Source organism: Polyodon spathula, chromosome 8, assembly GCF_017654505.1.
Source record: "Polyodon spathula isolate WHYD16114869_AA chromosome 8, ASM1765450v1, whole genome shotgun sequence".
Taxonomy (NCBI): Eukaryota; Metazoa; Chordata; class Actinopteri; order Acipenseriformes; family Polyodontidae; genus Polyodon; species Polyodon spathula.
The window spans coordinates 5,964,565-6,108,743 of record NC_054541.1 but is presented as its reverse complement, the minus strand read 5'-3'; the positions used below and the strand labels follow the sequence as shown (position 1 = coordinate 6,108,743).

The following is a 144,179-nucleotide window of genomic DNA, read 5'->3' as shown; positions in this document are numbered from 1 at the left end:
TATGCCAAGTGTATAGCATCTGCCACCCAGTGCCCTAGACATTGCTTCGATAGGGCCTAACCTCTAGCGCGGGACCCATAGCAGACAAACAGCTGGTTGGACTGTCTCCAGGATGCTGTCCTATATAGGTAACAGCACAGAGCCCAGTCCTCCTCTGACAAATTGCACTGCCAGGAAGTGTGCTCCAGGGGACACAGAGTCAATTCTATCGTGGCACACTGATATTGCTGCCAGGTAGACCTTCAGAGTGGATGCAGATTTTCCCGTATCAAACAGGTGTTGTATGAAGGTTAGGATTGTCTCAATAGGGCAGGTCACAGGATCACAACCCTCAGCAATGCACCAGTCTTGGAAAACTTATCATTTATATGAATACTGGGCTCTAGTGCTAGGCACCCTAGCAGACTGTAGTGTCTCTACCACTGCATCTGGCAAACCTCGTCTGGAAAGACGGCTCTGTTCAACAGCCAGACCCAGAGTTGGAGCTGGGCTGGGTTCGGGTGCCATAATAACCCCTCCGCTTGGCTCAGGATGTCCTTGTGTAGGGGGAGCAGCTACGGTTGGTAGCAGAGGGAATGCATGCAAGAGTCCCTATGGACAGGGGTGACCTATTGTGTCTAATCCCAGGGGTCCCCCGTCTCTCTCCATAGAGAACCATAGGGGGCTATGAGTGGACTTGAATGTGGCAAACAGGTCGATTTGTGCAGTGCAAGCATGCTCACAGAGTTCAGTTTGACCCCATTAACACTGTGGACTGAGACGGTACGAAGCTGCTCTTCTGTTGATGTATGGAGAGCCTTGACTTCGTCACATGATCTATGACCTGTTTGGTGTGTGCCTCAGCACATGCTTTGGAACGCACACAAACTAGCCAATCGTCGAGGTAGTTCAAGATCCGAATACCCCGCAGCCTTAGTGGATCCTGTGCTGCATCCATGCACTTGGAAAATGTGCAGGGCGCCAGAGAGAGGCCAAACGGCTGCATCCAGATTTCATATGTGTTCCCTTGAAAGACGAAGCACAGATATTTTCTGTGCGCGGGATGGATCGGGACATGGAAGTAGGCGTCTTGCAGGTCGATCGATGTGAACCAGTCACCCTGCTGGACGGACTGGAGGATACATTGTGCGGTCAACATGTTGAACTTCCTTTGTTTGAGGAACATGAATAAGTCTGAAACCACTGTGTCCCTTTTGGGCACCAGAAAGTACCTGGAGTAGAAGCCGCTGAGGGCATCACTTGGGTTTACCAAGCATACAGCGTTCTTCTGTTGGACTGGGGATCTCCTGATGAAAGAGAATTGCACATGCTGGTTCGACAGTGGTAAGGAGCACACCCTTGAAGGGTGGCGGGCCTAAGCTGAATTGCAGAGCGTAACCGTGTCTCATTGTCGATAGCACCCAGGAGTCCTGGGTGCAGCCTTGCCATGTGTCATGTCCAGTGGCCAGTCCTGTTGCGAGGGGGGAAGGTGGCAGCCGGAGCCCCTCAGGGGTGGTCTCCCTTGGGCTTGGGAGGGGGCACGTCTTTCTTAGGCCCCAACCTCGGTCTCCAGCGGGAGAACTGTTTACCCCTGGCCGGCGGTGATCCCTTACCACCGGCTCTTCCTCTGCCTGCTTGCTTGGTCTGGGGTGGAGGGTGGTGGCAGGTTGTGAAGGCCACCTAGGGTGCTGGTGGTAGGGAGGAAGGCATGAGAATTTCAAAGCAACCTTCGTGGCCTTGTGGGACCTCTCAAGGCTCACATCAATGGTCTCTCCGAATGTCTGCCCCGGTGTTATAGGGGCATCTAACAGCGCCACTTTCTCGGTCTCCACAACCTTGGCCTCAGTTATCCAGAGGTGTCGGCGAGCACCTACCAGCGCCGCTAAAGACCTGCCTGATGCCTGACCTAACTCTCCCATTAGGTCAGTCATTGCCCGTGTCACCACCTGGAGCTCTCCCGTGTCCACCTCAGTTGCCCGTTCCTGCAGCCTCGCCGCTAGCTGCGGCTGGTAAAGCCCCAGTATGGCCACTGCATTTGCTGCCTGGACTGATTACGCCGCTGACAGATATGCCTTTTTGAGCATGGTGTCAGTAGTCCTGCATGGCTTGGACGAGCAATTGGGGTCTTTGTCCCCTCTGGTGAAGGTGCATCCTTGCACCAGTACCGTGACCGTGTCCCCGATGGTAGGGAACATGCCTAGACCACACGCCTGCGGTGCGTAGCAGGGACTCTGCTGTTCTGGAGCCTGAAGGAGCGGACATGGGGTTGCTCCAACATGAGCAAACCAGCTCCAGGAATTCCTGGCATAAGGGGAAGGCTTGTTGTGGGTGCCTTTTTTGTTTTAAAAAACAGTTCCCCTTCCCCTCCTGTTCTGCCAGCCAGGGAACGTCCGTGGCAGCAGCTGCGCGCTGCATCAAGGTCTGGAACGCATCCCTCTGCAATACATGCGGAAGGGGCGGCATGGAGTTCCCCGCTGTAGCCTGCCCAATTGAAGTTGCAGGGTCAGACACGTCCAACCTCGATGCTGTAAAGGACAGCTCACCTGGGCTAGGGGGTCTAGGTGGGGCTGGGGATGTAGAGCGGGCATGGGAAAGCTGGGGCTGCTCGGTGGTAGGGGGCAGTCTACCCTGAGACTTCAGCAGGATCTCCAGCATGGTCTACTGGACCCTCATAGTCTCTGCGAGCTCTTGGAAACACTGCTCAGCCGATCTTTGGCATCTCTGTGGTGACTCAGATGGAGAGCACCTACGTCAGGATGGACAACAGTACCTCTGCGGTGACCGCCTGCCTCCTGGGGAACGCCCCCTCGAGCGGTGTCGTCTAGGCGGTGACCATCTTGTCTCCACGGAGGGGTGCCTACACCTCTGCACCAGTGGTGGGAAGGTGAGGGTGACCCAGGGGTGTAGGGGAGCTCCCTGTCACAGTGGCGGGCAGGGTTCTAGATAACCTATGGGCCTTGGACCACCGATCTCATTCTCCCCTGCCCCGAGGAGAGAGACTCCGCTGGGGAAAGGGCTGCCCTCCTGTGCTTTGTTCATTTTGAGAACTTTTGGCAGGGAGAGCAGTCCAACTCACCCGCCAGCACCCTAACCTGCTTGGTCTGGCCCTAGGCATCTGGCGCAGGAGGTATGTTCATCCTGCCTGGGGAGCTTTGCTGCACATTGTTCGCACTGGTGTAACCCAGCGGAGGACCCTGTAGAGCACACTGACATGGTACAAGGCATCGGTGCCGAGCTGGTAGTATTGGCAATCAGTGGCAAGTAATCGGTGTAGGTGTCGGCATCATGGGTGCACCGATTAGTGTAGGTGCCGAAAAGAGCACGGACGGAGCCGGGCTGTCAATCAGTGCCGAGGGTATCGGCATCGGCGCCGAAGAAGCGTGGTCAGTGCCGAGCCTATTGGTGCTGAGGTCGGTGCTGAGTCTATCGGTTCTGAGGTCGGTGCTGAGTCTATTGGCGCTGAGGACAGTGACGCAGAGAGCGCGATTGGTGTGGTTCGCTAACTGTGCTGCCAGCTTCTACTGAGGAACACTGAAGCTTTTAACAAATCATATGAGAAAGAGCACAGAGAAGCCCAGTTTATGTGCAGTAACGAATGCCGCCCACTTCTCCTCTTGTGATAGCCCTCAACAAGAAAGTTGTTATGGAAATCCACACCTTCAAAAGCACACAGAATATATGCTGATATTCTGGAAGATGAGACTCCCTTTTCAAAGTGGGTAGAAACAACCAATCAGCAGAGACACTGCTTCACGGCAGCTTTTGTCGAAATTCTCTTTTTATATTTATTTTCTGTGAATATTAGTTTATGGATAATCTTGTTTGCTTTTAAACCAATTAAACTGTTACAAAAAAACGACTCTTCTATAGTCCATTCATTTTAATTCCGCATGGTATTGTTGTACTAGTGCTAAAATATACACTGCCTTTTTTCTTTATATATTTACTCGAAACCTCACTTAATATAATTTTAGGAAATGACACGTCAGCACTGCACTTGCATCCAGAGCAAAACAGTATTCGGTTCAACAGAGACAATCACTTAAAAACAAATAAGCTAAATTTTCTGTGTATATCTGTGTAGTTTGAAATTTGAATGTGCTGCCCTGCTTGCTCTGCAGTGCTCAACCAATAGGTAGGGACATGACTTTGAAAAGAATTGAAAAGTATTCAGCCCTTTAAGTCAGTATGGTAGAAGCAACTTTTGCAGCAATTACTGCTATGAGTCTTTTTGGATAGGTCTCTTCTAGCTTTTCATAGTAGGAAGGTGACATTTTTGCCCATTCTTCACAGGAAAATTGCACCAGTTCTTATAATTTTGTTGGGGATTGTTGACGGACTGCAATCTTCAAGTCTTGCCGTAAGTTTTCGATTGGGGTACATTAACTCCTTACTCATTTGCCTGCTAAAGAACCTCGCAACACAAGTTTTTTAACTTCTCGCTATGATGTAGTTACAATAAAACAGTATTCTGCAGGACAGCTTGGGATAGTTCAGGCTTTTCAACTTGCAACCCAATGCATTCTGGTAAGCGTAGCCCTGCTTCTCTTAAAGGTAAGAATGGTACCTGAGACAAGTAAAACGTAACATAATGCATTAGGTTGCGAGTTGAAAAGCCTGAACTATCCCACTGAACATGGAGCGACAAGGTCACCTTATCTAATTAAAACCGGACTAGAGTCCAGTTCCGTATTTAGCACTTATAAGCTGGTTTAAAGGCAACTAATACGGTTTAAAGGCATAGTGTGGACAGGGCCTAAGCAAAATCACAAAGGCACTGCAGCTTATGACCACTAACTTCGCTGAAGAAATTAGAGGGAGTGGTCATTGATGAATGTTCTAATTAAACACGTGGCAGATCTGTCAAAGATGAATATGTGGACTGCTATTATGTAGGGTTAATGTGAAAAAAGCATATACTGTACAACTGATGTGTTGTGTGCAATCATTATACATTTAATGGGAATTCTTTTGGGAATGGGAATTCACAATAAATTGTTCCTGCTAGTACTTGTTAACTCTTTCAAAACTGTTATTGTAGATACATCTGTGTAATATATGCTTTAATATTAATTTCTTCAAATAGAGGCAGGGCTGCCTGCAGGACGGACATTGATTGATAGTCTTGTAGAAGCTTTTTATACACAGTCTAAGCAAACCTAAATGCATATTCCTTGCTTGTGCATTTTCCTTCTCATCTAGGTAAACCTAAATGTTCTTTTGCTAGCATATAAAACAAGTGGATCTTAAAAGTCATGTTTTCTAGGTGCAATGTTATTTCAATGTTTTAGTTCATTCAATTTTTTTTGTTCATAAAAACATGATGAAGTATACATCAAATCATTGATCTCGAGGAATATTGAAACTAGAAAATGTAATTAATACACAACTTTTAATATTGTAAACATGTACACATTCGTCCATTTTTAAGAGGATTGCACAGACACAGTATACTTGTGGGGAAAAAAAAAAAATGTACAGTCGTCATCCTCAATTGGCTTTGCACTACACAGCAACCATATACAATAGGCTCATTTCAGCTCAAGTGCACCAGTGACGCCTTTGAAAGATGCTTCAGAAAGATTTGTCTAAGTCATTCCTCAGTGAAAAACGGGTCAAAAGGTATTTTCAGGCTCATCCCCATCAGGCACAAAGCTCTTCTTTTGCATGAACTCAACTCCTGGCTGTGCACATTTTGCTCAGTTTCAGAACATCTGTTATGACTAAGAAATGCACCAACAACAATGTACCTGTTTTTAAAATGTTTTTAAAATGACTTTATGTATCTTCAAGAACAAATTGAGGAAACACTTGAATTATGTCCATGTGCGCTTGAATAGCCCAATAAGGTTTTATGATGTTTACATAGTTCAAAGTATGACACCGGTTAAATATAGACCAGACAGAATAGCAATCATTTATGCTCCCTGGCTCAAGTAACACCTGTATGTTGTTGTGAAATATAGTATGAGGCCATAAAATGTTCAAATTGTAGGTTTACAGTAGTCTATAGGCACGTGCAAATTAAGTTTTCTACAGAGACTTTACATGCTTAAGAAATATGTAAGAAGTAAAGGGTTATTGGGATGGTAAACTCATTTTGCTTTCTGTGTGCCAAACACAGATCTCTAGGGATTCAATGTTTTGTTGCAATGGAACACAGAATGGAACAGAATCAGATTCCATTAATAAAGCACTAATGGAACATTAATTTCGTATTTGCCCACCAACTGTAGCCACTGGCTTGCATAGACAACAGCAGTGTACATGTGACTATGTCTTTTAGCGGTAGGCACACAAGATTTCTATTGACCCTGTGATGCTCTGTTAATAACAAATGTGCCTGCAGCTGCTGTCTCGGGGAAGCAAAACAAAAATGCAACCAACTGTAGAAATACAACTATGGATTGATAGGTTTGAGTTCTGTACAGAGCACTGGGGTATAGGGTTGTGAACAGCAGCCACAGTCTTCTTGTTACAGAGTGGACAGACCTTTTGGCTTGTGCCTTCTACAGATCAGTAGATGGAAGAAAAAGACAGTAAATAAAGCATTGGTCCACTTGACTTCCTTATCGTTCTTCCACCTCAGAATTCTGATTGAGTGTTTTGATTTTGTGGATGATGCTTGCAGGTCAGACAGTAAAGAATATTGTTTATTAAATTCAGCACCTGGAGTGCTAGCGTCACGACATTCTATACCTTCTTGAATACTTGGACTCTCAGTCTAGTAGATGTTATCAAATAAGATACACCTCTGATATGTTCCATCATGTTAGTTGGTTTGTCACAGTGCTTATTTATAACCCTACTGAGTTATTTTTAATTTTATTTTTTTTACAGTACTTAGTCTATTTAAGGTATTAAGTGTAGTCGCTGGTCCAAATGCACTTGCAGTTCCACTCTGCAGACTTCTGTATGACATCAGTTGAAGATGGATCCAAAGTGGACCCAAAAAAGGAAGCAGTTTGAAAAGTGGTGTGGAAAATTGAAACCGCTATTGCTGTGTGTTTTTGAAATGCAGATTGTGACTCTTATCTCATTCTCTTTAACAGACAGATGTTTTTTTGTCAACTAGGATCGAATCTTCAATTTAGGGAGAGTACATACCTATAGGTGAGAATGCCGTATTCATTCTCAATCAGAAAAGTATTTAGCATTAAACGCCTGATAAGGACACACAAATAATTTAGCATGTTTATCATAGGAGAATTAATTGTGTTCATTTCTTTTTCCTGTTGGTAGAACTGCACATACATCTCGATGGGGCTGTTAGACCAGAGACCATCATACACTTTGCTAAGTGAGTTCATTCTAATGTGTTGTAGTACTGGGTGAAAGAAAATGGTAAAACGTTCAAATGTCTATTGCTGGAGCTGTACGTTTATTATATATCAGAGGGGGTTCATAATTATGCACCCCACACCAACATACTGTAATAAACTATTTTAAATCTAGTATTTTAGAAAGGTAACTCCACTGTCTCAAATGCAACTTCATTCAGAACTAAAGATCACTCAAGTAGTATAGGAAAGAGAACTCCACTCAACACTACAGATTCTGGAGTAGAAAACGAAAGGTACTTCCACTCAAAACAGTAGACCATGACTATTTAAGTTATAAATTTCAACAAGGTGACTCTGAATCTGGGTTCAGATCGAGAGAAATTGGTGCGGCTTATGTGATGTGTGAGTTGGAAGTGATTTGGTGGCATTTTGTTTGCAGGAAGCAAGAGATGAAGCTCCCAGTGGACACTGTGGAAGATCTGCTGTAGTTAATCGTATGTGAGAAGCCTGCCAGCCTGCCAGTGTTCCTTGGCAAGTTTTCTCACTACATGCCTGTAATCGTGTGCGAGTGTGCGCTTTCCAGCAAAGCAATGCTGTAACCACTGAGCATTACTGCTCTGTTTACGAAGACCCTTGTAATATACCTCAGCACATTTTTTTCATAATGTTAAACATGTTGAAAGGCAATTATGTATAGTTAATTAGTAATGACTCTTTTTACATTTTTATATTGGGAGTAGGGCAAAGTGCAATGTCAGTTTTCTCATTTATCAATATCTCAAAGTGCATATGAAAAAAATAAATCTGCTGCACCAAGGTCCTGTGATTGTTTCAGTTAATCAGAAAAATCTAAAACTTTGGCAATTCAAAATCAACCATAGCATTTATGGCCCAGAGCACTCCTTTACGCGTTCCCGCCTCTGCCATTACTCCCGGCCTTTCTCGAAAAGGTCCGGTCCGAGAAGGCATCAGTTCTCCTTGTGGCCCCCAGGTGGACCAGGAGAATATGGTTCTCAACCCTGTGCCAGCTAATGAACGGCCCGCCCTGGGAGATCCCGCTCCGCCGAGTTCCCATGCCCCCGTTGACTCAGTGTAGGAGGGCCACTCTCCCCAAATGGAGCCTTGAGATTGTACTGGAGGCTCTCATGCAAGCCTCGTTTGAGCCTATATACTCCATCGAGTTGAAGCATCTGTCCATGAAGACAGCCTTCCTCTTGGCTATCACCTCCGCAAAGCGGGTTAGTGAGCTGCAGGCTCTGTCTGTGCATAGCTCCTGCATGCGTATTTGGGATGATGGCAGCAGAGTGTCACTGCATGCAAACCCTGCTTTTCTCCTCAAGGTGGTTACAGCCTTCCACATGAATCAGTCTTTGGAACTGGAATCCTTTCATCCTCCACTGTTTGCTTCAGAGGAGGGTAGGAAGTTGAACCTTTTCTGCCCGGTTCAGGCAGTGAGATGTTATGTGGATAGGACGAGAGCGCTGCATCAGTCTGACCAGCTTTTTGTCTGCCACGGGATACGGACCCTGGAACAGCCCCTTTCAAAGCATTGGATTGTGAACACAGTCTTGGCTGCGTATGATGGTGCTGGCTTACCCCAACTGGGCAGATAGCCGCACATTCCATGAGAGGTGTGGCTATGTCATGGGCCCTCTTCAGAGACGCCTCCATGGCTGAGATCTCTGATGTGGCTAGCTGGGCTACCCTGCATACTTTTTCCAGGTTCTATCGCTTGAATGTGATATATCCCTCATTGCCCTCTATGGCAACTAAGGTCCTTGAGCTTGCACATTCGCACCACTGACTTTGGTCAGTCAGGGCTAAGGCGTCCCTCGTATGCTGCCGTTCTTTTCTCCCTCACGACGGCTCTGGTACTCATTTTCCCATAAAGATGTTTTGGTGGCCATCTTCGAATTGAAAGGTAACGTTAGTTTACCTACCGTAAACCTGGTTCCCTGAAAGAAAAGATGGCCACCAATCACAAGGTCGTGTCGGTCGACATCACGGTTTCATCGCGAAAATAGGGTGAGGCTCCCCTGCGTGACGGTTATGTACCCTCGGTAGGCGGGACTGAGGGGGTCACCGAGGGGAAGGGTGATAGAAAGCTTTGATAGAAAGAGCTCAGTGACACCTACCAATAGGCAGGCGTATATCTCATAACGATGTTTTGGTGGCCATCTTCTCTTTCAGGGAACCAGGTTTACGGTAGGTAAATTGACGTTTTGATAAGCCTACAAGAGAAGAGAGTTTGGTTACATGAAACAAACTCTCAGTGTTGAATATTGTGCTATTGCTTATCTGAACCTGTTTAGTCAGTTAAGAATAGGGATTTGTTTGCAATCCCGACTATTAAAAATGGCTTGCCTTTGTTTTATGTTTCTGATACTTACATATTATCCAAATGTAATAACCCTTTAGGAAAAAAGACAATAATAAATGTTCTGAATGTTGTACAAACTTGTCACAGAGTTAGGATCCTGAGGTTCAGTTTGTATAGCTGGAATCAGCATGCATTTTATTACGTTAGTGTGGTTCTCATTGAAGATATGCCCCATGGCTTAATTTGTACATTTGGTGTCTGAAAAACGGCTCCAACAATCTGGAGAAGAATCTTTTGACTCGTAAATCAATGTTCTGCTACAGTGGTTCCTTAGCATAAATAGCAAGTGTCAGGGTAGATTTGCTTCATCTGGAAGATTGAATTTGTCAGCGTGCTTTGTGTCTGTCCTCAGAGGTGACCTGACACCAGAAGAGGTGGTTAATCACGTTCATCAGGGGTTGCTGGCAGGAGACCAGACGTTCAACATCAAAGCCAGGTCCATTCTGTGCTGCATGCGTCACATCCCAAGTAATGTATTACCCACCTGTGTGTGCTGATCTGCAAATTGTGTGCATGCGTGCGTGCGTGCATGCAAGTTTATTGTTGTAGGTTCCTGTTAATTACAGTATATCGACCTCTGGTCTATATTGCCTGTATTGTGTAATACAAAAACACTGCATTTTTCTTCCAAGAAGTGACACCATGCAGGTTCATATAAAAGCAGTTTGTTGTTTGCAGTATAACTTATGAGGGGTTTGCAGGAGAATATGCAATTGTCTATTATGAAATGAAGTTGAATTAAGATTTACAGTTCATTGGAGGGATTTTTTGGGGGGGGGGGGGATTAGCTAGTGATAATGTCAAGAGACTTGAACCAAAAGTATTTAATCTGATCTTTTTAACAATGTGTTTTTAGAGGGACTTTTTATTTTATTAAGTTTTTTACTTTGCTAACCATAATGTAACCTTAACCTCCACATTTCTTGTGAATGTCTTGCGCAGAGTGATCATTGGAGGTGGTGAGACTGTGTAAAAAGTGAGGGAGTGAAGGCAATTGACCTCGCAGGTGACGAGTCTTTGAACTGTGAAGCCTTCCCAGGGCACAGACAGGCATATGAGTTACAGTATGAGGCTAGTGATTCTAGGTGGGATACTGCTGTCAATATTCCCCACGCGTAGAGAAACTCCTTGGGTAAAATCCAACAGCACCCTTCACTTTAACTTGGGACTTAGACCCAAATGGGTGCTACAGTAAGTGTCTTTTTGGTTTCCTGATGATAGAGACCTAGCTAAAGATAAAGTCATAGCTTAACCACAGTGACTGTTAACTAGATTTTAAATAAATATTGGATACAGAAAGCTTAACGATAGAGTTATGGTAATGTATACATTATCAAAAGTGCTTACCATGGAAAGAGAAAACAATGGAACACATCTTGATTGTTTTAAAGCAATTTGGGTTTTATGCAGTATATTGTTTTTTTCAAATGCAGTTTTTGTATTTGGCTCAGTGCATGTTATTTAATCTAAGTTGACTGGTAAATAGGTTTGACTTGTGCTCTTTGTTTAAGATTACATTTTTCAGTAGCCATTGTTTTTGACGCCTTAGATAAACATTTTCTGTTGCTATATAGACTGAATAAGACCAATTAAAGATTACAGTAGGCTACTGTAAACTCAGTTTGACAGCTGGAGAATGAAAGGCACTGTGGAACACGGGAAGAAAGTGCCATCATATTCTATTTGCTGTATTACAATTGTCAGAGCTAAGATAGAACATTTTAACAGTCTTTGGATCCCTGTTCTTTAAAGTATCGTTATCATTCAATAATCATGTCTAGGCATGAATTGGGATAAAAGTATAGGTTTATTTTTTTCATTTATCCAATCAAGGCAACCTTGTTCTAGGGTTGAGCGCTGTAGATATGCCCCTTATAACTTCTCAGGAAGCAAATGAATACCACGTCTAGAGGGAGTTGCTGACAGATCTTTAGGGATTATAAATCACGCTGAAGTGCTGCTATATCATTTAGTTTAAAGAGAATGTCAAGCCCAATGCATTTATACTTTTCAGGACTCACTTTTTGTGGCTATTGAAAGTGAATCCACCTGTAGACATTCCTGGGTTTATTGATTAGATTTAATGGCAGGAATCATTCAGCATGGGTGTGTTTTTACTGTTACATAATATCACATGTTTTATTGATCAAAAAATTGCGGAGGCAATTACACTACATGGCAGAACAACAACTGATACAGTGAATGTTCCAAAATGTACAGCAATTATTAGGAGCCTAAATAATACCAGTTTAGCAGTACTTGGCTCCTTAACAAATGAACACATTTACTAATCCTGCCGACAAGCTATTATGATAGAATTAAATCAAAGTTCATGGCAGAACCATCATTTTAATTTAATCCAGGACCTTAATAACAGAACAGATTCCTCACATTGTGCTGTTTATATTTTCCATCTTGCTTGGGCTAATCTCTCCCTTAAGGACTAGAATGGCATTGGTGACTTTTTATTGCATGATTTAACAGATTTTTTTGAGGAAATCAGTTCATTTCATCATTCAAATAAAATGTTCCTTATACAGCTGTACTTTGTCTACAGTTTTATGCCCTGTACTTCATGCAAAGCAGACTTGATTGACACTCCAGTTTGTTGACATTCCCATGTGCATTGTTCAAAGTAAGATTAGACTATTGTTTTGCCCACAGACTAAAGATAAACAAAGTTCTTAACATTCAACAATCAGAGTAATGTCTATGAATAAATGACTCACAATCATGTGGCTAGAAGGAAATTAAATTGTGAAAGAGGGGGCATTCACATCCTGATTACATAAGAACATAAGAACATAAGAAAGTTTACAAATGAGAGGAAGCCATTCGGCCCATCTTGCTCGTTTGGTTGTTAGTAGCTTATTGATCCCAGAATCTCATCAAGCAGCTTCTTGAAGGATCCCAGGGTGTCAGCTTCAACAACATTACTGGGGAGTTGATTCCAGACCCTCACAATTCTCTGTGTAAAAAAGTGCCTCCTATTTTCTGTTCTGAATGCCCCTTTGTCTAATCTCCATTTGTGACCCCTGGACCTTGTTTCTTTTTTCAGGTCAAAAAAGTCCCTTGGGTCGACATTGTCAATACCTTTTAGAATTTTGAATGCTTGAATTAGGTCGCCTCGTAGTCTTCTTTGTTCAAGACTGAACAGATTCAGTTCTTTTAGCCTGTCTGCATATGACATGCCTTTTAAGCCTGGAATAATTCTGGTCACTCTTCTTTGCATGCTTTCTAGAGCAGCAATATCTTTTTTATAGCGAGGTGACCAGAACTGAACACAATATTCAAGATGAGGTCTTACTAGTGCATTGTACAGTTTTAACATTACTTCCCTTGATTTAAATTCAACACTTTTCACAATGTATCCGAGCATCTTGTTAGCCTTTTTTATAGCTTCCCCACATTGTCTAGATGAAGACATTTCTGAGTCAACAAAAACTCCTAGGTCTTTTTCATAGATTCCTTCTCCAATTTCAGTATCTCCCATATGACATTTATAATGTACATTTTTATTTCCTGTGTGCAGTACCTTACACTTTTCTCTATTAAATGTAATTTGCCATGTGTCTGCCCAGTTCTGAATCTTGTCTAGATCATTTTGAATGACCTTTGCTGCTGCAACAGTATTTGCCACTCCTCCTATTTTTGTGTCATCTGCAAATTTAACAAATTTGCTTACTATACCAGAATCTAAATCATTAATGTAGATTAGGAATAACAGAGGACCTAATACTGATCCCTGTGGTACACCACTGGTTACCACACTCCATTCTGAGGTTTTTCCTCTAATCAGTACTTTTTGTTTTCTACATGTTAACCACTCCCTAATCTAATTGTGTTTGTGAACAATGTTTCCTTATCATAGCCACAGTCCACAGACAGGGTCAGCATCTGTGCTGATGTGGAATTCTTTATGAAGCTGCCAGATCATTGCGATGATTTTTTAGAAGGAAGAATGTGTGCACACTTCGTACCACACCTTGTTTTACCATCCTTAATGGGAACTGTAGATCTGATGTGCTGAGGAGTTGTAAAATAACTGCTTGTAAACTAAAGTTCTCTGTATAAGGGAAGTGACAGCAGTTGGTTTCATATCTGTTGGATGTACATATGGTACCATGATTCAAAGGTATGACTACAAACAGTTTATATATAATTGAATGGGCTCACTCTACCTTAAAGGGTTATTTCTGTTATGGGCTAGCATAATGCAAATGACTAAAGGAGCAATGGAAACCAATTCAATTATTCAGCTGGAGCTGTGACATTAGAAGCATGATGGGGAAATCAGGACCTACATACATTTGAACCCTGTGCCCTGTTTAAAGTGATATATTGGTGCATCAGCAGTATCCTGCACAGTATGGAACTGCTGGGAAAGCTGTAACTTTAAACGCTTCCTTTGGGGTAATAATATACTAGTATTACTACTAGATTGAGCAGCAGAATAATATTTAAACACAGTAAAAGCTTTGATGCAAAAAGTCAGTTGACACACATGCATGACTGTTAGAAATAACCAAACATGAATGGAAGTACTTAGCTTTCTTTATGAGAAAAATGAAATTTGAGTAAATGGGGGATTTAATTGACACACCAAAGCCGTCATAAGTGTCATTTGTGAATTAACAGTTTTATCAGAAAGGATCCTGGGCTCAAAGTGGCGACCACGGACGCTACAAGCATATCAAAGAGACTTGTCTACAGGCGTCCTTGCGGAACTTTCAATTTCTCACTGCAGAGGGGGTCACAATCCGTAACAGCAGTGCATCGCACAACACTGCCCGTTACACAATGCAGGCTGCTCAAACAGAAGGCTGGCTGTGTTGGGCTTGTATATATTATGCTATATCACTCGTGATTTTAGATAACTGCAAACTGTATCAACTAAAAGAGAAGGAACTACATCATAAACACTGTACTCACTCGCCCCATGTGGCGGTTCTAATGTAGACACAAGAACCATGTAGCAGCAAGCACTAAGGTGGCACCCCATTGATCTAATGGATGCTTTCACCTCATCTCTACTGGAAGCTGTCGAGAGTGGAATCCATAGGAATGTCCATGCCGGAGAGGTTGAACCACCATCTGTTGTTCGAGAGGTAAGCCCCTGGCCTAGTTACATAGTATAACCAAATCACCTGACTCACCTAAACTAGGATCAAGAATGAGTTTTCAATATTGGAATACGATTCAGTAAAAAAAAACTGTTTGTTACTGGCATTATACAGTGCCTAGAAAAAGTTTGTGAACCCCAATTATAATTATGGAAATTCTATAGTTTTACCATGATAGCCTTCTTGATTCAAAACCAGTCTTTTCATAAATATCCAATAGGATTTACATTAACCAATTCCATGTTTTTTGAAACAAAATGATGTATGAATTAGACAAACAATGAGTTATTAAGATTCAGGGTATGTGAAAAAGTAAGTGAACCCGTTTTTTTCAGCTCAATTAAGGGGATAATTAGAATCAGGTGTTTAAATAATTAGGTAGATCTTCTGGGGTGAGTTTAGGAGGCCCCACCCCATATAAAGATCAGAAACTTTGAGAGTTTGGTCTTCACCTTACAGGTGTGTGGAAACACGTCATGCCACGATCAAAAGAAATCTCTGAGGGCCCCAGAAAGACAGTTATTGATGCTCATCAGTCTAGAAAGGGTTACAAAACCATTTCTAAGGATTTGGGGCTCCACCAATCCACTGACAGAAAAATAGCCTACAAATGGAGAAACTTCAAGACCACATTCACCCAGGAGCGGTCGTCCTACCAAAATCTCTCCAATAACAAACCGGAAAATCATCAAGGAAGTCACAAATAACCAAAGAGTATTCATGACTCAGTTGTCAGAAAAAGACTGAACAAGAATGGTGTTCATGGAAGGATAGCCAGGAGGAAACCACTGCTCTCTAAAAAGAACATTTCTGCCCATTTGAAGTTCACCAAAGAGCACACAGATGATCCACAAGACTTCTGGAACAATGTTCGCTGGACAGATGAGTCAAAGGTAGAACTTTTTGGCCTCAATGAGAAACTTTATTTTTTAAACACTGCGTTCGTACAGAAGAAGCTTATCCCAACCTTCAAGCATGGTGATGGGAGTGTGATGGTTTGGGGCTGCTTTACTGCCTCAGAACCTGGACACAGCCATGAATTCTGCATTGTATCAGAAGATTCTAGAGGAGAATGTCAGGCCATCCGTCTGTGAGCTGAAGCTGAACCAAAAGTGGGTCATGCATTAATACAATGATCCTAAACAAATAGCAGATCTACAAAAGAATGGCTGCAGAAGAAGAAATTCTGTATTTTAGAATGGCCTTGTCAAAGTCCGGACCTAAACCCCATCGAAATGTTGTGGCAGGACGAGCTGTCCATGTAAGGAACCCCTCAAATGTCATTGAGTTGAAACAGTTCTGTAAGGAGGAATGGGCCAGAATTCCTCAAAACCGATGTGAGAGACTGACCAACAGTTACAGGAAACGCTTAGTTGAAGTCATTGCTGCTCAAGGGGGTGCCACCAGTTACTGAATCTAAAGGTTTACTTTTTCACACATGAACATTGAATGTTGAATCATTTGTAGATAAATAAATGTTGAAAAAGTATCATGTTTTTGTGTCATTTGTTTAATCAGATTATCTTTTTCTATTATTAGGACTTAGATTAAAATCTAATAAAATTTTAGGTTTGAAATATGTGAAATATGTTCACAAAAAGAGGTTTACAAACTTTTTCTCAGCTCTGTATAGGAAGCTATTATTTTTGTATGAAACAATGTTTTGTGCAATACTCACGACTCTCTTGTAAAATAGACTTATTAGTAAGTGGATACAGTGAAAGTTTAATAAAAACTTTTGCTAGGGATCAAGATTTTTTGGCAAGATGGTTGGCTATCAATGATTGGACACCAGTGCTCTCTGCTGATGATGCCTGATTCTGCCTTGATTATATGGACAGCAAAGTGGGATAATCACCTCTTCTAGGAAACTGAGTCGTTTGCTGTACAGTCTCAGACTTGGCTTTAGAAAGAAGTAGTTCTTCAGTAAACTGCATGACATGAGTAAGTTTTAGCAATGTCATTGTGCCTGTATTAGTGTATTTCTGCAAGTGTAAGAGCCTGTGTATTTGCATGGTAATGCACACTTCTAAGCAGCTCAGCCCAAGTTGTTTATATAATCAAATTAATCTTGTTACTGTAAATAGTTTAGTGTGACACCTTTAAATATAAAATGCAATGTACTCTGAATACCAGAGGTGGAGGTTTTCTATAACAACGAAACATAATGGCAATTTAGACAACAAAACAGATGCTTCCTGTTGCTTTCAAACGGACAACGTCAGTAAGAGTGTGACCGGGTTTTTGGTAGCGGTTAATATCTGGATATATGTCATTTTTTCCAGGCTGTAGAGGTTTTGAAAGCTGAAAGAATTGGACACGGCTGCCACACAATAGAAGACCAGGAGCTGTACAGCCAACTGTTACAGCAGAACATGCATTTTGAGGTGAGCAGCAGATTGACACACCGCTAGCCTATGGCGACCTCTTGTGGAATAAAGGTTTGCACTGCATGAGAGTAGATGTTAAAACTTCATGCTGATTTGAACTTGGCTCTCACCAAGATAAACACCAACATAGCTTTACAGTAAACTAATGTGATCCATCTGCATCTCCATCCATTTGCGTTTCTTCTGATGATAGATATCGTTCTGTCTGGTGTTGATGGCTTTAGTGTAATGCTGGCTAGGGATCAGCACTAGATCTGCAGTTTCTGCTTTAATGCAAATTGTCAGCAAGCATACTTCCCATTTACCTGGAAATTAGGCAAAACTTAAAATAGTGACTATATATATTGAGATCAGTATTATTATATTTTATTCTAAAGCAAATGGCAGTTGCTCAGCATGTTGACCTGCTCTTTGTATTCCTCGCATTGCACAATGTGGAATTTGCATTCTGCATATTGTGTTTCACTGTTTACATACAGCTAGTATGCTGAATAGGAGGCATTGGAAATTAGCATGCATGGGGGAAATCCGATGCAAACAAATGAGGTTCAGCATATATATCTGTCACAGGATTAGTACTCTACACTTTTAGTATTCTGTATACTACGAGCACATACCACCTTGCAAATGCGACATACTCCGATTTGGAAAGTTGCCGGTCATATGCTGAATATTCCATTTACAGAGAGTTTGCTGCATGCCAAATTTTAGATGCCTATAAAACGTGTTTACTGGCTACTGAAATACCTTTCTAACCACTTGACTGGAGCATGTGATCCAGATTATACAAAGCACCCCATAATCAGGTAAGATTTGGCTTTGTCCCACTGACTGCTGTGTCACTGTAACCACAGCCTGAGTATTTTCATGTTGCTGAGTATTACTCTGGTACTTTTATTTGAAACCAAGTAAATCTTTCTTAATATTTAACCATGGAAGGCAAATGTGAGGTCACTGCGCAAAACGGGATAATTCCAACCCAGCAAACTGCTTTAAGACGTACTGCTTCTGCTTTTCGAGCTCAATCAATTTTTTCATTGTGCAGGTTTAGAGAAGACAAGGCCATTTACTTTGTAAATACAGACGGCCCATTGATATTTAATTCAACGCTTGAAGATGATTATGAAACTGTGAAGAAATACATGGGTTTCACAGAGGAGGAATTTATGAGAGTGGTAAGAAATCTGATTAATGTGTAACCACAGTAAAGTCAGTTCATTTTCTGAAGTGTGGCGAAGCTTGATTAACGTACTTCTAGACTGGGGGCAAGGTTCCATTATCCCTGAGGATGAAAGATGAGAATGGACTTTTACTAGCTGACTGTCTTAGAAATAACAGTATACAGCTGAGATCAAGGCGGCATCAAAAAAGATAAATTTTTATTGAACAGTTAAATATAAGTTTTAGTTCTGTAAGTGGAGGTTACTGTATATAATACATACTGCAGTAATCCCAACATTGTAAATGGTTTGCTTTTTAACTCTCTGCACATACCCACCTTCCTCTGAATGACACTGACACAGACCTTTCACAACTGGTTATTAAATGTCTAAATAATAATACAAATAAAAATAAAATGTTTAAATAACTCAGCCATTCCTTTAAATAAAACTTAAAACCAACATAAATGGCAATATTGTGTTGAAATGTTTAATTCCAGATACAGGAAGTCACAGATTGAACTGTTGGCTGACATCAACAAAATATACATTTTAAAGGCAGGCTGAAAACCCTGTGGAATTTGGATAATTTTGGATAATTTTTGTTTGTCCACACAAGAATCGTTTTTATTTTCCTTGTACACTCAGCCCATGTTATAGCTTAAATAAACAGAATACAATCAGCTAACATTTCTTTCATGTTTTGCTGTCACACAGAATTTGAATTCTGTTAAATCCAGCTTCCTACCAGAGAAGGAAAAGAAGGACCTCCTGAACAGTTTGTATGAAGCCTACGGAATGGTTTAAACCACAGAGTTTTAAAGAACAGGATCCACTCCTGCACTCCGGAAATCTAGTCTGGCTGATGAAACAAAAGGCCTTCAGTTCCAGGGAACAGACAGGCTGGCTTGTCCTGCAGTCAAACTCAGCCAGACGCACATCTCCTCTTAAGGTGTTTGCTGAAAATCCAAAGAGCATTTTAAGTTGCATTTTAAATAATACCATAATAACAACTCAGGAAACACTGCAGTCAAATGGGAAACAGATTTAATATGTGAACATATTCAATATTCATATTCTACCAATTCTGTTGTTGGCTATTTTAACTTTGATATTAATTTCACCGCTTAAAAATAATAGCAGCTGCCTTATACTGACTTAATACCCTGTATACCCTTAATACCCTTTTTTGTTTAGTTTTATAGAAAATATACGTTTGTTTTCATAATTTCTACTCTGTCATTTTTAAACATAAAAGGGGAGGGGGTTTATATAAATAGACAGCATGTAGTCGGATGTTGTGACTTGACAGCACAAGAGGGGGTTCTATTGAGCCACTATGATAACAAAGGGCTGAATTTAATAAAATACAAGAATGTTTCATAGATTTCATGTTGTCAGTTTCTCTTGCTTACAGACATATATTCTTTGTGGGAGGAAAACAAATCAGTAATCTAGATATTCACAAATCTATGTATTGAGATATAGGGTTACAAAAGCTATACTCTTGCTATTACACTGATAAACAGGCAGAATTGGTTTGATCACACCTTTCATCCTTAGAAGAAAGCAATATAGAAAAATGATACTGTCATAAACAGGGTTTGTTTGTGATATCCGACAGAGTAAGGGTGGACGTGTAAAAAGTTGGATAAATGAATCCTGTTTTAAATACTATTGTAACTTTTTCAGGCCAGCAGAAAGCCCATGCCCAAAAAGTTTGTAAATGACTGGCTGATCAATGAGTTTATTATTATTTGCTTCCTTTGTCAGCAAATCAAGAATACACACTTTATTGTTCAAAATCAACAGAAATCATTTAGTTTAAAGCAGGTCTTTTAGTTGTCAGGCACAGGTGCTGCACATTTTGGGATGTTCTTATTATTTAGCGTTTCTTTTTGCAAAGAGTGTAATTTATGTGTGTTGAGCTCCATGCTACCTTAAAAGTGCCTAACACTCGGGAAAGTGTCCAACAGATTTAATACCGACTCCCAATTGACATGAAAATGTGTCTAAGGTGACATTCCATTTCTTTTTCCATTGCTCTCACTTTGCATACTTTGACTGGCTGTGAATTCTAAAAAAAAAAAAAAAAAAACACAAGTTCTTATTCAAACTTTCCACATTTCTGCTCTAGGAGTTTTCCCAAAGCACAGCGTTCTGCCAAATACCACTGTGCTGACTTAAGAAGGGGCTGTCTTCACAATACAGATTAAAGGGGTCAACATAGTTTTAGTAATGTTATTAACCCCTTCCCTCCATCTGTTCGACTGTCCAGATCTATAACATACAACAATAAACTGACTGCAAGGCCTTCTGACTCTCGTTACAAACCTTTTCCCAGATGGGGATCCATGGCGATGTCCTCACGTACCAAATGGCAGCATACATTTTAGCAGCGATTTATTAATTCTAGCATAACAAACGTTTCATAGAAGTCCCAGTAGATAGATAAGCAGCAACTATACTAAGAAAATATGCAAATGAGAGGAGCCCACTCAGCCCATCTCCGAACATGACTAGGTAACCTATTCAATAACCTCGCCACTCTCTGAAGATGTGTCTCCTTCTCTGTCTTGTATCTATCGGCATTTGATTAATGAGAAGACTCATATTGAATTTGTTGAGATGCTGGGACCTAGTCACACTTTACCTCATGAGTTATTTAAAATATTAATGAAACTGTTAAAGAACCCTACTGTACATTCCTTCCAATGTAATGACAATGACTGGATGAGTCACACTGTTCAAAATAAAGCTGTGTTGCAAAGCAGACACAGATCTTCATTTATTGGAAGTATTTCTCAGAATTCAGCTGCTATGTTTTAAACTGTTTCTTTTCCATAAATTGTACAGCTATGGCCAAGTTTTGCATCACCTAGAATTTTTGGATTGAGACATAAATAATAATAATAATAATAATAATAATAATAATAATAAAAATAAAAATAAATAAAAAAACACTATATGAACATAATTTAGATATTTTATTTATGTAATCAAAGAATCTTCAAAACAATTTTGCAAAAGTCTGCTGGAAACCACAATAATAGTACAGTATTTCATGTCAATTTCAAAATGTCACATTTTTCAATTCGTCAGTTTTGGAAAACTACAAAGTGGTATGTAATTCAATATGTTAGCACAACATTATTCAGCAGGTTTCATTTGACTTTATGAAGCTGAATTAGTTAATTCTGTATGGTGGTGCAAAACTTTTGGCCACAGCTGCACTTGTTTTATAAACAGAATACTCCACGAATGTTAATCCTGTGTTGAATGTTTATTTCGCTCACAAGGTTTGCTGTACACACCCCCACTGTGGGTTATTCAGTCTTCTTCATTTGTGGAATAGCTACAGTGCTCCACGTGCGTTCATGGAGTACCCTCTATGTAGTGTATTCATATAACAGTTTGTTAACTGGACCTGTTGTGTTTAATGCTTTGAGTGTGTGTGAATGCATGAATTCCAGGTGCAGGAAGGTACCACAGGATAATACTGAACTTCCACGTGACAAGAATCACACAAAACAGTTTCTTTAGTTTTTTTTCAAATACATTGTTTGGTATATTTCATTTCAGAAATAAAATATAGCATTTCAAAACATTACAGCGTATGCTTTTCCGAAACAAATATTTCTTCCCCTAAACTATAGTAACACACACAGAATATTCATGAATTTAAAAGGCAGTTACCAAGGTGAAACAAGAGAAAAAACAAAACAAAAACAAACAAAAACAGCATATCTTTTTTTTTTTTTTTTAAATGGAAAAAAATCTGCCTAAAATGTTGGTCCTCTCTCTGTGCGTTAATGCAGGTCTAGTGTCAAGGCACGATCCCGGAAGTGGAGCTTCTTGATGCGAAATGTAAAGTAAACATTAAAAAAACTTCAGTATGTTTTTTTGTTATCTTCCAACATGGGAAACTTCAACTTTACCCAAGAGACCCCGCTGGATAAGGTCCCTCTGTGAAACAGTCTTATATTGTGCTGTTTGAGTCCTTCTCTGGAGAGAGAGCCCTGGACAGCAAGTCGGCTGGTAAAGAAGTATTTACTTTCTATGAGGAATAATAATTAAGAAGGCTTGCCTCCATCTTGTCCCTCCTGCTGCTCTGTCAAATTACTGCCAGGAACTTGTGAGGCTGCTGTTCCTTCCCCTTCTGAAAAATACAAAGGTTCTGCTCCATTAATACTCGCACACAAATGAAGAGTTTACGCAAAGTCAATATAACTCAGGCGTCATCATTAAAAAATATGCAACTTTTGAATAATTAAAAATAAATACATAAAGTATATGCATCTCGTCATCATTTTCACCTCCTGGTGGATGTATTTTCATCGCCTAATATCTGCTACACAGTTAACTGGTCTGTGCTTTTTAGGGCATTGGCAATCAGTGCTATTTTGGCATTTGACAACAGCATTCAAGTAAGCCATAGTTTCTTGTGACTCACAGCTAGCCAATGTCTTCTGCCACAGATTCCCCATTTATTGTTTAGCCCTTACTATTACTTCAGTCATTTCTTTTGTAAAGATATGCAGTACAACTAAAAATAAACTAATTGCTAAACTTTAATATTATATTAAATATAAATATTAGATTTAATATTATATATTTAAAAGAAGAACAGCTGTATTGTGCGCAGGAGCTATCCACACTCACCTTGCGTCTTCAGCTCCATCTGTGCCAGATCTTTGGTGACCTCGCTAGTCCCCACCACCGAGCCCTCCACCTCGATATCAGGCACTGCGTTCCTGCGACCAGCCCGATCGCTGGAAATGAAATCTGAATAAGCAGACTCCACCTCCATCATCTCCCAACCACTGCAGTCTTCATAACACCTGTTTAACAGAAGGACAGAAAAACAGGGAATCAGGAGTGGACTTTTGAACAAACTAGAAAACAGTCAAATAACCTGCACGCAGCTGCCGATTACTCTACATGGTACAGTACAGGTGTTTCTCAATCAAGAAACATCATAAAAATATACATTTATAATCCCTCTACCTTTGAGTACATAACAACATACAGCACTGCACTGTACTGTACTGTAAATATCAGAGATTGAGGGCCCTCCCTATACCCCTCGCCCCTCTGACCACAGTTGTTGCTTCAGGAAGACAAAATGAGTTAAAGTATTCCTTACACAAGACAGAATCTATCGAGCCCGCACTGTACATGTGCTCTGTGCTTGAGGTGACTGGGTTTAAACTGGATCATGTATCGTTTCCAGCAGCAATATGGCTCTAAGGGCTATAAAGTGCTTAAAGACTGAGCTGCCTCCCTGTAGAAGAACAAAACAGCTCACAGCAGGAAGCAGATCAAATCACGTACAACTTAAAGATATGTATACGATTAATCCAGCATGGAACAACTGTTAAAAGGTCTTTAGAGATAGGTGGTCTTATCTCTAGGTGATTTAAAAAAAAGACCCAGGGAAATTTCAGTTGAATCAAGGTCTGGTGAATGAGCACCAGGCAATCACATAATGCTTCAATACAGCAGTACTGCTCTTGACACTACATGTTTAAAACTGTACTGTACAGTAGGTGGCGCCCTCTGCTGTGGTTTAGCAATTTACTAATTCTTCAGTCACCCTTAGGTGTGGTGTGACCAAAATAACTTGAAAATGTTTTTTCTTAAAATATAAAATTGCTTTCTTAGAAGCCCATGAAAACATCAACTTAACAAGCTATTTTGAAGGAAGTTTTATATATATATATATATATATATATATATATATATATATATATATATATATATATATATATATATATATATATATATATATATATATATAATATATAAAACTTCCTTCAAAATAGCTTGAAAATGTCTCGTCTAACCAGCCCACTACTGCTGATTAGTCATAGGAACATGCATAGCAGGTTCACACAGCATGCGCCCCATCCTTTGATAGGTAGAATACAGTAAATCCAAGTGAGTACAATCGCACAAGGTGACATGAAACAAAGCATGCCCTTCCTTTTGAGTAATCAAATACATTTGCAATTCAAAAATAGCGAGACGCTGCCTGAAACTGCATTATGGGCATCACTTTAACACTGATAAACTATTTTATTCTGAGTATCAAACACAAAACACAGACATCAAGAATCACAGATCACCATAGAATTATATTCTATTCAGAATTCATACTGAGATGTACAGAGATAGACAGACAGACCAACAGAGAGACAGTTTTTAAAGTCATGTTGAAACACTTGCATTGCAATTGGTATAAAGTTTAAAGCTGGTTGTGTGTGAAACTATGAAAAAAAAACATTTCCCTCACTGGTATAAAGGTCTCGGGTGTATCCACTCAGTGTCTGGTACACTTAAGCAGCCCTAAAGTAATTTAAATAAAACCAGTTGAATCAAGCGGCATAGGGAAAAACAACTGAATGCTCTGCACTCAATAATATCAAGCAATGGATGCTAAAGCTCCTGTTGACAGTATACACTTGGGGTGGGGAGGCAGGAGTTACTGTAGCTGGCTTCTGTCAACAGATGAATTGCCACTTCCAGGGCTTAATAGCATTATTACGATCTATTTTCAGAACGCACAACAGCTATGCTGTCTTGTTGACGCTCTGCAGTCTGCAAGCCCATGGCCCCTCTCCCAGCTTAATAAGTAGCTGAGGGTGTATTAGTTCTTCTAAAACCCTAATTATAAAGACAGCAAGCGCTATGTCAAGGAGTTTCTATTTCTTCTCAGAAATACCAATTAACTTAAAGTGGCACCACATAATTAGGAGAGCAACATGTTATGCTGGGTGCTTGACAAAAACTGTACCACTTTAATCATTTGAAAACTGTGCATGCTAAAATAAATGTTTTGAGAATTTGAAGCTTGCTACTATGAGAGCTGTATAGCATTTCCTGAGTGCCATGCTGTCTGTACACAGAAACATCACATGATGACTGTTTAAATGGTTTTATTTCTTGGGCAATAACAAAACTTTCAGAAATAATCAATAATTTCCCTCTGATGCAATTAGTACCGCGCGCCTCACAGGATGACTAGTGGGAAGCTTGTGTACTAACAGACACAACTCTATCTTATAGGAAGTCAGCATGAAGTCATCAGAAGAATCTAAAGACACAGAAATATTTGTCAGGGTGAATCTGAACAGAATTGTGGGACTGGTCAGTTTCCTTTGACTGCAGTCTCAATTACACTATTTTTATTTATTTATTTATTTATTCTTTTAATTATTATTATTTTTTAAATTGTATTTAACTCCCTGCTTCATATTTGGAACATTTTCATGATTCCTGTTGAGATTCAAAAGCCCAGCTGTATACCCTTTCTGGCTTGGCTCCTCCAGTCCATTCCACTGCAAGACTTTCACTATTCACAATAAAGAAGGAACAGGGTGGGTGAAACTCCTGCAATGGAAGACAATGGGCTGGGAGACTTAAGGTTAACCCTGCCATGGGCGCACTGTGCTGTGCAGGTGGTGTTTTCATTCTGTGCACATTAAAGATTCAAAGGTGCAATTTTAATAAACAGCAGGGGTGTCAAATGAATACTAACCATTTTAGGAGAATCTGATGGTTTTTCACTTAATTCACAATCTGAAAATATTTGAACTACAAGGTTGCAGATAAATACGGCATCTTGTTGCTTTGTTTTACATGACATGGTCTGGATGCAACTAGAACTGCAACACAGTCTGAACTGCAACACAAAGCAATGTCATCTACAGCATTGTTTCTGAAACAGCTGCAATGTAATGTAAAAAAAAAAAAAAAAGAACCAAGAATATCTGCAACAGATAAAAGAAAAGTTGGTTAGCACTTTAAATCCAAACCTGCAAAGACTCAGATTGAGAAAAGATTACATTTCTGTGGATCTATTCATTTTAACCAGATATTAATGTTTAGAGAACAAAAAAAAAGGTCACATGACTGCAATACACTCCTCTAAACAGAGAAGCTTAAATAAATTCTACCACAAAATTAAATGAAAGTATATTTGGTGCAATCAGACAAGACGAGACCCAGTTGATACCATTAGAAAACAGCATGTTTTCATCTAAAACAAATCCAACCATTTCAATAATATCACATTTGGTTCTTCAATAAATGTCTTCTTATTATACTTGCCAGGCTGGTCTCCTTTGCAAAATATTAATGTGGGCTATAAACAATCTCTATGGTCAGCGTGATTTAAGGCTTGGGAGTTTCTTTCTGAGATCTGCATGTGTATTTCCAGTGGGTGCTTGTAGTCTGTCACTGCAAATAATTATCTTACAAAAACAAGAAGAAGAAAATCCATACAAGGATGAAGTTTCTGTTCGTTACTAAGCCAGCAGCTGCTAGCTAGGCACACCCCCCCGTAAATGATCTCATGTTATGAAATATGTATGGCTGTGCCTCCGACAGTCGGTTTCATTTGCACAGTGTCTGAGGTCATTCAGTGGTTCCTACGATTGATGCAATCCAGGGATATTCCCTGGTGCTGTAAAATGCACTAAAAGTCCAGCTGTGACTGATGCAGGAGCATGAAGTGAGTCTGTACAATCACAAGCACCAGGAATCAGTGTATAAAAACACTTAACTATGGAGAATTTGCAGCTCAATACATTAAAAACAATAACAAGCTCACCGCTCCCCTGTGCTGTTTTGAATTTACAATCCTTTTGCCACCAAATGTGTTTTAAAAGTAAAACCATACACCTTCACATTACTGAGAGAGTATACAGTACAGGCTAGAACAGCAATAAGAATGCTTTACTGGCACGGAGGCAAAACTGATACGCTTGGTAACTATACACTGGTAAATCTATTAAACTTCAAGCACTGCTTGGCACGGAGTAAGATTTGTTATTTTTTTCATATCTGTATGCATCCTGTGATTGCATTAGCTCATTTCATTCACTGAAACATACTTTAAAATGATAACACAGTCATGGTCTTCAGATAGAGAACAATTAGGTAATCAAAAGGGCTTGCTTTTGCTCTGCAAGCTTCAGGCATGTTTCACCATGTGAGGCAGGAATTTCAAAGCTCTTCTTCTGCAGTCTACCCTGGAACCCTGTGCATCATACACCAGGAATGGACAATCTGTCAAGTGACTCCCAGGATATTTCATTGAACAGCTCAAGATCCCCTGTCGTGAGATCAGTATGATAAGCTGTCTGTGAAAAGCCCACAGCACAGATATGTGACAGCGTAACTGGCATCAGGAGCTGTTCTTGCTTAGCTTTGAGGTTTAAATCTTATCAGGGGAAAAAAACACATTCAATGGACTGTAACTAATGTTCTCACTGCATTGGTAAACTGTGATTCACCCATTTGACTACTTAAAACAAAAACAAGCAGACTTTTACTGCAACAATCTTACAACTGGTATTTATAAAATGAACATAATAAAGTGGATTACAAAAAAACATTTAGTTAAGCAATTAAACCAGCCCAGTTGAACAGCCAAACAAACGGTAGGCAATTAAATTGAAGCTTTTCCTCTTACAAGCTAAAAAGCCCAATCACTGCAGTCAGTCAATAAAGAAAGAAAGACAGGGACTCCTGTTTATCTTGTCATATTTTTCATCTTTTGTTTTCACCGCATGATGTTATTTCCACAGCAATGACTGCATTGTGAGTGTGGTTTAAAAAAAAATTTAAAAAGACCCAAAGCACGAGTTGTAAGCAACTTAATTATTTTGCATGAACACAAGACAATGTACGAATGAGAGTATGCCACTGAGGCCAAAAAGGCTCTTCCTTACAAAACAGAACCAACAAAGCCCTTGATATTTACAGGCTATACAACCCAAATGCTATTTAGCAATATTCCTCAATACGGGTCAAATCCTCCACCCCCCACCCCCACCCCGAAATATGGTTTGAACACTTTTCTACATTACACGATACTTTCAGAGACACTTTCTCAGCCATAGTGCCAAACTATTCAGACACTGGTGGAATTTTTGAGTTTTACTTCAAACACCAAAACACCACAAATAATTACCATTAGTTTCTGTTTTATTATTGTCATATTTGTATTTATATTGTCGTATTAACGACAAGTAACGATCCCTCATTTCAGGGAGTTTACGTTCCATGTTTTCAGGTGGGAATTCAAAATGTGTGCGCTCCAATGAATCCAATTTCCTGCCACAGATCTACCTACCATTGCTGTTCTTGTGTAGCCACTACAGCATTAAGACACACTCAAGTTACAAATCCCCTCTCAACTTGCCTTTGTACGAGGAGAGACCTTTCATTGATACAGAAAATAAACCCTTCTTTATAGGGGTTACAGAAGAGGCCATGTTTGATAAACAGCCAACACAATATGATCTCTTTCACTGTAACTGGAGCATGGACTGAATTTATAAATAACATAAGTGACACCTCAATGGGAGTATTTGCTAGAAGCTGTATTAGACACAAAAAAAAAAAGTTATAAATAATGAACTATTGACCCATCAATGTTACAATTAAATGCTAATGTACAACAACTCATTTATAAATCATACAAAACAGAATAACCTCGTTTATCTTACATAATCATAAACACAACCCTATCATGACATTGGGCAAAGTGGACATGTGCGAAAATAAAATGATGCACCATCGTTTTAAAGTTGTTTTTTTCATTAATTTACAAAACCTAGTTTACCCAGACTATTACATGAAGCCACTTCTGCCAAAGTAAATAAAGTATGAAAAAAAAAAAAAAGTCAGCTTACTCTAGATGTGAAGAAACCACATCAGCAACAGCATTACTCACCAAAAATTCAGGCCCCAGCTCCTCAATGCACAATCAATAATAAACAAATAAAGAATCCTCTCTTCAGTCCCTGTAAACCTTCTTTTTACCGTTTCATTAGAATTCCTTCATGTGAGACGCTCCGCTGGCTAGCTCTCTGGTTGGGCTAGGTTCGCTCTAGCTAGCCTTCACTAAATTTCCAGTTTTACATGATGTCAGCAGCTGCTTGTTTCACTCCAACGTACTTCATGCACAAGGGGGTTTTATTTCCTCTCCTCAGTTAGCATTGTTGTTGAGTACAGATCCTGCATTGGAATGTTTTTTTCCTCTATTGAAACCTAGTCACATGTTGCCCCTGATATCCTTCCTCCCAAGTGAAGACTCCCACTGAAAACAAACCCCCCCCCCCCCTTCACCTGTTTCTGTATGTCATCAAACATCTGTTAAACTGGGCAGGTCGACACACCACACATGCATATTCACAGCTTATTTATACGTAAGGGCAGCCCCCTTGTAATTTGAAGTACTGTGGGGTTTTTTAGCAGCTTGTGTTTGCAGCTGGAGAAGGGTGGGGAAATATGGAATTCATGAGGCTCAAGGCAGATACTGCATGGTCAAACATGGTCAAACCAAGATGAGTCAGGTGTTAAACCTGTATGGTGTTCAAGTTTGCAATTGCTCAAACAAAAAAGCTGAAAATAAGAGACCACATTATTCTCTCCCCTTTCCAAACTTGAATATGAGTGCTACGTTATAACGAATACTAAATGCAGGAGAAATGATTAATGATAATCATTTTTTCATATTTTTCTCTAAAAGTCTTCTGAACATCAGTCATGTTACCATTATTATAATGCCATCGATAGGTCAGTAACAAGTATCCTTCACCACAGCTGTTCAAACACAATTAAGCAACCAATAACATGAAGTAAGATGAGAAACATCAATGTTGTGACCCAGTTTCTATTGCAATTGCAGGGGCAGTTCCAAATTTGCGGAACTCTAACTAAAGTGTACCACATAGATACACAGAGACCACTGCTACATCTATGCTGCTGGGTTTATGCATCCCCAACAGGTTTAATACTAATGCAATAACAGTGAATAACAATGAAGGTCTGCTCTCACTCTTCCAGACAGATGAAGCAGCAGCAGAAGTCAGATACAAAGCAGAGCTGCAGAGACCACTGACACTACAAACACTTATACACACAGTATTAGGTTAATTTACTAAATCTAAATACTGTAGCTGGCTGAATTAAACCAGACAGCAAAAGAGACAGTTTCAGTATGCTTGTGCTCATTAACCATACAGCATGCCATGGTTAAAAACATCAGTTTTGCAGCATTTTGACAGAAGTTGCTTCCGCAGAGTTTCTCTTATTGAACCAATAGAACGGACACAAACAAACTTTTCTTCAAAGCAACAATGTATCATTATTGACAGTTTGAAACCCTGTAAGAAGACCTCTCTTGATAAAATCATATACTGTAAAAGGTTAAGTATCGAGACATGCAAGCTGATTTAAAAGTCGCGGTCCAAAATTTGTTTTTTTTAGTAGACTTCCTTAGAAATGGGATGAGGATGAAATGCAAATAAGTGAACTTGCTGAGCTGTCTAGCCTGGATAATTTGGTTATGTCTGAAAGCACCTCTTTAATTCTTGGTAGTTTGATATTGCAAATGTGCACACTGATATAATGTCTTTATTTCACTGTTTTCACTATAATTAATATATATATATATATATATATATATATATATATATATATTATATATATATATATATATATATATATATATATATATATATATACACATACTCACACACACACACACACACACACACACACACACACACACACACACAGTACCTGTCAAAAGTTTGAGTACACCTGCTTGAAACCAGGTTTTTCATGATTATCTATGCTTTTAACTGTATAAACTGTATAAATTTCATTTTTAAATGAAAATGTAAATCTTGTCAATCTCAATGACATGGTCACCCAAAGCAAGGGGATTTCAGTCTGAAGCCCAAGTCAGTTAAAAGTCTGAAATGTGTATAACACGGTGTTAGAACACTGGCCTAAGTATAAAAGTGTCTTTGTTAGATGTTCTCTGAGGTAACTAGCATGTTACCTAATTAACCTTTTGTCACCAATTACTGTTAACAGATGAGGGTCCACGATTACTATAAATATAGGTAGCACAGGCACAAGTTTGTCATTCCTGAATGTAAGGGAGCAGAAAATGGTCTGGACAGTCTGTAATTACTTTTAGAAATGAAGGTCAATCTTTAAGACAAATCGCAAGAACTTTGCAAGTGTCTGTAACTGCTGTGGCCAAGACCATCAAACGATTTGAAGAAACTGGCACTCATGAGGACCGAACAAGGCCAGGCAGGCCAAGGGTGACCTCAGAATCAGAGAACAAGTTCATTCGAGTCACAAGTCTGCGAAACCGGCGATTAACTGCCCATGAAATACAAGCTCAGCTAAATGCTACTAGAAGTACAGACGTTTCAACATCAACTGTTCAGAGGAGACTGCGTGAAGCTGGCCTAACTGGAAGGATTGCTGCAAAGAAACCATTGTTAAGAGTGCAGAATAAGAGGAAGAGACTTGCCTGGGCCAAAAAACACAGAAACTGGACGTTTGAGGAGTGGAAGTCGGTCTTATGGACCGATGAGTCAAAATTTGAAATATTTGGGTCCAACCGCTGAGTATTTGTAAGACGCAGAGAGGGTGAGCACATGAGTTCTGCATGTGTGGTTCCCACTGTCAAGCATGGAGGAGGCAGTGTCATGGTCTGGAGTTGCTTTGCTGGTGAGAGTTGGTGATCTTTACCAAGTCCATGGCATGCTCATACAGCATACTTCAGAGACATGCCATTACTTCAGGATTACGGCTAGTTGGGCAGTCCTTCATTCTTCAGCAAGAAAATGACCCAAAACACGCCTCAAAGTTGTGCAAGAACTATCTGGCTTAGAAGGAAAAAGTGACAACTCAATCTAATGACCTGGCCTGCCCAGGCTCCAGACCTCAATCCCATAGAACTTGTATGGGACGAACTGGACAGAAAAGTCAAAGCAGAGCTACCCACAAGTGCCCTACATCTCTGGGAATTGCTGTAGAAGAGCTGGGAAGACATGTCGGGTGATTTCCTGCTGAAACTTGTTAACCGAATACCTTGTGTTTATGAGGCTGTTATTAAGGCAAAGGGTGGCTATTTTGAGGAATCCAAGATTTAGAGACAATTTTCAATTTTCTTGAACATTGCTTTGATACTCCTTATGTTTTGTTTTGTAAACGGTAAAATGTTTATTTCATTTTCAAGTATTTACAGAAACGTATAAGACGTAAAACTGTCAATTATGAAAAAAGCCTAGTTTCCAGCAAGTGTACTCAAACTTTTGACTGGTACTGTGTGTGTGTGTCATATATACATACACACACACACACATACATACTGTGGCTTGCAAAAGTATTCAGACCCCTGACCAATTCTCTCATATTACCGAATTACAAATGGTACATTGAAATTTTGTCCTGTTTGATATTTTATTTTTAAACACTGAAACTCAGAATCAATTATTGTAAGGTGACATTGGTTTTATGTTGGGAAATATTTTTAAGAAAAATAAAAAACAGAAATATCTTGCTTGCATAAGTATTCAACCCCTCTGTTGAGGAAGCTCCAGATTGCACCGATGAAAGAAAATGCCTTACCATTGGCCTCCACCTGTGAACCATTAAAGTTGCTGTCACATTTTCTGGATAAAATCCCCACTGTTGAAGGATCATTGGTAAGGCTGTGAATCTGAAGGAAAATGAAGACCAAAGAGCATTCTATAGAAGTTAGAGATAAAGTAATACAAATGCATAGATTAGGGAAAGGGTACAAAATAATATCCAAGTGTTTGGATATCCCAGTGAGCACAGTTGGATCAATAATCAAGAAGTGGAAGCTGCATCACACCACCCAGGCACTGCCAAGAAAAGTCCGTCCCTCAAAACTCAGCGCTCAAACAAGGAGGAGAAGGAGCTACAGAGTTCAGTGGCTGGGTGTGGAGTAATTGTGCACCAGTCAACCAGATCAAGAGCTCTGCATAACACTGGCCTGTATGGGAGGGTGGCAAGAAAGAAGCCGTTACTCAAAAAGTACCATCTGAAAGCACGTCTGGAGTTTGTCAGAAAGCATGAGAGTGACCCAGCTGCGGTGTGGGAAAAGGTTTTGTGGTCAGATGAGACCAAGATAGAGCTTTTTGGCCAAAACGCAAAGCTCTATGTGTGGCGCAAACCTAACACTGCCCATGCCTAAAGACACACCATCCCTACAGTGAAGTATGGTGGTGACAACATCATGCTGTGGTGATGCTTCTCATCAGCAGGGACTGGGCATCTTGTTACAACTGAAGGAAGAATGGATGGAGTAAAATACAGGAAAATACTGCAAGAGAATCTGCTTCAGTCTGCTAAAAAACTGAAGCTTGGGAGGAACTTCACCTTTCAGCAGGACAATGATCCCAAGATCAAGGCCAAAGCAACATTGGAGTTGCACAAGAACAAAAAGGTGAATGTCCTACAGTGGCCTAGTCAAAGTCCTGATCTCAATCCCATCGAGAATCTGTGGCACTATTTGAAACTTGCGGTCCACAAGCGTCGTCCAACCAACCTGAACAATCTGGAGCAAATCTGCCAAGAAGAATGGGCCAAAATCACTCCGACACTGTGTTCAAAGCTGGTACATACTTACCCCAAAAAGACTTAAAGCTGTTATTGCAGCAAAAGGTGGCTATACCAAATATTAATGTGTGGTGGTTGAATACTTATGCAAGAAAGATATTTCAATTTTTTTTTTTTTCTTAAATATTTCCCAACATAAAACCAATGTCACCTTACAATAATTGATTTTGAGTTTCAGTGTTTAAAAATAAAATATCGAACAGAACGAAATTTCAATGTACCATTTGTAATTCAGTAATACGCAAGATTTGGTCAGGGGTCTGAATACTTTTGCAAGGCTCTGTGTGTGTGTGTGTGTGTGTGTGTGTGTGTGTGTATATAATATATATATATATATATATATATATATATATATATATATATATAATATATATATATATAATATATATAATAAATAGATATGGGTTTGTCTATTTTCCCGATGGAAATTGAAATTTAAAACAGGTTAAATAAAGGCAATGCATGATGCTGTACATACAGCTCTTTTCCTTGCAGCCCGTCAGACCAGGTCAACTGCGAGGGTGTAAAATAGTAGGGTCTCTGTAAATTAATAGGAAGGACGCTGTCGGACAGCTTGCAGCTGAAGCATGAGATCACCGCTGCTGTTTGATATATGACAAAGGGAATTTCACTGAGGAAGTTCGTAAGAATCCAGTAAACTACTGTTCTTATTCAGCTGGTTGACTTTCCAATACCTCCATAACAAGTGCGATATTAGAACGAAAATGGAAGGAACTGGCATCTCAGCCCATTGAATTAAATGGAAAGGCCGGCTCTGCAGTCAAGAGGAAAGTATGTGTCCTATGCTGATGTCAGTATTATTAACTCATTAGCCGCTTGGAGGACATCCATTACATTCCCTATTTTAACCTGACTGGAGTCAGGATTATTTCCCGTAGCGTGCCACTGTATATGTCATCTCAGCCCATTGAATTGCATGGAAAGACAAGGGTTGGATACAAACTGCTAACCCCACAGTTCAAAGATGAATGTCTTAATGTTGAAATAAAAAAAAAAAATTAAAAATTTGTAGTTAAGCAAGCTTTGTAGTTGGGAGGTATACTGATGTCAGTATTATTAACTCATCAGCCACTGTGTTACAAAAATGTTTCAGTCACAATGGGTAAGACAGCAGACCTAATATACTTTGAAAGTAGATTCTCAGTAGCCAGGTGCTTATGTTTCCAAGACTAGCAGTCTGACTATGGGCGATCCTGGAAAAATAGGCAGTAATTGAGAATTGGTCACATATCCCACCAAAACAGAACTTATAACACCTTGACTAAGCTACACATGTTGTTCAAACACCCAATTGACAGTGTTGTGGCAGGTGTTTCTGTTTTGTTTAGTAGATTTCCATTTTTGAAATATTTTTATGATGTTTACAGTCATGTGTTCAACAGGGTTCACCATATCACTGCACCACTGATCTGAGAAGTCAACAAAATATCCTGGGGAAAGTCAAATATGACTTACCACTTTCCCCACTGAAAATATAATTAGCCGTCAAGTATTTGACCATTTTACCGTTAATACTGATTAATGATGGGAAACTGATTAGCACAAGCCTGTGGCAATATGTAAACATCATAAAAAAAAGGCTTTGAAAATGTGGCCCAATAAAGAGTCTCATATAATTTGCTGCTTGTCTGATAGTGTCTAAAGATTTTACTGACAAAAACATTTAATATATTAAACTTGCGCTGTTTACTTGAGTTACATTTCTATAAGCCACTATTAATACAAATACTGAGCAGATAAGATATTCCGCAGAGCCCTCCACAGATATCTACTTAATTTCTGCCTTTTTTTGCATATTTTCCCACAGATTTGGAATGCCTCTGGTGATGATCTGTTTACTCATTAATGTTTCAAGCAACTGGTTAAGAGAAACAGACAGAGGATAGTGATTCGGGACAGCCAATGTGTTGTTCAACTTTATAATGCTCAACTGGATCGAGATCCTGAAATTGGGGTGGCTGTGAAATCACTATCAAGTTCCTCAAGCTATTCGCATACAATACTGACATGGTGGATAGGTGCAGTATCGTCTTGAAAGCAGCTGTCACTATCAGGGTAAAAATGCAGCCTCACAACGATGCTTAAGTAAACTAAAGCATTTGTTCAGCATTCCAGCGTATATATATAATATATATATATATATATATATATATATATATATATATATATATATATATATATATATATATGAGAATATATATATATATCTGTGTGTGTGTGGATATACATGTATATATACACACACACTGTACATTGTTTACTCCTCTATAACCCTGAAACACGTTTTAACACATGGACTCCTCCCTTCTCTTCATCTGTTTTAGCTCCACTCATTGTGTGACGGATAGCCAAGTCAGCTGATCACCCATGTGCTGGCTTTACCAACAACAACAATAAAGTCTCTTATTAAATCCAGAGCAATTTGTCCTTTCCTAATGCTTTTCACCAAACAAGCAGGAACCCAAACCATAAGACTAGACCATAAGCTTCCTGACAGTGATCCATCTGGAACTCATACTGGCAGTTAAAATCAGAAATTATATCAGGTTGGCAAAATGTTTCGGGTAGCGTCTTCATCAGAGTAATGATTAGACGTTGTGCTATTATCTTATGAACAAATATAGCAGCAACATACAACCCCCTCCACAGCTGGAAATTCAGAGTTATCAGTATTGCGAAAAAAAGAAACTGAATAATTTTTAAGGGGGGGGGGGGGGGGGGGGGGAACAATTTTGATCCATTTTCCAATGTTTCTCCAAATTTTGAAATACCCAATTAGACGAGCACTCGCGTTCTCCGAAACAAGTGCCGTCAGCCATCCACTTTTTTTTCCCCACTCTGCAAGCCCGTTGTGCAGCTATATTCAGAACTTACAGTGTCGGAGGACCACACAGTTCTGAATTGCGTACAGGACGGCCTGCAGGCGCCCGGCCAGCCACAAGAGTCGCTGGTGTGCGGTGAGCCAAGGACTCTCCAGCCCACCTAACCCCTACCCCGCCCAAGCAGCACATGGTCAATTTCCTTATTCCTTACCCAACCCGAATTGGGAAAAAGGAAATAAACAACTCTTATTTCCTTATTCAAGCTGAATTGAGAAATCGTTTTCTTGCGTATTAGATACATCCATGGTCAGTGCTGTAGATAAAATCATATATCTGAGGATCAAAAAGACTAGCTGGCACCAGCACTAAAGGCTTTGCCCATTTTCTTCAAAGCATGGCCCCTCAAAAAACATTTATTTAAAAAAGAATGTCCCTATTCATTTCAATGTAAAATAAGAACAAATGCATTAATGTGTATGGGTGTGTGCGTGTGTGTGTGTGTGTGCCCCCTATAAAGGATGCATCAACATCTTTGAAAACATCTGCATTTATTAAACTGAATACAGATTCATTTTAGACATGAACATTTGCAGGGAGGGCAGTGTATTCCAGTGGTGAAGAAATGAAAGGCTGAAAGTACCCATATGCAAGTGAACCTGCCTCTTATTACTTCACAACATCTGTTAATTCATCGCTGCATTTACCTCAATTCAGGACATATGAACATATTTCAAATTCAGCACATTACATACACTGTGTTAGATACATAGGGAGCTGAACCAAGGCTATAGAGACTCTCAGAATTCTGTATGGGTCTTATTTAACATTTTGGACAGTTTTACAGATTTAAAAAAAAAATAAAAAATTAAACTTCAACAAAAGTCACTTCTAATATTGTAACTTATTATTTCAGACTAGAACTTTTATTGGCCAATCTGAAACTTGGCTTTGACCTTGAATGTCCTAATCTGTATCAAAAAAAAATTAAAAAACTAAACAACTAAGAAAACAAGGAAACCGTGGGTTGTCTAACTGGCTTCAAATCTGTCTGAAAATTTAAATATTCTTTTCCAAACCAGCTGGTAAATAGCTGTATTATCTATCCTTGATGGCAGTTTTGCTAGAAACACAATTAACAGAACTTGTAGTCTGGGTTCTTATGTTGTCTCTAATCTAAACATATCAACTGTCAACAGGAAGCAGATGGCCTCAGATTGGAATGTTAATGAACTTTCAAAGCACAAACAGCTGGATCATATTAACTGCCCCATGGTTCTCCTGTGAAAATAAATTATATATATATATATATATATATATATATATATATATATATATATATATATATATATATATATATATATATATATACTTCGGTGTGTTTGCCTTTTTGACAGCAAACTTTTGTTGAATTTTTTATTAACCACAAACAGCTGAAAACAACCCTATGCTGTTGCTGATAACACAGGCAGCAAAACAAAAAACCCTCGCCACAGCTAAAGCTCAGAAAAGGACTGATTTTCTGGCATTAATTAGCTTTGTCTCAAAATCATAACACTGTATTGTGCAGTGCTTGACAATCTGAACTAACTTCTGACAGAATCAATTTGTTTTAGTGCCTCGTGATGGGCTGAACTCAACAATATGACTTCATCTAAACAGAGTGTTTTTGTTTTAAGTTAGTTCAAGTTATTGTGCTTCTCTGGGTACAGTTTGTAGATTAGAGGCAAAGGTGTTTTTGGTATCCCTCCCGGAGGATAAGAAATTCTCTGTGACGGGGATACGGTGGAGGCGGTCATACATACTCATGTCACTCTTTATATTTTTTCTATACTGTATATCTTGAAAACCCCTTATCCAAATGTAATGAAACTTGGTAATAACAGTATTTAGAATAAGTTGTTGAGTGTATTCGATTGTGGGGATACATGGGGGTGTCTGTCTTTCAGTACATTTGTCCATCTGTATGTCACACTTGCATTACCACAGTTTGCAGTATATATATATATATATATATATATATATATATATATATATATATATATACATACATACATACATATATACAAATTTGGTATTTAGAAGTTGTTGGGAGTATCAGATTGTGGGGGCATGTGGAGGTGTCTCTCGTCTGTATGTCACACATTTTTACATGTATCATGAGGACATAGGAAGTTGTCCCACATACTTTAAATCAGTCCTTTCATTATACTTGATTATTGATTCCTACACCTCATTTCATTACAAGTCTTAAATATCAATTACCTAACTGTCATTAAACTATGCACTGCCATTTCTTATTCGATACTATTTTCTAAGCACTGTTAGTTTGCTGGTCAATACTTTTTGTTTGGACAGAAGGAATCTTAACCAGGCGCTCCAGTATGTGCTATAAATCCTATCATTGTTTATCAACAGCATATACACATTTATTAACTACATACCCAGAAGCTGACAACAATCATACACAATTACTGCCAGATGAAAACAAGAGACGCAAAAAGTAAAAGTGTGCAACATGCTGTAATTCTATTACACAAAGGCTGTGTGTCTTCACCACTGCATGCAACAACAAAACAAATATTATTCTAAAATTAATCAGGTATCATACAACAATTATGGGCTTATATGTGTAAAGTGCAATAAAATATGGACATTTTTGCTATGTTCAAATAAAAAAAGTTAATTTGACATGCACTGTAGTGCCTTAAGATTGTAAAAGTTGAAATGCGAAATTGGTAAACTAAAATAGATTTTAAGCAGCATTGGATTTGGCAAAACATTTTTACAAAATGTTTTGAGGATATACAGTCCGTCATCACTTATCTTAATATTTATACAACCAAATGTCTAACAATTTAAACGAAATCTTATGCAACACACTTTAATGTTCTTTTTAATAGCTTGAGACTATATTTTAGGCACACAGTGTAAATAAAGACTATAAAATGTGTTTAAAACCTATTGCTCAAAGTGTATGCCCAATTCTTATAAAACCAGTTAACAGCCAAAACACTGGATTTTAATACGGTCTGTCAAACATGAGTATAACTTTATATAAATACAATTCCATTTGCACTAAGGGTTAATCTATTACATTTTCAGATTTGCATACAAGTTACAAACATTGGACCTTTCTAGAACAACTTGTTTTATCCGTTGCAAGCACAGTGCAACTCTCTTCCTTATTTCAAAGCATCTAATATGACTAAAGAAGACAGTTTCTAGTTGAATCATGTATGAAATACAATAATGTATAGTTGATTGCAGTGATGCAAGTGACATCTCATTTACTAGAATATAAAGATGTCATTCAACTAAAAACTCGTTAGACAGTGCCTCTCAAAACAGTGCCTCTCAAAACAGTGTCTTTGAAGGAAACATGACTCGTCTGAATTTCTCAATTTCAGAAGAAAAACTAAAGTTACCTGTTTAACACCCCTTAAAAAATTGCTCAAACGGGCTATCTAAATCATGTAAGTATGAAACCTGATCATTTTAAATGTGATACTCTGCTAATTTAACTCCTTTCACTAAGGGTCCTGTTTTTACTGTATATTGTTTTAGTTAAAAGGCTGTTAGCAGCTAGTAGCTCTGCTGGTTGAGTAGCTTTTGGAACGGATGAATTAATATGAATTGATTGAGACGAAATGGAGCCTGTGATTCAAATCAATAATCAACTGAATGTATCTACTTTTATGCCTTCATGCAGGGTTAGCCCAAAACACAGCACACCATTAACAATGTAATTAAGTGAGAGTAGCTAAAATGGATTATTCCACTTTGAGTAATCAATCAGTGCAATTCAGCCAAGTCATTATGAAACACTGCAATTACTCTGTGGTGAAGATAAGGCAAAAAATGATCAAACAAACAGACATTTTTGTTAGAGCTGGCTAGCCTTCCCTTACAATTCTCATCTGCAACTCTTTCTAAAATATTTGAAAGAAATCAAGTTTAAAAACATTTTTAAATTTTAAAATTGTATTAAATTTAACAATTGGTTAACAGTGGAAAATACTGGATTTTAATACGGTCTGTTAAATGTGAGTATAACTTTATATAAATACAATTCCATTTGCACTAAGATTTTGCACTAGATTTTGCACTAGATTTTCAGATTTGCATAGAAGTTACAAACATTGTTCCTTTCTAGAACAACTGTTTTCATCCGCTGCAAGCACCATGAAAATCTCTTCCTTCTTCCAAAGCACTGCTGTATCTAATATGACTAAGTAAGAGATAGTCCCCAGTTCCTAGTTGAATCATGTAAGAAATACAACACATTATTGACCTCATTTAAGAATTTTAGTGCTGCAACTGTCAGATATGATTGACTGAAGCTGTGTGCCTAACTTACGCACCTGGAAGCCTGCTATAGTGATTGGGCGAGTTCTGTCAGAATGCTGAACTATCTAATTACAATGCACAGGTCAGCAGAGGTTCACATGAACTCTCAGATTCATAGAATAGCTGCTGCCCTTCCTACCGGGTCTTATTATTACGAGCTGCACAACTGAAAGTAGAGTACAGCTCAAAGCATTCATTATACAAATTATGGGTCGGACCACTGACCAATGACATCCCACTTCCTCTAATAAGCCTAGCCGTATGGCGTAAACACAAGTGCTCACTTCCTAGAACAAATTCAATCTGTTCCTAGGAGCGCAATGGACAATGGGACTTAACATACCAGTATCCCACCATGCACTGGATTTAATATTTACAACCCGACAAATGTGGAGGACATAGCGCTTCTCAGCATGAACGTCATGTCTTTGTTTCTTAAAAGTACAAGGTACATTTTATCCTAATGTGTGCGTTTCATTTTGAACTCCAGATATCAATGTGTCTTGATTTCGGCATCTGATCATGTCGCTCCATGATCCACCATTTTACAACAAGACTCAGAAATTGTATACAGTATGCAGTATCGACAGTCTTCTCAACTCCTTCAGGCCCCAGTTCAGAGTACTGTATTTGTAATGCCCACACGCTAGAACACATCAGAAATCATTACGGGATATTGGAGGGTACACACATTTAGTTTGGTATTACAGCATTCACACTTCTTACAAACTGTACTAACTGATGCAATCCAATTTAGAATATGACTTGAGACTACCCCCTGAGGTGGTCTTGAGTCCTTTTCTCGAGTACGGTATTAAAACGCTGTGTAGTGTAGATGCTGACCGTATTTAGCACTGAAGCCAGTTTAAAGGCAACTAATATAGTTTAAAGGCATAGTGTGGACAGGACCTAGAATACAAAGTGTGACAACCTTTTATTTTCACACTATTTTCATACTTGAAACTAAATTGCCCTGGGTATTTTTACCATTTAGACGCCTCAGGGAGTGCAAAATAATAGGGTTTTATATTCATATGTTCAATTCAAATGCTACTCTCATCGAATGGTATGCTGGACCTTAAAATCTTTAAACACATTACTGATTAAATGTATGGTATTCATGAAACATTTCTCAATTGTTCCTGAAGAGGCTTTGGGTTTGGAGTGTATTCTTGAGTTTGGAGTGCATTCTTGGGTTTGGAGTGCATTCTTCGGTTTGGAGTGTTTAAATAAAGTTTCAGTTAAAGCTTTGTATAGTAGGCCAAATATGCCTAGTTAAAAGTGTAATGACTTTTTCTACATTGATTATTTACATTCCAATTTTCACCTTTTACATTAATCTGGATCAGACCTTTTTTTTTTTTTTACTTGACTTTAGGCCCGAATTTCAAAGCGATGCTCCAGTCTTTAACTCGCTTTAAAACGCTAAGCGGATGATTTCATCAATGTATACCTTGTCAGGATGAATCACAGCTAGATTGTATGAGTACACTTGACAGCACTGGGGAGTCCCCCTCCTATTTGTGCTCATCCCAGAATTACACTGAAAACAGGTGTGCAATACAATCCAGGGGGATTCTCCAGCAGTGACATGCTCTCGTAAAACCTAGTGATCTATCCTGGTAGATAAAAACCGATCCCAAAGTAGCTTTACAGAGTGTCCTATGATAACAAGTGAAACTGTTTCAGTGTCTTACACTGGATAACAATAACAATCGGGCAGTATTCTAGTTTGTGGTACCACTGTTTTAAGTGGAATTTCAAACAACTGGATAATATAATTCAAGGAGTTATTGTAATGATCTAAACAATGGCGGATTGAAATACCTCCCTCTAATACAGGTATAATTGTACATCATTAACCCAGCTGATTAAATGAGCAGGAGTCAAGTACTTAATCCTTTTAAAGCAAAATGACGAGAATGCGACCATGAATGTCCCTACAGAAACTCTTTCAGTAAGCAATCAAAACTAAATGAAAGTTTGGCTGGAAGAATTCTGAACTTTTGTATTGCCGTAGAGACTCTACTTTCACTGCATGTAATTACCTTATACTGGGTAGCACCTCTTCAGTATTAAGCATTATAGTGCACACATGACTCTTTTGTTAGATAAAATGTTATATTATTAACCCAGGTGATTTTTTACCTATTTATTAACAATAATACATATAATAAATACAGTCAGATTGGAATTTGGAAACTGTTTAGATTATTCAAATGAGACATCAGGTGTCAAGTAATTTGAAGTGGTTTCTTTCTCCTTTTTAAACAGGGTTTCAATAATAATATGGAAGTTAATAAGAGGTAAAGGCTTTAAAAACATAGCCCATTTACCAAATGCAAACTATGATTTGTCATCCCGTTTAAGAACAACTACTAATAATGTAACTATTTTTAAAAAATAGCCGCTCCGCTCTATAAAATCTCCACTCTAAAAAAAAAAAAAAAAACCTATAAAATGAACTGTATGTTTTCTGTGTTTTAGCCAAGCTTTTCTTTTAGGTCAGTCTTATTCATATTTCTTCACTTTGGGCTCCCTCGTTATGTATCTCCCACAGATCATTAAGTGACACCCGGCTATACCATGAGACTGGCCCACAGCCAGCACAACACATCAGAGGTACTGCAGCGGGAGAGGGAGTGCTTTCTTCACAACTACATCCACACTCCACACAAAGGTCCTGTAATGTATGCCTTCCCATTATGGAATGCTATTATCCTGATTGTAATGCATTTTCCAGTGCATCGGCAGCCCACTTTCAGTAATGTTTCGTATTTCTGTTTATAAGCACTTTGTTTCCCAACTGAGCTTTTCAGAAGCTATGCTTAACACTTTCCATCCTGTGAATACCTGCAAGTGTATTTGGAATTACACATCTTTCACAGAAAATAGGCTCGTCTTTAATTGATCTAAACATTTAAAATATCAAAAAAAGCTCTGCGGTTTTCTTTACACTTACAAGTCTGCCCTGAACTGTCTTCGGGTGACTGTGCGTTGCTTGTTCTCTGGCAAATTACTGAAAATCCCATTTCATTTTACGGTTAACATGGGTCCTTATTTGGACATTTACAAAACAGATATACACAATTGTTTTCTTTCTGATTAAGCTAGTCTGGTGGCCTATACAGAGAAATATCTGCAGAGACCCACGCAGAAACTGTCGTAATTTTCAAATAAAATTGCAGGACTTAGGCAGGCACACTACACTCTGTTCAGGAAGTGTCAGAAATGTTAGTTTGTTTAACTCTTATCACGCTTGCTACTCTCATGTCAAGAAAACCATGTCCAACAGCCTGAAAGACGAGTAAGTAAAACTATTATTACATCCGAAACTAGAGAGCTGTGGTTTTATAAAAATGCACAGTCATGGTAAAGGAAATCCAAACAGCTAGTCATTACAAGACATCAACTGAGCTAAACCACTGGTACTTACATGTGGCTCTTTTAGTCCATTCCAGTGCAGTACCTGTTCCAACCAGGTCTTTAAACGTCAATGAACACCTAGATTCAATGCAATTAAAAGACCTATTTGGAACAAGGATCTGTACTGCTCAGGTCAATAATTACAGACATTACTGGAAAACTGCAGGTCCTGCAATGGATCTGAAAGAGACACAAGCATGTACCATTGAACCAAACAAACATGTTCCTGCTATACCTGCATCAGTAGGAGATTATGAATGTTAACTGCAAATATCACTAGCCTTCTCCCCTCTCACACTCACACACACACAATAATTGGGAATCAGTTTCAGATTATGACTAAGTATTAAAGGCGATCAAAACTATCTTAAAGGGGAAGTGATTTCTGCTAACACAAATTAGCACTCTCTTTGTCTAGATGGTGGACAGCCTAAAATATTAAAAGTAATTTCCGCTAATCATTTTGATAGATCGTGTCTATAATTTTACAAGACGATGTTGAAAGCACAATAAGAGTCTTTCGACTGACAATCTCAACTCGATCGAGAAACAGCTAATGACCAATTGTCAAACATAAAAAGTACAGATAATACTGTTGAACGCCAGGATAGCAGATAGTCGTAAAGGTCTTTAAAAAAATGGACAGTCGGGAACGTCCAAGGGAGCTTAACAAATCAAATAGTAAATAACAGAGGGTATGTAGTAAGAAAAGGTTGTAGGACGAATGTGCAATAAAAATAGTGCAGAATGTTCGAATACGGGACTTAACCACGCGGGTAAACACCTGTCATCGTACAGACTAGGACGTCAACGTTCGGGAAGAACGGAACAATGAACCATGGTGGAGACGTTGAATCCAAGGTAAATTAAATATGAACCTTTGTTTAAACCAGGATAACTAAAACAAATAATGTCACAAAGTCTATATTGTAACGTACATGTAGAATAAATGTAATATTTGTTTGTTCAGACAACATATTGAAATAATAAAAATGAAGTTTTATACTTACAATTGTAACGTTATCATCGTCGTTAAGACGCAAACAATGTAAAAAATTATTGCAATAGAATCCCTGAACAAATTATCATTGTGCCAGGGTGTAACAGTTAAGTCAAGGAGTGTCAAATACCAACTTATATGATGTGACATACGTTCACTAGCAAGTCTAATTTTGATAACATAAGTTGCAATACCAATATTACTTCGCCATTAAAAAACCACTACGGCGAATAATAATAAACGATAGGTGAGAATATACCCCCGTGTCAGGGTACATGTAAAGGACAGACTGCCATCAAACAAAGAATCCGGTCGGGTGAACCTTCTATTACTAGATGCCAATTCTCCATAATGTACAGATCGTTATTAATAATCATCTAGTAGGGACATAAATATGAAAAAAAGAAACAAAAAGTTTAACACATAAGTATTTGCTTTGAAGTTTGGAGTTCCAATGGGAAAACAAATACGTCCTAGGTTACTATTCACAATTTATAGCATCAAGTATGAGCTCAACAATGTGAACATGTACGTGATAATCATGGATGTTAACAGTAGTAGCGGTGTGGTGAATACATTCGGTTTTTACATGGGCAAAATTGGCGACAAACAGGGAATATAAACAAGAAAAAAATGGGATTTTTGTACCATTGAACCAAACAAACATGTTCCTGCTATACCTGCATCAGTAGGAGATTATGAATGTTAACTGCAAATATCACTAGCCTTCTCCCCTCTCACACTCACACACACACACACGTTGGTGTTTATGTAGTTTCATAGCACACAGGACGTTGTCAGTTCACTCCAGTTTCTTTACCCCTCTACAAACAATAATTGGGAATCAGTTTCAGATTATGACTAAGTATTAAAGGCGATCAAAACTATCTTAAAGGGGAAGTGATTTCTGCTAACACAAATTAGCACTCTCTTTGTCTAGATGGTTCACAGCTGGGGAGTCTGAATTGCAGAAGCACAAACAGCAGTGCCAGATCATTCTTAGGGGGCGGCTTGTTCTGTCAGAACTTCTTTATTTCCATTGCTGCTTTCATTAGTTGTGCTCTTCCCACACATATTTCTTCTTTGGAATTGGAACTAACAAGGTCATTACATGCAACATTAGCTACTGCAATGTGTGGCTCCAGCCACACCACTTCAGATTGCAAAAATAAATCTCCTAGTACTGTACCAACTGCAGAACTTTAAACCAACTTAAAGCCTACAAAATGTGTAAAAATATTCTGATCTGCAGCCATTTAATTACACTTGCACCTAAACATTAGTCAAGATATGTAATACCAGACAATGTTTGTTGTTTATTATTATTTTTTACTTCAAATCCACTGGCAACACAAATTAATAAACAGCAGATTTTAATATTAAGCAGGTATAAAGGGAAGGAATGGTCGCACATCCCTCCAGATCAATTGAAACACTGTGCAGATGGGTCTCTTGAATCGGTGACATATTGGCTGCAAGTGATGGCTCCACACCCTATTGATCACTATGGCTTGGGGGGCACTGTCTATTTTGTACATTACCAGCTATACGATATAAAACCACTGTCCATTGTCATTCTGCCATCTTGAGGCCAGCAATATATTGCAGGTATGCCTTTATTTACTGTAGCCAATTATATGATTCATATTTATTTTATTGTTTTTAAATAAGAAAAAAAAAAACCTGTCACTTTTCTGTTTGAGCAAGATCCAATATGTCGTCAACTACACCTCGAGTTGACAATATTTGTTTACCAAAAATGTCATCATAGCACGATATTGATTACCATTAGCAACTTTTGTCGGTATTTTCCTTTTTAACTAAAAGGGCAGAGTGGGAGTTATACAGAATTGTTTGGGTTTTTTTTTTTTTTTTTTTTTTTTTTTTTTTTTGTTTGTTTGTTTGTTTGTTTTAGTAACAGTAAGTTCATATTGATTAGATTAAGATATGGGATATACTTAAAGCACCCATTATAAAAAAGAAAGTCTAAAAAGATACTCTTCAGATCGTGTGACCAAATATCACATTGTATTGCCTCTCTAATGGTTTATGAATGTAGGACACTATTGAATGAAAATAGGCCCTTGCGGGTATTTTTGTGCAGCGACATGTTCTGAAACGTCAACATTGTATGGGATTTCCATGGATATATTATTTCATATATTTACATTAGAATTTCAGCAATATTACAATGGAAAATCACCGATGCGTTGGACTAGCACACAAACAAACCGACTTATTGTGGTCTAAAAACAAACTTCTCGCTATTCTATTCAGTTTACGATGCAGTTTTAACACAAAAACGAAACCCACAACCTACAAACGATTTGATTTGTATGCACCGCACGCACAGGCAGGCAGAACCTTATTTCAGCTGCCCATTTACGGACTGTCAGTCGTTTTATTTGGAATGGTTTATAAGACAATGCAGAAACCCCATACATGCTTTGCCCTGAACCAAAACAATGGTGTCTGCATGATATATTTGTTTGATTCATACAGTAATGTATACATTTATTTTACACAGTGAGCAAGATACGATTTTGATTCCCCCCACTAACCTTGACTGGTTTAATCTTGTGTTTTCTGTGTCCACAAGCTATACGATATTTGACGCTGGTAAAAACGTATGTTCAACTTCCCTTCCTTCCTTCCTGGGCAACATCTGGGACCAGTTTAAGCAGCTCCCGGGTGGACACTGAAAGAAAGCCGTCCTCTGTGGGCGGGCTTGTTACTATGGACACCTTTATAAACAATAAGGGGAGACAGGAGGGTTAATCTTCTAGAATAACTAATGACGGAGCATCGTCGATGCAAGTACAGAAGCTTTACATTGTTATCGGGGTACCTTGTAAAACATCACATAAAACACTTTATACAGTGTGCATTTTTGCAGCAGTGAAACGCTTGCTCACTTGTATTGTTATTGTCATTATACACCCGCCCTGCCTGCTGGCATTTAATGTATGAAGAATTCTAAAATATCTATATTTAAAATGCGCTGGCACAGAGAGCGGTTTTCTCGTCTTTGTTCACCCAAAGTAATTTCCAGTGAATGCGGAATCATCGCACCCAGTAAGTGCGCGTACCCGGCAAACGCTTCTAAGGAGGTATTTCCAAACACCCAATGCGCGTAACCCAGCAGAACAGAGCGCATTGTATCCAATTGTTCTTGATAGCCATTGACTACAAAAACGGCATAGACATAACGATGGGTGCTTCCTGCAGTTTATTATGGGTGTCTGGGTTCAGGTAGAAACTAAAGGGCAGATTCATAGAACGATAATCAATCATGTTGTTCATTCTGTGAAAATAACATAACTTCAACCAGTCTGCAAACTACTGTAAACGTCTGCATGCGTGCTATAATTAATTATCTTTGCATGAGGCAATCACTCGAGGAATGTATAGTAGTTTAATATTTAACCCGATTCGCCTCTCCACTCTGGAGTCCTTGCCTTTTTTTTGGCAGTAAAGGTTGTTGATTGTAATTATTGTAAGGGGCTTACCATGGTATTTTGTAATCAAATGAGCTTTTACTTGTGGAAAGAGGTTTAAATAATTTCCCATTTGCTTTTAAAAAAAAATTAAATAGATATTCAACAAACTAAAATAATCTGTAAATGAATATATTAGGCTATATATAGCCTTATACATAGGGAATTGGATTTCCTTGTGTGTGTGTCTGTGTGTTTCAACTGCATATTTTGTATTTGAAAATTGCATACATAAATACATGCATATGCTATATATGAAACATTTAACAGAGAGTATTTATTTTATTCCACAGCTACCCGTGTAAACAAGTTCGACTGCATGTTAAAGTCCAGGCTTTATCCCTTCAAGCCGTTGGCCAGGCTGTGGAATTTCTGAACCAAGCTTGCGGACGAACTCCATTGAAGCGGAATAAACAATGCTGACCGCGTCAGGACTCTCCAGGAGATGTGAGTCAGACCCATCACCTCACGCACAGCACAACAGATGAGTCTTCCTCACGCTACATCTGTTCGGCTGGAAATGATCACTTCGTTAATTCCTGAAAGCACTGCAGCGACCAACCACCTCTGACAGACACATATTTTGTCCGGGGAAATGGATGCAAGCCCAGCCACCTCCTTGTCGTTTTTGTATAAAAATGATCCTATTTATTCCCTTTGTGCTCCCGATCTGATGACAGCCTCTCAGGCTGTGAATAATAATTTCATCAAGGAGCAGAAAAAACTAATGCAGGTAAGAACTTTTCAAATTAAGGCGCTTATTGTGTTTTTTTTTTTTTTTTTTTTAATTATTATATTAAAACAATCTTGGTTTCTGGAAAGTATAGTCCGTTTATTAGGAATATTTGATGAGAATAAATATTATTCTCCAATCACGTCTGACTTTAAACTTTCGTTATATATGACATTCACAGTATAACATTCAATTTTTTTTTTTTTTTTTTTTTCTAATTCCTTTTGTTGAACCCTCTTCTGTATCACTTAATAAAGGCCTACTCTCTAGTTTTCATTGAGAATCCAGGAGTTTTGGTTTGTTGGCCAATCAAATAGTTGGATCGGTTTTATTAGAAATGTGTTTACAGTAGTTCAATGTAACACCATTACATTTTAATAGGCGATAACTGCACCTTGTGCTTATCTTGTCTTGTCTATGTTGTATTACTCAAAACGGAGCCATTGTAAACGACTGATATCATTTCCTTGTTTCAGGTTTTGCAAAGCTGATTGTTTATCAAAGCAACGCACTCAATATTTACAGTTGTTTTATTTCAACAAAGGAGTGGTTAATTACATTATAGCCTTACCTACTGTTCAATTGACGTTTAGCGGTCAGACAGTAACTAATTTTACACACACTGTGGTAACTGGGATACTCCAATGACTAATGTACAGTTGTTCAGATGATGTGGTAGTACGCTTTTTGTTTTTACAAGAGAAAAAAATATATCTTGAAGTGCATTCTTTTAAATCGTATCAGATTTGCCAATTGGAATATCTTTGTCATTTCGACAAAATGTTTTAGCTTGACAAATCACATAAGGTTCCTACAGTGTAAATCAAGCGTTTGATAATTAAACACAAGCCTTTTTGTATTGTATTTATATTCTTTACACTGTATTGTTTACTTTCTTTATTTTGGTAACATGCTTCTTTTGTGTGTGTCTCTAAATACTAACATAAAAGGAATTACAACAAACATTGTGATAGATATATATATAGATAGATAGATAGATAGACAGATAGACAGACAGACAGACAAAACAATAACCCTCTCTCGCCTCTCACTCCATTGTTTGTTTTCCGTAGACGTTAAGACGACTGGACCATCAGAAGCTGACCAGAATGCGACAGATGAATGAGGAGAAAAAACAGTTTGCTCACCTCATGAAGAAAAAGCTCGCCCCTACCAACAGACTCCTTCTTCACGCACCATCTGGAAGTTCAACGATATTCACTGCGGACAGAATCATACGAACAGCATTCTCCACCAACACCAGCTTCGCCGTCAGCGACAGCAGGAAAAGTACAGCGAAAAGCAGCGACCGCAGACAGAGCAGTGCTAAACACCTCACACCAGAGTCGAGCCCCATTTGCAGACCTGATATCCAGTCTGGTGACAACTCCCTTGATGCAAAGACCAGAAAGCTGAAAGTAAGTTGAAGAGTAAAGAATATGTGTGTCCCTCACAGACCTATTTATCCATTGGGTATGCATACATCACCCACTCCACTCTTAACAGTCTTGTGAACCTTTACTGCAGGTGACAGTGGAAGTTTCCTCAGAGTAGTGAAAGCATGCAGTGGGAGCATAGCAGGAGTAGACCCACCTGGAAAGGTGTGCCTCGTATTTGAGATGGCAGGACAACAGACTATGACATTCTTTAAAGCTTAGTGACTAGGGCTCAGTAAGAATGACATTTGATTGAATCACTTTTTTGTAAATAATGTGTGTTTTTTAAAGCCATTGTGGGTCATTTACCGTTTTTGGGTCTATGTGTGAAAAATCAAGTCATTTTAAAGAAGATAACTGTACACTCTAGCAGTGCTTATACACTTCAAACTAACACTGAAGGAATGTAGCACTATGATAAGTTTGCAGTGATAACTGCTGCTATTATAAGAACCTTCTGTTTTGTTTATCTCATGCGTTGTGACCATTTTAGAAAACAATAAATAGTGAACACTTGGGTGAATCATGTGTTATGTACTACAGAGGGATTACATTTTAAATACTGTTTTTTTTTTTATTTATTATAGGTGTCACAAGCATACTTCATGTCCACAATACCTTTGAATATGTGTAAATGTGGTCACTCCAGTAACCTGCTGACAAGAAGTGAAAGCTGCCTACCTGTTCTGCAGTCACATGTTGGCTAGGAGGAGACCTAGTTTACAGAGATTTTACCAGTATGAGCTGCCAGCCTCATACTCCCACCAACAGCAGCAGAAGGACCCGTCAAGCATTAAGTAGTATCTTCCTGCATTGTGCTGCTCTCATATTAATAACAATAGCATGACTGGATAAAGAACAAAGGAGAGCTACTGCTACTCTATTAAATGCTTTACTGTAGCAGGCTATGAGTCCTTCTGGCACATATGAAGTTAAGTGGTTCAGATTGCAATGTATTCAGATTTCAAGCACCATTCTTTTAAAAGATGTTTATTATTGTAAATTATTTCCCAGGTGCAAGATCTTCAGATATTGAAATACATATCAACTGTTACAGTGGCTATACCGATCGACACTAATCTAAAAAAGAGATTTTTAAAAAAAAAAAAAAAAAAAAGAAGAAATGGACCTGAAGAATAAAATGGTATAAAGTTGTTACAAGTGTGTGATTCACAGTTTTTATGCAAATGCATACCTTTTTAGTCATAGTCATTATTGAGTCTGCTTTACTACATAACATGTTGTTATTTTAATAATTAAGTATTGTAATAATTCAAATGAATAAATAGTGAGTTTTCAGTTTATCAATTACTGTTTTTCATTATGTATACCTAGTGATTGGTGAGCATCCTGTTGGATCCTGATTCTCCTTGGATATAGACCTGTTTGCTGTTTTTTAATAGGTATGATAGGGAAGAGTCTCTCTCTCTCTCTCTCTCTCTCTCTCTCTCTCTCTCTCTCTCTCTCTCTCTCTCGCTCACTCTGGCCTAAATGCAGTTTGGCGCAAACACAACACAGTGTATCACCCAAAGAACACCATCCCTACTGTGAAGCATAGTGGTGGCAGCATCATGTTATGGGGATGTTTCTCATCGGCAGGGACTGGGGCACTTGTCAGGATAGAAGGGAAAATGAATGGAGCAAAGTACAGTGAAGTCCTTCAGAAAAACCTGATGTACTCTACAAGAAAGCTGAAACTGGGACAGAAGTCTACCTTTCAGCATGACAACAACCCAAAGCACACAGCCAAAGCTACACTGGAGTGGCTAAGGAACAAAAAGGTAAATGTCCTTGAGTCGCCCAGTCAGAGCCCTGACCTAAATCCAATCGAAAATGTGTGGCATGACTTGAAGATTGCTGTACATCAATGCTCCCCAAGAATTGAACAGTTTTATAAAGAAGAATGGTCAAATATTTCCAAATCTAGGTGTGAAAAGTTGGTAGAGACCTATCCCAACAGACTCACAGCTCTAATTGCTGCCAAAGGTGCTTCCACCAAGTATTAACTCGGGATGGAGACTTATCCAACGAAATGTGAAAAAAAGTTCAAGGGGTTTTACACTTTCTATAGGCACTGTGTGTGTGTGTGTGTGTGTGTGTGTATATATATATATATATATATATATATATATAGAGATAGAGAGAGATATAGAGAGAGAGAGAGAGAGAGAGAGAGAGAGAGAGAGAGAGTACCTATAGTAAGTATTCACCCCCCCTTGGACGTTTTCACAGGTTGTTGGGTTGCAACCTCAAATCTTGATGCATTTAAATGGGATTTTTTTTTCCTTTGATTTACACAACCTACTCAACACTTTGAAGAGGCATGATAATTTTTATTGTGAAACAACAGTTAATGAAAAAAAAATGTCTTGGTTAGATACAACAAACAACTTAGTCTGTATTCAAACAGCTCAAGGACAGGGCAAGACATACTTCTCAAAGCTATTAATAGCTAACTGAATGATAGCACACCAAGTTTGGAATTAAATGCCAGCACAGTACTATATCTAATAGATGGTTACTGGAAGTCTGGTTCTACTGTATTTATGTAAACCCCATCAAACCCGCATAGCTAGTTTTAGCTATGTAGGTCACTTCACTGTTTAGTCCCCTGTCTTGCCTTTGCCATATATCTCCGTCATAAGCTTATGTGCAGATGGAAAGACTTCTCAAAACTGAAGACACATTCACTGTTGTGTATACGTGAGAGATACCTGATTCAGCTTGTAATCAGTACTGGTTACTTTTCCTGTTCAGTGAGTTCTAAAGCAGTGATAGAGTGAATGGATTGCTGAGGAGCTACAGCAGTACACCTTAGAAGGCTGCTTTTACTCTGATGACTGGGTTAATGGGGACTGGCTGCTGACCCACTGCCTCCAGGAAACCCTTTCATAGTCTGGTTTAAACCAGTTTGAAATTCTTTTCAAGGTTCAAGAGTTTAAGCTTGGTCAAGCGAAATGCCAAGCAAAGCTAAACATTTGCCAAAGCTTTGACGTGGACAAAACAAAAACAGGGAAAAGCGCACGTCTGGTGTTTTGAAGAGAAATCGTATTCACGACCGGTCAAAGCCATTGTCTATGACAGCGTCATTCTTTCAAGATGCAAAAGGGGTTTAGATATATGTCAAGCAGAAGCAGAGGGAGCTCAAATGAATTTGAATGTGTTTGGAAGATGATCAGATTAAACCAGTAATTAAACCAATATCAATAACATTAGCTCCCAGAGAGAGAACATTAAAAATCCTGCTCCTCGTTTTTTTTTTTTTGTTTGTTTTTTGTTTTTTTCATTCATTTTTATCTGTTCTGAATGTAACTGCCACATCACAAGATGCTCTTCAGTTTCGTTACACATTTATATCTATTGAATTTCAAGAATTGCAGTAACATGTACTTATTTTAAAATACATAAGTAAATTAAACAAGGTTATTAATTTTGTGGTTTAGGAATCTAAAACTTGACCTGGCTGTTAACCTGTGTTTCTTACTAAGTTGCACGATACAACACTTAGGGCCAACCACACTTTAATCATAACAAGTATCACAACCTTTGTCTTGTGTAAAGCAGTCACTTGTGTGGATTACAGGACACCTGCACTTCAGTGTGCTTTCTATGCTGCATTTATATGGTTTACTTCTATCAAGCAAGATATGTCTGCTATTGAGATATGTGGTCTGACGTGGGAAAACACAGGGAGGGGATCCTCTTTTAAAACTACATCACACTGTATTGTGATGCCCTGCAGATATATGCTGATTTATTTATGAACTGCCTGTGTACCTTTGACTGTATCACACTAGGAGGCTGATGGGTTGACAGTGCCATGGGGACTGGCTAAACCAGCAGGAGGTGTTCTGGCTGGGTGATGCCCCTGTGATAGGCAGCATTGCCACCCTTGACTGGATTTAGGGAAATGGGCATGGACTGATGGGCAAGAATGTTTTCCTTTAGGTGTGAAGGGGATAGTTTGGGAAACAGGCTTCATCTGCACACTGTGGTTGAGGAGATATGCCAGTTAGACCACCAAATCATAAGGTAGGGTGATAGGGCAGAGCTTCAACCTAGCACTGGCAGCGGGGTATGTAATTAGGATATTGAATTCAGTCATTCTGGCTGAACTTCAGTATGTCATCCTGACCTATCTTTGGGTTACTCACCTGTCACTTCATCCAGAACTGATACACCCATGTTAGTGCACATACACCTGCTGCATGTTTAGAGGTAATTCGTTCATGGGGCGAAATTAGTTTCTTAAGTAGGATTTTGAGGTTTGTAATTCTTGCTATAAAAGTTGCCCTAAACCACACTGATAAAAGAAGCAGACAGATTTTACAACTAAATTGATTAGATCGGTTCTAGAAAAATTGGCAAAGCCCAACACAATTGTATTATAAAATACAGAATAACTTGTTTCACCAACATTTTTGAATGGGTACCTTTCTTTTAGGAAATGTGTGTTAGAAAACAAACATCAGTTGCTAATATTTATACGGGTACAGTATTTCATTTCCAATAGCATGGGATTTGTAACTGTAAATAACAATAAATATATCAACTATAAAAATCAAATTAGGGAATTTTAAACATAAACTCTGAACCTGTTGACCAAACCATCACTATAGGTTACAGCTCAGACTGTCTAACAAAGATGGCTCAATTAAAACGAGCGTGTTTAACGTAATGACATCATCGCTTGTGACGCAGCTCGGTTTTCTTGCGTAGTAGGTAGAGCAATCTCACGAGAAACAAGAAGGTGATAGAAAGAAGTAGAGTTACTCGCCTTAGTAAATGGTGTTTAGACAGTTTTTAGTCTCAGTAAAAGATGAGCGTGGGATCCACGCAGTAGCCGAAGCAAATCTAGAAAAAAAGGCAAAAGAAACAGAACGAGAGAACGTAGTTACCAGGAAGTGGTCGGCCTAATCTGGGAAGACGATGGGAGCCTGTCTTCGACGGGACCTGTTCACTCACAAGCTGTGTGAGTTTGTTTACATTTCGACTGGATAGCTTTTAAACAGGAAACACACACACACACAAATATTTTCTTGTCAAGTGATTTGTCCGTTTATAAATTGTACCACGAGTTTTAATGTACCGCACGACTACAAAGACCGTAAAACTAAGTTATCAAAACACCAGTCAATTATTATTTGTCAAGTCATGTAAAATTAGGAACTGTAATTGCAACACAATTCGCCAGTAATGTTTTCCATTGACCGTACGAATGTAGTCTCTATTTAAAAAAAACAAAACAAAAAGTAATGCAGAACAAAAAAGGCGACTAGACTGCAGTTTATCATAGTTGTGTTTAACTGACAAGACACCGATTATCGCGAGGGCTTAGCAAGAAGATTGAATCGATTAGCTGCACCTTCAGTATGCCACTTGGGCGCGGTGAGCTTTCAAGTGATTTAATGCAGGTGTGCTGCATGCGCTTACATTACAGTTAAACTTTATATGGCCTGAGCCAAGATAAAAGGTGAAAAATGGTTGACTAGCCGGTTTGGCATTTCTCCCCCCTCCCCGTCCCCTTTTTTTAAATAATAAGGAAATGATTTAAACAGACTGAAGGCTGTGGCACCCTCCCAGTTTTACTAGCTGCAAAGATGGAACCAAACCCTGCTGGTGTGTGTGTGTGTGTGTGTGTGTGTGTCTGTATATATTTGATAGTACTATTGCTGTGTCTCTCATTTGGAATATTGTATGGCTGATTACAGGAAGGTGAATTCAGCTGTCACTAATTGACTCTTATCAGACAAACTATGACCTTGCTTATCTGGTTTACAGCCTTTCCATGACATGACCAATGTGTTTCCAACTTCTTAAAGTGCCCACAACCCTTATCCATTTTATATTCTTCAAATATAATTTTCCCTAGTTTAGCCTTCTGTGAACACTAATAATAAGTAGTGTTTTGTTGTCTGCCTATTCAAAAGTAGCCTAATATACAGTACCAGTAAAAAGTTTGAGTACACTTACTGGAAACTATTTTTTTTTTTTCATAATTGACAATGTTTTACGTTGTACGTTTCTGTAAATACTTGAAAATGAAAACACATGTTACAATATACAAAACATAAGGAATATCAAAGCAATGTTCAAGAAAATTCTCTAAATCTTGGTGTGGCAGGCTGGCGAGTGGATAGAGGCCCAGAGACAGTCTGTAGTTAAAAAAAAAAAAAAAAAAAAAAAAAACACACACTTATAAATAGATACAAAAATAAAAAGGCACAAGGACCAAAATAAAGGGATTTAAACACAAATAAAGCAAAAACAAAAAGCAAAAATAACAATTTCCAGGCTGGGCAATGCCTTCACTGGATTCAAACAAAACACCAACCTGCTTTCTCAGCTCCCTCTTCCCAAATGAGAATCAGAGGCCTCCTTTTATGTCAGGTGGCTGGGCGCTGATTGATCGTTAATTAACCTAATCAACCCCAGCCACCTGAACATAATAAACCCAGGCAGGTAGGGGAAATTAACCCCACCCCTGCCAATTTAAAAAGGACAGAGATTTGTTCTGCCACATACCTCCCCCCATGTACAACGTACACCGGCCGCAATCGGCCAACTCCCCCCTTCCCCCCACCCTCCCCCCAAGAGTCCAATTATGTCCCTTGGGTGGGCTGTTATGGTGGGTGGTGGTGGGCGGGGTTGATGTCGGAGCCCCCAAGCCTTCTTTGGTTGAGGGGGCCCCGGATCTCCAAGGTAGTACGGCGACGGCGGCCTGGCTCCCTCTGGTGGCGGAGGCGGCGACGGCGGCCCAGCTCCCTCTGGTGGCGGAGTTGGCGACGGATCCTCGGCAACCCTAGAAAACAAAAAGGAGACACTAGCAGTCCCAAGCTATGTGGAGCAGCAGGCAACCCCAGGCGATCCAAATGTGTCATCCCTGGGCAGTGCAAGGCAGGCATCCTTGGGCCATAGCTTCTCCCCTCTGGGCTTTGAGAGCGGCGGCTCCTCCCTCTCTGGCCCTGGGGGCGGCGGCTCCTCCCTCTCTGGCCCTGGGGGCGGCGGCGGCTCCTCCCTCTCTGGCCCTGGGAGCGGCGGCGGCTCCTCCCTCTCTGGCCCTGGGAGCGGCGGCGGCTCCTCCTCCCTCTCTGGCCCTGGGAGCGGCGGCGGCTCCTCCTCCCTCTCTGGCTCTGGGAGCGGCGGCGGCTCCTCCTCCCTCTCTGGCTCTGGGAGCGGCGGCGGCTCCTCCTCCCTCTCTGGCTCTGGGAGCGACGGCGGCTCCTCCTCCCTCTCTGGCTCTGGGAGCGACGGCGGCTCCTCCTCCCTCTCTGGCTCTGGGAGCGGCGGCGGCTCCTCCTCCCTCTCTGGCTCTGGGAGCGGCGGCGGCTCCTCCTCCCTCTCTGGCTCTGGGAGCGGCGGCGGCTCCTCCTCCCTCTCTGGCTCTGGGAGCGGCGGCGGCTCCTCCTCCCTCTCTGGCTCTGGGAGCGGCGGCGGCTCCTCCTCCCTCTCTGGCTCTGGGAGCGGCGGCGGCTCCTCCTCCCTCTCTGGCTCTGGGAGCGGCGGCGGCTTTTTTTTCAAAAAAAAAAAAAAAAAAAAATTCTCAAAAATTCCCCAAAAAATCAAAATAATATATATACTGCTCTGAGCCTCTAGGTGGCGCTATCCCACTTGTGGCAGGCTGGCGAGTGGATAGAGGCCCAGAGACAGTCTGTAGTTCAAAAAAACATACTTTTATTATAAATAGATACAAAAATAAAAAGGCACAAGGGCCAAAATAAAGGGATTTAAACACAAATAAAGCAAGACAAAAAGCAAAAATAACAATTTCTAGGCTGGGCAATGCCTTCACTGGATACAAACATACAAACATACAAACATACAAACATACAAACATACAAACATACAAACAAAACACCAACCTGCTTCCTCAGCTCCCTCTTCCCAAATGAGAATCAGAGGCCTCCTTTTATGTCAGGTGGCTGGGCGCTGATTGATCGTTAATTAACTTAATCAACTAATCAATCCCAGCCACCTGAACATAATAAACCCAGGCAGGTAGGGGAAATTAACCCATCCCTGCCAATTTAAAAAGGGCAGAGCTTTGCTCTGCCACACTTGAATTCCTCAAAATAGCTACCCTTTGCCTTAATAACACCCTCACAAACACGAGGCATTCAGTTATCAAGTTTCAGCAGGAAATCACCCGACATGTCTTCCCAGCTGTTCTGCAGCAGTTCCCAGAGATGTAGGGCACTTGTGGGTAGCTTTGCTTTGACTCTTCTGTCAAGTTCGTCCCATACAGGTTCTATAGGATTGAGGTCTGGAGACTGGGCAGGCCAGGTCATTAGATTGAGCTGTCCTTCACTTTCCTTCTTCGCCAAATAGTTCTTGCACAACTTTGAGGCGTGTTTCGGGTCATTAACTTGCTGAAGAATGAAGGACTGCCCAACTAGTCGTAATCCTGATAGAATGGCATGCCTCTGAAGTATGCTATGATAGCTATGCTGGTTGATCTTGCCATGGACTTAGTAATGATCACCAACTCTGTCACCTGCAAAGCAACCCCAGACCATGACACTGCTCCTCCATGCTTTACAGTGGAAACCACATATGCAGAACTCATGCGCTCACCCTCTCTGCGTCTTACAAATACTCGGCAGTTGGACCCAAATCTGAGCTTGTATTTCAGGGGCAGTTAATCGCCGGTTTCGCAGACTTGTGACTCGAATGAACTTGTTCTCTGATTCTGAGGTCACCCTTGGCCTGCCTGACCTTGTTCGGTCCTCATGAGTGCCAGTTTCTTCAAATCGTTTGATGGTCTTGGCCACAGCAGTTACAGACACTTGCAAAGTTCTTGCAATTTGTCTTAATGATTGACCTTCATTTCTAAAAGTAATTACAGACTGTCTTTTTTCTTTTCTTAACTGAGCGTATTTTGTCATTTTCTGCTCCATTACATTCAGGAATGACAAACTTGTGCCTATGCTACCTGTATTTATAGTAATCATGGAACCTCACCTGTTAACAATAATTGGTGACAAAAGATTAATTAGGTAACATGCTAGTTAACTCAGAGAACATCAATAAAGACACTTTTATACTTAGGCCAGTGTTCTAACACTGTGTTATACACATTTCAGACTTTTAACTGACTTGGGCTTCAGACTGAAATCCCCTTGCTTTGGGTGACCATGTCATTGAAATTGACAAGATTTACATTTTCATTTAAAAATTCGACTTTTGAATGCAATTCACATATGATTATCAGCTTATATAAGTACACGTATCATGTAATGAAATATGAAGTGTTTATAGACAAGTTTTTACAGTTAAAAGCATAGATAATCATGAAAAACCTGGTTTCAAGCAGGTGTACTCAAACTTTTGACTGGTACTGTATGTTGCAGGGACACTCCCTTTCATACTAATGTTGTAGTTTTCCATATACAACATCAAAATACCTTTTAACTTTTGCTAGCTTGCCAGTTTTCTTTTGCAAAGGTGTGTAACAGTGAAATTTGCTGTTTGCAGAAAATTATTGCATTATAGCTCAAGCCATTATGCAGTAGCTCAAGCCATTCTGTGTAAAGCAAGGACATTATTACTCTGGCAAGTGTGTCGTCAATATAAATAGGGGATAGTTTTGAGAGCAGTGAGCAAAATTTGCAAATTGCCTTTTGGGGTGCTGTCTTTGGTCCTCTCACGAATATTTGGGGGACAATCTTAAATTTGTTCTTGGTTATCTGTAGGCCTAATTGCTGCCTGCTCTAATAAACAAGACTTAGAATTTGCTTGACTGTCTAAACCTTTCAGAAAATAAATAAATGATTAATGGGTGAGCCCTGGTATGTATACATGTGAATGAATATATTATTATTATTGTTATGAATTAGTTATTTGGTGGAAGCTTTTATCGAAAGCGACTTACAGAGACTAGGGGGTGAACTATGCATCAGGCAACTGCTGCTACAGGGTCACTTGCACTATGACCTCGGTTTTACGTCTCATCTGGAGGATGGAGTACAAAGAGGTTAGGTAACTTACTCAAGGTCACACACAATGAGTCAGTGGCTGAGCCTGGATTTGAATCTGGGCACCTCCTGGGAGCAAGCCCTTTTCTTTAACCACTAGACCACCAAGCCTAGGAAACAAGTGCAAATTGCTCTTTGGATGAATCAGACCCAAACAGTGATATGAATTGCTCCTGGATGCCTGCTTTGATTACAGCCAGATGTTGATAAAAGGCAGCTGTCCCTTGAAGTGTGGTCCAGATACGTAGAAAAACTGTAGCTGTGGCTTTTGAACAGAGCGTTTTCAGTCTCCATAGAAACAGCTGGTTACCGCAGTCAGTTAGGTGTGATAGAGGTCTTCATCTAGACACCAGCTGTAAACCATAGGCACAGTATCTGGGGCATCACATGCAGAGATGCCAGCCAGAGGTGTGACAGATTCACCAAATAGAAAGGACAAACCAATTAAGGTACAGTAATTCACATTTAAAATGTAGCGGAAAAAATTGCCTATGCTGTTTTTAATTACATAAAAACAGCTTTGAGGACTCCCTATAAACATCAGCTAAGACTAAACAGTGCTCTGAAACCACTGAAAAACTCGATGAACTAAAATGGTCTTTAAGAAATGTCACATAACAAAACTTCTCCTTAAAGTCCTTAAAAAGTTTTGAAAGTGCATGCTCTTGTGTCCCTGTCCCATTTTAATTTTCTATTTTAGAGAGGTCTGATATTTCAGTATTTGAAATAGCTACCTAAAATATTAAAGTTTGGTTCAGCAGCCTGCCAAATGTGATCAAAGTCAGAGTGGACATCTGGGCAACCTGATATGGAAAGGCCTTACATTTGTGTTAAACAGGCTGCATTTAGGTTTCAGTTCTTTACAGGAGTAGTGCGCGAATGATCAATTGGGTTTGAGTTAGATGTCGATGTGGCCACTTGCCATGATTTTCCATTTTCTTGTTCATGTGTGTGTTTCTCTTCAGATACCATGTTTGTGCAGCAGTGCCACATGCTTGCTGTGCAGATGTTGCCCCAACAGCAAGAACTCTACAGTTACCAGCCTTATTTACGCTTTTATTTTGTTACTTGGGACTGTGGTTTCCTGCATCATGCTGGCTCCGGGGATTGAGCAGCAACTAAAAAAGGTAATTAAAACCAAATTATTTTCATACCACCAAGTTGTAGTTTTCCATGTTCCTGCTTTTATTGTGAGAATAAAATCCCTGGTGACAGTGAAGTGGAGGAGGCTATGCGTAGATGTTACTGAGCAATCTGTGATTGAACTTCTGATGCCTTCCATATTTTAACACCATGGATACAGTTTTACCATGTGTGTTTTTGCTTGGAGATGGTACACTTGATTTTATTACAGTCAAACCTGCTTACTGATCACTTTGGGAAATAAAAGCAAAAACAGAACATGGTTTAAATTGAACTAGGTTGCTACTCAGCCCTCCAAATAATTGTTTTGGATTTTTCTTTTGAAAATGGGTAATAAATCCAAGAATGCTTTCCTATTATCTTAGATCAGAACTCTCTTTTATATCATTGTTTTCCTGTTTTTCCAATAGATACCAGGATTCTGCGAAGGAGGTCATGGAACGCAGGTCCCGACGGTGAACTGCAATGACTTTGTGGGCTATAAGGCTGTGTATCGGATGTGTTTTGGACTGGCCATTTCCTTCTTTGCCTTCTCTCTGCTTATGCTTAATGTTAAAAATAGCAGGGTTCACAGAGCTGCCATCCATAATGGGTGAGTTCTCGTTTCTTGGATGAGGCCCAATTCAAAATTTGTATTAGAAATTGAGTTGCAGTGAATAGAACGAACATGAAGTTTATTTTGCTTTTATTAATATCAGGAATGTATCAATCCAAATAATATTATTGACAATGATTCTGTCTAGTTATGATAATTATTTATTTCGATACAACACTGCAGACATGTATTTAACCTTTTTTTTTTTTAAAAATTAATACATTTTAAGTTAACCACTAAATGTGAAAAATAATTCTAGGCAGAATTATAAAGGTCTGTTGATTTCAAGTTTTAAATATGTAGTGAATATTTATGTTTCAAGTATTAACAACAGCAGTTTTATATGTAGTATCTGTTCACAGTGTGTAAACATTTGTGTTTTCTGTTTGCTGTTTTGGTTCTTTAAGATTGCCGCCATTATTGCTGTTACAGTCGGTGCCTTTTACATCCCAGAGGGCCCCTTCACTTGAGGTAGGTCTGGTAGAAACATCTCAGAGGAGTGTCAAAATATATTTTAAGATAAAAAAAAAATAAAAAAGCTAAATAATTTTATATATATATATATATATATATATATATATATATATATATATATATATATATATATATATGTGTGTGTGTATGTGTGTGTGTGTGTGTGTGTGTGTGTGTGTGTGTGTGTGTATATATATATATAATATATATTATATATATATATATATATACAAAGAGCCAGGCCAAGTTAGCCCCTTCTGTATTATAAGAGACAATATCCAAGCATATAAAAAAAAGGTTATTTTAAATAATGGGTTTGTATTTTCAGACTGGTTTGTCATAGGCACTTTTGGTTTGGTGCCTTTTGCTTTATCCTTATACAACTGGTACTCTTGGTGGATTTTGCCCATTCCTGGAATGAGTCCTGGGTTGACAAGATGGAAGAATGAAATTTACGCTGCTGGGATGCAGGTAGGGACTCTCCTCAATCAGCCAAGACTCTACAAGTCTGTGATTGTCGTACAAGAGTGATGCACAGTGAAGTGCATGAATAATGACAGCTATAGATCTGTAATGTTTATTGTCTTTTCGTTTCATGTCTGAAACCAGTTCACAAGCTTCTAACATGTGGAAGTTGCTAAACAAGTAAACTGCAATTTCACTGTGCATTTTTTTACTTCTATTAGTCTACTTTCAGATTTACATTAATTAATTAGCACACAACAGTGTTAGTTAAACAGCATGTTGATATTGTGGGGCTTACCTGGAAAATAAAAATAGTTTTAAGTGTGGTGCATGTGGCTTTAATAGAAAAAAAAAAAAAATACGATCAAACTAAAAAAAAAAAAATAGCGGGTGAAAAAAAAAAAAAAAAAAAAAAAGAAGTTTTCAAAAATCGTCTTATTAACTCGTGAATGTGTGTGGTGTGTGTGTGTGTGTGTGTGTGTGTGTGTGTGTGTGTGTGTGTGTGTGTATATATATATATATATATATATATATATATATATATATACTTAATCTGCTTAAAAAATGTATATTGTTAATGTCTAGTTTTCTCTAGAGGTATAATGTGGTATAATGGCAATGCTACTCTGAACCCAACAGGTTTTGATCTGTGAGGCTTAAAGACATAAATTGAATAAGAGCAGAATTCTGGTAAGAGCTAGAAAAGTCTTTAAATAAGAATGTGTCAAACGTCAAGTTACTCTACGCAGAATTCTTCAATTATGTTAGACAGTATACTGTAACAGAGAGGGATGGCATTTTAGCTGCCTGTGCTTGTTACATTTGCATTTACTTGAATGTTAACCATAGCTTTCATTTTCTTTTTCCAGCCTTACTGTCAGCCACTGGATTAAACTACATCCTGTCCACTATGGCCATTGTCTTTTTCAATGTTTTTTACACCAAACTGGAGGGTTGTATTGAAAACAAATTTTTCATCAGTTTCAACATGCTTTTCTGCATTGCTGCCTCCATCACCTCTGTCCTGCCTAAAGTTCAGGTAAGCTTTATGTGTTGTTATAAAGAACTCTGGATCACATGTCGTGGAACTACTGAAAAAAAGAATCTTCCAATCTGAAGATCAGGTTAGAACTAAGTTCCTTGTTGCTCTGAAAGGAGTTGCATTCCATGTACCACCAACTACTCTTTGCTGCATTGTCTGTTTTTTGCTAAATCATGAGAAACACAATGGTACAGTGTGCAGCCCTGGTCTAAATGCTGTAATACCGTTTACTGTATTTTTTGTTTTGTTTTGCTTTTTGAATGCCATGGTCAGGAAAGCCTTAACGAGTCATCATTTCCGTCTGTGCCATGGGAAACTTACAGCTGAAGCATTACACAATTCATACAAAAGAAAAGACAATTACAAGGAAACCTCTGCCAAGCTAACAATTCATGTTTGCTTGTAAGATCTGGCTGCATTGCTTTTTAGAAACAGGAAGCATGTCCTGGTCATTTTGAGGTCCCTCCATGTAATAAATGGTACACAGTTTGGAGTGCTTGCTACGCACAGATAGAAAGGAAACCAATGATTAAACTGTTGACCTGAAACATTATTTTGAGGATATGTGGCTGTTTTTTAAATACATATTTGCATTGCCAAATATCCATTTCTGGGGCAACCTGAAATGATGAGAATTGTCAGCAATATACAGGGTGGGCACATTTTTCTTGCAGATAGCTACTTTGTAGGCGCATTTCTTACAGTAACTTATTTGGTTCGGTTTTTTTTCTGTGACTGTGGGTGCATACCTAAACTTAACAGTAGTTTTCAGCGTCAACAAAAACGTCACTAAAAGTTCAACATTTCCTGGTATTTAGAAACGCTTTGTTGATTTAATGGATGTCATTGCAGTGGCTGCTCAGTGCTCGTATATGCTAAAACGTAGATAATTCTCCCTTAATGTTATACAATAAAACTATTTTACAATAATATTGTCTTATAGTTACTTTTTTTGCAGTTTGCACTGTCTTATAAATTCAGAATGTTTTTTTATATTTCAATTTTTTTTTTTACATTTATTGTTTTGACGTTGACTTGCTTTGTAGCAGTTTGAAGCTAGCTGTGGGTTCCACCATCTTTATTGTTGAGTAGCTCACCAGCTTCTAGAGTCGGTGAGTTTGTTGAGTCAGCGTTGAACCAACGTAACACGTCACTAGCCCTCATCGTTGAAATTAGGAACGATTTTTGGAAGTGCTGCTTCTCATAGTTACGTTTAGGAACGCATTGATATTTGTTTTGATATGCTAGTCTTATTTCGGTTAATTGCAGCAAACTTTAAGTTTGTTCTTTGAGTTGTGTTCTAGCTGGTACTGTACTATCTGGATCACACCCAGCTCCGTACTATTTTAGTTTAAAAATCATGTAACATTTATTTTTCATTTTTTAAAGTGTCAGGAGTTACAATGAATGTTATCTAAATAAATGTTAATATAATAATACACATCAAATGGTTCTATTCATATGAGTAACAAGTTAGTACAGCTCCTAAGTCTAGAGACACTGGACTAAAAGTACCTTGTTTTACAATCCTCTAGTGGGCAGAAGACTGACACATTGTTGCAATTAGAACATCATAAAACCTCTAGACTGGAAACACCCGTTTTGTTGCAATTGAAACTGTCCTGCAGACTGTCATTAGTACTGTCTTCCATACTAACCATAGGATCATCCCCAGTTAGGACGCTACTTTTAGATCATTGCAATTCAATTATTGTGACTGCATTTTACTTTAATATGTATCTTTGTGTGCATTTTACTAACATAAATATATCATTTGTATTCTAGGAGGCTCAGCCTCGCTCAGGCCTGTTGCAGTCTTCCCTCATCACTCTCTATGCAATGTACCTTACATGGTCAGCAATGACAAATGAACCTGGTAAGAACTGAACTCAAATCAAGATATTTTATACACTTTTCAGAGGCGTTCTTACACAGTTTACTGCCAAGTTTGGGCCAAAAGCAAATGCAGTTTGGAGGCATATGCAATTTGAATAAAAACTGAATTCACAAATTAAAGCAGTGGCCACCATAGAAGAAATTCAGGTGTTCAGCTATTCTTGTGTACTGATATAAGCAAGAAAATCATTATGGCCTTCTATTTTGCATGGCCAACATTTTCTGATTACGTGGCTTAAAAAACAGCACTGTTCATTTCTATTAACTCTTGTTTCTGCTTATCTTGTTTGTGATCCAGATCGGCGTTGTAACCCCAGTCTGCTTAGTATTATTGAGCAGATTGCTGCTCCAAAACTGGTGCCTGCAAACAGAACTGTAGTGATTACTGCTGATGAAATTCCAGCCCCTCATCAGTCATTGCAGTGGTGGGATGCCCAGAGCATTTTTGGGCTTGTCATCTTTATCCTGTGCATCCTGTTCTCAAGGTAAGAAGTTAAAACCAAAAATCTAACCTCGGAATACCTTAGCTAAAAAGAGCAGCATTTTGGCAAAGCCCGTGACTGAATTCCAATGCAGGTCAAAACCAAAAACCATTAGAGTGGTTTTACCTGACCTTGTTTTGGGCATTACCGTCTAGTAGATGACCGCATCAGGAAGTTATGAGCTAGATAGGAATTCCCTCCAATCAAGGTTCTTTTGCTTAATTTAGTATTTTCTCAAAATCAACCACTTGTAACTTTGTCACACAGGGGTTCCACAGTTATCTGCCATGTAGTAGTAGCCTCTAATGCAGGGGTTCTTAAACTCGGTCCTGGGACCTCCTGTGTCTGTTGGCATTATTGCAACTGAGCTCTCAATTACTGATTGAACCGATACTTTGCTTATTTAGACCTTTTTACTTGTTTTAAGCTGTTAAACCGTTGCAGATTTCAAGTTCAGTTCAATTAAGAGCTCAGGGGGCCCCCAGGACCGAGTTTGAGAACCCCTGCTCTACTGGAGCTTCGTGATTGGTGGATGAAAGTTCTGAGATTTTTAAAAAAAAAAAAAAAAAAAAATGCCAAGAGTGTGGTAGGTGAGAGGTGAAGGATAAGCTAAATTACACCTACACTGCATTGCAGACATGATAAAACTCCCCAGTCCTAAATGTAACCTAGTGAAGAGCCACACCATGGAGAAACTCACAATTTGATCTACTACATTCCAAACCATTTGCTTTTTCAAATGCAGCATCCGCTCCTCCAACAACTCCCAAGTGAATAAGCTGACCCTGTCCACCAACGACCCGGTGATGCTGGATGACACCACGGCGGGGGGCAGGGGAGATCTGGAGGATGGGAATGGACCAAGGCGTGTTGAAGACAATGAGATGAGGTTCAGTACAGCTACTCCTTCTTCCACTTCATGCTATCCCTGGCTTCACTGTACATCATGATGACTCTCACCAACTGGTATAGGTCAGTGAACAACATTTTCTGTTGCAGATTCAAAGCTTTTATTTCGTTGGTTGAGCCAAGGACAGAGTTGTGAGCTCTTCTGTGCACTTTTGAATAGTTATTTTTCTCCATCCACAGCCCTGATGCAGACTATAAGACCATGACCAGCAAGTGGCCTGCAGTGTGGGTGAAGATGACGTCCAGTTGGGTCTGTCTGGTCCTGTATGTTTGGACCCTGATTGCCCCAGTAGTTCTCACCAATAGGGAATTCAACTAGTTCCATCTTTCTCCACAAAGCACATTTTCTCAATAGTCCTTTTTTCTGAAGCCAAATTATTATCTATTTTCTCCTTGTAGGTTCTAAAATGTAAATGTTGTTTAAAAAGTTAGTGTTTTTTAATCTAAAATGAAGAGGTAAGTTGGCAGGCTGATAAAACCGTGTAAGCCTAGCTGTAGCTCATTGAACAATGCAATGTATTTATGCTGTATGGCTTTGCACTATAAAATAAATAAAACATTTGTCCAGATTTATTTTGTTTTTTAAAGCTTCTTCTTGTTGCGACTTTGGTTGCATTGTGCAGTAGTAGCTGATAAAGGTTTTGTGAATTTCTAAACATTGGTTTAATCCCCCTAGTTGATGTGCTTGCATTGAATTATCCTTTCTCATAGAGACAATCACCAGGACACGCTTTCATTTTGAACTTTATTTAGAATAGCTTGTAATGTATTTGCAGAACAGATGGATTGAATTCCTGAGAGTAATCGTTTGGCACAATGTACAGAAGCAGCATCATCCCCTTTTAAGGCTTAAAATAAAGTATTTGTGGGGAGATTTACCCTCACAAATGATTTACACAGGTGTCCGAACAAGACAACACAAAACAGACAACAGCAGTCAACACATAATAAAACGACAAAGATATAACATTGCAGTTTTGATAAAACATTCAAAACTCTTCGAGAGTCTGTTTAATCAGTTGTGGTACAAGCTGTTTACATTCTTAAATTACATAAAATAACTACCAGTTATTTACAAAATACAAATCTCTGCCTGTTTCCTTTAAAATACTTACACAACATGTTCATGACAAGCTATAGAGAATATTCATAATTCTGAAAACTTGGGAAGATCTTTCCTTGGAAAAATGTTTAGGGTCTATAGGTGCTGTTAAATGCTGTACACAAGACACATTGGTGGAATTTTAAAAGCCATTCCCTTACCTGTCATGGACATCAGTACTTGCTTCTCTACACTCATACGTGTTGTGGAGTTGAAGTTCTAGTTACTGATGTGTGCTGGATGTTACTCCATGTTTCCTCTTTTCATTCGTTTTAGGTCTTGGCCTCAAACTCAATGAATAGAACTTTATCCAACAGAGATTGCTACCTTGACTTTGAAAGCTTCCAAAATAAAAACATCTTGTGCAACAAAAAGTAGAACATCAGATCCTTTCGATGCGCAATGCTAGATGCTATGCTCACCTAATGCAATTTTCAAAGGTCTGGTGGCTGAAATACGATTTATTTAATTCTGTTCAGTTTGTCAGGAAGTATGTATTGAAATCGAATGTGGTTTGTGTTAACTCTCCAAGAGGATCAAACCATCTGTAACACTGAATCTCTTTTATCGCAATATCAGTGCTTTTATCTCAAGTAGCCAGCCACGAATATAGATACATTTTACTATAAATTAAAATACTAAGATACTGGCCGTTACATTCATACATTAAGCTAAATATTTAAGGTCCCGTTCAGTATGGCAATCAAAAGGTTGTAACATGAAAAACGTGTTTACAGAGCAACTAATTCTCTGGCCACAAGGCAAAATCATATTTTGCTGACCCAATTTCTACCAACATGCCTGTGTCTATCTGAATGTATATTTAGAATCATGTAAAAGCTCACTGTCAATATGAAGCAAAAATAGATTTTTATTCCTAAAGTTCTGTAATGTGCCAAAGTTGTACTGAATTGTATTTGTTGGTGATTTTCAAAGTTTGGTATATGGTACGTTTAATTACAGTATTTCATTACCTTAACGGTAGGTGTTAAAGTTTCACAGAATTGCATTAATTTAATGATTTGTAAAGCTTTGTAATTTTGTATGCTTAATGTGACAGAATAGGTTACTAGCTATATATCATCAGTAGTTACTTGTGTATGTTAACTTTATTCTATACATTATTAAAGGTACAGTAATTGTTATTAATACCTGTTCGATTATCCAGACAAATAGATTATGTGAACCAGTATCGGTCCCAATTATTTTGGATAATTAACTCTCCACTGTACATGAAATAAAACATTAAAAAAAAAAACCACAATGCTGATTATATAAACATTTTTCAAAGAAAAAAAATGAACCCTAATGCTAAATAGAAAAAAAAAATCAACTGATCAGTAAGGAACAGCTTACTGCTTTTGGATAATACTGTTCTGTGCTTTACACATTTGAAGTATGTGAAACTATTGTTTGGCTCACAAAATGGGGCACGCTTTCCTTTTTAAAATTTGACCCTTAAAGAGGTTATTAGTGTAATGCTTATCCCATAGAATGGCCCTGGTTTTTACTTCAATATTAAGCACTGTATATGCTTCTGTACAAGAACAATACTGACCCCAAATGTTTTGTCTTTCAGTAACAGTAATATAACTGTGACCTCACTCCCCTGTAAGAATCATCGCATTGTGCTTCAGAGGGTTCCCCTTCAAACAGCATAGAGTCTGATAGAGCGACGCCCTCTAGTGGATCTGGCTGGCAGAACTCCACCACAAACTCCTCCTCAGAGTTCTGGAGGGTTGTTGACCAGTCTGCAGTATTCAGTTTACCAGCTGCGCCCCCATACTCTTCAGGGAGGATGCCTGAGGGGATTCTTTGATAAAGGGAGTTCAGGTCTGATCCATGAAGAATAAACTAGGTGGAAAGAATAACAGGAAACACATAGAAAATAAACGTACTGTACAGGGTGATTTAACAAAAAATAAAAAATAAAAAATAAGTGGACATGTTTGAACAGTATCTGTTACTCCTGTGTTCATCCTATTTGCTCATTAAATATGAAACACCTAGTGTGTGTCGTATATATATGTATTATATACAGACAATGCCGTCTACTGTGTTAAGGCGGTCTTAATATACAAGGCTGAATTCAATAGCATGTTTAGAATTAAGCTCATGTATTTTAAAACCTGCAGGATATTTTTCGTCCCACATAAGGCATGTTGATCTTTAAATACATCAGTCAGCTTTAAAAAGTATCATCAAGTTACTTACTCTTTGTGCCATCTTCTCTTTCAGAAAAGGCTTGATGATGGCAAATATCCCCTTGAAAATCCTGGGTTCATTTATGATGTTGACTGCCTTTATCCGAACCGGAAATCCATCCTGGAAAAAACAAGTGTCAGTTCTTTCAAGCCTGCATTCCTTCACTACAAGCTCCACAACACTCTGAGCCCCCATCACTAAACACTGGTACAAAAAAGAACATGTGAGCATGAAAACACAAGTCTGGGCTTTACGTCATTCCCCATGATTATTACTGAAAGAATATCATACCCGATTCATATAAAAAAATTAAAAAAAAACAGGAAGGCCTGCCAAAACACTGGAGTCTCCAAAGCTGAACTGCTGTGGAAGGATAGGTGACCCTTGATTACTGAAATCTGCAAAGAATGATCTGTTCTGAATGGTTTTTGAGACTTTCACTGCTTCAGTAATCTGTACAGCCAACCGGGGATCTTCTGTCAGCCTACTACCAAAGTCAGATCTGGTATCTTGTCCATCATGACTAAAATGACTTGCAAATCAGAGAGGGGCAACTTACACACAAAAACAAAAACTGCAATGCAATCATCATATCTGTAAAAATATGGTGCCATAGTTAAATCTGACTAATGACTCACCCATTACTATAATACTGCACATATTATTTGCAATTTACCATTGGTTGTGTATGTGTGTAATACAGATTTCTAACAGCAAACTGCCCCTCGGGATACCCCCTTACCTGAAGGATTCCCACCACTTTCTTGGCCAGGAAAGGTCCTAACTGAGAAGCTTGGGCCAAGCCAACCCCATTGTAGTCTGCAAGAATAACCAGCCCATTCACCTGGGTCTCCTCCAGCTGGATCAATTTCTCCAGAGTCACATATATTGCACGGATAGTGTCTAAAAAGGGGTAGTCACTAGGTCTCCATTTCCCTACAGGAAAAAATAACAGTTGAATTGCCAGTCTCATATTTAAGAAGGCCATGTTGATAACTTTTTGTATTATCAAACCAAGCAGGTTTCCAAAAGGCAGGGCTGCCTTTGAGTAGCAAAGTGGTCTGTCAACACGGTCCGCTTATAAAAAAAAAAAAAAGGCATGCTTAAAAGGCCAAACCAGGAAAAACGTAGTAAATCGAATATTGTCGACGCTGCTCTACTCTTAACTGTTTATTTTTAATGTAATATAAATGTAATACATTTGAACCTCCTTTACGGGAAATCACCCCTTATCCAAACTAGAGGAGTGTCTCCCAGCTTGTTCTACTAACCCCCACTCTGATGTTTCCTCTACTATGTTACAGTGGATGGAATACCTGGTCGGAGACACAAGACAAGGCGTCCGTCTGGGTCTGGTTGCGGTAGGACAGTTAGGAACCCTGAGTCCAGCACATGTTTTATTGTCGACGGCCTGAGATTGTGGAACACCTCCGGCCAGCTGTGTCGACTGGCATGGTAGTTGACTAGGAGCTGTAGTGCTTTGTCATAGTCGAATTTCCTAGCCCGGAGAAAACGCAACAGGAAGCCGTCATCTAATCGAGTCCTGAGGTTTGGGTAATCTTTTAGGACCATATCTCTGAGAGCCTGGATGTCTCGGACCCTCCATTCTGGTTTCTCCTGAAGCTCCTCTCTAGCCTTAGCGACCAGCTCCGGTGTTAGGGTGCAGGAATACGTATGTTGCAGCGACCGAATCTCGTTTTCAACAACAGGCTGCTCCAAAGGTCCAGCAACAGTGAAGTCATTATCTTCTGCCATTGGCTACTTGGGTACTGAAAAAAATAAAGATACTGTATCATTTTAAAACATATGTCCAATGTTTTTTTTTGTTGCTGTTGTTGTTTTTGCATGCAATCTATACTTTGAGGTACAAACGTGCCACGTTAAATAAGTGTAGTGGTTTCATCTTTGCAGTCAGTGGTGATCATCACTCAATCTGCACCAGGAAAGCAGAATCGAAAACAAAGACAACGAGCTGTCTGTGTAAGCGGACTGAACTGCCCCCTGACCCCTCAAGACAGGTCACACACGTGGGGAATATTTAAAAAATGTAAAAAGAAGAAGAAGAAGAAGAAGAAGAAGAAGAAGAGTGTATCAGAATCCATGAACATAAAAAAATACCCTGGGTGTCTCTTCATCTCAACGTTAATAATCTCAGTGGCGGTATTAACATCGGACTGTTTTTAGAGCATTAATCAGATCCCTGTGTCTATCTACGGTTGCAATTTTAAGAGCAAAAGAAACAACAGCGTAAAATATGATTATGTTTTGTAACATTATTACGATGTACATAATTGATTACTTCCATATAGCTGTCCAGAAAAGACGAAGAAAAAAATATATTGAATTCCAAGGAAAATCACGACGGGGTTTTACACAGCAGGTTGTTTAGAAATATCCAGCCTAGCTGTCACATACACCACCGCACCAAAAAATGAATTGCAAGCGTCCTGTCCACCATCGCTTACAACGCTTGGAAATTATAACAATAAAATGCTTTGCACGAGGACCTAAGGCTTTTTAAAGCACGAAGATGTATTTTTTAACTTTTACTGTAAATGTAATTTATTTCCACCCTGTGAACTTATCAATTTCCATAAGCATTCTACCCAATTTTCCTATCCAATCTATATACCCCACTGTCACTTTGCCGTCCGAACGCCCTTGTTGATGCAAGTACATCATTCATTAATATGCATCCAAACACACGTTTTTATTTTTTAATGACAGTGTTATAGCACAATACCCCGAATGTGACTGACCTGTCCACTTTTTCCAACTTCCTGGATTTGTGCAGGTAGTCTCTTTGTCAGCCAATCCATTTGGAGAACCAGTATCACGTGATAATTGGAGGCACACGTCATGCTCCTGCTAATACGTATAATGAAAATACGAATATATATATATATATATATATATATACACACACACACACACACACACACACACACACACACACACATACACATACATACTATGCGTGCCACGCACTTGTGTCTTTATATAGTAAGTTGTTCAACAAGTCTAAATATTAAATCAGTCGTTACATTTTCGACTAAGCAAAGAATATTTCTTATAGAGACTAAAGGAGGGTAATTATATATATATATATATATATTATATATATATATATATATATATATACACACACACTATATATATATATATTATATATACTTTTGTATTTATGTATACGCACTTGTGTTTTAATAATAGTAAGTTAGTTCCAATCTTATAATTTAGTACGTTTCATTTAACAAGCTTATATCTTTGGGGCTTATAGAGACTAAAGGAGGGACACATATATATATATATATCTATATATACACGAGATATATATATATGTGGGAACAGTATGACACACACACTTTATTTTACTTTATTGACACGCTATGCCGAATTGTACCACCAGAGGGGAGTCATGCATCACTTATAAATCTAGGACAGGCGAAGCTTAAAGCACCATGCAAATTGACCAAGTTAAGCCTGTATAGCGTTTGAAATGCCATTTGCAAATCTGGACATGTAAGGTTAATCAGACTTACAGGAAATATATACCACTGTGGACAATAAGACGTCTTCTTATGAAGTCCACTGTGTTCACACTTTTTTTTCTCCCAAACGTTAGGAGCCGTCTTCTTTCCTGCTTGTCTTCATTACCTAACAAAGACTGTCCTTTGGTGGGTTATTCGTCTGTCCTTGTTCGTGGAACATCTCCACTAGTCTATGAAAGTTCAAGGTGTATTGTCCATATATATATTTACTCTAAAATGCCTGTCTGGCTAACGTTTTGTATGTTTCATACTTCCCTCAACGCAGCATGCGTTTGAAAACATACAGTGAAGGTACTTGTGGGATTTTGATGGCATAGCAAATATGTTGGTTTATTTCACTTTCAATCTGTGTTTGTGATCTCATGGTGGCACGGCCTACTTCTACAGCTCAGTAACATTATAAGCCTTGCACTGCTACCATGCAGTACTCTATATAGTGCTTTAAAAGTTCTGTTTTAAGACTCATAATGCAGACCCTGAGGTTTCTTAGAAAGAGCATAATATGAAAATGAAACGTTTAATACAGTATAATTTCCCCCCTCTTTTTGTAATTTAACATTTATCTTTACAAATATATGAAATTACTTTCCATGTGCTTCAGCTTGCATTTATATCCCTTAAATGATCTATTTTCCTTGTGTGTTTACTGTGAATACACATATCTGCTGAATTTGCAGCTCTTTTTAAAAGTTTGGTGCTATTTGGTAAGAATCTTAATAGCACTCTCAACCTTTTCTTTCAATTTATTTTGTATTCCAAGATGTTATTCCTGTTTAACTCCTCAAACAGTTCTCCTAAAATCCTTTTTTTTTTTTTTTTTTTTTAAAAGATGTATTTAATTAATTTTAATGTTTTTATAACCATTTCATCAGAGCAGATTCTTTATATTCTAATGCCCTACCCTTGTGGGAGTTTTTTTTTTTTTTTCTTCATATCTAAAAGGAATTCAAACATATATTTTGAAACTATACATTTGTCAGGCATTACACCACATTACACACACACACACACACACACACACACACACACACACACACACACACACACACACACACACACACACCACACACACACACACACACACACACACACACACACACACGCACAAGCACACACACACACAGTTGTAATTTAGTTAAATCATCTATAAGACTATCCATTTCCCTTATGTACAGGTGACTAGGTGTAATCAGTTACCTAATTAACCCAACCACCTCCTCACAGATGTGTTTGGTTCCCAACGAATCAAGTTAGACTGACACAGTCCAGCCACATTCTCACACAGCTGGCTGTTTGAGGGGAATTAAATAAAAAATAGGGTACAGATTTAACTCCAATCCCTGCCCTAACACAAACACATACTATTTAGCAATATTTACAATGCACAACCCCACTCCAAAGCTGTCTCAGTGTGCTCATGTATTAAATATTTTTAATCCAGCGATTTTTCTACTTTAATTGAATGAATCCTATGCAGAAAAAGAACAGAAAATAGTTTAATACAGTATAATTTCTCTTTTTGTAATTTAACATTTATCTTTACAAAAAGAAAATTGTGCAGAAAAACTCCCCAAATGTTGTTGAAGCTGACACCCTGGAATTTCCTTTTTCAAGAATCTGCTTGATGAGGTCTGGGATCAATAACCTACCCAACCAAACGTAGCAAGATGTTATTCCTGTTGAACTCCTCTCGTTCTCCTAAAATCCTTTTTTTTTTTTTTTTTTTCTTATGTATTTTTCATTAATTTTAATGTTTTTATAACCATTTCATATTCTTTATATTCTAATGCCCTACCCTTGTGGGAGTTTTTTTTTTTTTTTCTTTTCTTCATATCTAAAAGGAATTCAAACATATATTTTGAAACTATACATTTGTCAGGCATTACACCACACACACACACACACCACACACACACACACACACACACACACACACACACACACACACACACACAAAGCACACACACACTGTCAACATTAAATCAATTTAAGTAGATATTCCTGATAGGTAAAGCCTTATGTACAGGTGACTAGGTGTAATCAGTTACCTAATTAACCCAACCACCTCCTCACAGATGTGTTTGGTTCCCAACGAATCAAGTTAGACTGACACAGTCCAGCCACATTCTCACACAGCTGGCTGTTTGAGGGGAATTAAATAAAAAATAGGGTACAGATTTAACTCCAATCCCTGCCCTAACACAAACACATACTATTTAGCAATATTTACAATGCACAACCCCACTCCAAAGCAGCTTATAAAATGTCTCAGTGTGCTCATGTATTAAATATTTTTAATCCAGCGATTTTTCTACTTTAATTGAATGAATCCTATGCAGAAAAAGAACAGAAAATAGGAGGCACTTTTTTACACAGAGAATTGTGAGGGTCTGGAATCAACTCCCCAGTAATGTTGTTGAAGCTGACACCCTGGGATCCTTCAAGAAGCTGCTTGATGAGATTCTGGGATCAATAAGCTACTAACAACCAAACGAGCAAGATGGGCCGAATGGCTTCCTCTCATTTGTAAACTTTCTTATGTTCTTATGTTCTTATGTTCTTATGCCTTTGCGTTTGGTTTTGGACAGAAGCTACTTGCTAGAATAATATACTGGGGGCTAATATTCAAAACTTTACTCCAAAGTGTAAGCTATTTTTTAAAAAAGGTAAAAAAAAAAAAAAAAAAAAAGTTACAAAATGAGAAATAAACAACCTTTGAATTACACTGCGATGCATTTCTCTTCCACACAGTCATTTTGATTGTATTTCACTTGATTGTTTTCATATAACACGCTTAAAAACTCTGTTCTTTTCACAGATGTCATATTTTTATAAAGCTGTAGTTTTGCTTACTACTGTTTGAGCTGAGCATCGTATTTGGTTTTTGCTGTTTGTTTTTTTTTAATGAAAACCTTTAACTGATTATTCATTTACAGCAGTTTCTCCTGACTCAGCATCCCTGCCAGTACAGGGCGTTCTCAAGAATGTTCTTTTTTTTTTTCAGTAAATAATTTAAACCGCAGGTAATAGCTGTCCATGTCGTGTTGCTTTGTGGAAAACACAACACCTATTGAAGAACCCTCCCTTCACTTGGGCATAACAAATTATATTGTAGCTTTTAAAAAACACACAAGACTTGATGAACATACCCAGCTGGCATAAGACAGATTCTATTAAATTCATATTGTTGGGTAATAATGTACTATTCTACAGCATCTCTCTCCACTATTCCAGCACCTCTATTCTAACCTGCAGTTAACTGTAAATGACAACCATTTCATCAGTGCCCTTTAAGTAAAGGACATGTAAACTGTTACACATTTTCAAAGAAACTTAAAGATGATAATACAGGTGTGGATTGTACCGGTTTGATTCTCAGTATATTTCAGTGTGGTCTGATACTAAGTGGAGAGTGACAGTAACAGGAGTGATATTAAGCAGGGTTGACTGTAAGAGGAATGAATAGTGTAACTATGGCAAACAGAACAACAACCTACATAATACTGCCAACTACTGTTTCTTGAAGCAAGCTTTAATTATTTTATGGCCGAGACATTATATCAGTGCTAAGTAATCATAAACCCTTGCTCTGAGAAAACAGCATGACTTAGCAATGCCACGTTGTCCAATTTGTCTTTTTTATGATTCCTTTTTCCTGGGTGCAGTTTCTCTAGTGAGCACTGAGTTTCAGCCCATGGTGTAATTCAATAGTGACACTATCCCATTACATTCGACTGAAATCTACTTTTACTGCTGTTTAAGGTCTTCTGGCTTCTGTACAGGATTGCTCATAAAGGTAAGAGTGGGATAGCACTTAAGACTACAGATACTTCTTGATAACATACCAGTACAATCACGTACTGTAGACCTGATAATAAGAATGATGGGAATCTACAATCTGTCTCATTTAGAACAGCAATGCAATAAGATAAAAAAATAATAGTTTTACATTCTTCAACAAGAAAACCAATTTTATAGAGATGGACTGATACAAATGAACCCTTTATAACTGATTCATGTATACTCTTTCTTGATATGATATCATATATAGGTATAGAAACTATATTAGTAATCATTATACAATCTGTGTCTCTCCCAAGGGAAACCCTTGCAGAACTAACATAATGGAGCTGAATTTCTGCTTTTTATAAAAATAAAAAAAATATCCTTTCAAGTTACAAAATGACAAATACACTGCCTTAAATAAAACGTCTACTTGTGTGTTTATTTTAACAGGTGTATTTGTCCTTTTGAAAATAAACAGAGTAATTTCAATCAACCTGACACGTTTAGGAGAATAAAATGCATGGTGGGCCGGTTACATTGGCAGCGTCACAGCTATACTTAATAATAACTAAAATCACACCATAATTACATTTGATCCTAGTACCTGCAAGCAATACCACATGAGAAATGGGTTGTAATTTAAGACCTAGGGGTCAATAAGCAAACAAATTAGTATTTCGTAGCATGGAAAAGTATATTGAAATGACTGATTTGAAGCATGTGGAATAACTTTGTGTGCTTTCAAGATACATGGAGAAAAGCTGTCATACAGACAGACTGATGTGCAGGCAGGCGAACGTCACCATATATCCTGCTATCTGGTACCAATACCTTATTCCAGTGCTGATCCCGTTCCATTACAGTTTAATAAGTGGTTTTCCAGATAGATGCAGACATGTAAATGTGTTGTACAACACACTGTAACGTGGCATCCATTTCAAGCATACTGCAGTATCAAGTATGAACTGTTATAACTTATTACCTGTTTTCTTTTTGCTTCATGGGGTGTTATGCTATTGACGGCATGCTTACTGGATGCCTGGTATTTGCAGAGCAAACACAAGTTGCACAAACTGCTTTCAAAGATAACAGACTGAAGCCTCTGATACAATATCAGCATGCTTTTTTGTTTCTGCTATCATTTCAGTTCTAGCAGAGTGGACATTTTGTAAGCGGTGCCCATGATCTCTGATGCTGGTCTCACTATTGTTCCTGTACAATAATCGACTGGTGCACTCCCTTTTCATGGACTGCTGTGCTTTATTGCTGAGGTTCCAAGATTTTTACTAAGGTTTTTGCCCATAACAATGTCAATGCAGTTACTCTATGGTTCTTGTTTGAATACACTAGTGACATTTTCATACATTGACATACCAATGATATTACAATGGTTTGAACCTACAAGTACAGGCAAGCCATTGCAATTCTGCTACCATGTCAGGGAATTGTGTTACCATTGCTGTGATCATGGTTTTGTCCATGGTAATACACTGGTCAGAGGAAATAGCACCTGGCTATCTGTGGCTCACAACTGCACATGATATGTATATTCATTATTAAATTAAGTCTGATATCATACCAGATAAAAGAAGTACTCTTTCAAGTAGCCAGCTGTGCTTACTAGGGCTACTTCACCAGGAGGGTGAAATTCTCTCCAATCCTTTCCTGTTATTAATCAATCATCTGCTTCATCGAGTTCACCGCAATAATTTAACAATTTTCCTATGCAGATTATACCATGCTTTTACCTCACTTTACCAAGATGTTCATTCTTTATTATACCTCTCTGAGATTTGCAATGCTTGCCTATGCTTTACTATACCTCTCTGGAATTTGCAATGCTTGCCTATGCTTTACCATACCTCTCTGAGATTTGCAATGCTTGCCTATGCTTTACCATACTTCTCTGAGATTTGCAATGCTTGCCTATGCTTTACTATACCTCTCTGAGATTTGCAATGCTTGCCTATGCTTTACCATACTTCTCTGAGATTTGCACTGCTTGTCTCTGCTTTACTATACCTCTCTGAGATTTGCAATGCTTGCCTATGCTTTACCATACTTCTCTGAGATTTGCACTGCTTGCCTCTGCTTTACTATACCTCTCTGAGATTTGCAATGCTTGCCTATGCTTTACTATACTTCTCTGAGATTTGCAATGCTTGCCTATGCTTTACCATACCTCTCTGAGATTTGCAATGCTTGTCTCTGAGATTTACAATGCTTCCCTATGCTTTACCATACCTCTCTGAGATTTGCAATGCTTGCCTATGCTTTACCATACTTCTCTGGAATTTGCAATGCTTGCCTATGCTTTACCATACCTCTCTGAGATTTGAAATGCTTGCCTATGCTTTACCATACTTCTTTGAGATTTGCACTGCTTGCCTATGCTTTACCATACCTCTCTGGGATTTGCAATGCTTGCCTATGCTTTACCATACCTCTCTGGGATTTGCAATGCTTGCCTATGCTTTACCATACCTCTCTGGAATTTGCAATGCTTGCCTATGCTTTACCATACCTCTCTGGGATTTGCAATGCTTGCCTATGTTTTACCATACCTCTCTGAGATTTGCAATGCTTCCCTATGCTTTACCATACCTCTCTGAGATTTGCAATGCTTGCCTATGCTTTACCATACTTCTCTGGAATTTGCAATGCTTGCCTATGCTTTACCATACCTCTCTGAGATTTGCAATGCTTGCCTATGCTTTACCATACTTCTTTGAGATTTGCACTGCTTGCCTATGCTTTACTATATCTCTCTGAGATTTGCAATGCTTGCCTATGCTTTACCATACCTCTCGGGGATTTGCAATTGCCTATGCTTTACAATGCTTTCATTTTGCTGTCTTTCTATGCTTTTACCACAATATTTTTAAGTGACAATATGACTCACCCTGTACACCGTGCAGCCATTCCTTTACCTGATGAGCCAGGGTTTCATGGACTGAATAAGATCATTTTAAACATGAAATTCTTGCTATAAAGCTACCTGACAAATAGAAGTGTACAACAGGTAATATGTATGACATAATTTCAATTTCTGTACCTTCTTTCAAATCTATCAGACCGGAATCTTTCAAACATGCTAAGAAATGGATGGAACAAAGAATCAAGAAAGTTTGTGTAAAAAATCTTTTGTCATTTATTTCATTTTTGACATAGTAAGAAGTTAAAACACCACCATTATTTCTACCTGAAGGAAGTATCCAGTATACATGTGGTTGTAAGGCACTTTCTGTTAATAAAACATTTATAAAACACTTTTCAGAAACTACAGTACACTAAATACAAAGGAGGGGGAAAAAAGAACAGCTCCTGAATTATTTCCCGTGCCTACTCCTTTATGAGTTCGATGCATCACTAGAAACAGTCATTATAATTTATACATTGATTTGGTTGAGAAATTAAGAGAGTTAAATAATAAAAGAAGTTCAGCCCCCCCTGGGGGGGGGGGTGGGGGGGCATCTTATATGAGTTACTCAATGGTAAGGGTTGACAACCAGTTTTTTAAGGAACAGCTTGGTTCAAATCTGAAAGTTTTAACAAAACATATTGACAAAAAGTTGAACCAGTATTCTGTTACACAAACTGTATGTATATTACAATGTAAATAATAGCATTTATAAGTGTTACAATGAATGTAGGTGTGTACTGTATGTATGTATGTATTTTTGTACTGTACCTATTGTTATCAGATGAAACCCAGAGAATGTAGGAATCTATTTAACATTTAAAAAACTTATTGGTTCTCTAATGTTAGAATTTTCATTTGATCATATAGAAGCACCAACAACATGAATTTTCAGTAAAATGCAATAAAAAAAAACAAACAAACAGGAGAACTGCTGATGAAAACAAAGATCTATTCTACCACCAACAGAAAACATGTCATATGATATCAGTAAAACATGTCATACAATTTCAATAACACATGGCATATGACATCAATAAAACATTTCTCTGTGAATGGAGCTTTCAGACCTGCACTGCTGAGGGTTTGCCAAGGATTGCAGTACAGTATGTAATGTTTCATTCAAAACCATGTTTGTGAATAAGACTCCTTTTCCTTTATAGATTTGAAGAGAGGTTGCTGATTGGATTATGTTCCAAGGCTGTTTCATGTTGAGTTTTATTATTTTGTTGTAGAAAAAGTACATGGCAAACCATTTTAAAAAGCTAACTATACTACATTCATTCTGTGAGATTCTCTCCTCCAGGACTGAAAACAAGGCCCTGCGTACCAGGGGGTCTTTCAAGTTAAAGGCTGAGCTACTTTTCAGAATAGTCTATTAAGCCTCTGCGTCCAAGCTTAACATCCTTTATTCACAACAGATATATATATATATATATATATATATATATATATATATATATATATATATATATATATATATATATATATATATTTATTTTTTTTTCCTAACATCTGTACAATCGGTCTAGATACCATAAATTATTATTTCCACAGCTTTCTTGGCTGTACTTATAAAAAATGATAATTCTCAATCATTTCACATTCTGCTTGGAGCTCTACCCCCATGACTATTCCATCGCTTCCACCCCTGCTTTTACATCGCTTCTTGCTTGGTTGCGAGGGGTTGTTGGATAGATATTGGCTGCTTGGCTACAGTAGTGATCACCCCCTGTGCCATTTTGTACTGCTCTGAGCTGGAGCCTGCAGGAGGGGAAGGTAGTGGAGTTTCAGGAGTGGCTGGATAAAGGAACAGAGAAGGAATGTTAATACTGTGGAAGTCAAAAATAATAATACTGATGTTAATGACACAAACAGTACAACACTGCAGCTATCAAAATGTAATTCATTAGACATTCACCTGCTTCTAGTAGTCTAACTCAATATTTAAGGTTTTTTTTTTTTTTTTTTTTTTATCTTAAATGATATGTGTGGTTCCATTATTATTTTTTGTACTTACAGATCTGTCCATTGTGAATCTGATTAGGCATGTTGTTGGACACTAGGACAATATTGCTGAGATGTTCCTGTACCAAATGTGGATGGAGAGTGTGGGGTGTGTGGGGGGCTTCGTTTGCAGAACCTTCAAAGCAAAAACAAAACACTTGTAATCATCTGAACATGAATCAAGTATGCTGTGATTCATAGCTGTATAATGGATTTAAAATCACCTCCTCTCTCTTTTAATGCTGTTACATATTACTTGGGTGACCTACTGTCTGCAGCAGTGATTTTAAAAGGAAATCCAAATCCATTACATACACACCTTATTATAGAGTTTATTGATTTTGACTAGAGTTGAGGCCTATAATGGAAAACGATGTCCCAAGGGATGAAAAAGTGACAGACAGTAGGTGCGTATCAGCTTTATTAAAGTCTATTAATCTAAACTGTTAGTGAACATTATTCATCTAGAGAAATCTGTAATGCTTGACCTGTCCATCATTTTGTTTATTGTGTATTAGCGTTAGAAGTCATTGTTGAGCAGTTTTTGTTTTTGTTTTGTTTTTTGTCAATTGGGAAGTAATCTAATGGTTTAATAATATATAACTCAGACACCAGCTGGGGGTCTCATAAAACATATTCCAAACAATACACTGATGTATAATGAGTGAATAAGGGAAGTACATACACTCAGCTGTCAGCAATTGTATTAATATAGGTTTAGGATCAAGATAAGGAAGGTGTTGTTGGCATATTTTATAAAATATGATGAGAAAACATACAATGAGGATTTGTTTTTGTAAGCCAGCATTTAATGGCTTTGGAACGACTAATTGTTACATGGTCACCTTTGCTAAGAACGAGGCCAAGGCCACACCACTGAGAGAGAGCCTGGGCTGAAATTAGGCTGAACCGACTGCCAGGCTGAACCAACCCTGGGCCAGTGAACCCTTTGATTTACCTATTCATTAACTGAACCATATCAACATTTTAGAAGGCTTCTGACAACAGCTATACAGATAACCTTTGCCACTCTGCTATTCGATGTACAATTAAGACTTGAGCACCATCGAAATTGCACTTCTTTTGTTGTGACATTAACACTTTATTAGTGAAATTAACTGCATTCTGTATTCTACTGAAACACCCCTATAATATATTGAAACAGCTATCACATACTGCACCCATGGGATATTTATTGGGTTGGAACTGAGCTCTTCAGCCTTGAATAAAACTGTAGAGACTGTTTTTTGAAGAGTGGTTCTTTTAGGTTAAACAGTGCTTTGAAAAATGTGAAGAAACTAATAACAGTTCTAAAGGTTTTACGATCTGTAGGCTTGATTTTATCAGTCAAAATGGCCTTAATAGTCATATGGTCTTATTGAGGAGTGTTTTAAGGAATGGTTTTTAAAGTCCATTTTGATTAATCAAATTAGGCCTGCAAACCTCTAAATAGTCTTTAATGTTATGAAAGGGCATTCTAGTTTGTAACCGGTAACAGCCAGTTTACTAACGCTACCAAATGTTACTCATTGTGTGTTAAACATGTTTCCATGAATATGATTGTTAGCAAGCTGGCTGCAAACAATTAAAGCTGAACAATGACAATCCTGGACAGAACCTATTCATATCTTTCCAGTGCCTGAGAATGGAGCTGTGAGGGTGCTTACCCCCTAGAAGCATCTCCTGCAGCAGGTTGTCTATCTTGGCCATCCCGAAGAGCTTGACGAACTGGATCTGCTCGATCATCTGCCAGGTGATGCTCTGCAGGGTGGGCAAGAGGAGAAGCAGCTCCCCAAAGCGACCCCTCGAGTCATACTGCCTGTCGTTGACGTAGTCCTCCAGGCTCACCTGCACCTGGTAACGCATCCTCTTGATTTTATTGAGGTCACTCAGACCCTTGGAATCTGGGATTGATAATATAAAGAGCTGCGCTCAGCTCATTCCAACAGAAGCTATAGACTATATCTCTTTGAGCTAAGCTACAGACTGCTACATTAATCGGAAATCGGAATTCTGAGTTTGCAGACATATTGCATTTTTACAGTAAGTCATACCTGGATCAAAAAAAACAATCGCTTTCAAGCAGGCGTATTCATTATCATCCATCTGCAGCTCCTGAAATGGCAACACCAGTTCATCCAGGATACGCACGGCAACTCGGTTCACTTCTAACTCCGGGCAGTTCCGAGGAATAATATGGTCATTTCCTTTGGTAAAAAAAAACAAAATTGGAATCAACACCTAATCTTCTCCACCCACAAAGACATTCAACAAAGTGCCGTGGTACTGTGATTGATTTCTAAGTTGCAGTCTGCAAAACAGATGCTGTTTATTTAAATTCTTGTTACAAGAAATCTATGTTGAAAGAAATTCAAGACATTGATGTTTGGAATAAAAACATGCAAATAAATAAATAAATAAATAAATAAAAATGTACACCAACATTAGTTCCAGAATAATGATACAAACTATTTCAGACCTCCCTTTGGGATCACATTTTCTTACCTAATAGTATAATGTCTTTGAACATCATAGACCTCTTTGCTGCTCCAAGCAGTAGGTGCTCTCCAGCATGTGCCCGTAGTAAAGCCACCTGTGTGAATCAGGAGAATATAGGGCACTATTTTAAATCCATTACTGTACCTGTTAAAGTGTTTCATGCAGTCGTGCACTATTAAAGACACAGAGCACAGAAAACTGGATCTGTTTATCTCTCTGAATGTCCACGTTGTTGCCTACCATATCAGCTGTTGTAAATTATTTAGCTCTGCTAGAAATAGCAGTTGTAGTCATTTCTATTCTATGTTGACTATAAAATTTGGAGTTTTATGTGCTTTCATATTCCAACACTAACCATCTCTTACCCACACCAAACCAAAACTTAATTTCAGTGTATTCATATACTGGGTGTTTACACTAGTCTTTAATTAACTCCTATTTTGTGTATTTTTCTCCTATCCGAGACAATTACGTGTAAATGTTTGAAGATTGAGAAACCAACAGCTTGAGAGACATTGCATTACTTAGTTAATGGTTATAGTCATGTAACATTAACTTTTTTTGTCCTTTCAAAAAGATAGAGTTAATTAAAGACTGGAGGAAACGCTTCGAAAAAATTGCCCCATAGTCCTTCTGTACCACAGCAAGCCAAGCGTCCATGGTTTTTTTAAATCTCAGCTCCACCACTCCCCTAAAGTATAACAAAGGACAGTACCCAGCTGTACACCATCAAGAGGATTAGTGCTAAACTAACTGAAAAACAAATGTAATTGGGATGTGATTCTCTTGTTTGTGGCTCTTTCATTCTCACGATTTCAGGACCTAGAAATGAATTACCAAGCCCTGTCTCCAGAATCTATAGACCCTCTTTATTTTTCAATCCAGTTTACTAGGTTAGTGAAAATTAAATTGAGCCTGGAAAGTTTTCCATGTTTCTGGCAAGTTTGAAATGCTAACACATCTCAAAAAACTAAGCTTATTCAATTAAACTGGTGACGTGAATTTATTATAAACCTGTGTCAATTTTTTAAACAGGAAAATGTATTTGAAATGATCTTGGAAACAAAAGATGGTACTCCTGCAAAATGCTACTGGCATATGAATAAGCAGGCTCAGGATGAAATACTGTAAGAACCACACATTAAAATACAACACATTGTATTAGCTGGAATCCAGGTAGCTCACCTGGTCATCTAGTGCTAGTTCACAGAATGCTGGAATGTATTTGGCCCATTCTACCAAGACCAGGAGCTGCTGTTTCATGGACTCACACACGTCGATGATACTGGCAATTTTCTTTGTTCGGATATCTCCGTTTAGTATTGGCAGTGGAGAGGAAATCTGAAACGAAACACAAGCAATGTATAAACATCAATTATGCATGAAAATCATATTTGATACAGGTATTTAAAAACAATTACACCTACAGTATATTCAATTGATATCAAAACTGTTATTTGACATTCTATTAGTAGTAGCAGATCTACATTCTGCTGACACTGTTATAATCATTTAATATAATATTCGTAGGCAATTTTAACCCCTAAACTACTGAACTGCTGATAACATGATTTATATTTTAAAATGCATATTGAAGTCTGATGATACACACATAACAATGACTACAGCCTATTAAGTGCCTAAAGCCTCACATACTGCAAGTGTTGTTTTATTTGCATTTGGGAAGCATTGCAGATTCAACCAGAGTGAAGCAATTTCTTGTAAGTCAATCAAGTGTCTCTAATTACTGTGTATTGACATATTAGTTACGTAGTAAATATATGTGTACTTACACATAATTACAATGTATTTATGCATAGTTACAATGTACTTAATGTGCATTTTTTTGCATGCTATTAGATGTGCATAATAACATTGTAATTAAGTGTAAATACACATGTATTTACTAAGTAACTACTATGTAAATACACTGTAATTGGAGACACAATGTAAAGTATTGCTCAATAGCATGTTGTTTTAAGAGGCTATTGAGCTAGGAGATGCAGTCAGCTTGCCTATCTGTTTTGTGAGCTACCTGTCTTGACAACACCTCTGCCTGGATCAGGGCTGAAATGGACGGCAGGCTGCTGTCCTCGTAACTCGACCTTCTGGTGCTGATTCTGTCTCTTTCGTTCTGAACAGCTGGGGAGGAAAAATTCAACCATATTCTATCACACTGAAAAATATACAGGCAAAACAAAATCATGCAGTACACATTAAATTAAAATTAATAATGAATTGCAATTAGTGTTTTTGACCACACAAATTAGTTTTTTGTTAACTACTAACCAATTCTTAGTTAGAAACATTCCTATATCAGCTAATTTATTTCATAATGTTTCCTCTACAAATGTACTAATCAAATAATAATAATAATAATAATAATAATAATAATAATAATAATAATAATAATAATAATAATAATAATAATAATAAGAGGCTATAGTAAAACAGTGTTATAATTACCTTACAGAACATGAAGCTTTACTAACATGCTATTCTATGAAACTTTGTATTAGTAATCGTCAACACCTATATAACACATGTATAGATGTTTTATTAGTGAATGCACCCTGGAAAACTATTAACCAATCCTTTCAGATGATTTTGTTGAATAGGAGTATGATACTTTAATAAATAGTCCCGATATGAATGCCCTCAATAGAAAACCTTACAGTCAGCTCTTGTTTAAAAAGAAAAAAAGAAAAAAGAAACCCCCCAAGGTTATGGTGTTTTTATCAGTAAGGATGCAGTGTTTAATCACGCAATGATGCTTTAGAAATGTTTGTTCAGCAAAAGCCGGTCATAGACCTCAATGCAGTTTCTATTGAACATTAACTGACTGGGATTTGGCTTCCAGCACAGCTCAGGTATGTCTCTAGTTGCATTTCTATACTCCTTGTTGTTTTTCCTTGCAAATGTAATCTTACCTTATCAGCGGGTCACCAGTAATCCTTGGTGGTAATAAAAGTTTTTATTTTATTTCTTTTTTAGTTAGTAGCAGTATTGTACTGACAGATGATAAATTTACACGCACTGTGCAACAGGCTCTCTCGATCAGTGTTGCCTGTGGCATTAAACCTACACAACCTGGCTCCCACACAGTGTCATTAGAAATAATACACAAATAACTATTAAAAACTGTATTGAGATATCTGGAGACTCATAGAGCTAATTCACTAACCTCTCAATTAATGTAAGTTAAGAGTAAAAGGAAAAAAAAAACAACAACAAATAAACAGAAAGCGTGATTATGTTTTCAACTGAATTAAACAGATCATGCCTCATCATTTCATGATAAGCAGGACATACTGGCTGCAGATGAACACAATCCAGGAAGAGGACCTGAGCTGACATGTCCAGCAACACATTACAAGTATTTACATCACAGGAGTCGTACCTTCTTTTTTCATGCCTGCCCGAAAACATTTCTTCAGCCTACAGTAACGGCACTGGTTTCGCTTGTCTTTATCCACAATACACTGCCTGTTAAACCTGAAACACAACCGAAGAATAGTCACATTAAAAACAGCTTGAACTTTACTTAGCACTTTAAATATTTGACAAGCAAAACTGGGGTATTCTTAACTCTAGGTGTTCTTTTACAAGTGAATATTGAACAGATATGTCTTCTACTTCCACAAACATAATACACCAGTAACACATTTTTGAATAGCTGAATGAGACTTATGGGGAACTATTCGTTATTTTTGCAAAACAGTTGCAGAATAGCTCTGGATCAATAAGTTGTGGGAACATTTGTGCAAACACTTTGAGACAACATTTTTACACTGATGAAGGCATTGGACTGAATATAGTTATATAGTTATATAGTTATATATAGTTATTTTTTATTATAGGTATATATATATATATATATATATATATATATATATATATATATATATATATATATATATATATATATATATATATATTTAAATTTAAAGTAGCAATATGATCCAGTACAATTAAATTACATTTTAAATAGATGTATCTTCCCACTTTGATATTTACAAAAAAAAAAAAGTCTTGAAAAAAAAAAACAGTCATGTACTGTGTTGCTCAGATCAGGTAGGCCCTAAAGGCAATGCATTTACTTAATTGCAATCCAGGAAGCGTTCCATATATAAACATTTATATTACCTGCCACAACAGCAGATTCTATGAGGTGAATGCTCCTTACAATCATTTAGAATGTATTATAACGACAACAAGACGCATTTTATATTTGTGGTTAATGGAGCATTGGATGAATAGCATGTTCATATGTCAGTATTGATTGCATGGCTTAACAGACAACACTTTTTATTAAAATAATGCTCTTGTTTGAAATACATAGTAATGGTGAGAAATGGAAGCATTGGTGTTGTTTATAGAGAACATAACATATTTTATAGGGAAATCAGGTAATGGTCAATGAAGATTGAACCATTGCAAACATCCTTTGAAGTGTTCATCCCTTCTACATACCTGCCAATAACCCCTAGATGGTCGTGACAGTAATGTTATCCTTTTGTTTTTTTCCTTCTCTCTCTTTAGCGGCTGCTGACTCCTGTGCACTGCACTGCCAGGCAGTGATTGAGTTCACATGGCCAGGTCTCAGTTTATTGATGAATGATTTGATGTGTATGAGTATAATGTGGGATCTACTGGAACGTGAAGGATTGGAGTTAGCTGCTACACCCCCCCCCCCCCCCCCCACCCCCCAACCCCCCCAGTGTCCGACAACAGTTTCCAAAGGTTGGCACGTATGCTTATACAGTATAGTAGGCTGTATTCCCATCTATATTAGTTTACACTGACCATTAGCTTTCCGATTTGAATGACTTTTCTTCTTGGCGAATCTGCAAATCTACTTAAATTTGTAAGGCTGTATCGGGAACGTGTTGATATGGTTTGGACAACCACTGATGGTAAAGGAACCATGAATGGCCCATGAATGGAAATAGAGTGTGCTTGATTTGACTGTGCATGAGTTTAATATTGACTGCCATGTCCAATAACCATAAAGGTGGGGCTTATATGAACACAGATTACACAAAGAAGAATTATACTCACGCCATGCTTACATTTACATGCCCATTGTTGGTTTCACAGACCCCACAGCACTAGTTAACTTTATTTTATGTAAGGTAAGTCCAAGATTTGTTCTAATTGAGGGTCTGTGCAGGGCAGACTGGCTTTGGGGATGCAATATAATGACTCCTGCCTAAATACTTCAAGAAAACACCTTTGAATTGAATGGTTCCCCACCCCAGCGCTGCGGGTCTCACCTGCAGGAGTACATGTGGTTTTTCCGGACGCTCCTCCGGAAGAAGCCCTTGCAGCCGTCACAGCTAGAGGCTCCGTAGTGCTTCCCCGTAGCTCTGTCCCCGCATATCGCACACAGAGCGCCTGCACTCAGGTGACTGGAGGCATTCATGTTTGCATTTTCTGCAGGTGAGGAATCTGAAAATGACAGGAGATCTCTATTATTGTTATTACTAGAAACCCTTTAGACTAGAGGCTGTTAATCCATGTGCAATGGAAATAAACACGCAAAAATATACTGGAAGAGTATTTTATTATATTTCAGATATTCTGTAGCATGCTATATACATATGACATATATTAAATATATATTCTAGAGAATATTTATAATATTTTTCTTACATTTATTTTACACATATCCATGATTTTCTTATGTGCAGAATTTAAAATTTTAAAAAGTAACGTTTGAAATTTTCAACTCCATAAACTATACATTACTATCTGGTATTCATATGACATTTTGTTGGCATTGTTCATTGTTGTTATTTTGGAGCAGTACTATACAAAATAATCATTGCCCTAACCAAATAAACATGGTTTAAAGGAAGATTAGTGACCTTATCTTCTTCTAAAGGCATCCTCTCCCACTCTACTCAAATATGAAGATAAGATAAATGAGCAAGGAGTACACTACTTGCAATAAAACAGACAAGTCCTATTTACATACAGTTAATCTGCTTGTGTCTCTGTCTGATTGGAGGATAACATTTTGCCATTTGATCCACTGTTAATGTCTCTTACACTACCTTAATGCAGAGGTATCTGACATCTACAGTTCACCACAAACTGAGAATTGCAACAAGGAGTGAATGGCACATGACACTGTATGATAATCAGTGGGATATGGCATGCCTTTCACTTTCATTATGATTCAAGACCCTGCTATCCAGTGATAACAGTACATGGTACAGCTTGGATAAACAAATGGCTCAGACAGCAACACTGTTCACTGGCATTTATTCCAGAGGGTTAAGTTTCAATATTTTTGCTTAGTTAAAAAGTGGAACAGTGGAGATTCTAGGTTTAAATCTAACCTATCACAAATCAAATGAGAGTTCTGATTGGAAGTGAGTTAAGGTATTTATTGTTTCACTCTAAAACCTTTATTGCAGACAGGATATGTTGTATTACTGTTATATGCCCACTTATGGATCTACTATGCATTCTATACAATACTATAGGGCCTGGACCCTGTTATGCCTTAAAATAATATCTGAAAATATTATGTATGCCAATAGAATTACATAGGATACATTATTATTCTGTGCTGATTTTTTTGTTAGATAACTGAAATATGGCCACAGGCTGGATTCAGGTGGAACACCATATCAATAACAACTATTACACTGGGATTTCTATGGATTTTTAGCCATCATAATTTAAAGAAGACCTTCATATTGTGCCTGTCAGTTTGATTTTGGCAAAACTCTGCATAAAAAAAAAAAAAACAAAACACATGAACTGGATCTCATTGTATGAAGCTCTACAGTGAGGACAGTCATGTAAGAGTGATCTGGACTGGGCTGCTCAATGGTACAATTAGCAACAGGAGTGCTATGCACACTAGCGGACCAGTCTATCCCATAGTGTATGGTTTAACACACATTTGTTCTCATGTAATATTGTTTTACTGCTTGAACCCTTTTACACACCTAAAGAGCAACACCATAGCACCCCTTTAACAGCAGCTTTTAAAATCTGGTACATGTGCAGTATCTACTGTTATATATTATTCTAAGCCATGTTGGTTCTCTCAACCAATCAGGCTCCAAGCCCTGTTCACAATCCTGATTGTACATAAAAACATGTTTGAAACAGTCTTCATAATTTCAACAGAAAGCATTACCTTGAGCTATATATATAAATATTTATTAAAACAATTTTGAATCCCTGTATTCAAGTCCAACCCCCCTGCATTTCCTATCATGCATGGTGCTGGTGTTGATGAAACGGTGGTATCTTTCTTGGCAAACAGGTTTGTAAATGTAGTGTTAGGATAGCTGTGATCACACAAGCATCCTTCAGCATGTTATTGAAAGTGTTAAATGATGTATAACTAAGGATTAACAGTTGATTAGTTTCAGAACTGTTCCCACTTCATATATCAATGACTCCCAGTAACAACTCAGTAAAGACACCTTGACAGCCATGCAATGACTCTGCAATTGTAGATTTTGACAGCTCCTCTAAAACCATCATAATGCAGCTCAGCTGTTTCTGGGGGAACTGTCACTAATACAGTACTGTCCCTATTGATACAAATACCGTAACATCATTCTAAGTAATATTACTTATGGTTAATTTGTCAAGATTGACAGCAGTTCCAAATTCATGACATCTTTCTGGCACGTTGCAGTTTGTTCCATTGAAATTGAATGTTGCATTAAAAACAGACAGGGCTTGCTATCTGTCCTGCTTCAATAGCTACAGTGGCTAGTGCTTTCTCTCAAGGCTTGGCCATGACTGAGTTTCCAAGCCAAATGCAAAGAGTATGTGGCACGTATGTAAAAGGAGTGAATTTGGGTTAATTAATTACTGTGTTAGTGAGGGGATCTGATGAGCCATGAAACCAGAATATAATTGCACTTGTATCTATAAAAAGTATAACTTTAGCATCAAGGTCTGAATATCACAGTTTAGACAGCGATGACAGAGAAGGGGATTCCATAGCATCACACGGTTCATCAAATTTACATTAAAAAAATGTAAGAAATGGAAATTAAGAAATCAAGCAAATCAGTGAGAAATGTATGAAGCGCTATATAATGTCTGTGCCTTTGGGCTGCTGTAGAAATTGGTAATACAGTATGAGATGGCAGTCCTAGCTAACCAAAGTTAACTGATTTCAGACTGCAGTATTAGCATTAAAGAGTTGCACACTTCGCTTTTATTGTTTGGTCTTTTTTAAAAGCTGCTAGAAAGATTGCAGTGCCATTAAAGCACCAGTAAGCATGGTAAATCATGTTATAGTATTTAAGTATTATAGTTTTATAAGTGCTATTATCAGGTTCACACAGTAAAAGACTCACCATTTCCCATTGCCAGGACTTGCATGTTTTCAAACTCTAGTGTAGTGTAGGCTGGGTCCAGAACCTCGCTGTAGTCTGCCATGTCCATATCTATCAGTGCTTTTGAAAGTCGCATTATCAGGTCACTTCGTGCTCTCTTGTCTGAGGCTAACTCTCAACTGACCACAATATTGTCCCTTTGCAGTGAGCTCCGAGTCCCAGTTGTGACTAAAAGGCCCAGCCTACTTCAAGGCCTGTTCTCTTTAACGGTGGAGGGGTTTAGCGGTTAATGTTTAACCTGCCCTCTCACTGGTGTATCAGCTTGTTTTCGAGTGATAGCAGGACTGAGATTTGTTTTTTAGATATTTATTGTTTTAATGACATGTACTTCAGTAAAGTTTGCTGATTTCAGCTACTATTTAATATCTGTAGGAGTTGCAGGATTATTTTAAAATATCCTTTTCTAGGATGAACCCGTAGAAGATTCTTTTCTCAAAGACCCAGATCCATTATATATTGTCCCTGAATGAAAAAAAGCCTGCAGAGTTTACTAATGTCTTGTTTCACAGATACTGATTAGCATTAATTATGCACTTACCTTAAGTAAGATCATCAAACTAGTTGATAAATTAAAAAGGTCAGGGGTATTTAGATCTGCCAGTATTTAGTTTAAAATAGGCCCCAAGGGCCCGAAGGGGCTTATATGAAGGATTTTTTTTTTTTTTTAAATATGCCAATCTTTAGAATAGATCAAGTAATGATACCCCCTTGTCTTGTGATCCAAGTTAAAAAATACTGTTTTATAGAAATACTCAAGATTGTTTCACAAATACACAAGTGACATCATTCATTATCCAAAATTAAACAATTGCTGACAGTTTCTGCACTTCCTCTATTCACCAACCCACTGTTCAGAAAAAAAAAAAAACCCTTTTCAACAATACACGTTCTGTGTCTTTTTTGAGTGTTGATTTAAAAGCATGGGTGTTTTGGGGCTTGCCCTGTGTCAGGAAATTTGATTGAACAGTGCTATGATTAAGGGAATAATTAAGTGATAACTGCAGGGTGCATCAAGTGTGCAACGAGATAACACTCCTCAGAGTGGATCAGATGGTCTTTCCTGGTTTTAAAGTCCTATGAACAAGTTAGTTATGTGCTTCTGCTCTTTTGCCAACATGTTGCTTTGCTAGTAGGTTCCTATTCCAGCAGTGGAAGTGTATATGGACAAGACAGTAGACATAGGTATAAAAATCCTAGGACGTGCAAAGTACGCAGTAGCGATATGCCAGCGATGACAGAACGAATTTGATAAATAGCATTCCTAGTAGCCTGCAATCAGCTGCCCTATCGATACCTCTGAGTATTTTATATTGTATATGTAAATTAATTTTATTTGATTTACTTTGTAGAAAGCTGTAATGATTACCTGTAACCTGGCCAAAAGCAAGGGTGGGAGTTGGGAAAGAAAGTTTCACTGAAAAGAACGAGTAAGTGCTAAGTCATAAAAAAAACTTTATATTAATTGTTATGTTTCATTTTAGTCTAAAGGAAATATAATTAACGGTAAAAATAAAAAAAAATCACGGTAAACTGTGGTTTCCAAGCATCACAAGTGGCATATTGCAAGGTAGCAGAGTAAACCCTAATGGTAAAATACTGGTTTTACAAAACCTGATTAGCAATAATCTTGAACTACCTGATGTTAATTTAGATAAGTTAGTTAGTCCACGATTGCTTTAACTATACTATGGACATTTTTTTTTTTGTTTTTTTATAACATTACTATTTTCATTAAAACCCCTTTTCCAGATAAACGTTAAATTGGGCCCAGTGTACTGAACTTACTGTATGTTACCTTTACAATGCAGCAATACCTAACTAAGCCTTTAAAGTCTACCATTGCAAACCACAGTGAACTCTTCAAATGGGTTTATGCCCATCTGAAGAAAAAATTGGGTATGATAAGGACAGTTAAGCCTTCCTATCTTGAGTTCATGGCTCTAAACCTTAGAACTGTATGTGCTATCTTTTACACTAAATTATTAAGAAGGAACCAATTCAAAGAAAGGTGAGTGACCTATTTACACCAAAACAGATAAATAATCTGAATCTTCGCTATCCCTGATCTTCACATTTATGATTGACCATCAGTTGCAATGCAGGAGCACACATGGACACAATGAAAGCTGGAACTAAGGGAAACACAATGTACTGCAGATTTAAACCATTATTACAGAACATGTGGTTTTCATTTCATTTCAGGGTTATAAGACACCATGGCAGACAGGAACATGCACAGAGCTGATGGACGTGTTGACTCAGTGTTCATGTTTGAAACCCGGGGGGGGGGGGGGTGCTCATAGTGCAGCAGAGGTCTTCCATGAAAAGTATCCAGGCAGGGAAAATTCAAGGCAACTTAACGTCTTGTGCACAGCTATGGCCAAAGGTTTTGCATCAGCCAATAGAATTACGGTAACTAATGTAGCTTCATAAAGTGGAATGCAACCTGTTGAATAATGCTACGTTAACATCTTGAATTACATGCCACTCTGCAGTTTTCCGTTTACTTAGTGAAAAACTGACAAAAATTAAAAAATCTGACATTTTAAAATCTAACATGAAACTCTTATGGTTTCTGGTAGACTTTTGCAATATCATTTTTAAGTTTAATTTATTGCATGATGTTAAATTAAATATCTAAATGATGTTGTACAATAGCATATTGGGAACTTAATAGCAATTAATAAATTAATAATAACTTAATAATATTTAATATTATATTGGGAACACATACTGTACATCCTTTGTTCTGTTTTAAATCTAGTTCCATTTTAACTTAAAAAAAGTCAATTTGGCAGATACGATTGGTTGTGTGTGAACGTGCAATTAAAGAACTCCCACTGCGAAACAAGTCCAAATACTGCAGGTTTTGATGCTTGTAAACCAACTGCAGTACAACTTTCCTCAATTCCTACTGGAGATGTTGAACTATAAATATAGATACGGTATTGACATGAAACTAAAGCCAGGTCTACTACAACATACACTCTAAACATTTTAAAAAATATATAATACACTCTATAATGTGTGCCTGTTGCAATATATTTGTATCCATATATTTTCACAACTGTGAATTACAGAAACACTATTCACAAAACTCCTGCTCTGATTAGAATTTATTTGGTAAAGCCTTTTTTGATTAATCAATTAAAGAGTGGTATTTACAGTAACCTCGGATATCCCTAAGGAGTTTATTGTTGTGTTTCAAACACCCAACTTCTAAAAAATGTTTAGGTTCATTCAAAAGCCCTGTGGATTTGAGAACTAATACAAAGCACTTGAGGCTTGTTTCACGGACTGATTAGCAGTAACCGTGGACTAACTCTCCCAAATTAACATCATTGTTAATCAGGGTCTGTGAAACGAGTAAGTCATTTAATGAATCATATAAAACGGGTTGTGTAAATCAGTTTCCAACGTGACTGGAAGGAGTTGGAAAGTGCTGATCCTTTCATTTCAACAGAGGAAAGTGATTTCTGAGGAATGCCCCAGGTCATTGATCCCGGGTGCTTCAGCATACAAGGTCTATAAAACATAAAGCCTGCAAAACTATACAGCAGTCCGGCAAAGATTATCCACAGTGCACCTTCATGACACAAACCCAACTGTGCACGTGCAGTACAATCCTGGACTAACTAAACATCTCACTATGCTTTCAGTCCTTCTTTATCGTTTTCTTTCTCCCTAAATAACACCTGGAGTTCAGATAACGATATCAAAAAACACTCCAATCACAGTCTGGTAAACAGAACAATGAAATACACAAATACTTCAAATAATAGAGTTAACATGTGGGAAAAAAATGAGGGTTTTGTATTCAATTTGCTTGCACATTGGCATAGATTAATGCTACTGCATTAAATCTTATACAGGGATCCAGGCCAGGGTTGCCTTCTGAAACTGCAACTGCCTGATGACAAGCAGGATTTATGTACATGCATCGTCTGAGCTTGAGGGATTTAAAATAATGCTTTACTTGCTGGTGTACCACTACGGTGGCTCATTAAGGACAGTAGGAAAAAAAATAGCAATGTGTTATATCAAGAACATGAGATAAATAATCTCAGGATCTCGACATTTCAAACCATTATCGCGAGATCAGAGGATAATTGATCTCAGAGTCTCGACATTTCAAACCGTTATCTCGAGATCAGAAGATAAATTATCTCAGGTTCTTGACATTTCAAACTGCTCTCTCGAGATCAGAAGATAAATGATCTCAGGCTCTCGACATTTTAAACTGTTATCTCGAGATCAGAAGATAAATTAAATCTCAGTATCTCAACACAGTAAATTTCTCACTTTTGTTTTTTCTATGTCCTCAATGAGCCACCTTATATATAACACCCAACCCAAAAACAAAGAAGAAAAAAATCTATAGATCTGTTAAATAATTTAAAGAGAAGAAAAGTTTAAAAAAAAAAATCAGCTATACCAGAATCCATCTAAAAATAAATTTTAAAAGTTTTCAATTGTGGTAAAGAGCAAATACAAATAAATAGAAACACACACCATAATGGGGCAGTAGACTGATGGAATAAGATGTATTAGTACGCCCCCCCCCCCCTTTCAGTCGTGACAGATGTTGAATCCTTTCACTAGTTTAATATCGTTTGATGCTGTAAGCCAGTCAAATGTGAGTATTCACAGCTAACTGCTTCTCGGTGTCACAGGCATGCATGAGTGAGCCCGGTGGGGGCCAGCAGCTGTACAGTCCCGTTGAGTTGAGCGTGGGAGGCTCCTCTGAGGAGCTGTACAGGAAAAGACATTGGGATATCAGTTACAGTGTTCGCTCAACTGGATAACCAATTAAGAACCACTTTGTCTACCTCCCCTTCACAAACCATCTTCAGTGACAGTGCAGTGGTTCCACAAGGGCAGCTCCAAAGGTATGAGCCAAAGAAAAAGTGGAACCCCAGTGGTAGGATTTTTATACTTTAGACTAATGGTATTAAAATGTAACCGGTAATACTACTGCAACATATAAGTGCCATTTTGCTACTGTATACCAGTGTTGGTCATGTTGTGTCTTGTAATGGTCCGAATACACTGCAACTGTCAGGGTGTCCCAATTGTATTTTTCAAATTTTGCTGGAGCGATTATTTGTGTGCCTGCTGCTTAGTTACTATCAGAGTGTGGTTTACCTCAGTTCTTACGCATTTTGTTTAAAAGGACTTCATTTTGAGGGACACGTCCTTTTATCTTGCTGGAGCAAAATAAATAAATAGATCTGATTTTTTGGAGAGCATGCAAAAGACCCCAGATCATTTCGTGAAGTGACCCGTGGTTAGCGAAGCGATTCCGCATCGCTCTTTAAAATGTGTGTCATGGGAAAGCAAATTAACCTAGATTATTTAGTTAATGATCCGTGGCAAAGTTCTTTTTTTTTTCTGTATTGTCCTTCAAAGAGGTTTTTCCATATTGTCGACTCTTTGGTTAATCCAATATAGCGTTAATACTACAATAATATATTAATATCAAGAGCTGTAACACTGATGAAGGAGTTGGGTGCCATGGGCAGACAGGATAGCATTGATTTAACATGTGAACGTGGATCATTCATTTGAGGAACAACCCATTTACAATAAAGTGACATCTACATATGGAATGTGTTTTTATTTTTTCCAACACCTGCACATTGATCACTTAATTTACAATATAATGTAGCATGCATGGGGGAAGGCAGCAGCAGGGCTGGTAGGTGACGTAATCACACACAAAGACATAAGCCCGATATACGTTCCTTGCAAAGGAGCCGGCTCTTTTGTACGGTGGTATCTGCACTATGCTTTAGTGTGAGAGGTCCCCAGTTCGTGCCTGCCCTCGTCTGTGTGTGTGGATTGCCTCGCCCTGTGTGATGCGCCTACCTGCGGGAACCGAGATCGCTACAATAAATTAATTAACTGCATTGCTAAGGGTGTGTACTGGACTGGCACCAAGGTTTCGCTAAACAAGGGACAAATATAGAAAAAATGTTGCAAAAAATATATCAGTGATAAACTGAACGTGATTGTGGGGGCAGCTTCGAATCTTCTTGCGGTTGCCAACACATATCTTTACTGCTATTCTTAAGACATTTTATTTAGATATCAATATTTGCTTTAAGAAATATTCTCACCATTACTCATGTAAACCGGAAAAAAAATAAGGAGCCAGGGAATGTAATATCTTATCAGAGCTGTCATTAAAGCCCTATATCACGGAACAGATCTTCATTTTCTCTGAAATCATAAGAGCAGCAATATACATGTCTATAAAACACAATCTACAAGGTTACAGCTTTTTTGTCCATCATCATGTTACCATATTTAGGAATAAGATAATCTTCTTAAAAAAAAAACATGCGAGTCAACTATGTTTAGCATTATTCATACCAGTGCTGCAACAACAAGCTTATTACTAGGAACCCAGAAAAGAATACATCATACTGTATATCATGTATATTTTCCTAATATTTCATTGCTCCCTATTTAAAGAGTAAATAGTGGGATTCTGGAAAATATAACCTTATCTGTCCCCATGTGTTGCTACAACTATAATGGACCTGTAATTTGTTTTTTCGTTGTTAACATCCAGACAATTTTTTACACTTCTAACTTTAAAGTCTGTTTCAAAGCTCTTTTCAAAATGGCCGCTGTAGTGCACTGGGGTTTGAGATCTGCCCTTGAAGTCACTGCAGGAAGAGCGATTAAAATTTTTTTTTTTTTTTAAAAATCTAACAATAAGTGGTCTGGCTTTTCTGTTCCTTACCACATCACAGAGCTTTATTATTATGTTACCTGTTGGACAATGTGGGCAATAATCCTTACACTAACAGTGCACTAGAGCGACCATTTTGTAAAGTTATAATGCAAAAAGTTGTCAGGATTTTAACAATGAAAAGAAAGGTTACAGGTGTGTTATTTAAACACGTGGGGACGTGTAACTCTATATTTTTTGGAACCTTGCTCCACTACTTACTCGTCAATATCTTCTGTACGATTCTGGATTGGACATTATTCCATGCATACTATCCCAGCAAGATTTGCTTCTGAAAAATAATCCTTAATCCTGATTACATATTTCAGAGTTGCACAGGCTTTGGTGTGAAGTGCACTGCTTCCCTAATTTACTTTTCCACAATCTTGAGGAGTCTTTTCAGAAGCTGGAATAGATAGTAAGCATGGCAATTAGTGGCCTCTGCAGAAACGACAATAGAAAACCATACAGAACACACATCATATGATATTAAACAGGTAAAACTATTACATATGAGTAAAACAGTTGCTTAAAAAAGATTGTGCAGGTGTACTGACAGTATTCTGATTTTCTGCAGCGAAAGTGCAATACAACGTGTACATTACATTGTGGTTAATCTGGGCTGTAACCACAGCTTTCTTTTATAATTATTTTATTTTATTTGAAACATAACTTTTCCGTGTTCATCATGCCATTCCAGCTGCTACTATTGCCCATCACTGCTGCTTTGTCATTGAGAATGTTGTTTGTTTGTTCCAGCTTTGATAAGCAATAGTTTCATGTCATTTGCAAAACCAAATCATATATTAACCCAACACACTGTTACAATACAGCACACATAGAATACAAATAGAATATACAGCCAATGTACTCCATATGTGTAGCTTTAAACATTCATTTGTAATTCATAGGTTAAAACTTGAGACATTTAATACATGGGGCTTACATAGAAGGGGCAACACCTTATAATGAGTGTCTGTAATTCAAATGTGATTACAGGTGAGCAAGCATATGATTTACTATTAAATTCAAGCACATCAAAGAATATGTATGCTTAACCCTAAAGCTAGAATGAATTTATTATGAATAAACACAATTTATTTTCAAATGCTATACAAGGTTTGATGTTGATTGTGTAAGTTGTAGAATTGAGCAGATAAATCATTTCAATGGAATTCTGCTTTGAATATGAGACTTTCTTTTTGAGTTTGATCTTGTTTTATTGATTTGTCTGGATGTCTGTACAGTATATTGTAACTGTAATTACAGCGTGCCATGGGACACCACTATAAACAAGATATCAACAGCCAAGACAGCTCAAAACTGAGTAACTCCCTGTGCTACAATATTTCTCCCTTTGAAATTTCAAATTCCAGTTTGTGGACAAAGTCTATCTTCAGAATATAGATCTCCGACCACTGACCAAACTCCATCTGTAACCACAACCTATTTGTACCTTTGCATTTCGCTAGAGAGATCACTTTTGAACAAGCTACTGCGAGACTAAAAAAAAAAAAAACTGAAAGGATGGCTATTAAAACCCAGCCTCTAAATTCAAAGAGGAATATGGAATATGAAGGAATGGCTTATTACTTCAAAAGGGGCTTCTCCACGTAGAAAAGTAAGTTTTATGGCTATGATGTACATATAAATAATGATAAGATAGATACTGATTGAGTTAATGTGCTTGCAACGACGTATTTGAGGCCTTAATGCTTAGTATTATGAAGCTTTTGTGTGTGGTTGTGACTGTGTGGTATAATTTCATGGAACTAAACCTTGTTAACTGATAACCGATCTGTAGCCTTCTCATTCAAGTCAGGTTTGGCTGATGTTTGTGTTTTAGCAATGCCATACTTCACAAAATCTTGTATCTAGTTACAGCAAAATGTATTAAAACATGTCCTTTTTTTGTTGTTGTAATAGTACTGGCTAATCTTTGAGATAACAAATAATGTATTTATCTCAAAGTTAAACAATGTTTTCCAAAATGGGTGTAAAATCTATAAACATATATTGATGTTGTTACAAACTTCATTATCAATTTGTGTCCATTACAGTATAGGAATGTAAATTTTATTAATAAATTGTTACGATTTCTGATGGTATTCTTACAATATGTACTGTACCGCTGGGATTAATTATGACTTTGCAGGTATTGTTTTAAAGTGTTAACAAGTTTATCATCTACACATTCTCCTCTAAATTACTGGTAGCTGCTTCCATATATTAAACCCAGGGTTACTGCTGAAAAAGGGGCAAACTACTGTACACTCTGTCCCAATGAAAGGCATATTTGAGTTTGGTGAAAAATTGACTTTGGAATTATTGTTTAAAAACTACTGTATAACCCAAAGGGGTTATAACCTTTTGAACATGAGACTACAGGATGCCAGAAAGATAGCTTGTCTAGGCAATACGGCAGTACCTGTGTCTTTCAAGGTGTATTGTTCTATGCCAGGGCTCTTGACCCATGCGACTCTTTCAATGTAGAAATATAGAAATGGAATATCTCATTCGAGGCCTCTAATGAGTTTTAACAGACCCTGAACAGTCGATAGTCTTTGTTAGAAGCAAATACAGTGACAATGCAAAGGAACTGATGTTGTATTTAAACATAAGCACAAGTATATTGCAACTGTATCTCTTCGTCTTTTTTTTAGAATTAAACACTACTCTACTACTACTACTACTAATAATAATAATAATAATAATAATAATAATAATAATAATAATAATAATAATAATAATAATAATTGTAATGTAGTAATACAGTTCACTTTGGTAAAGTTATTTGGGAATTTACAATTGCTTCTTTATTAAAATCATAACACTGATTAATAAAATGCTAGTATATTTGCATTCGATGTTGCCTGGGTTTGAGTCTCTAGGATGTATTTATATTCCTGAGAAAAACGTATTAAAATGTTTGAAAGGGATTTAGCTGCTCCTTAAGAGGAAAATAAAATAGAAAATAAACATTTTTATGAAGATTAACTAAAGCCATGGAATTGGAATTGCTCTCTCATATTAGAGCATTCAGGCTTTGGCTAATCATAAACTATTGATGACTCTAATATTTTACTGCCTCTATAAAAATATTGCACCACTATTGTGGAAAAAATAAAACCTCCATCAAATGAAAATGAAATGGTCCCTGGTTTAAAACACTGCTGAGCTGGAGCTGAGGGGTAAGGCAGATTTATTTATGATTAGAATGTTTGCATATAGCCTCTTACAAGAGCTGTTAATCTAATACCTGAACAAGATAAAGGCATTTACTGCATATGATCCTTGACTTTCTTCATATGCCATGATATTAAAAATAGCTTGAAAGAATTCTGAAATACATAATAATAACCTTGCCTGAACCATTTTTACAGGTGTATTCCTGGGTCAACCAAAATAAGTGGTTCATGCAATCCAGGCTGAATCTCCAGTGCTGTGAAATGCTCAAAAAAAAAAAAAAAAAATACATCTATGGCTTATCCTGACAGGGTAAATGTGATTAATTCAAGTAGACAAATATTTTGGCTAATGCCTTCATCAATGCACTGACCCCTGATTATACACTGGAATATGCATTGAGATATAGTATTGCCAAAACAAACACCACTATATAAAGTACATGCATATTACAATGTGCTTCTAATCTGTTTCTTCAGGTGTGTGTTTCATTCTTAGACACTTGATTTGCAAGGTACAGTGCTCAGTTGTGCAAATATTATATATTTAATAAGCGGTACCTGCAGTGTACTATAATATTGCCCATGTCTACCTTCAGCTGTCTCGTAAATGGATCGTTGTCCTCGATTAGTTTAAATTGGTAAATTGCACCATTTAACATTGTGAAAGTTGGATTTAATTAACTATTGACTGCATGCTTCCTGTATAACAAGGTATAACTGAAATTACAAAAAAACATAATGAATCAAAATTCATACTCACTACTTGCATGTTGTGCCACACACAACAATGGAATTTAAATGTCACCATCTCACAAGGTAAATGACAAATGTCATAACCCTTTCAGTACAGCTTGTCCATCCTAGATTGCATTGGGATTATTAGGCTTTAGTCAGCACCTTAAATCATTAGCAAACACTGTCTGACACTTATTACATTCACATTTTTTTTTAATGTGAACGTTGAATGGTCCAAAAAAGTCCCTCTCAGCTACTAGCTGGTGGTATAACTGTGTTACACATCAAATCAACAGTGCAATAAACAAATACTTACACAGTGTGCTAATTTTGACCTTTTACTCAGGACTAATCATTTCAATAATTTGTGTACACTTGTGCAATTGGTTTGCTGTTTGGGGAACTTCAATATTGGCCAATATGTATACATATATAAATAATTATTCAAGTTACAGCACTAATGATTGAAAACTTCAAACACAATGAAACCTAAATGAACAGTAACATACAGAACTGTGGCCCTATTTTAAAGACCAAAACTAATAAAAGTAAGGTGTTCTTCTGAGTCCTTGTGCCCTTCCATAATATACTCTTGCTGTGCAGTACACAGCTTAAAGAGAAACACCAACATACTGGATGAACAGTGGGCTGGTAGAGTATCCACAATGCCAGCAGTTAAGTTAAGTAGAAAAGTGGTAGGATGACACTGACATGTTTATAAGAAAAGCACAAACTGAGCAGCCATATGCTGAATAACATTACACATATATAATGAGAGATTTATATTTAGAAATAATAGGTTTGGATCATAAATCCCCCCATGACTGTAAAAACTAGATATATCAATGTCATACTATTGGAGGATCACCATGTGGTTGCACGGACTGATTCCTTGGTGCATCTCCAGATTCTCAATAGTATGTTCCAACCAACTGGATAAGCTGTTCACTACCATCAAATAGAGCCTAATGTGTTTATGAGAGCCTTATTAATCTGTAACAGACCATTGGAAGATTCATTGTATTTTTTTTTTTTTTTTTGTGTGTGTGTGTGTGTGTGTGACAAAGAAATGAGATGATAGACACAGGAAACATTTTCATTATGTTATCAGCATCCTTAATACATAACTTTATTTTTAATGGAGTCAGAAAATATGGGTTTAAATGTTTTACATTAAATAACACAGATGTGGCACTGTTTTTTTAATACCGTTCAGTGAATTTTTATACTGTTCAGTCATATTTGTAAATCCTCATTTTGGTTACACAAAGCTGTTGGTTTAGTGGTAGTTTTTGTATTGGTTGAACAGTAGAGAGAATGGCATTTCTGATTACAATATGTGGTTGATTCTATTAACCAATTAATATTAAGTGGTTTTCACTGTAATAGTATGCTGTAATTTAAATATTATGTAAGTATTGCAGTGGAAAGTATAATTACAACATTTGCATGAAACGCAGTCAAATAAGTTAACATAATATCGTGCATAATGTATAATTTTTATGCCAAGCATTTGTTTCATTATCTTTGGTTCCTGTCATAAACTCATAAAAGCGTAAATGGCCTGAGTACACTAAATAAGTAAACAGTTGCATCAATAAACGTTAAAACCAGTTCTTTTTGTAAATCAATCACAACACATGATAAAGCCGCTTAATTATTAACTGACATTTTGCTGAGAATACATGTCGGTGAAGGTTTAAATTACTGTTTTGTTTTTTAACCATGTCATTTTGAGATCTCCTCCTTGGAAGGTATCTTGCTGTCTCCTTTTCTACAGAAATCAGTTACTATCTGGCTGAATCATTTGCTACAGTTACTGGTGAACTCTGGTGAACTGGAGGCGTTTTAGAAATTGAGTTGCCAAGAAGCCAACCTTGTGGCCAGCATTCTCATACTCTGCAGCAGCAGTGCACTATGCATGTGAAATTGGTATCTTTTCACTGTTGAGGTAGTGTTTCCACAAAAAACAAAGTATATGCTTTAGCAATTCAATACACTGTGGTTAACTAATTGTATTTTGTTTTGTTGGTTTTTATTAGCAGTTTTAAATTACAGCATTTAATCTAGTAGTTAGAAAAGACTGTATTTTTCCCTGTTTTCATAGGTATAGTATTACCCTATCTTAGATAGGGGTACACAGCAAACTAGATTATTTCGAAAGGTCTAAAGGGCCAAAAAGGTTTGCAAACCACTGCACTATGTAATAACAGTGCCATCTAGTGGACACAATTGCTCATAAAGTAAGCTTCATAAAGGTACATGAATAAAACTGAAATGTGGCGCATAACTTATAACAGTCTAACACAGTAATATATAGAAACTAAATCAAGTATAGTAGCAAATGCTTCGGATAGTTCCTTCAAACTGATGTTTCTTATACATTTTCTTAATATTAATTCAATTTTTTTCTTGGGGGGGGGGGGGGGGGGGGGGGGGGGGGGGGTGTTTAAATTTAATTACTACAGCTCCCTGGCTCACCCTGTTTTATGCTGACACTCAATCACAATTTCCATAGGTGTACCCTAATTGCATTTTCACTAAAGAGCTCACAGGATATAAATATGAACTTTGACCCTGTTGATAATGTAGTAATGTGTTTGTGAGGTGTTCCCTAAAGTCACTATCAAAACAAGGAAGCAATGTAGGGATTTATTTTCACCAGCAACCATGATGCATTCATTGTCTAAATACAAGAGGTATCTCTATCCTGAATTATAGATCTTCATGATGGACAAGCAGTTCTCTCGATACAAGTCAAAATGGAAGTAAAAAAAGAAAGGAAAAGTTTCACCTTTGAATGTAAAGACAAACAGACATGCAACTCTCCTCCTAGTGGGGGATAATCAACTGGCATGCAACTGCAATGAGCTACCGCATTCCCCTTCAGTATTGTCAACGCCTGAGCCAGTGTGTAAAAGACGCAATATAGGGGTACATGGCTCTAGCCTATTGACTTTAATGCTGCTCTTCTGACTGAAACAGCACACATTTTCACTGGATTACATTATAAAAGGTCTTTAAGAGGCTAAGAAGATTGGTGAATATAGCGTGCAATTATTATTATTTTTTTTAATTATTTTACTCCCTGAGACTAAAAGTCTAATTTCCAGGCAGGTCCCAGTGTAAATATCAGCAACAAAAAAATAGACACAAAATGTATAATATGAAACAAACACTCAAAAGTTCAGTGATTGTATTTAAAAACTGCAGTGTCATAGTCAATGAAATTCAACTTTAAATTCCCCCATGATAACACATGTACTGTACCACTGTTAAATGTTTTTGTGAAAGGGTGAAGTTTTTTCACGAAACAATGCGCAGCTATTTCAAAGGATCAATATTTTAAAACATACAGTAGAGGTACTGGATTCTCGCTGTTAGAATTAGAATAACATAACAAAGCAATCTGGGAAATCACACAAGACAAATGCCTCATATATTGGTCCTCTTGCATGAATTATATACAAGGTATGCAAGTCGTGTCGCCTACGGTTACTGTTATTGAAATGAAAGTCTTAGTACCTGGAGTAATGAGTTGCATTGAGCTATCCTCTCCATTTATGCTTTATAAGATCCGTAACACTGAGAAAAAGAGCCCATTTGACTGCCTGTACTTTTTATTTTCCTCCGAGCACTGCAGCATCAGGCCCTGATTAACAAACCAAGTTGGGGACGAAGGGATTGTAAACCAAAGTGTGGCAGCCTGGATAATCTTTTAATTTCTGTCACAATGAGATTTGATTGGAAACTGAGGTGAATAGGCTAACAGTGTCCACTGTAAAGACCTACTAATTCCACAGGGTTCCACTTCACTATGATTCTTGCAAAGTTTGTATGTAAATGATATCTAGTTACACAAGCTAGCTCTGGAATCACTAGGAATTCATGATTAACAATCATCAGAAACTCACATTTAGTTCATGCGTTTGTTTAGCGTTTTAAAAACAAAAACCACCATGTTGATTCAGTTAATTGAACTATGTTGTTGTACAAGCAGCAGGAGTTTCAATTTAGAGATTTTTATAAGCAAAGTGCCAGCATAGATTGTTAAAAAAAAATGCAAATAAAAAAATCACTCTGTTTAGAAAACAATTCATCTCTGGCAATACAATTTGCAACTCAGTTCAAAATAAATGAAACAATTCAACATTGTATCATAAAACCAGCCTAATTTTCACTTCCAGGCAACCAAATATAAATACCCACATTGTGAAGTTATAGAAGTCTGGTCTAATTTTAGTTCATCCTGTATCCCACCACTAGGAACTGTCCAAGTTTTACAGCATCTACAGTAACTCTAACAAGTAGTGGGCTCTCTTCACAAACCTTGCTGGGTTTTAAGTTAAAGTTTTTTTTTTTAAAGTTAAAGTTTTTTTCAAGGAGTATTTATAAACATGAGCTGGTATCACAGGTAACTGCACTAAACATTTTAGAAACAGACAGATACTGTTCTTACAAAACAATAGTGTAAAGCCTAACCAGGTGCTTAGCCACTATGTCCCTCTGATTGATACCTGATGCTGGATGCAGTCCACTATCCCTCTCTAGTGTTCACATGATATGCCACATTCTACACACTGCTCTAAACTGCTCAGGTTTTACATTAAGAAAACAGAGAACAGCAAGAACATATCTGAGTCCCATCCATCCCTGCAATTTTACAAAGGAGTCATTTTCATTAATGCACATTTGCTTTATTGCATATGGAAACATTAAAGAAATAAGTATGTCACTACTGAGTCTAATAAGCTTTTAATTAAAGCCAATTTAGCAGCAAATTCTAGTAATAATAAATACATAAATACATAAATAAATAGCATAGCTGATATTAAAAGCAATGCACACACTTACCGTATTTACCCAGAATATAGTCTAAATGTCTTTTACCCAACATACTATCCAGCATTATCCACCAGGAACAAAACCATTCCAAACACAGAAGTGCAGTGCGGTTGACGGCAAACGTGCATTGGACCTATTTTAAAGTGAAAGTTTAATAAGTGAAACAAAGCAGTCGTATCAGTAAACCCCAAAAAAACAAAAAAAAAAAACTAGTAAGAAGCAGCTGAGGTAGGTGTCCTCATTGTTTTTTTGTTTTTTTACTGTTGATTTTTTACCCTTCTCTCTGCCTCTGCATTTGCTTCCAAACTAGTGGTAAACAAATAATATGAAGTTCGTACGAAGGCGAATCTCCTAAATTAACATACTGGGTTATTTAAATTGCAGAAGAAGTAGAACTACACACATGTAGCTATTTGAAATAAAAAGGTTGCATAGGTTTCAGAAACAAACAACACACAGCATTACAAGCAATAAAACTTTAAAAGCAGTTTCATTTCTTTATGAGCTCAGTGCAGTGTAAAGCTGACGTGTTGTTGTTTGCTCTGCGACAGGCCTCTTCTTGATACAGTCTTGCTGTTTGTACCTGTGGCATGAAAAACACCTGACCGGCCCTCACTTCACCTACCTGGGCTATCAGAGAGACACATTACTCAGTACACCTACAGTGCTTTTGACTAATTTGAATTTCTGCAAGCTAGCAAATGAACCAAGAGGTGCTCTGAACTTGGGTTATTTCTCAAACCAAAAAAAAACAGGCTTTGATTTGCAGACTGTGTGTGTTTTTGTCTGGGTGAGACAAGAAAGAAATGATCTGGCACTTACTGGATAAACCAATATTTGAACCAAGAAATGTCGGTAACACTTTAGTTTAGGGATCCATTAAAAGTGATTATGAACCATCTATAAACATATTATTAATTATTCTATTAACAATTATAGAATATGATTGGAAATAATAAAACTGTTATTAAACACTTTTGGGATTTTTTTTTGCTATTGTTTATAATATGTAGTCTATCTGTCTGTCTTCTCAGGTCTTTGTCTTTCTATGCCTGTCTGTCTGTCTGTCTTTATACTGTATGCCTGTCACCAATTGTATGGGGCTGTTTTGTTTTTGCAATACAGTTATTATACACTTTTATTTATTTATTTGCTATTTTTTATAACCACTTATAACAGATCACTATCTATAACAGATAAAGTGTTACCGAAATATTTTGGTTTTTATATGAACCAGAACCAAAATAAGGTAAGGCCCATTAAGACATTAGCAGCTAATTAAGTTTGCTGATATTAACGTCATCTAAAAGTGGAGGGTGGGTGGGTACCATACTGTTGCAATGATTTTGTTGATTGTGTCATGTACCACTTTCCCATTCTAATGATTTCAGTACAGTTAAATAACCACGTAGGTTCCAGTAATACACTAGATCACAGCCAAGTACCATCACGCTTAAACAAGAAAACATTCTGTTTTGGTTCATTCCATTGTGAAACCAGTATCAGAAAGCATTGTCACTTGGGTTACATTCCACTAGTGGCTCAAGCTAGTTTATCTACTCTTGCTTTGCCTATTGAACACAGAGACTGCACTGCACTGCATTGTATACAAACAAACCACAGAAGTCAAACCAGTATAAAAAATATACAGCACACACTGTACACGTATATAGGAAGACCATTTCTAGTATTATCAGGATGAACCTTTGCATTTATTTTCTTTTATTACAGTTTTCAACTGGACTATAAAAGGACTGATTTGTGTCCCAAATTAGCATTGGGCCTGGCAAAGAGATGAATTCCATCTGTCAGGAGAGGTCAAAAGGGCAGCATGCCAATGAAAGGCAGTACTGCACTTGCCTCACAGTTTGCAGTGTGTTCTGAAAAGCAATATCCAGCAGAAATATGCATACTCTTAGAGTAAAAATGTGATGGAGAACCTGCAAAATGCATTTGTTAAATACTTTCCAGAAGCTTGTTTCCATCTGAAAGCGGGGTTGAGTTTAAAGCCATTTGAAATTGATTCTGTTTGTTTCCATCACCATCAGAACAAGATCAACACAATTTGAACCGGGGCTCTGACAGTACGGTGTATGTGCTGATAGAATTCACTCCAGCACAAGTGCTCCCATGGAGGAAGTGAAATGCCAGTCGTGGATATGCAAAGTGATAGTGGTAAACAAAGAGAAAATAATAGCTGGCGTAAAGAGTATGTGACTGTATTACTAACCTAGACAGAACATCATATTATGCCACGTCTTTGCTTGACTGCTAGTGAAAGATGTAAATAAAGTGCCTGTCCAAGTACCTTTATCGTGTCAAAGCCCTCCACCGAGTGTACACTACTAAAGCAGTGAGTTTGACAAAAATAAATGGTTATACAAGCAAATGGTAGCATGCAAATAAGAGTTGGCAAAATACAACATTTCTCTATAGTCCTATAGTCACACTGAAAACGTTTCTTGTTTCAGGACTAGTGTTTACTAAGATTATGCATGTTATGATAACTGTTTGCTTAAAACAGTTTTAAAAGAATGAATCACTTAAACTTGTGGGTACCAATGATAAGAATTATTATCTAAATATTTGTAACTGTTCGCATGCTCCTGTTACTCCTTTCGAACACCCACAGAGAACACACCAAACATACCGGTTTACATACCCATGCACTTTAACAATAATTACATCACTCAAATGCCCTTAGTATTTTGTTTTATAATTTAAGTAATATCCAGGGTCACTAGGGTCAGTGTATAAATTTGGTGCAATATCAAATAAAATTCACTTTCAACCAATCAGCTCTTGTTGTCAAGCAACTGGGGGTGTTATGGTTCCATGGTAACACCATGACTGAGCTGCACTTTACATCATTTCTCACTGTGATTACCTTCTAGAAAAAACAAGTTCACCAATAAAATCCTGTATAGAAGAACAACTGAATTCCACTGGCTTTTATTAGGCCAACGAATGCAACATCCCTCATTTGCACAAAGAAATAACTGAATATCTGCGCCTGAAAGAAGCTTAAAGATGGCAGTTGCCAAGGAAATGCATTTGTAACATAAAGTTTACTGCAGGCCGACCCGGTCTTTAAGCATGTGCTTGTAAACAAAGGCTTTCAGCTAATGCACCCCTTGTGCTTCTCAGTCTATTCAAGTCCAAGTGAGGAAATCCACTCAGGCACGTGGTCTGACTGTGACACCAAGCATGTCCTCTTTAAGCATCATGCCTGTGTGTCTCTTTTCAGATATGAGAACTCTAGCACAGCAGGCAAGTCCTCTCATGCCTCTGGGAGCCTAGATTTGACTCTGACAGGTCAAACAAGTCTCAGTTCAGACCCTGGTAAACAGGTCCACATAAAGCCAACATACAACTCGGCACAGTTGGCAGTTCAGGTGGGAGAAGCTAAGGGCAGAATGGCCAGGCCTACCAGCACCTCCATGCCTGACTATAGTCTTGGTGTCCCTCGCAAGGACCACTATTTAGAAAAAAAGAAAAATAACAACATTCTAACATCTGAAATGTATTCACTGCTTTAATAAATGTACAATATGGTTTCTTTGGGGTCCATTTAAATTGTATGATTGTTAACTGCACTATTGCTTTTTAAAAGTACACAGTAAGAAACAGATCTATTGAGATACATGTCCACAATATGTAAAAATGTAAGTAGTTGATATATGTTCAAAATGAAAGTGTCACGTAGGTAGACAGATGCCTCCAAGTCTCCAGCTTCTTATTCTAGCAACCTGAGCAAAACAATGTTCAAACCAAGACATTGTATATTTAGTTAAACATACTTCATATGCAATTTGAAGTGCAACTGGTATCGCTTTTCTGATACACTTCAAAATTCAGGTACATTAACTATACTACACTGTATATCTTTTACTAATATTTATTACTTGCACTTGACACAGCATACAGTAACAACATCTATATAACAGTGTCATTGTAGTGTAGCTACTCTGTGTTCATGTACATGTAGTTTGAAAAGTATCCTTTTAGAACAGGGCTTCCCAACCCTGGTCCAGGGGAACCCCTGTGTCTCCTGGTTTTCATTCTAACTGAGCTCTCAATTACTTAACTAGACCCTTAATTGGAATAATAATTGGCTTAATTAGACCTTTTTAATTGTTCTCAGCTCCTAAAAAGTTGCAGAGCTCAAGTTATAAATATGTTATAGCTGACTTGAAATCTGCAGCCGTTTAATAGCTGAAAACAAGTAAATAGGTCTAATCAAGAAACTAATTAGACCTATTTAAGCAGTAAAGTAATTGAGAGCTGGGTTGGGAAGCCCTGTTTTAGAATCAGAACACGCCCATGCTGTGCACCTGTCAATAATCAATATTGTCTTTTAAAAATCTAATTTACATGCATGTCACTAGACTGGGCTATAAAATCTACACAGCATCTGAACAAACAAGCTTCTGTGCATCAAAACATCTTTGATGCAATTTATTCATGTGATTTATGCCAAATTACATTCTGCAAATCCTACACACCCGCAGTGGTATCTGTTTAAATTATTGCCAGTAGTTATGCAGCAGAATGGAATTGCTGGTACTGGCTCTCCAGTCTGCATTCGGAAGTGTAAATGTCCCATTGAGAGTCACAGGTTCAAATCCTGATTGCTACACGGTAATCAAATTCCCAGACGTGTCCTGTATATTTTTGTAATGAGCTTTGCTTCTCTGTTCTCTATAACCCCTTGGTCTTTCTAAAAACAAGACACATTTCTCCTGCAAGGCTGTATTTGGTCATATAGTACTTCTGCTTAATATCGTAACTCTGTATATACTAGGATAATATCCAGATATATGTTCTTTAAGTGTCTGTGGAACATTTATCTGCTTCCATTAGGCCCACAAGCATTAACAGAAAATAATTTATCCCACACCTTCATACTCTAATGTTGACACACAACAAATGAATAAAAAGCTGCTGGTAGCTTACCGTATGGAAGGTCCATATTCGCGTTAGTCTGCCTGTTAACATTGACCATATCTTGACCTACAAGTTTTCACAAGAGAAATGCTTTGTGGTTGTTATTTTTTTTTTTTACTTTTAGAGAAAAAATATTTGCAATTATGTCAGGTTTCTTCGGTTGGAAGAGGAAGGTGTTGTTGGTGTAAGGTAAGGCCTGTAATCCCGCTGTTATCTTATTGATTCTCTAATCTGGACAAATGTGGGTGGGGAGGTTAAACAGTAACCAGGCTCTTATGCAGGTGAATCTATAGCAGCTGTAACTATAGTGATGTGAGGATAGAAACTCAAACACAGCTTTACTGCCATATTATTTTTTCACCATTTTGCATATGTGTCAGTCAAAAATTGAAATGCTCCGTCCATATTCTTGAAGCTTGAGCAATTTACTGAATTTTACACACACTTCAAAATACTAGCTACACTGAAGTTACATTTTGTTAAATTTATGTCATGCTCTTAGCACAATGATTGGAAAACGTGAAAATCTCCCTATTAATGTGTTCATTTCCTTAACAGGTGCAGATCTGTTCATTCCTACTACAGTATGCAAGTGCATCAACAATTAGAGCTGTGCTACTGCTGTCACTGCAGGGTAGTAATTGTACTTGTATTTTGAAGTTGTTAAAACAAACTTGCAATATGCTTCATTTTGTGAATGCAGCCGCAAATAGGGCACACATTAAATAACAGCAATGTTTGTCTTAAAATGAATTCCTCTGTAGAAAGCCTGCTCTAGTCCGGTGCTTTGCGCCTCCCGTAAAAATGAAAGTGGTTGTTCCCGGGGCCATGTCGGCACTTCCTGCTACACAAAGCTCAAGGGTTGAAACGATTTCACATTGCCTCAGTGGAGTCTGTAAACTTGAATTGATCGTACCAAGATGACAGCTATGTAATTTCAAATCATCACTGTGTTGGATTTCCATTAATTGTGTGTTATATTGTGATTGTTACATTGGTGTGTGATTTATTTTATTATTACATAATATTATTTAATTTTCATATAGAAAATGATCTCAGAATTATTATTTTTGTATTCACAAGGTAACGTTAACTAATACATTTATTCTCAGTTAAACCCCAGGTCAACTGGGATTTACCCTCCATTTCCATACCAAACATTCTTCGCAAGCAGTGCGCCATTTGAAGTTCTCTGTTTTTCACTTTGTGGATCATGTACCCTATTCACACAACCTATATAATGCTGTAATCGCATGAATTGCAATCACGTGGTTTCAGTGTGTGTCGATTGCATTGTATGATATTCAAAATTGTAACAATTCTGTTTTCAACAATTTCCAAGAAGTATAGCTGTAGAATAAATCAATTTCATTCTTGTTGCAGACTTTCTGAGTTCTTTTTCATGTCTGGAATCTATTTTAAACCATTACAATTACTTGCATATTGCATTGCATTTTTGGATATCAATGGAATTCAGCTTTAATAAATAAACGAAGGACTGGACAAAATGTGATTGGAGTTCTTTTTTTTTGTATCTATCTTAATGTACTTACGGTCATCTTGCATTTTTTTTGTCAACAAAAATAATAATCTTTTTATAGTGTGTTTCATAGTGGACCACCATCACAAAAGCACTTTACAAGCTACAAGACCAGGGTGTGTGAACTATGCATTAGCTGCAGAGTCACTTACAACATCTCACCCGAAAGACAGCACACATAGAGGTTAAGTGATTTACTTAGAGTGACACAGAGAGACAGTGGCTGAGCTGGGATTTGACTGGGAACCTCCTAGTTTCAAGCCTGTTTCTTTAACCACTGGACCTCCTCAAATATTTACAACAAGATCCAGGAATATTGATATAGAAACCTGATCACAAGGTAGTCTAACACCAGTGATCACATTATTTATACACCTATGGCCACAGTTTTTGCAGGGAGGAATTTAACCCCTCCCCCCCCAAACACACACACACACACATCCATGCATGGGCAAGATGCTTCTTTTATTCCAGCCTCAACTTACATTCTGTTTCCTCTTTTCTTTCCATGCCTGCTTTTATAGCCCTATCAATTATCAATTAAACAATCATTAAATTAACCCTCCAGCTGTGCTCATACACACCCACAAGTGCAAAGAATTGTGTGTCACTGCTATCTATTGACATATACAACACATATAGGAGTGGTTTATTCAGACAAAACCAACCTGATTCATCATGTTTTACACTTTAACACAGAGAATATGTAATGTGTTAACAACACATTTCTTTCAGGAAAAAAATTAATGAATAAATAAACAAACCATTTTATTTTAGGACCCACTAGTGTTTTAGAATTGTAATTTTTTTTTTTTTTTTTTTTCATTAGAGACGACAATTTGGAGTAAATCGCTTTGAAAATATGTGCTGGCTGAACTGTGATGTAATGACTATCGATTGATGACAGCTAATGCCAGTGGGTCAGACAAATGGCACTCTGGGCAACCCTCCCCCTGGATAAACACAGTGCAAGGTGGTGGCAGGGGAGAAGGAGCATCAAACAAAGAAAAGACAAGGAGGTGCAGGCAGCAGGGCTATTTATAGCAACAGTTTGATTACACCATGTAACAATTTATTCATTTATTTTTTGTTCCTGGGTAGTAAGTGTTATTTCCTAATTGCTTATGCCTCAAAAGTATAGAAAATGGCTATTATTACCCAAAAACTTTGCTTTTGTGACCAGGACAGTGATATTTTGAAATATCACTATTTCCAATGGGAAAACAGGCAAATGTGTCTTTTCGTTCACATAAAGTCAGAAAAAAACAACATATGAATCCAAATTAACATGTATTTATACTAAAGTAACATAAAAATGACTACAAAAGATTTAGAAGTGAGTAGTTTTTCGAGATTTACTATTATACTGTATTTACAGTATAATCGTAAATCTTGAAAAACTACTCACTTCTAAACTTTAGTATAAATACATGTTAATTTGGATTCATATGTTGTTTTTTTCTGACTTTATGTGAACGAAAAGACACACATTTGCCCGTTTTCCCATTGGAAATAGTGATATTTCAAAATATCACTGTCCTGGTCACAAAAGCAAAGTTTGTGGGGAATAATAGCCATTTTCTATACTTTTGAGGCATAAGCAATTAGGAAATAACACTTACTACCCAGGAACAAAAATTGCTTTACATAGTGTAAAGTATGTGATTAGAGGGTGGATTCCCCTTTCAGAAACACAACATAGTTTCCAATTAATAACTGAAACCTCAACATAATATCCATTGGTTCACCTTTTGTTTACCCTTGCTTGTATTTTATACTTGAATTAGAAATGTGTAAATATTTAAAAGCCAGTTGCTATAGAAGCAAAAGTTGTTGCTTCTTCCTGGTATGAAACCACTTCCTGTGCTGTGTTGCTCAGTTTCACTCCAGCGGTTCAGTATAGTGCGAGACAACAAAACAAGATTCAGTTGAAATATGATGAAAAGCCAGATGTAATATAATGTTGACGGAAAGTGAGATTTAATCTTAACTGAGATGAACTAAAGAGTGCTTTACTGTAACTTAAAATCAGCAGATCACTGCTGATTGAGGCCAGTCAAAATAACCAATGACCTGATTAAAACATGCTTGCAGAACACAGCAGTATAATCTGGACACAGCTATCTCTTTAGTTGCATGCACTTTGCATAACCTCCTGTTTACTTCACACTTGAATCTCATTTTTACAGCCATGTCAAAAATCATATATGCTCAATTGCAGCATGGGGGCGAAATGGCAGATAAGACATTTTATTCACCAGTCTGTAAGCTGTGTCCACTTCTTCAGAAACAGTCCAGAAAGTATGTCAAAGTTAACTTATCAATAGTGTAAAGCACCATGAAGCAACACACACACAGGTATGTGAAAGAAGAAGCTGGGTGCGGTTATGTCAAGTGCTTTTTAAGCCATTATTCATTATTCTGAGTTCGAAAGCTTTAAGAATATGTATCTGCATTTGGCTTTGCCAATAAATACCACCCATTACGTAAGAACGTTTATATATTTGGACAAGTTACAGAAAATGGTCTATATATTATAATCAACTGCACATGATAAAATCATGTAGAAAAAAAAGAAAAAAAAATCCTTTATTCTTAAAACAAACAAAATACAAACTTAACAGTGCAACATAAAAACATCTGGTTATCCAGATGTAATAACTGCAGAAGATATAACATAGTGTATGTACAGTTCACATGTAATAAAACAATATTATAGAGGCGTTTTTCAAACTACTAATAAATAATGAAATAAAACCACACTGTTTTTTTTTTTTTTTTTTTTTTTTAAATCAAAACTTACGTAAAAAGTAAAATTGAGAATTTAAAAACACTGAAAAATATACAGCCTGTTATTAGAAAGCAATGGAAAATAAGTTGAAATTATAAATAGGGATGATTGTTTTGTATAACAAATTTATAAATCCCTAAATGTATGTTTCAGCAGGTGTATTTTGATCAACAACGCAATCTTTTATTTTGTTAGCATACCTGCATTAGTATCTTCTGATTGTGTCCACTAGATGGTGCTTGCTGTTGGACTGGAAAACCAGCTTTAGCCTTAACTGAACTCCAGAAACAGTGACATTTCTTGAAGTGGTATTTCTTTGTACACTTGGATGCCTTACAAGAGATTCCTTTTAGACAATACTGTACCTTTATGAGATCTATCTTAATGACCTAAACAATGTACTACGAACTTGTTCTAACACGGTTTCACTATATTGTATTGTATTTCATAATAAAAGTGGGTCAATTGCTGCCATATTTAAATTGTATAAGTTAATAGAATAGGCGCCCTTATTATACAGGAAGGAAAAGTTGATAATAGTTTCAAAATGTTTTCTTTTAAAAAAACTAAAAACACACAATATCAAAACTGAGCACCTCTTCCATCTTGTGGCTTTATATGTGAGATGTTACAGTACAAAAAGCCTAAAATCAGTTAACTTTATTGGATTTTAAACCTGAAGAGCATAAATTGTTGCTGCAGGAGCCTCCGTAACTTGGAGGGCAGGCAGAACAGGGCCTTCCCATCTTGTAGGGCGCTTCCCCGACCCAGTTACCCCTGGCAACAGAAAATGGAGAAACACATAAACAAACAATGGAAGCCATAAGTGCAAGTATTTTAGTAGATCCTACTATTTTAGAAATGATAAAATCATGGTTAAAGTTACTGATTGATTGTAATGAGAGTTAAAAGAGGTAAAAGTTCCTTCTGTGACGGGATTGGTTCTTTGACACCATTAACATCGGTTCTATCACATAACATGATGCGTCTATGTTTTGGCATGGCAAATTCTTGCACCTCGATACAGTTTACTTAAAAAAAAAAAAATTCTAACAATCAAATTAAAAACAAAATGTTGTCCAAGGGGATATTGATACAAATGCAATGTTCACAGTTTTTATTTGACCTCTCTTTTACCTTTTTTTATTCCAATTGTGAGTCCTGTTTCTCTAATATTAAGATTTTAGGATACACTTTAAGCTTCAGGTCCATTAACTTTTATTGCATGTGCTTACAAATAACGTATATGATCAGGAAAATGACCTTGTTAAGCACATCTTGTTAATGTACAGAGTTTGATACATACAATCACAGAATCGTGTGAATGGTAAGTACACGTTGGTAATATACCTGTATTTAAAAGTATATTTTTGATCACCTTTCTACATCGCTCTATCTATCTGACTGCCAATGTGCTTGCAGGCCTTTGTTGCTTTGTAATATGTCACTGGTGCCTTGTTATTGACTTTTGAAAGGTCACAGTGTCACTTGATTTCTCAAGAACCAAGAACCAAAGACCAAACAACAGAGGCCTGCAACAGAGACTGGAACCTGTTTGAGCAACGTTGAAAAAATGAAATTAATATGAGAGCACAAGAACTATGAACCATTCTGAAATGGTTATAAAGGGGTGAAAAAGACAACAGTTAAATGGCATAACTTACAAGATAACTCTGGATAACATCAAGATTCATATACTCACTTAATGGAGTAGTTGCATACCAGAAACACAGCACGGCGCCAACTGTTTCCCCACACATTCATGTTGGAGCAGGTGTTAACCGCACACCCCATTCTATTGGTGTTGGCCCACACCATCTGGAACAGGAATTGAAATACTGCTGAGAAAAATGGTTTCTTTGAATGCAATCAGATCACAGAATGGAATTCAGGGTTTATTACCTACCTGGGTATAATGGGTACATACAGAGCCACTGCACTTATTGGGAAAGGAGTAATATTGCTTTTCGTCATGCCATGACCTGACGAGCTCAATGATTGAGCGATATCTGGAAGCAAACAGGACAAATCCATTCATAATTAAAAAGAAGATTTGTGTAACTTGGAGGGTAAGACTTTTCTTCTCCGTATCCTCTGATCATTTTACTGGACTGGACTGCACAGTGCTCATGAAAGATGACATTGACAATAGCTACAGTCAATGCTCATAGAAGAGGGTTGTTCTTTAAAGAATTAGTAGACCCAAATGTCACTTTTTCAATGTCTTTACCTTTTGGTTAAGTCTCTCTCTCTCTCTCTCTCTCTCTCTCTCTCAATATATATATATATATATATATATATAATATATATATATATATATATATATATATATATAGCAACTAGAATCCAACTAGAATTAAAAAGCAGCTCCTCAGTCTAGATGAAAAATCCTCAAAACAGAAACAATAAAGTAAACCCAATATATGCGCAAGAACTCAGTCTGATTGCGATCATACAAAAGGTACAGGGTGAGTTAAACAAAATAAAATGAATGGATTTACTCTTTAAACCTTTCAGCAGTCTATGATAAAATGTGGATTTTTAACCATGATTTACTTAAGGAAGAAATGTAGGTGACATGCCAACAAAAATGAAAGGAAGAGACTTGGTTTACCTCCCAGAATGAATGGACAGATTCTGGCCCATGTATCTCATGAGTTGAGGGGGGCCGTGGTCCCACACACACTGTGCTGCCCAGGCTTCGGCAGACTTTGCCAGTCTTTCATCCCAGGTCTGCAAGACAAGAACAAAACATGTTCAAATTGTCTGGTTAATACGTTGTTAGGTCACGCTTTGTAATGTGTAACATGTCCAGTAGGCGACTTTGGGACGTGAAAGATTAACCTCTCCACTCCCACAAAGATTCACAGTGATAAGTCTTAAATGAAAAGTGGAATACCATTTACAGTACAAAGCAAATTATTACCAACAATATGCATTAAACTGTTACCTATTTGAAAAAACATGTGAATAAAATGTGCATAGCAGCAGTATTCATTCATTGAAAACGAACAGCTGGTTTACTGTACCTTATAACATGAGAAAGTCTGCTTCCGTTCATAAGTTCGCCATGATGTATTTGCACAGTAGCTTTGCAGTTTACCACATTTCCCTGCTCACAAACTATGCATTCTCCAAGCTTTATTGTGGTTAGCCATGGGGTTTAATACGTTTTACAATCTTTATATATGATTCATCGTGCTTCTGTACAGACTTTACAAATGTTAATTATATAATCAATCTATCTACAAACAGGTTAAGGCACTTACCTCCTTATTTTTTAAATGACAATTGAACTTTGACTTTTTGAAATCTCTGATTCATTTACATTTTTAAAGTTCAAAACGCTGTCTCTGACCAGCTCTTAAGTTCGTCTATGAGGGAATCAAAACGCTGCGTTTCTTCACACCCTGTCCACTGTAATGCTTTAGCCCCTGTTGATGCTACAAAACTAGTTACAAAGTAAGAAACATCCTGAAGCTGACGTTTTTTTGTTTGTTTGTTTGTTTGTTTTTTACTTTTTCCTACCATGTATTCCATGTTGGCCGCTGGGGGGAGTACCTGTGACCGCACCCGGTTGTGGTAGTCCAAAAGCGTGCCCATGTCTCGGGAGGAGATGTAGCGTTTTCGTCTGTTGCGAGGAACGCCGAGGCTGAGGAAGTCTCTGAATTCGAGGTTTGTTTCAGCACCGCTGGATGGACGCTGCAGGCCGGTAGCGTTTGGCAAGACGATGGAGCTGGAGTTCTGTACTATCCACAACACAATGCCAGTGAAATACAGGTGGATATATGCATCAGTCATTTTCCTCTTTGGTGTGTGTTTGTAGGGTAGGGTGCTCCAAAGTGGCTAAAACGGAACAGTAATCTAAAATGAAGTGTGCATGTCTTTAAAAAAAAAAAAGCGTTTTACCCCTTTTCTTTTAAATCCAAGCACAGGTTAGTGCAGAAAATACTAGTGTAGACTTAACTTTAGAAACACACACAGACACACACCGGTGGTGCATTCAAACTTCAAATGAGTTCATCAAAAAACACAATTCAAAATAAAGGCTTACCTAATTTAAAATATGAACAGCACTTATATGCAATTGTCTATCTCAAGAAAGACATTAAAAACAGATTATATCAATTAACACTAATTTAGAATTCCTAATGCATTTAGAATCAAACGTGTTATAGTTATATACAAAATAATGAATATGGTTTTATTTTGAAAACTAGATTAGAGAGCACATGTCTTTTCTCTGAGTCAAGTAAGATGTGAGAGAAACAGCCTTTCAAAGAGAGAAACATACCTTTAGCAGTCATCCAAGAGGGTTAGACAGGAGAGAGGGAGAGACAGAGTGTGAGAATGCAAGAGCCAGACTTGAAGACTAGCCTTAGCAAACAGCCCTTTCTGACACATGTGGCAGAGATTGAACCTAGCCAACTCCTTCAGCCCTTTGATGGCATCTGACGCACAAACCTTGATCTTAACTCTGCCCATGGGGGTGTCTTAATGTTTAAAAAACACAGATAACTGATTTAGTTCCCTCAATGCTTGCAATGTGCTTTCCTCCTGGACTGACGTTGCTGGTACATTCTGTCCAACAACATACACACACTGTATGGATAGAGACTAAAATCCATTTTATAACCACAAATCTGTTTCTCTTTTATTGTATACATTTCAATCCATTATATATATATATATATATATAGATAGATAGATAGATAGATAGATAGATAGATAGATAGATAGACGAGCTGCAGAATTAAAAGAAAAGCATTCCAGTTTGGTGTTCAGTGATATTTTACATGTTATATGTTATTCTAGATGCAAATATAAGCAGAGTTAGTACTGTACTTACAATTCAAAGAAGGAAAGAAACAGTTGGATACTGTTTAAAATTATCAGTCAGATATTTTTAAAAAAATATCATAATATTCTGTACATTTCATTTTCTAGCATTCTCATTTAAAAGATAATGTAATTATATGATAAAAAAAATCACAGTGGTTTATCATTGTAAAAGCTTTGCAAAGTATGGTAAAGCATTGACAAGCATGGTAAAGCACATTTTGATCACGTGACGTCCCTTACAAAACAGTGTCATTTCTTACTATGTTTACCTTCTTATCTAAGCCTTGATTCTGTTTCGCTTCATTTTTATTTCAAACAGACCTGACAAATGACGTTACTTGTTCGTTCTTGCAGTCGCCTAGTTTATAGATGTGCTTTTGTTATTTTCACTCAGAGTTGTCCTGACAGATTTTCTTTTCAGCATAAAATACCCAGTACAGAGTGTACACTGATAGCAAGTCCAGCATTTACAATCACCTTGATTTGTAGCAAATAATATATATATTTTTAATCTTAAACCCAGTCTTTAATTAGTAGTTTCCTCTTTATTAGGATTAAGAGGTAGCTTAACAACTAGAAATAACATTCAAAGGGAGGTAGAGCTTTGGATAATAAAAACCGAAAAGTTCAATTCCTATCTATAACTCAAATGATATGATGTCTGCACAGGAGTAAGCTTGTTCTTTTAGAAATAATGGAATGCTGGTACAGGATGACTGCTGCTGGGCTAGATTGTGTGTCTAGAAGGGTGCTTTTTAGGCCTCACAGTGACATCTTGGTCTCCTCACAGCTGTGCAAAACAAGAGAAAAGACATGCAATTACATAGAGTTCACATACAGACCGGCGTTACCAGTCTCCCGTCAACACTGATTAACATTGACATCTGCATCTTGATTAGGGTTGTCACCTCCTGGAGTGGGAAAACCAGAACATATGGTGAGTGGATAGGTTACACCGTGTAACAATTTATTTATTTATTTATTTTTGTTCCTGGGTAGTAAGTGTTATTTCCTAATTGCTTATGCCTCAAAAGTATAGAAAATGGCTATTATTCCCCACAAACTTTGCTTTTGTGACCAGGACAGTGATATTTCAAAATATCACTATTTCCTATGGGAAAACTGGCAAATGTGTGTCTTTTCGTTCACATAAAGTCAGAAAAAAACAACATATGAATCCAAATTAACATGTATTTTTTCGAGATTTACGATTATACTGTAAATACATCTCGTAATCGTAAATCTCGAAAAACTACCCACTTCTAAATCTTTTGTAGTCATTTTTGTATTACTTTAGTACAAATACATGTTCATTTGGATTCATATGTTGTTTTTTTCTGACTTTATGTGAACAAAAAGACACACATTTGCCCGTTTTCCCATTGGAAATAGTGATATTTTGAAATATCACTGTCCTGGTCCTGGGAATAATAGCCATTTTCTATACTTTTGAGGCATAAGCAATTAGGAAATAACACTTACTACCCAGGAACAAAAATTGTGTTACATAGTGTTATCACATGTTGATGCTGTATTCTGAAAACAGACTCATTTTTACTGTGATGTAAACATAGCTCATCACCATAACTCTGTTTACTACAGTAAATGTACACTGTCATTTTGCAGCTTTCCCATGCTTTTCCCATGGTTGTACTACATTTACCTTACTTTACCATGATGTGCAGTGTTTTGTAATAATTTTTTTAAATATGCTTTTCACTCAAAACAAAAGTTTTTTTGAATCTGAGAATAAACTTACAACCCTCCTAAAAAAACAGTTGAAAAAGGTATCGATTCAAAATCAGTTTTGAATTACAAGTACAGTTAATTAAAGATCAAAGATCCTATTGGCTTGCTTTAATTGCAATTATAAATGCAATTGTATAAATGTTTGTTAATGAATATCGCAATTACACTTCAAACACATATTATAAAGTATTACTGTTGAATCAATATTAAAAAAAAAAAAAGTCTGGGGTGATTTACACTCTTGCTGACATGTTAAAAGCTTCTAGAGTTTGTAGAAAGTGGAACAGCTGCGGTTCCCAGCACACACTCACAATGAAAAGTTAAATAAGCAGGTCTTTACACACTAGTTGTATGATAAAGAGAGGCTCAGTGTTTTGTCCCTGTGCTTTACAATGTAGGCCTCCTGTAAGTCACTGCTTAGTAAGCATTTTTCCAGCCGTCCTGGATTCCAGGAACTGCTTCAGGGCTGTTCTTGTGCCAGGTGTAATATACTGTACCCCTAGACTGCAGCGCATGCCAAAGTACACAGCACCTGCTGGTAGAACTCTGCCCAGGGCCAATGAAAAAGAGAGATGTTGGCACTGCCTTGCACTGCACAGACAAGATGTTGGCATCTTACTTTAACTTGATTGTTGAGGAAAAGGATGAGCTAGACCAGGGGTTTTCAACCAAGGGGTACGCGTACCCCTCGGGGTACTTCTAAGAGTCATAGGGGGTACGCAGGATGACTCAGAAATACACAAATAAAAATGAAGTTAAAAAAAAAAAAATATGATCTTGAATCAATCTTTTCATTAATGGTGTTGTGTATATTAGCGCTAAACCACTGTGCATAAATATGTTTTTATGAGCTGCTCAAAGGTTACAGGCTGTAGTTTCAAAATGATGATCCCCCTGTACACATGATTTAAATTGAGCAAAACGTATTTTGCCAATGGGTAGTGAAATTCTAAAATGCAGTGTTTTAGGGTCAGGATTCACTGATAGTCTCACTGATAAAGGCACAACCACACAGTGTGCAGGGTGAGTCATAAAGTCAGGGGAGCACATAAGTTCTTGGCTGGGGATTCCACAGGAAGTGTTGCATTGGCTTTGGCTTTCCACAGGTTCTGGAGGCAAATTGTCAGCAGCTCCTGGGATTGGAGGCGATTGGTGTGGTGTTGGGATCAGAGACACCCACTGACTTTCAGGTCTCCTGAGAATTTATGGGGAGTTTCTCCAGTGAGAGAACATACTTCGACATTCCAAACTGGGGAGAAAAATGGCACTGATTCAATTTTGAGTCATGATAAATACATGATAATTACACTTATTCAAAGTGTTGTTAATCAATATTATGTCGATAATAATGTTGTGGTTAGTTCCAAAAATGAGAGAATACTTCAACATGCAGAAGCCATTGAAGACTAAAGTAAAAATAAAATTACTAAAAAGTTTGGGTAGACAGATATAAATGGCTTATTTACATCTAAGAGATCAAGCTATTTTCAGCCAAAGAGCTCTGAAATAGATACAAGAACGTCAGTTTACTGTTTGGTGATATTCTCTGCTATCCATACAGTTTTGATTCATGACAACCTGACTACATTCTGTCAGAATGGGAGGAATCTGACGGTCATGTGAAAACAAGAACTCTGCAGACCATGAAGCATTCAGAAAAAGGGGCTTACAAAAATAGACCACACACTTGCTCTGTATGGGTGAGAGGTTCCTGAGGTGAATTCTTAATTCTCAATGACCCGTCTAAAAATGGTTGTGCTGTTACCGGTAGAGGGAAAACAAACACATGATGTAAAACTGAATCTGTGAAACCATACAATGGAAATGTACTGTATATATATATATATATATATATATATATATATATATATATATATATATATATATATATATATATATATATATATATATATATATATACTCCCTCATTATTTCACTATTTAACTTACACTCCTGATACTGCTATTTCAGGTGTTTCTTGTTATAATGTTCAAATAGTTTATTTTCTTTTTATTCCACATGGCCTGCAGTCCCAGAATGCAACTGTTTGCTGGTCTACATGCAGTTGGAAGCAGCTGGTGACTGATTAGCGGAAGACAAAGACTGCAGAGGATTGCGACATCAACAGGCACAATAATGTGAACAGTAGCAGTGAGAAAAGTGTATCACCAGAACAGTGCTTGGTGAGTTTCACCAGATTTTCACTAAATAATGAAACACTTTGGAACACCAAATGGTATAAGACAGCCATCTCTTAACCTTTAGGGAGATGTTAGTAATTATTCAGTATACAACAATTGTATTATTAAATTACAAAATCAAATTTTACATAATCATACATAATCACATTTTAAATGTACTCATATTCAAATCTGCTCAGCTCAAGGTGTGGGTCTTTACTTTGTACTTTCATTGCCATCGTCCAAATCTTTTGACTTGAAACAACCTACAGTATTGCACACACACTTCCAAGGCATGACTTATCCCTTCAGCAATCCCATAAAGCATGAAAGCAACCAAATATTTGTTCTTTCCTTTCACACTGGTGACCTTTTACCATGTTCAGTGCTTTGAAATCCTTAGTTAAAAAACAAAAAAACAAAGTTCTCAGAGTAGTGTTACTAATTCCTTGTTTCAAAAGAAAGAGCAATGTTCTCTTTGAAAGCAGATGATGTTAGCCTAACAGGTCTGCCTCTGTCTGCACTACACCCAACGCATGCTGTTCCAAGGATTACTTCAAAGAAGCTGCAAGGGATTGGCTGGGAGGCACAGTGGGTCAGCGCACAGGGTCTTCTCAACATCTGGGTTCAAATCCGGCTTTATTTTCTGAAATAATAATTATCTGAAAACTACCCCTTAAGACTAAGTAAAATAAATTCAGATTTTATTAGAACAGCATTGTGATATCAGCGCATTGCCCTGAAGAAACCCCACAGCAACAATAGCAGACATGGAAATACAGTGGCTTTGTAACAAATACCTCCCTATGGGCCTGATACAGTAGCACACTGGTACTAATATTAAACTGTTTACAGTATTATTGGTTTGGTTCGGACCATTATAGTACTACCAATATACCAATAGAGTACTGTGGTACTCTTCCAATGTTTGCCCCTTAGTAAAGATACCCTCTGCCTTTTAAACAATCTATAGGGCTTTGGATTGGTTCACCTGTTGGAGAAAAGCTGTACTTAGCATTCCTTCAAAGCAGGCAGATAATGTAATATAAAACACTCCAGCTTTTCCAATAGATTAGCACATTATATCTAAACTTAAAAAGCCAGGGAAGACAACCAGGTCAGCGTTTAAAGATCCTTTACAGTAACCATCCGGTAGGTTTATTGATATGGGTAGGATTTTCTCCTTTGATTTGCAAATAACCGGTGTAAGGACTACCTTCTGGGCAAACATCTCAGCCTTTAGTTTCATGTTTAAATGATTGTAGCAAACAAAATGATTCCATAGTTCTTACCCATTGTGCACTGGCATGATCTACCTAGGTTTCATATCTAGGTTAAATAAGTCTGTTTGCAAGCTCTGCTTTTAGATAGTGTTGCAGTTTCTTGGTCATTTCTTCTGAATTGTCCCCACCTCTTCAATGGCTACTTTCCTGTTAGTAACCAGAGCTGCTTCCCCTATAGACTGACATGTCAGTACCATGCTTTGACCCTAATTACACTGCTCAGTTGAAATGGCAAAGGAAGTGCAAGTGAGGCATAGAAACCGATACTTTTCCTTAATCTAGTATAGTACCAGATATGTTTTTAGATGAAAATGCATGTTAGCTATAACGTGTTTCTTTCAAAACTCCGCATTTAATTTAGCAAAATGAGAAACAAACCTCTTAGGAGTGCTTAGGAGATGTTGAATCATATCAGTACAGTGACTGGAATGGGGATATTTGTAGAAAACTACCACCGGAAAACACAAGAGCAGTAACAAATGGGATATGATTGTTCTAGCATGTTATATGTATGGAATGTATTGTGGCAAACAAAACTCAAAACTAGGGGATCTAGAGACAGGGGGACCCCTATCAGAATGTCCAGGTCCCACAATAGACAGAAATGTCTATCATGGATCCTTTTCTATTGTCGCTTTCACATGTTCCTTTCAAAGAGTTTGAGACTTTAATCGAGACTTGGGGTAGCTAAAAAAACCAAAAAAACAATTAGGTTACTGACCGTAACCCTGGTTCCCGGAAAGAGAAGACCACCACCAACTGTGAGGTCACATCGGTCACCCTCGCGGGTTTGATGAAAAAAAAGAGAAATGGCTTCCATTGGATGACAGTTTTATCCCCTCGGTGGGCAGGACCGACTGCATCATCCCAGGAAGGGACCTATCGGCAGCTCTGCTATAGACAGCTCAGCGATACATACCCAATGGGCAGGCATATCCCATACGTAATTTCATTGGTGGTCATCTTCGAATTGAAAGAGAACTATTACCATCACAGCAATGACAGTGAATCCTTTTGAAAAGAGGACTTTAAATATAGCAGACACACCGATGCAAATTCTATCAAGTAGTTAATACTTCTGTCACTAAATATGAAGGGCATGAAAAAATGCTGAACGGCAATATAAAAGGGATTAATCAGAAGCATGAGACACCAACCACGATGAGCAACGGAATCAAGTGAACAGACTGGATATTGACAGGATATTTTTAGAGATGTAATCTACCAGGCTGGGGGTCAAGAAGAGCTACCTCCTCGTAGTGACCCCTGGGCAACGTCTCTGACGGCAAAAAGCTCTTCAAATCGAACTTACCGTGCAATGCTTAAGCAAAGCAATGTTGGGCTTGGTTAGTACTTGGATGAGAGACCACCTGGAAATACTGAGTGCTGTAGGCTGCATGTTAAACTCATACGAATATATGTATCTACCAGGCAGATCAAAATATTTACTCAATGTGTTGCTATATATTTTATGTGAAGTTGTACATTTAAAATCTACATAATGACCCATGTACACTGTCTTTAAAACAACCCAGAGCTACAGTGAATTCTCTCCTAGTAGTAAGGAATAAAGTAATACCGGTATTCCATTTGATACAAACTAGTAAACTACTGATTTGTCATAGTTCAGATCGCTGAAACAGCTTCATCCGTCAGTTGTCGACAATTAAGAGTAAAACAAACACCTATTGTGTATGCGGTGGAAAAACGTCAACTGAAAAGGTCCACAGCTGCTGAGAGTCAATATGGGATCACCTGCCCAGGAAACCGTTGAGCAACGCCTTTTGCTGCATGAAACACGTCACTTACCATAAATCCAGGCAACTGGCTTCACTTGCTACCATGTAATGACACATTGTTCATGTCAGCAGGGCCTGTTACATTGTTTTGGCAGGCTGAAAACAAATTTACCCAGTGATGTAGTCCTTCACAGTGATAGATAGTGGGAATTGTGACAATGGGGCCTTTCCTTAGGACATTTCCAGGAATCTATTTGCTAAAGATCCTATACTTGCTGCAAACTAACTCACATCAAAATCCTCTTGCACTGTACGTTAACCCCTTAGCGTTTTCAGTTGCTGGCATATAGGGGATCTAAACACTGATGGGTGTACCACTGCACCAAAAAGTTTAGCCCTGATGTTCTGCTCATTTCACTGTACTGTTGTAATGTGAATAAGAAGTTAACAATTCCATCTAGAAATTCAGGATTCTAGTCGCACTGCAGTCCAATAATCCCAGTGTATCAGTGTACTAGCAGACCACAGCATTAGCAGAAACCATGGATCACAGGTATGTTTCCACTATGGTAATATTCTACCAGTAACTTGTATCATTGTAGCTATCCTTCTGCTTCAGATGTCCCTGTTGCTATTGCAGTGCCACTGCATTGCTATTAAAGATCATTTTCAACATGTTAAACAGGTGAATGGACTCCAGAATAAATCCTTGTAAGAAACAAGGGAGACAGTTTTCCCACAACTAAGTTACTCAATCAAAGCATGCTTCAAACGACGAGTCTTAAAAATCTTGAGTAAAGCGTGAACACAATCTATTATATCTCAATACAGCAAACTGTTGAGACAATTTATCTGATAAAAAAAACAACATTTTGGCACAATTATAAAGTGCACCTATGGTAGCACCAAATGCTTTGATTTCTTACAGGAGTCAGATACTTTTGCAGTTGTAATGGAATGCTTCCAATGTATCAGACATTTAAATGGTCAATTTACACATTTAAACAAAACAAAATGGGTTATTTCATATAGCAACTGTTTTTAGTCAGTGATTAATGGCATACACTAGATCAATGATTCGTTGGCATGTTGGGGCTGCTGTGTTAATTCATAGTTGGAAAATATAAAGCACCCCCTGATTTTGATGTGATGAGGCCATCTGAAATTTCTTTGCATCAGAAGGCTTATATCGAATGCTTTGTAGCAGATGGAAATTACACCTCATTAAAATGAGCTGTTTCATTATTGATATTTAATATAAGAGACAAATATATCGTATAGGGTGCTGTGTAACCATGGGTGTCAGCTTGCATCATACAGCATTCTACACAATATATACATTTCTATATAGTGGGCTGAGGGAGAACAACTACTTTTACCTTCCCTAAATTGTATTTAGAATATGAAAAATTCTAACTTAAAGGATGCGCCTCAGACAATCAAATAAGTGCCAATTAGCCCCTGTGCTATGACATCACTTCTTTCAGTCTAGACGTTGTGTCTATGCATGCAAAAGCCTATTGGTATCATGTGATGTCTAGAGAATGCTATGCTAGCAAGAAATGATCCTTGCTGGTCCAAATGTGTTTTGTTTTCGTTAAGCGAACATAAAAGAAATGGTACTAAAGTCCTGTTTGACGTTTCAATCACAGTGCTGACATGTGTCCTCTCCCCTGGTCCCAGTGAGCCTTGCACTTTTGGTTGAAGACAGTAGCTTGGCAGTGGAATCAGTGAACTCCACCCACTTGTCACACTGCAAGACAGTCTTCTATATATCTGTTAGAGTTAGCAGTGTGGGCAGGCTCAGTTCTTTCTCCTGGATAACATCACACGTTGCAAGTGCCAAAGGACACAGACAGTAAATTGTTGAATGCCATTTCTATTGGATCAGTTTCTTAAATGAACTCTGAAAGCCGTGGCATGATGGAGAAATACTGGAATTCACTCTGCAGCTTTGCTTTTTGGAGGCCTCTTCAGCAAACAGACAGAACTGCTCAAATCTTTTGAACCTGCCTGCCATTTCCAGTTTCATTACTGTATATGAAAATGTGTCTTTTGTGCAAATCAAGGCAAGCAGTTTTATTTTTTTTAACATACTGTAGGCTCTTGAATATCTAGTACTTTAGTAGATAAGCAAATGTATGCACTTCAGACTACTCTGCAAAGAAAATCTGTGCAGTTACCCCCGTCATTTTAAACTCAGTCATCCAAACATCTTCATTATTCTGATTAGATATTATTCTCACCTACTCAAAGCTGCAACAACAATGTAATAATTGGTAATACTTAAAGTGACCATGTGGCTCTTTGTTCATCGGGACAGTTTGGGACAGTTCAGGCTTTTCAACTCACAACTCAATGCATTCTGGTAAGCGTAGTTCTGCTTCTCTTAAAGGAAAGAATGTTACCTGAGACAAGTAAAACATACCAGAATGCATTGGGTTGTTGAAAAGCCTGAACTGCCCCAAACTGTCCAGCTGAACAGGGAGCCATGTGGTCACCTTAGCAATACTATATATTAGTAAATATGGAGTGGAGAGGACTATAGTGGAAAATGATTGCCCCGAGGGAATAGTGTTACCAACAGGGAGCTATAATGATTGCCCCGAGGGAAGACTAGTGTTACCGACAGGGGGCTATAATGATTGCCCAGAGGGAAGACTAGTGTTACCGACAGGGGGCTATAATGATTGCCCAGAGGGAAGACTAGTGTTACCAACAGGGGGCTATAATGATTTCCCCGAGGGAAGACTAATGTTACCGACAGGGGGCTATAATGATTGCCCAGAGGGAAGACTAGTGTTACCGACAGGGGGCTATAATGATTGCCCCGAGGGAAGACTAATGTTACCGACAGGGGGCTATAATGATTGCCCAGAGGGAAGACTAGTGTTACCGACAGGGGGCTATAATGATTGCCCCGAGGGAAGACTAGTGTTTTCAACAGGGAGCTATAATGATTGCCTCGAGGGAAGACTAGTGTTACTGACAGGGGGCTATAATGTCCAAAGCCGCAGGAGGAAACAATAGGCTTCCCAAGGGGCATTTCATTTTCCACTATGGTCTGCAGTACATATTTAATATATTAATCAGTCAAGAAAATAAGCGAGGCAAGGTTGGATAGTAAATACGACTATATATATATATATTTTTAAATATAGCTGATACAGCATAAGTAAATACAATAATAACATAAATAAATAACAGAAAATGTTTTTGAAGTTCATACCGCATAGCTATCAAAGTCTTTTTGGCATACAGCTCTCTGTCTGGTTTGCTGACTCCTGCATAACCCAGTTTAGACCCCAGCCATCATATTTGTTTACATTGTTGAGCAGAATTTTTTTGAATTTCAGAAAGCCAGAAAACAGTGACAGTGACATTTTAATCACCATTTTAGTGTTTGGAGCATCTTTCTTTTGTAGTACGTTTTGTAATTCATTTTCACAGAAAAGTCACAGAATCTCTGTCCAGCAGTTTTTTTTCATTTAGCCATTTTCTCTTGTTGTTAGGAGTGGAAGTGAATGGAGTTCCTTTGAAAAAAGGCAGGCCTGACAGTGATGTGAAGCAATCACATGTCAGGGGGATGTCATGGCAATAGTGCAGTCTATTTTTGTGCCTATGATGAGGTTTTAACCAATCACAGGGAAATTAGTTGTAACCGTCAGGGCAAATTTCCAACACGATGACTACACATACAATATATGAATACATACTATAATATATATATATATATAGATATAATATTATATATATATATATATCTATAGAGATATATAATATATATATATATCATATATTTTAAATTTTCATTTTAAAAATAACTCTTGAAAAGGTATGTCTATTCCCATCTGGGGAGCAGCTGTGTGTTTTTAAACACCATATAGGTAATCAAATGACCTCACAAAGTGCAAATACCACTGCCTCCACAGCAAACACACACACACACACAATGTTAAAAATGAAACTGAAAGGACTGTTAAAATAAGTAGGCTTCCATTCTGTAGTTGGTTTTGTTAATAAAGTACTATATTTTCAAAAGTATTTTAATTCAGAATGATATGATTCTGAAAACATCACTTGCCAAAAGAGACGTGGACTGTAATACAGTAAATACTTTTAAATCCGGTACGTATTGCAGCAGTATGTAAATTCCATTTGCAGAATTTAACGACTATTAACGATCCAACAGCAAAATTTAAATAAAAATGTTACCCATGCACACAGCTGTGTAAATTACAAAAGGTAATGCAATTTAGCAAAAGATAAAAAAACAATTCTGGAAACTATTAAGTGTCCAAAGTCAGTATTCAAAATTGAAGAATACAGTGCTCGATAAGGCCCTAACGTCATAGTTCACTTGCAAATGAAAATGCACAAAAACAACTAAAGATATACATTACAGTATGTAAAACTGTTTAATGATTAAGTGTTTTACATTAACGTAGCTTGTCTCGTTCGCTTTGTTATTGCTGCATTTTCGTGAGGTGAAATTGGAGGAAGCGCTGTGTAACTACACAATAAAGACATTAGTTTAACTACTGTGAACCTGGTTCCCTGAAAGAGAAGATGGCCACTAAAACATGTTATGGGATAAACGCCTGCCTATTGGTAGGTGTCACTGAGCTCTTTCTATCAAAGCTGCCGATAGACCCATCCCCTCGGTGACCCCCTCAGTCCCGCCTACCAAGGGTACATAACCGTCACGCAAGGGAGCCTCACCCTCTTTTCATGACGAAACCGTGATGTCGACCGATGCGACCTTGCGGTTGGTGGGTATCTTATCTTTCAGGGAACCAGGTTTACGGTAGGTAAACTAATGTTCCCTTTCAATTCAAAGATGGCCACCAAAACATCGTTATGGGAAAATGAGTACCAGAGCCGTCGCGAGGGAGAAAAGAACGGCAGCATATGAGGGACTTCTAGCCCTGCCTAACCAAGGTCAGCAGGGCAAGCGTGCAACCTCGAGGACCCTAGTGCCCACAGAGGGCAATGATGGATCTATCACGTTAGGTGATAGAACCTGGAAAAAGTATGCGGCGTATCCCAGCTAGCCGCATCACAAATCTCAGCCATGGAGGCACCTCGAAAGAGGGCTCATGACGTAGCCACACCTCTCGTGGAATGTGCGGCTACCCGCCCAGGCGGGGGGTAAGCCAGCACCATTATATGCAGTCAAGACTGTCTGCAATCCAATGCGACAGTCGCTGCTTCAAAAGTGTTCCGTGGCAGATGAAGAGCTGGTCTCAATGCCTGAACTGGGCTGAGAAGGTTGAACTTCCTATCCTCAAACGATGGAGGATGAAAGTTCCATAGACTGATTCATGTGAAAGGCTGTAACCACCTTGGGGAGCAAAGAAGGGTTTGCACGCAGTGACACACTGTTACCATCATCCCAAATACGCGTGCAAGAGCTATGCACAGACAGCACCTGCAGCTTACTAACCCACTTTGTGGAGATGATAGCCAAGAGGAAGGCTGTCTTCATGGACAGGTGCTTCAACTCAATGGAGTATATAGGCTCAAACAGGGCCTCTGTGAGAGCCTCCAGTACAATCTCAATGCTCCATTAGGGGAGAGTAGCCCTCCTAGGAGGACTCAACCGCCGAGCGCCTTTGAGAAACCGGGTTGCCAGAAAATGTGTGCCTGGGGACACTAAGTCAATAGGCGCATGGCAAGCAGAAATAACCGCTAAGTATACCTTCAGTGTGGAAGGTGATCTACCAGCCTCAAGCAAATCTTGCAGAAACTGCAAGATGACAGGCATGGGACAGGAGATTGGATCGTGACCATTAGTACGGCACCAATCTTGAAAATATTTCCACTTATAGGCGTATAACGACCTAGTGGAATGCGCCCTAGCATTCTGCAGAGTACCCACAACCGCGTCCGACAGCCCTAAGGCTGACCAGTGGACCCTTTCAGGGGCCAGACCCATAACTGGAGCCTGCCCGGCTCCGGGTGCCAAAGTGTGCCTCTCGTCTGAGTGAGGAGATCTCGGCCATGCGGAATCTCCCAGGACAGGCCTTTCAATAGCTGGTACAGGATTGAGAACCAGATTCTCCTTGGTCACCTGGGCGCCACTAGGATAACTGACGCCTTCTTTGACCGGACCTTTTCGAGAAAGGCCGGGAGTAATGGCAGAAGCGGGAACGCGTAAAGGAGCGCTCTGGTCCATACATGGGCTAGGACATCGGCTACCTGCCTCGACGCCTCACGTTCCCGAAGAGACCACTGCAGGATCTCATCCACTGCTGGGCCAAAAGTATGGCCTGGTGATATAGGCACGTCCAAGAGCACGGCTTTATCAGCGTTAGGCACCCGCACCTGCAACAGCCACAGCTGTCTGCGCATGACCACTAGGCCCACCAGGCTCCGGCCCAGGCCCTGCCCCTGCAGGCCGAAGATCTGGAGCAACGTGTGCGATAATAATCTCAACTCTGTGGCCACCGAGGGCCGTCACGCAAAACGACATCCATATACTCAACCAGCATACTGGATGTATTAGCCAAGCAGGTACTCTGGGCCCCCGCCACATAAGCCCTCCAGATGTGTGTCTCCGTAACCCTGCACTGCAGGTTCGGGTACACAGGGTCCTTGGGCATACCTCCTACCGGTGGAGCCTTGACCAAGGCTGCGATGGTGGAGTCTACGGGGGGGGGAATCTGGCCAGGCCCAGCTTCTTGACCCCCTCCAATGAGACCAGTGGAGAACCGTGTCTCAGCTGAGCCGGCACTGTGGCTGGGTGGTTCCAGGAGGAGCGCACCTTCTTCATAAAAAAAGGGAAAGTTGGGAAGGTTTGAGCTTGGGGAGCCATGTCATGTGGCCGAAAGATGGAGCAACGTGGCTCTGCTTGCGCTTTCCAGGGGAACTGTAGGTATGCCGCCGCGCGCCCCATGAGCGTGGGCACCGACCATGACAGTGGTGGCACACTAGTAATTGAGGAAACCTCAGAACTAGGGGGTGCTTCAACAGGGAATTCAGACTCCTCCTCGACCTCTATATCCGGAGGGAAAGCACAAGGTGGCAATAGAGAGCGTGTCCTCGTCCAAGCAAAGCGCCCGGTAGACCCGCTCGCCCTGCTCTCCCACGGAGAAGTCAGGGGGCAGTACAGCGACTGCGGTCGGCACAGGGGGTGAGGGGGGCGCCACAAGGGGGCCCATGGCTGGAGCCGGTGGGGCCTGTTGCCTCTCTAAAAGCTCCATAATCTGGCCGATCTGGGCTTTCATGTCCATAATATCCCACGCCTGCCGGGACTTCTGCAGCCATCTAGCCGTAGGCGATGGGGAGCGGCTGGGGGGGGACACAGATGCCTGTACACAGGGAATCCCCCCAGAGGGGCTCTGTGATGGCGTCGGGAGGCGTGGCTGGGAGGGGCCCGCTGTGGGGGACGAAGAATGCCCCCGTGTGACTCTCTCCACGTAATTGTCCAGCACTCGGGGCTGAAAAGCCACGCTGATGCCACAAGAGCCTTGTAGGGTTGAGGAGGCGTGCTCTGGGCCTAAGCACAGCGCACACATGCTATGCCTGTCCTTCTGTGCGATATTAGTCGCACAGGCCTCACAGGCATGGAAACCAGCCCTGCCCATCATAGTCTCGTGTGCACCAAGCACTGTGTGCACAGAGTCTAATGTGCACCGAGCACCGGGCTACTGCTTGCACTGAGTACTGCGTGCACACCTGCAGAGTACCGTGCAGCGCCAGGCACGCACGCACTGCGTGCACCGCGTACACCGAGTACGGTGCAGCAACAGTGCACTAGCCTGTATCGGTACAGCAAGTCAATAAGCACCGTGCGCACCGTGGTACCAAAGTAGCACGGGCTGAGGCTCACGCACCGTGATATTAAAAAACACCGGGGCAGCTATGCACGGTGCCTAGTCTGACCACGTGGTCACACACCTGAGCAGCGCGTAGCGTACAATAGGGGGACAGGGCAACACTTTATAACACACTAATACAAAAACAGTTAAATATTTCAGTACAGATGGGGGACAGCACACTGTCTGCTTGATTGTAAGACCTACACATGTGGTGAAGGCCAACGCGGGCTGTGTACATCTCAACTCCACAATGAGGAGCCTCGGTGAGAAGTATACGGCTGGTCTGGCTGTAAGCAGCCTAGCTGCAGCTAGTCCTCTGCGCAAGCATGGGGACGCACAGCTAGAATCAAAACAAGGCCCAACCTGCGGTTCGCAGGAGGCTGGTGGGCTAACTCGACAGTGGGGACAAGACAGGCCCAGCCCTGTGGAGTAACACCGCTCTCCCAAGTAAGAAAGGGTGAAAAACACACCTAATCCTTAACAATAATACTTACTGTTAGCATACAGACAGAGAGAATCAGCCTGACACGTGGAGTGAGCAGGTGCTGATAGTTAGAAACAGAATACATTTCAGAATGAAGTGCAGGGGAACTAGCAGTAACTTATGCAGCCCTTTTTAAGAAGAAAAAGGACTCAGTGCAACACAGAGAGGTCTTACCGTACCAATCTTGAGAAGCGAGGCTCCCCTGCATGACGGTTATGTACCCTCGGTAGGCGGGGCCGTTTGGGGTCACCGAGGGGAGGGGGCAGCTTTGATAGAAAGAGCTCAATGACAACTACCAATAGGCAGGCGTATATCCCATAACGATGTTTTGGTGGCCATCTTCAACTTGAAAGGAAACATCTGGCATGTGAGAAATAAAACAAAAACAAAACCAACGGGCTGTGACGGATGATCAAATAAATTGTAACATTGAAGAGATGGACTTTGTGTCAGAAAACTGGTGACAGGGTTGTGAATCACGTGTGACAGGTAAGTACATTAATTTGTTATCTATATATATATAAAATGGGAATTGATTTGTTTCTTAATACAAGGACGGTAAAACGTGACTGATGTGCACCGACTGCATTTGTTCAGCCAGAACCACTTTAATTAAGGTATCCAATTAATAGGGCAGTGGAGACTTTGAAATGTCTGAGAAATAGCCAATTTGAATTCATTTTTTTATATTTTATGGGATTCTCCTTCAGTTTAGACTATTTGCTTGTCTGCCAGGCGACATGGTAAAGGAGATACACAGACAGGGTGAAGCTGCACATGCTGTTCAGTGCAATAAGCAATGGCACCCCACCAGTGTAAGTTGTAACATGTTTAAGAATTCGGAGTGGTAAAAGAATCCCAGATGAAAGCCGGCAAAGGAGAGCCACTCTCATCTTTACATGTTTACTGGCAACAGTAAACTATTTCACTTCAGAACTTCAAATTGGCATTAAAATAAATCTGTATTTTTAGTTTTTTGAGTGATTCCTTTATATATATATACACTGTAAATACAGAAATATACCATTGATACCACCACCAAAAAAATTAAAGTGTGTGTCCATTGGGAATTGTGCCTACAAGTGACAGACATGAATCAGATATTTACTATAGCTGTATCACCGTTAATGGAACTAGTGTATATTTGCAGAAATTATCTATCGCCACAAGAATTTTCCAATGTGAGCACCATCTTAAAACAATGTTATCTCTTAATATTTATTATAGACTGTGCAGGATCTTTCAGCCAATCAGAGTGCACATTTCACCTCCTGTATTCCACGACGCATCACAGAGAAACCCTATTGGTGACATCACCAGTGCCACTTGCTGTTCTTAGCGTGCTGTATTCTCCATATCACCTCCTTTAAAAACTCATACCCGAGACACCTCTCGGAATTCCATTCAGCCTAATTTCACTGTATGTGGCAATGTTAAAAAGTAGGTCTATAATCGCCATTGTTTTGATAATTTACAAGTGTTTTTAATCTCCAGAAATGCGAGCTTCAGTGAAGCACAGGAATTTTCATAAAATTTGATTCAAAACGCAGCTCAATAAACCAACGACAATACACAGAGATGTTCCTGGCTCTCGCCTAACAATTGTCATTTACTCAGACTGTATAGTCTAGTTTAGATTATAGGAGTTCAACTGTTTTGAAATGTACTGCCAAGTTTGTCTTAAGTTTTGGAAGCTGGGAGAGAAACAAAAGCATCAGGAGACATTTAAAATGTACAAATTGTTCCAGGTATGTTCTTCTGGTTTCCATTAGTATAAGATTACTGCTGTATGAAGGATAGCATGGATATAAGGGATTTATAGTGGTCTTCAAATGGACAAAAAGTATATAACTTGCAGGAAATGTACTTGTACAGTAGATCTAAAAAGCATGGGTTTATGATGGTTTGGTTTAACTTAACCATTTATTTGATTACTCCAGTTGAACAAAAAACAGAAACTCTAATATGTAAGTGTGGCATTGAGAAAGCCCTGCCGGTGCACAGGTGTGTGTGTGTGTGTGTGTGTGTGTGTGTGTGTGTGTGTGTGTGGCGCGAGGGGGGTTGGCAAGGAGGGGGTTAAATTCCTCCCTGTCAGAACACATGGGAATGTGGCTGGAGTAATGATTAATGAGGCTCCAGTCACAGGTGTAGAAAAATGGTGTTAATGTTAAGAGTTAATGTTGGTAATAGAGGTGAAGGTTTGTGTCATTGTGTTGTGTTTATGTCTGAGTTTTGTAGAGCTTTTGTTTTGGTCCTTGTGCTGTCTTTTGTGTAATGTGTTTGTTTGTTTGTTTGGTGTACTGTCTTGGTGATTAAATGTGAGCACTAGTGCTTCACCGCAGATTTCTTGTCTCAGTCTCTCTCCCTACCAGGAAAAGCTTGGCTGTGACGTTACCCTCACAGAAAGGGTCAGATTTTCAGCTGTTTCTAATGTTTCCAGGTCAAAATCTCTCGTTAAATATTTAAATTTCATGGGGGAAAAAAAGAAGCAGGTTAAATCAGGTTATATTCAATCATATCTATCCAAGTCAAAAGCTTTATATTTTCTTATACTTGAGTTTATTACACTAATTAAAAAAGTGGATCTACCTTGCAAGTAAATCCTGGATCTATAAAACAAGACTTAATGAATCTTTGATAACAACTACATTTTTTATAAGTTGAGTGACCCCATGCAATCCTAATTTTAGAAGGTCAAATTAAGCTTCATCAGGTTTAAGCCTAACATTGCACATCCTAACTATATGCTGTGCAGACTCTTGTGCTCGTTCACAAAACCAGTCATTTATACTGCAAATGACATCAACGTCTTTTCTTTCATTGTACTGCACTCAATTGGCAGGTGGTTCTTTAACCAAGACAACACACGGATGTTTACTTTAACTTACAGATGAACTGAGAAATAAAAAAAAAAATATTTGAGTGTCTCATAGGTTAGACTGCCACCTATTGGTGTAACATCAATCCCATTGACACAGGCAAAATCTTAAGGGAAACTAAGAGATAAACATTCTATTCAGCAATAACTTACAAAGGTTATGTATTTAAATGTACAACATTACATTCTACAACAAAAGGCATATCACTGTAATACAGGAAAAAACATAAATGTACACTGCTTCAATAAACTTTTGTAAAGTTGCCTTTTAAAAATATAAATATCCATTTTGAATAAATCAAACAGACATATTATATACTGAGATTCAGGGTCATGAAAACAATACATTAAAACCAAAATATATTAAAAAGGTTAGGGTAGGCTCAATTATGAAAAGGTATTTTAAGTTTCTCTTAGAAGACCATCCAGTCCACCTGGGCAGATGTCTCCTCTGTGCCTGGGAAAGACACTCGGACCCATCCCTGCTGTTCAAGAGGTGCCCCCCTGTCAAGAAAGCCATGCACACATGGGGGTTCCCCTTTCTGTGCTGGGCAGTGGTGGGAATGAGCTGGCGTAATACGTTAGCCACTTCTAAGACACTGGAGGTCAGCTCCTTTAGTTGATCATGGACGACACTTCGCAGCTGGCCTAACTCGGCCCTCACAGCCTGGATCTCTTGCAGCTGAGAGCAAGGCATAAAATCGTCCAGGAAGTCACAAAGAACCCTAGAACAACATCCAGGGATCTGCAGGCCTCTCTCGCCTCGGCTAAGGTCAGTGTTCATGACTCCACCATCAGAAAGCCACTGCGCAAAATCAGAATGGTTGAAGAACAAGAAATTTAAAGTTTTGGAATGGTCTAGTCAAAGTCCAGACCTACCCAGGTCCTGAAACAAGCAGTTTATGCTTGAAAACCCACAAATGTCACTTAGCTGAAGCAGTTCTCCATGAAGGAATGGGCCAAAATTCCTCCATGGCGCTGCGACAGACCGATCAATAACTACAGGAAGCATTTGGTTGCAGTTATTGCTGCTAAAGGTGGCGTAACCAGTTAGTCTAAGAGGTTGATTACTTTTTCATACTGGGACATTGGATATTGCATAACTTTCTTTAATAAATAAATGAACGAAATAAGTATCAAAATGTTGTGTTATTTGTTCAGTCAGTGTCTATTTTATATAATATTAGATTTTGGTTGAAGATCTGATAACATTCAGTGTCAAAAAAATGCAGAAAATCAGACAGAGGGCAAATACTTTTTCACGGTGCTGTATATTGTTTAGGAACTGCATCTTTCTGCTTCCATCTGTTCTTCCAGCAAAACACCCAGCTGTAGTGTCTTCCGATGTTCTGGGCCCCTCAAGCGACAGCTCTGCTGTCCCTGGGGGAATTGCTGTGACTGCACCTGGTGACAGGGGGGCTGTTTCTTGTTTTATAACTACCCCTGACATTGCTGCTGCCTCTGCTTCCGCTGCAGAGAAAACACAACAGTCTTGGGTTTGAGCTACAGCAGCGACAGCAGCTAACAACATATCACATAAACCTCATCTGCTGTGCATTTCCATTTACTATATAGGTCTTAGCTGTGCATTTTGAAAGAAACACTTTTTTTTTTATAGCAAACAGGTATGTTTCATGAGAGTCTGTCTGGGATTACATGAAGAGAGAGAAGCAACTGAGGCTGCCTAAATCCACAGAAGAACTGTGGTTAGTTCTCCAAGACGTTTGGGCCAACCTACCTGCCGAGTTCCTTCAAAAACTGTATGCAAGTGTACCTAGAAGAATTGATGCTGTTTTGAAGGCAAAGGGTGGTCACACCAAATATGGATTTGATGTAGATTTTTCTTCTGTTCATTCACTTTGCATTTTGTTAATTGATAAATATAAACTATTAACATGTCTATTTTTGAAAGCATTCTTA

The 144,179-nt window shown here is 38.3% G+C and overlaps 5 protein-coding genes, 1 long non-coding RNA gene and 2 pseudogenes across 10 annotated transcripts; 4 read left to right on the top strand and 4 right to left on the bottom strand.

Moving 5' to 3' along the window:
• The first annotated feature begins 8,843 nt into the window (after positions 1-8,843).
• On the top strand, positions 8,844-21,123 carry LOC121320165 (annotated as a pseudogene).
• A 400-nt stretch (positions 21,124-21,523) lies between these two features.
• On the bottom strand, positions 21,524-44,541 carry LOC121319245 (cAMP-dependent protein kinase inhibitor gamma-like). The gene is made up of 3 exons (XM_041256464.1): positions 44,410-44,541; positions 22,978-23,156; positions 21,524-22,474 (listed from the first exon to the last, which is right to left on the bottom strand). Coding segments are annotated over exons 1-3 (267 nt in total). The 5' UTR covers positions 44,412-44,541; the 3' UTR covers positions 21,524-22,388.
• A 4,720-nt stretch (positions 44,542-49,261) lies between these two features.
• Positions 49,262-52,219, top strand: LOC121320220. Its single transcript, XM_041258472.1, has 3 exons — positions 49,262-49,629; positions 50,703-51,047; positions 51,653-52,219. Exons 1-3 carry the CDS (start codon positions 49,492-49,494, stop codon positions 51,770-51,772), a joined length of 603 nt encoding a protein of 200 aa, XP_041114406.1. The 5' UTR covers positions 49,262-49,491; the 3' UTR covers positions 51,773-52,219.
• Positions 52,220-60,347: 8,128 nt separating this feature from the next.
• LOC121319244 lies at positions 60,348-70,081 on the top strand (annotated as a pseudogene).
• Positions 70,082-70,240: 159 nt separating this feature from the next.
• Positions 70,241-74,157, bottom strand: LOC121319243 (alpha-tocopherol transfer protein-like). The gene is made up of 5 exons (XM_041256462.1): positions 74,112-74,157; positions 72,669-73,121; positions 72,095-72,288; positions 71,362-71,472; positions 70,241-71,001 (listed from the first exon to the last, which is right to left on the bottom strand). Exons 2-5 carry the CDS (start codon positions 73,105-73,107, stop codon positions 70,723-70,725), a joined length of 1,023 nt encoding a protein of 340 aa, XP_041112396.1. The 5' UTR covers positions 73,108-73,121; positions 74,112-74,157; the 3' UTR covers positions 70,241-70,722.
• Positions 74,158-82,180: 8,023 nt separating this feature from the next.
• LOC121319241 (hepatocyte nuclear factor 4-alpha-like) lies at positions 82,181-115,146 on the bottom strand. 4 transcript variants are annotated; one of them, XM_041256459.1, is made up of 10 exons: positions 114,960-115,146; positions 91,392-91,566; positions 89,516-89,610; positions 88,151-88,257; positions 87,301-87,456; positions 86,122-86,209; positions 85,671-85,823; positions 85,284-85,520; positions 83,630-83,752; positions 82,181-83,409 (listed from the first exon to the last, which is right to left on the bottom strand). In XM_041256459.1, the coding sequence occupies exons 1-10, from the start codon at positions 115,006-115,008 to the stop codon at positions 83,267-83,269; spliced, it is 1,326 nt and encodes a 441-aa protein (XP_041112393.1). In that variant the 5' UTR covers positions 115,009-115,146; the 3' UTR covers positions 82,181-83,266. The 4 variants fall into 4 exon arrangements, with proteins under 4 accessions (XP_041112393.1, XP_041112394.1, XP_041112392.1 ...); XM_041256460.1 differs by lacking the exon at positions 114,960-115,146 and adding an exon at positions 105,184-105,380; XM_041256458.1 differs by lacking the exon at positions 114,960-115,146 and adding an exon at positions 94,458-94,671.
• A 4,115-nt stretch (positions 115,147-119,261) lies between these two features.
• Positions 119,262-124,538, bottom strand: LOC121319239 (peptidase inhibitor R3HDML-like). 2 transcript variants are annotated; one of them, XM_041256457.1, is made up of 6 exons: positions 124,393-124,538; positions 122,810-123,127; positions 121,896-122,014; positions 121,188-121,290; positions 120,984-121,099; positions 119,262-120,058 (listed from the first exon to the last, which is right to left on the bottom strand). In XM_041256457.1, exons 2-6 carry the CDS (start codon positions 123,080-123,082, stop codon positions 119,932-119,934), a joined length of 738 nt encoding a protein of 245 aa, XP_041112391.1. In that variant the 5' UTR covers positions 123,083-123,127; positions 124,393-124,538; the 3' UTR covers positions 119,262-119,931. The 2 variants fall into 2 exon arrangements, with proteins under 2 accessions (XP_041112391.1, XP_041112390.1); XM_041256456.1 differs by lacking the exon at positions 124,393-124,538 and adding an exon at positions 123,576-123,951.
• LOC121319240 lies at positions 122,978-143,915 on the top strand. The gene is made up of 3 exons (XR_005950688.1): positions 122,978-123,061; positions 127,903-128,055; positions 143,878-143,915. It is a non-coding gene; the product is annotated as an uncharacterized LOC121319240 (long non-coding RNA).
• Positions 143,916-144,179: the final 264 nt, after the last annotated feature.

Bases quoted from the DNA above. Each gene is read 5' to 3' on its own strand.
- LOC121319245 (XM_041256464.1), bottom strand. The intron at 22,475-22,977 runs GTGAGTGTGGAT...TGTATTTTTCAG, and splicing joins GATGGAGCTGAAGACGCAAG to AAGGGGAAGGAACAGCAGCC.
- LOC121320220 (XM_041258472.1), top strand. From the start codon at position 49,492: ATGGATGCAAGCCCAGCCACCTCCTTGTCGTTTTTGTATAAAAATGAT. The intron at 49,630-50,702 runs GTAAGAACTTTT...TGTTTTCCGTAG, and splicing joins AGCAGAAAAAACTAATGCAG to ACGTTAAGACGACTGGACCA. The intron at 51,048-51,652 runs GTAAGTTGAAGA...TATTTATTATAG, and splicing joins CAAAGACCAGAAAGCTGAAA to GTGTCACAAGCATACTTCAT.
- LOC121319243 (XM_041256462.1), bottom strand. From the start codon at position 73,107: ATGGCAGAAGATAATGACTTCACTGTTGCTGGACCTTTGGAGCAGCCT. The intron at 71,473-72,094 runs GTAAGGGGGTAT...TGTTTTTTCCAG, and splicing joins AAGTGGTGGGAATCCTTCAG to GATGGATTTCCGGTTCGGAT. The intron at 71,002-71,361 runs GTAAGTAACTTG...CTTTCCACCTAG, and splicing joins AAGAGAAGATGGCACAAAGA to TTTATTCTTCATGGATCAGA.
- LOC121319241 (XM_041256458.1), bottom strand. From the start codon at position 94,572: ATGCGACTTTCAAAAGCACTGATAGATATGGACATGGCAGACTACAGC. The intron at 89,611-91,391 runs GTGAGACCCGCA...GTTGTGTTTCAG, and splicing joins AACCACATGTACTCCTGCAG to GTTTAACAGGCAGTGTATTG. The intron at 88,258-89,515 runs GTACGACTCCTG...TTTCCTCCCCAG, and splicing joins GGCAGGCATGAAAAAAGAAG to CTGTTCAGAACGAAAGAGAC.
- LOC121319239 (XM_041256457.1), bottom strand. From the start codon at position 123,082: ATGACTGATGCATATATCCACCTGTATTTCACTGGCATTGTGTTGTGG. The intron at 121,291-121,895 runs GTAAACCAAGTC...GTTTGCTTCCAG, and splicing joins CTGTCCATTCATTCTGGGAG to ATATCGCTCAATCATTGAGC. The intron at 120,059-120,983 runs GTGAGTATATGA...TTCTGTTGCCAG, and splicing joins GTATGCAACTACTCCATTAA to GGGTAACTGGGTCGGGGAAG.